This window comes from Pristis pectinata, chromosome 9 (assembly GCF_009764475.1).
Source record: "Pristis pectinata isolate sPriPec2 chromosome 9, sPriPec2.1.pri, whole genome shotgun sequence".
NCBI lineage: Eukaryota > Metazoa > Chordata > Chondrichthyes > Rhinopristiformes > Pristidae > Pristis > Pristis pectinata.
Genome location: NC_067413.1, coordinates 73,193,389 through 73,337,567, shown reverse-complemented (window position 1 = coordinate 73,337,567; position 144,179 = coordinate 73,193,389). Strand labels below are relative to the sequence as shown.

At 40.5% G+C, this 144,179-nt stretch overlaps 1 long non-coding RNA gene across 1 annotated transcript; it reads right to left on the bottom strand.

Annotated features, from left to right (window-relative positions):
* Positions 1-39,542: 39,542 nt before the first annotated feature.
* On the bottom strand, positions 39,543-133,261 carry LOC127573993 (uncharacterized). Its single transcript, XR_007956856.1, has 3 exons — positions 133,175-133,261; positions 76,296-76,342; positions 39,543-39,583 (listed from the first exon to the last, which is right to left on the bottom strand). It is a non-coding gene; the product is annotated as an uncharacterized LOC127573993 (long non-coding RNA).
* Positions 133,262-144,179: the final 10,918 nt, after the last annotated feature.

The following is a 144,179-nucleotide window of genomic DNA, read 5'->3' as shown; positions in this document are numbered from 1 at the left end:
CACTCTTTATTCGTGGTGTTCTTTTCAGAGGTGGTGAGAGCAAATGGTTAGAATTCTTCTCTGGGTGCCAAAGGTAACGGGTGTGTGGTATCCTACAGTATTCTTTTCTGAAGCCACTTGTTTGTGTAGTAAAATGATTTGGATGTCACGCTAGAGGAAAGGGTCCAAAAACTTGCAAGTAATATTCAAATAAGAAACATAGTAAATACTTCCATAGAAGGCTGCGAATATATTGACATGATGATGGAATGGGAAAAAATGGCTGCTGGAATTCAATGTCAGTAAATGTGGGGTGTTCTTTTTTGGTTATAAACAATAATTGAAGTGAAAAATTGTTTGATGTGGGTGTTCAGGGGAATTTAGGGATTCAAATTTACATGTTATTGAAAGTAGAAACAAATGGATTAAGGTCACTATAGTTATGGGATATTGGCTTTAATAGCAATAGATAGTCCCAATGGCAGGATTTTCTCTTTATACACACTCAATGATCTGTGGGTAAATTTGCCAGAAATTACTGTTTGTGATTTTTTTTCTTGCCTTAAGATTTTCAGACGTGCATTTATTGAACAAAAAATTTATCACGGATCAGAACAATCATGGATTGTTTTAGAGTGCAACTTTAAAAGTACTTTGCATTAAAAGTACTCTAAGATAAATTTATTGCCGAAAGACTGAGCTGAAAATGGGTTAATCACGAAAGGTAAAGGCTAGATTGAGTCTAGAACTGGCAACTTTGCTAGGGTAGGGTGAAATAATGTTGGAAAGTAAATATATTGACTGAAAATTTGCACACACTGTTTGAAGTAGAATCCCAAACAAACCAGCTTTCAGCCCAGACTTCATTCCTCCACCCTTCGGTTTCACCCTCTTGAATTATAAGATTTTCCTTCTCTCCTTTTTGTCCAAATATAGGTACTTCAACCCCAAAATGTTTACAGAAATTGTGGTCATGAATTTTCTTGATGCTGTTCTTGCTTCTTTGCCAGAACTTTTTTGAATTTATTGCAGAAATCCCATTTTTGCCAGTTTCAGATTTGTGTTTAATCAAGGTTTGTGGATTGTAAGCATTGATTTCAATCCAGATGTGCTTAAGAAATGGCACAGCATAGCACTTGCCCTCAGTTCTCAGCAATTCCGCAATGACAAAGCAAGTTAAAACAAAGTAAGTCTTCTTAGTTTATTCTGCTACCCGTCTTTAAAAAGAGAAAAAGCAAATAGTCAGGGCTATATTCAATGGAGGGAGCATCCTACTATCACAGGGCTGTAAAGGTACAAAATGAAGTTGTGAACTGGGGTCAAAATGTCACTAAAGGTCCACAGAAGCCTATCTTATCAGTGTTTGGTTAAGGAGCAAACATATACCTTTAGCATTAGCACAGCACACATGAAAGGAATATGAAGATAGAAGACCTTTGAAATGCTGGTGTTAAGGCAAAATATAGTTGAGCTCATGCTGTGATTGATAACAATGGTATGATTGGCAGACACAGTATATGTGGATCTGTTTCTCTCTCTCTCAGCTGGAATCTCCGCAGCACTTTTTTCTTACCTGTTTTCTATTGTACAGTGAAGCCAGTAGAGAGGGTAGGTAGATGAATATTGTTGATATATTTGTGTTTTCACTTCACATATCTCCCTAAGGCCTGGATGCCTGTAATCATGAAGACAATATGAACCCACATTTAATTAGGTTACCCCTTAAAACTAGTATATTCTATAGATCATAACAGGTACATTGTCAATGGGGAGCACCTGGTAGGCATTCAGTTTCCCACTTCCTATTCACTGGAGTTCTGCAATGAAAAAGTACCCAATATGTCAAGTTACATCAAATGTATGCCAAGAATATTAAAGAAACTACTTAGTGACTGATGGTGAGATTAAAGTTCCAAGACAAATAAAGCACAGAATGGGGTTGCTGACCTCTTATACATCTTGTACAGGTTTGCACATCACTTACAAACAGATAATGCTGTAAATACTCAACAGGTCAATCAGCATCAGTGGAGAGAGAAAAAATAACCAAGTTAACATTACAGGTTGACAATCTTAAAACCTGCTAATTCTGACCCAGCTCCTAAAGGGTGGTTACTTAAAATTGTTGAATTCAATGTTGAGCTCCAAAGGCTGCAGCGGGCCTGGCTGGAAAATGCGATGCTGCTCCTCAGCTTTAGTGTGGGCTTTGTTAGAATGGTCATCTTTGCAGAGTGAATGCACATATTCTGAAAAGCAGTCACCTCTTTGTATTTGATTTCTCTGGTATAGAGGAGACCACATCGTAACATTGAATGCAGTACGCTAAACTTGAAGAAGTGCAAGTGAATTGCTGCTTCATTTGGAAGGAGTGTTTTGGTCCCTGGATCATGGTAAGGGATGAAGTGGAAGGGAAAGCCTTGAATCTCCTGCTTTTGCACAGGAAATATCGTGAGAAGGGGAGTCAGTAATGGTGGAGATGGAACAATGAACCAGAGAGTCACAGAGAGAAATGTCCCTTCAGAATGCTGAAAGGCAAGGGAGGGTGATGTGGCATCTTGTTGAAGGTGGTATAAATTATGGAGGGTGATCTGTCGAATGTGGTGGCTGAGGAGATAGAGGTGATGTTGAGCAAAGCCCTACCCTTGCTCTGGGTGGGAGGACAGTGGGTGACGCCAGAAGTATAGGAAACACAATTAGTAACAGGATAATTCTTCTTTCAGTGTTCCTTCCTAGTCTCCAAAACTCTACAACAGAAATTAGGGAACTTGGGGATTTAAAAATAAATCTTGTGTTCCTCTGCATTCCTTGCTTCAACACGTGGCCCCATCTAGTGAGTGCTTCACCAAAGTGATGAGAATCTACAGTTCGAAAGGCAGCAGAACTACTTGCAATCAAATGTTATGAGATGCTTTTTAAGTAAGATATTAAAACTTAGGCTGAAAGCTTTTTAAACAGAAGAAGTTAAAGTAGATGCATGCTATCTAAAGAGCATATTGTATTTTCTAATGAACAATTAGTTTAAATAGAACATAATATTTATATTTTAAGAATAGCTTTCCCAAGTTGCTTATGTTAATGATACAGAGTAATTATTGTGTTCTGCATTAGTTGTCCAGCTGGTCAAACAAAAGGTGTTGGAGACAGCCTTACAGGAAGACAGAGTAGAACACTGCACTAGAAGAGATTGTGTAACGCTCTGGCACACCCATTAAATCAGCATACATAATCTACTTCTTCTTCAGAAGTCCATTGTGTAAATTAGCTTCCACAACAGTTCCCTCAGTTCTGAGGTGGCTGATGAGGCCAATGTGAGACTCACAGAGTCTGCACAAGTGGTGGTGGGGGTGGGGGTAGGGGGGAGGTGCTCAGCATGGAGGATAGATGGGTGTCTAAGGTAGTGTGCTCTGCTGTTCACGTTGCGTTGCTGTGTGCTCGCAGCCAGGGACTGAAGGCTCTCAGTGTCATTCCAAATGTTCTTTCTCCATTTTGAGAGGTCACAAGCCAGGAATTCTAGGGATGTTACACTTTTCAAGGAAGCTTTGAGAAGATCCTTGAATCTTTTCCTCTGTCTGGCTGGTAATCAAAGTCAAAGTCAAGTTTATTGTTATATGCACAAGTACATGTTGGCACAGATGCAATAAAAAAACTTACTTTCAGCATTATCACTGCTATCTGTCTGTGACAGAGTTTAGAATAGAGTATCTCTTTCAGGAGTCTGACACTAGGCATGTGAACCATGTGGCCTGCCCATCCAAGCCAAATGAATGTAATTAGTGGCTCATTACTGGGTGTGGTTTGGAAGAGTTTGTGGACATTAGTTTGCTTATCCTGCTCATGGATCTGGACGATTTTGAGGAGATAGCATTTATGCTATGTGTCCTGACTCTTTGAAGTGCCTGCTTAAGGTAGTCCATAACTCAGAGGCATATGGGAGGACAGGGATTCCAGCTGCCCAATAGACCATGAACTTTGTGCCAGGCTTGAGGTTGGATTTTCAAGCACCCTTTTCCTCAAATGGCCAAAGGCTATGCTGTTGCACTGAAGGTAATGGTGTTCATCTTTATTGTCTCCTTTCAATGAGAGGTGACCTCCAAGGAATTGATTGTGGACTTCAGGAAAGGAAGGTCGGGAAAACACACTCCAGTCTTCATTGAGTGGTCAGTGATGGAAAAGGTGAGCAGCTTCAAGTTCCTGGGTGTTAACATCTCAGAGGATCTATCCTGAGCCCAACACATTGATGCAATCACGAAGAAGGCACACCAGTGGCTCTACTTCATTAGGATTTTGAGGAAATTTGGCATGTCACCAAAGACACTTGCAAGTTTCTGCAGATGTATGGAGAGCATTCTCACTGGTTGCATCACTGCCTGGTATGGAGGCTCCAATGCGCAGGATCGAAAGAGGCTACAGAGAGTTGCAGACTCAGCCAGCTTCATCGCGGGCACAACCCTCCCCACCATCAAGGACATCTTCAAGAGGCGGTGACTTAAGAAGGCAGCATCCATCATTAAGGACCCTCACCACCTGGGACATGCTCTCTTCACATTACTACCATTGGGGAGGAGGTACAGGAGCCTGAAGACCCACACTCAACATTTTAGGAATAGCTTCTTCCCCTCTGCTATCATATTTCTGAATGGTCCTTGAACCCATGAGCACTACCTTGTTATCCCTCTTTTGCACTATTCATTTATTTTTGTAACTTATAGTAATTTGCCACAAAACAACAAATTTCACGACATATACCAGTGATAATAAACCTGATTCTGATTCTGATGTGGGAAATGGTTCAGATTTTACAGTCTTGCTGTGGCCCTTTGCTTTCAGGCAGCGGTGTTGTACAGCAGGGTAAGTTGGTGAAGGGGCTTTATTTCACTGATAGTCATTGTAAGGCCCATTTTCTTGTAAGTTTCAATGATATCTTGGAGCACAATCTCTGTTATTTTGTGTCCTGCAGGTCTGACTGAAGCTGGAGTGACCTTGATTCTAGAGTGGGAACATATAGCTGAACAGCTTCCCATTTGTCCTGTAGATTAGCTCCTCTCCAGCAGGAGACTTCTTGAAGTTGAGGTGCAGTATTATGCTGAGATTGATGGAAATAAGAATTAGGGTGATCATTAGCAAGGGCCATGACAAATGTTTGGAGCATGGTCTTGTCAAAACCAATGGAGATACAAATACACAACATCATGGCAACACCTTTTATCCAGCCAGCTGTAGCTGTTGGATTATCTCATTATCCAAGAGAGACTGTGAGGTTGTCCACATCACCAGTGCCAGGCAGGTACCAATGTTGCTTGGACAGATCACTCCATTTTTCCTTATTTCATTTTATTTTCTATTTCCTCTATCAGCCTGACTCCAAAACAATGGCAACAACGGAAAAATTGCTGCAAGAAAATCAATGTTGAAGAGCTCAAGGATCTGCAGCTCTTCTCAGACAGTGCCTCACAGATAACACTAAAACAATGGGAGCCATAGAGTGTCCACAAGGTCTGGTCTGTCCTTGAATCCACCATAATTAGCACCTGTGAGGTTCTTGGCTTCTCAACCAACAACAGAACTAGGTTGATGAGAATGACCGGGAGATCCAAGAGTTAATTAACTGCAAATGCATTCACGAAAGTTGCTGGATGTTGACTAATATTAATAAGGAGCTGCAGCATGATTAGATTTTTCTCAAAAATAAATGTGATCAACAGATATTGCCAGGACTAGAGGGCCTTAATTATAGGGAGAGGTTGGGGTCAGGCTAGGTCTTTGTTCCTTGGAACATGGGAGGATGAGGGGTGGCCTTATAGAAATATTTAAAATTTTAAGAGACATAGATAAGGTGGACAGTAATGTTGTTTTCCCCAGGGTAGAGGAGTCCAAAACTAGGGGGCATAGATTTAGAGTGAGAGGAGAAAGATTTAAAAGGGACCTGAGGGGCAACTTTTCATGCAGAGGGTGGCGAGTATATGGAATGGGCTGCCAGAGCAGATGGTTGAGGCAGGTACAACAGTATAATTCAAGAAGCATTTGGATAGGTACATGGAGGGGAGGGGCTTAGAGGGATATGGGCTGAACACTGGAAATTGGGACTAGCTGAGTGGGCCCCATGGTTGGCATGGACTCACTGGGCCGAAGGGCCTGTATCCGTGCTGTATTGCTCTATGACTCTATGACTTAGACATTGAGCATTCCTTTCATTCATGAATGCAACAAAGTGGAGCTCCTTGCTTGCGTTGCTGTCAAAACTGAAGCAGTGCAAACCTGCTCATTGCCAAATAATGGTGTTATCTAGATTAGAAGGGATGTGGCTTTTAACATTCTAATTGTATTGCACCACATACGGAGCTCCATGCAATCCCTATTAATAATAATGGATATCAATGTAATGTTATTTGCAATCAGTAAACAAAGACAATGGACCTTGACCACAGAGCAAAATTTATTTTCCCAATCTGACAGTGGACACCGAGGAATGTATTAGCCCAAGACATATCTGATCCTGTTTCTCCATTGCCCTCCTTTCCAGTTCGACGAGATCTCACCCACTCTTTATGAAGTAGAACTTTGGCACTCTAACCAGTTCAAAAATTGGTAAATTTTAAGTTGGTAAATTGGTTTATTATCATCACACATGTACCGAGTTACAGTGAAAAACTTGTCTTGTATACTATCCATACAGATCATTTCATTACAGCAGTGCATTGTCGGTAGTACAAGGTGAAACAATAACAGAATGCAGAATAAAGTGTGACAGTTACAGAGAAAGTGCAGTGCAGGCAGACAATAAGGTGCAAGGCCATCATGAGGTAGACTGAGGTCAAGAGACCATGTTATCATACTAGGGGACTGTTCGGGAGCCTTATATCAGTGGGATAGAAGCTGTCCTTGAGCCAGTTGATATGTGCTTTCAGGCTTTTGTATCTTCTGCCTGATGGGAGAGGGGAGAAGAGAGAATGTCTGGGGTGAGTCGGGTCTTTGATTATGTTGGCTGATATACCAAAGCAGCGAGAAGTATAGACAGAGTCCATGGAGGGGAGGCTGGTTTCCATGATGTGCTGAGCTGTGTCCACAACTCTCTGCAGTTTCTCGTGGTCTCAGGCAGAACAGTTGCCGTACCAAGTTGTGATGCATCCAGATAGGATGCTTTCTGTGGTGCATTGATAAAAATTGGTGAGTGTCAAAGGGGACATGCCAAATTTCTTTAGCCTCCTGAGGAAGTAGAGGCACTGGTGAGCTTTCTTGGCTGTGGCGTCTACGTAATTGGGCCAGGACAGGCTTTTGGTGACTTTCATTCCAAGGAACTTGAAGCTCTCAACCCTCTCAACCTCAGTACCATTGACGTAAACAGGATTACCACCCCCCACCCCACCCTTCCTGAAGTCAATGACCAGCTTTTTTGTTTTGCTGACATTGAGGGAAAGTTTGTGTCATGACACCATCTCACCAGGCTCTCTATCTCCTGCACTCCGACTCTTTGTTATTTGAGATACGGCCCACTATGGCGGTATCATCTGCAAACATGTAGATGGAGTTAGAGCAGAATCTGACCCCAGCATTGTGAGTGTATAGGAGTAGAGTAGGGACTGAGGACGCAGCCTTGCGGGGCACCAGTGTTAAGAATAATCGTGACGGAGGTGTTGCTGCCTATCCTCACTAATTGTGGCCTTTGATCAGCAAGTCAAGGATCCAGTTGCAAAGGGAGGGTGTTGAGTCCCAGGTCTCAGAGTTTGGAGATGAGTTTGCTTGGAATTATAGTATTGAAGGCGGAGCTATAGTCAATAACCAATAATCTAACGTAAGTGTCTTTACTGTCCAGATGGTCCAAAGATGAACGTAGGGCCAGGGAGATGACATCCGCCATAGACCTGTTTCGGTTGTTGGCAAATTGCTGTGGGTCGAGTGAAAGCAAGATTTCAGCTTAATAACCCTGAATACTTCCAGAATTATCTGATTTTATTTCAGAATTTCAGCATCTGTGTTATTTTGATTGTCAACATTTCAGCTCTCCGCCCATCTCCAATTATTTAAAATTCTATTTGCAGCTCTCCCTTCCTCTAACATTCCTTTTGTTTGTTGGCCTCTTCCAAGCACCTTCACTCTCTCCCTTTCCTTTTCTCTCTTCCTCTTCTTTCCACTCCCTTTTCTTCTACTGTATCCTCTCTTCCATCTCTTCCTACCTTTCCATTCCTCCTCCCTTCCTTTGACTCCTTCTTCTCCTTTCTAAGCCTGCCTCCTCTTTTCAACCTGGCCACATTTTTCCTCTGAACATTTATTTCCCTCCTCCACTCTGCTCCTGATTACCCCAAGGTTCAAATATTCCCATGCCTTCGAGCTGTCTGAATAGTTGTCTGCAATGGTTTGTTAAATCAATTGGTTTCCTATAGAAATCTGAACAAAAAAAAGGGAAAATGCTGGGAGAACTCAGCCGGTCAAGCAGCATCTGTGGAAAGAAAAATCAAGTCAATGTTTTAGGTCTGGGACCCTTCTTCAGAACTGGGGAAATACAGAGGGGTTACAGTTTTCAGAACAAAGCTGGGGGGAGGAGTGAAGTTTAAAACAAAAGACTATATGGAGATGAATTAAAACAGATCAGTTGATAAGGAGCGTGGGTTCTGACTTGGCGGGAGGCATTTTATAGAAATGAGGTAAGAAAGGGACATAAGCATGATAATGGTAAATGATAATGAGAGTAGTTTACCTGAGTTGGAAAATTCAATGTTCATTCCAGAAGGTTGCAAAGTGCCCAGATAGAAGAAAGGATGTTGTTCCTACATTGGGCCTCACCATTACAGTGGAAGAGACCACTGACAGACAGGTTGGAATAGAAGTGGGACTGAGAATTAAAGTTGCTGAAATCTAGCTGTGGTGGAGGTCATTATTTTATTTATTAATTTTCCTTCAATTTCAATTTTTCCTGCAATTTCAAATCTCAACCAGATAAGATACTTATTAGTCACATGTACATCGAAACACACAGTGAAATGCGTTTTTTTTGCATTACTGAGAACGTGCTGGGGGCAGCCCACAAATGTTGCCACTCTTCTGGCACCAACATAGCATGCCCACAGCTCCCAACCTGTACATCTTTGGAATGTGGGAGGAAACCGGAGCACCCAGAGGAAACCCACGCAGACACACAGGGAGAATGTACAAACTCCTTACAGACAGCGGCGGGAATTGAACCCGGGTCGCTGGTGCTGTAATAGCGTTATGCTAACCACTATACTACTGTGCCGCCCTAAGATCTGATATTAAGCAAAATACATGTGGGAATTTGTCCCAGCCCATGATAGCACAGCTGAGATTTACTGGAAGTTATATTCCAGTCCCTAATAATTGGATTGGAGCTCAGATGCTCAGTGACCCTCAGAACAGCCCCTTCAAGAAGTCATGCCTCCACTGATAATTATGTCACTATTTCACACACTTTTCTTCCTGTTGATTACTTTGGTGAAGCGTGATTATATCTGAGTGCATTGAATTCATACTTCAAGAAATATAATAATTAACCTGGGCTGACTCATTGATCATGTTATTGATGGAATGGAATCAATGCACAGATTAAGTTCGCCCTTTTATACTATGATGCTCACCACTTTTTTTAAGCTAGCTCTCAACTTTCTATCATCAATTCAAACATTTTAAAAAAGACAACAGTAATAGGAAAAAGTATATATTACAAGTAAAGTATGACTTGCAAAAGGTGAATAAAAAAGTCGTCAATCCTCTATAAAGTAATCACAACGACACAGTTATTTTAAATCTATCATCTCAGAGGGTCATCATTTACACATCAAACAATTTTTTTTGGAAGCAAAGGCAAGGTTGACATTTTGGGTTGCAACCCTGCCTCATTGAGTCCTGACTTGGAGTCTTGACCTGAAACACTGACAATCCCTTTGCCTCCACAGATGCTGCTTGACCCTTTGAATTCTTCTAGCAGTTTATTTTTTGCTCAAGATTCCAATATCTGCAGCCTCTTGTCTCCAAATTATTTTTTTATATATATAGCAAGTGCATGGTGTCAACTGAGGAGTTATTTCAGTGAGCTGGATTTTCTTAGTGAATGCCAGGAAGTCTGGGCCTTCCTTGAATTTGTAGTCAAGCATGAAAGTTTTATAATAGTCAAGGCTCTGCAACACAAGTCCTTCCTTTTGAATGAATACAGAAAGCCTACCATGCATCTGCACTGGCTACTACAGAAGTGCACTATGGTTGCTGTATATTATGGCCAGAATCAGGAAAACGAGCAGAAAGCTAGAGAATTTTACAAGCCCCCCCCCTCCCAGTACTGTGTCAGTTGGAAGGAAAGAGGATTGGAGTGCAAGTCAGGGCACTTGAATAAACCCTGCCCCAATTGTTTTAATCCTAGTTTGGGGATCTTCACCATTCTGTCCAGGGGCACTCTTAATTAACTGAGCTGGGGGGCTGTATGTATATCATATGTAATTTCCTCAGCTTTATGTCAGTGACTGCCGGTACCTCTAGAGTAGCTTCATTCATTGAATGAGGTCTCCAACCTTAAGAGGCAAATTCAGTAGTTTTGTTCATTTTGTTTGATATTCACAAATTAACGGTGGCTTATAGTGTGGTCCGTATTTTTTTCATTGTATTAATCAGTTTCATTGTTTTTAGTTTCTTCGAGGATAGAGAAACAGTGAAACAGGACTTGAAAGCACAAGCTGTTTTAATTCACCAGGCAGTGCTAGGAGTGGAACACAGGATGCATCGTGTAGTGGCGTGGTTGCCAGTCCTGTCCTGCGACGCTTGTGGGACAGCTGCCAAACTGAGGCATTACCATCATAGGGAGCCACATGGCCTCAGGAAATTAATGAAGCCATGGGACTAGCACAGGGTGGATGGGTGTGAGGGGCAAGGTAGGGTGATGGAGGTTGGTCGGGGCAGGCAGCAAGTTGATTCAGGTCAATATCTTAAAACCAGAATGGAAAATTGATCAATCACAATGAAATTTATGTTGAATTGCACAAGTAACTTGTCCATCAGCAAGTGTGACATTGTAACATGAACTTTCAAAGCACCTGCAACCATCAGAAGCTGCCACTCAGCATTTGGGAAAAGGAAGAAACCATAAAATGCATTCTGGAATAAACATATTATTGACACAAACTGGAAAAGAATGATTTTCCAGGATTATGAGATGAAAATTGGGGTGTGGGGACTATAATGGACAATTCATTTTTTTGGAAAAAACATTATAAGCATAGTTTGTGGTGAGGTGGAGTAAAAGGAGGAATGGGAACTCTCCATCGTAATCCTATGATCCCACGACCAAAAAGAGAGAGATCAGTACATACAATTTGTTGGCAGCACAATGTTCTTGGCAGTCCTGTACAAGCTGCACCAATGTATTCAGTTCACTGTGCTCCAGATGAAATGGTAAGTTCCTTCTGAAGAATGGTTTTGTTAATGTTTGTCCTCATGTATCAGCTGGAATAGGAGATGGAGTGTGGCCAAGGCTAACAGATATCAGCAGAACATCATAAACAAACAATGGAGATAACCGATTGTGTTTCATGAGGTAATCATGAGCCAGTCACAATGCAGCACCTGATAAATTTAGCAGAGTGTTCGGGTAATGTTGCTCCTACTTATGATGTCAGTCATTGGTGCTTTCATCCCCACAGTTGATTAGTTGAAATGATTAGTAAGGCACTTACAATAACCAGATCCTGACTCTGAATTAACCAGCTTATTTTTATTTTGCCAGTTGATCAAAATGATTTTAAATGATTTTAAATGATCATCAATTATACAGAACATAAAATTTGCCATGTAGTACTGTGGCAAATTTTATGATTTGTAGCAAAATCACTGTTAGCATTTGTTATACTACTGCCTGAAAACAAGTGTCATCTGACTTGAGCATTGTCACAATCAGCTGATTGGGAAATTGCAGGCCCAGATTGTTTTTTTTTGATAAATTGATCCAGCTTGATGTGAAACTTCGGACCACTTCCCAACCAGTGCCAGCAGCAACATGGTAAGATAGTATCCTAGAAAATAAATAGAAAGCATAGGACATTGTTGTTAAAGAATACTAATATATTAAATAATGGGATGAAGGCAGTGGAAAGGTAGAATCTTAAAACAGAAAATCACACAGAAGAATTGGTTTGGATGGATCTAAGAAACAACAAGGGCAGAAAACATTCATGAAAGCAGTATGCAGCCCCCCTCACAGAAGTTACAATGCAGGGCACAGTATAAATCAGGACGGCATGGTAGCATAGTGGTTAGCACAATACTTTACAGCACCAGCGACCCGGGTTCAAATCTGGCCACTGTCTGTAAGGAGTTTGTACGTTCTCCCTGTGTCTGTATGGGTTTCCTCCAGGTGCTCCAGTTTCCTCCCACATTCCAAAGACATATGGGTTAGGAAGTTATGGGCACGGTATGTTGGCACCGGAAGCGTGGCGACACTTGGGGGCTGCCCCCCAAAATCACTACGCAAAAGATGTATTTCACTATGTGTTTCAATGTACATGTGACTAATAAAGATCTTATCTTATCTTATTTTAGGAAATCAGAGGCTCGTGTAAAAGGGCAATATAATAATCCTGGGAAATTTACATACAGATTGGGCAAACTAAATGATAAGAAATAACTTAAAGGACGAATTCACGGAATATACAAAAGGTCATTTTCTAGATTAGAACGTTGAGGATGAGGGAACAGACTATTTTCAACCTAGTAAGAGTTAATTGATATTTGGGTAGTCAAAATGGCCTTTAGGAAAGAGTGATCATAACATGATAGAATTTTATATAAAAACTGAAAATGGTTCAAGTCAATCTAAAACCAAGGTCTTATATCTGAATATAACCTATCTCAAAGGCTGTAGCATATTAAGAGACAACATTAAAAGATACCTTAGTGAACAAACAATGGCTAACAATGAAGTATCAATGCCTAGTTTACAAGAAACAATCTTCAAGGCAAAAATAAAATCTCAAAGGGAAAAATGGTAAAGCTGAGAAGTTGAAGATAGATCAAAGGAAAAGCTGTATAATGTTGCCACAGTGGCACAGCCAGTAGAGCTGCTGCCTCATAGCTCCAGCAACCCGGGTTCAATCCTGACCTCTGGTGTTGTCTTCCTCACAACCCACACTCTACCCTGCTTTGCATCATCAGCAAATTTGGATTTATTACACTTGATCCACTCATATCTCATCATTAATGTAGTTTGTGAATAGCTGCTGAAAAAGGAGAAGGAAGGCGCTTTGGGAACACATAAAAGCCCTGCATAGATGGTAGAAGGTTCACACCACCTTACAAACTACCTACTCTCCTGCCCCATCAGGCAACTCTTGTCCCATCTGTGGAAGAGACTTCCCACATTGCCAATTTTTATCGATGCCCCATAAAAAGCATCCTATCTGGATGCATCATGGCTTGGTATGGCAACTGCTTTGTCTAGGACTGCAAGAAACTGCAGAGAGTTGTGGACACAGCCCAGTGCGTCATGGAAACCAGCCTCCCCTCCTTGGACTTTGTCTTTACCTCTCGCTGCCTTGGTGAAGCAGCCAGCATAATCAAAGACCCCATCCACCCAGGTCATTCTCTCTTCTCTCCTCTTCCATCAGGTAGATACAGGAGCCTGAGGGCACATACCACCAGGCTCAAGGACAGCTTCTATCCCACTGTGATAAGACTATTGAACGGTTCCCTTATATGATGAGATGGACCCTTGACTTCACAATCTACCTTGTTATGACCTTGCACCTTATTGTCTACCTGCAATACACTTGCCTGTAGCTGTGACACTTTACTCTGTACTGTTATTGCTTTTACCTGTACTACCTGAATGCACTCTGTACTAACTCAATGTAACTACACTGTGTAATGAATTGACCTGTACAATCAGTGTGCAAGACAAGTTTTTCACTGCACCTTGGTACAAATGACAATAATAAACCAATACCAATACCAATACCCCAGAGCTCAAGGAACTGACATGGAAGCAAATAATCCTTGTTCCTGATGAAATGCCTAAGCAGAAGACTATTTGAGAAAGGTGAGATATAGAAAACAGAGAACTGTATGCCAGTTAGTCTGACTCATCGAGTCATAGAGTCATGCAATAATACAGCACAGAAACAGTCCCTTTGGCCCAACTTGTCCATGCTGACCAAGATGCCCATCTAAGCTAGTCTCATTTGCCTGCATTTGGCCCATATCTCCCTAAACCTTTCCTATCCATGTGCCTGTCCAAATGGCTTTTAAACGTTGTTATTGTACTTGCGTCAACTACTTCCAGAACGAGCAGCTCGTTCTATATGTGCACAGCCCTCTATGTTACTAGAATCTATTAAGAAGGAAGTGGTAACAGGGTACTTATAAATTAATAATAGGCTTAGGCAGAACCAACAGAGATTTATGGAAAGGACATAATTGGCAGCTCCAGCAGATGGGATAAAGCCAACCAATTGATATTGTGCATTTGGATTTTCAGAAAGCCTTTGATAAGGAGATTAAACAAAATTAGAGCACTCATTATTGGGGGCACTGCATTGGTGTGGACTGAGGATGGGTTAAGGGACAGAAAACAGAGAGCAGGAATAAATGGGTCATTTTTGGGCTGGGAAGATTTGACCAATGGGGTGTCCTGGGCATTGGCGTTGCATAAATTGGTGAAGAGGCAGCTGTTCACAATCTGCATCAATGAGTTGATTTGAAGGGATCAAGTGTAATATATGCAGGTTTTGTGATGATACAAAGTTGGGTGGGAGTGTGGGTTATGAGGAGGATACAGAATGGCTTCATGGAGATAGAGACAAGTTAGGTGACTAAGCACAGGACATGACAAATAGAATATAACATCGAGAAACGTGAGGTCATCCACTTTGATTAAAAGATAGAAACATGGAATGTGTTTGAAATGGTGAGAGAATAAAATGCTGTGGTGTTTTAAGGACCTAGGTGTCCTTTGAATCACTGAATGCAGATACAGCATGCAATTGGGAAGACAAGTGATGTATTAATCTTTATCGCAAGAGGATTTGAGTATGGTTGTAGGGCTGTCTTGTTCCAACTATATAAGCACTGGTGAGACCACATTTGGAATATTCTGCACAGATCTGATCTACCTACCCAAGGAAGGATGGACTTCCGAGGGAGTGAAGCAAAGGTTTGCCAGTTTGATTCCTGGTGATGACCAGTTTGTCTTCTGGCGAAAGATTATGCAGACAGAGCCTATACTCTCTTATATTTAGATGGCTGAGAGGTGATCTCTTGAAATGTACAAAATTCTTATGGGGTTTAACAATGTAGATACAGGGATGATGTTTCCTCTGGTTGGAGTCAGAGGTCACAGGGGTCACAGTCTCAAAGCAAGGGGTTGGCCATTCAAGACAGAGATGAGGAAAATTTCTTTACCTCGGTGGTGGTGAATCTCCAGAATTTTTTACCCAAGAGTGCTGTGGAGGCTCAGTCACTGAGTATATTGAAAACATTTATCAATAGATTTTTAGGTATTCAGGGAATCAAATGGTATGGGGTTAGAGGTGCTGAATTAAAAGATCAGCCATGAACTTATAGAATGCAGAACAGACACAATGGGCTAACCAGTCTAGTTCTGCTTCTATTTCTTCTGTCCTTATGACAGAACACATGCAGTTAGAGCATAAAAACAGTCAATGCTTTGAATGTGGCACAATATTAGAACTGGCATAGCGATACCTGAGAAGCCCCTGATAAAAACTATAGGGACATGTCAGAACATGTCGAAGCAACAATGGAAAACAAGTAAAGGCTATAAAGAAATTTGATAATAAACCAAAATAAAAAAAATCGGAAAGATGAGTAACTGCAAAGCAAGCACTGTATATGAGGAGGAAGGTGTAACAAAATTAAAAGAAATCACATTAATGTGGTTCTGGATGGAAAGATAGAATAGGAAAGCAACCAAGGAAGGAGCTTCCAAGTTTCAAGGTTTGGAATTCCAGCCCTGGTTCTCATTATCTGTGACTTTAGTGACTAGCGGAAAGAATAATAATTAACCCATTAAACAAAAGAGACAATGAAATAAAACAGAAAATGCTGGAAACCCTGGACATTTTGATGTGAAACATTAACTCTGTTTTTCCTTCTGTTGTACTGCCTGACCTGCTGAGTGTTCCAACATTTTCTGTTTTTATTTCAGATCTCCAGTGTTTGCAGTTTTTATTAATTTTCACCCTGATCATGAATTTGGACAGATTTCCACACATTGATATTCACTCTGCAAACTACATACTTTTCTGAACACTTATCAGTTACAGTAATTTATACCAGTTAAAATTCTGAAGTCATTTGTCCCAAGAACAATCAGGGTGAGGGCTACAATATTGTATTGGAAATCTGATGGTGCTACAGTCTGACTGCATTACTTTAACTGAATTGCCTCATCACAATATTACATCCAGCTTTGGCACTGAATATGAGGCAAATTAGCTCTTTTTTTTGATATTTACAGATTAGAAACTTTTTAAAAGTCACTTTACTTTCTTTTCAGATACTATATAAAACTGAAATTACAGGAAAAATTTTAGGTTTTAATCCTTATCAGAAGGGCTTGATAGCAATAATTTATGATCTGATTATGAAAATACATCTAGAGACACGATAAAATTAAGGATGAATGGGAAAGAGAACTCCAGATACTCTTACCTACAGAGACATGGAAGAACATTCTCCAATTAGTTAATACATCTTCAATGTGTGCTAGACACTCTTTGATACAGTTTAAGGTGGTCCACAGGACCCATATGTTGAAGGACAAGTTAGCCCGTTTTTATCACCATATAAACCCTATATGCGACAGATGTAATTCGGGGGTGGCTTCCCTGACACATATGTTTTTGTCCTGTCCTCTTTTGGAAAAATATTGGAAAGACATTTTTAATATTATTTCAACTGTATTGAATATTGATCTACAACCCCACCCTATTACTGCAATTTTTGGGTCACCAGTGATGGATTCTGGCCATTTATCCGCTTCTGCTTGTCGTATGATTGCTTTTGTTACATTAATGGCCAAGAGATCCATTCTATTTAAGTGGAAGGACCCTATACCCCTACTACATTTCAATGGTTTTCTCAAACTATAACATGTTTAAACTTAGAAAAAATTAGGAGTGGTATTGTTGACCCTTCGCTTAAATTTGAGGAAGTTTGAGATCCATTTATTCAATATTTCCCTATGATATGAGCAGACCTTTTTCGAATCCCCTTCAATAACCTTTGAATATAGAGGAGCAGAGCTGATGACATAAGAATGTGGTTTTTTTAATCGAAGAAATATCAGTCCACTTTTTTTTCTTTGAAGTTTTTGGTTTGCTTTTGTTTAATATTATACTTTTTTTTGATTTGGGGGTTTTTTCTTCATAAAATTAAATTTCCTTTCATTTTTTTCCCATCATGTACACTTAGCAACAGTGCGGGAGGTCTAGATTACATATTTTATTCCTTGTGAGTATAAATATTAACTGTTATTATTGTTATCCCGATCTCTTAGTATCATATGTATAATTATTAATATTATGAACATCAATTTGAATTAATTTGAAATTCAATAAAAAGGTTGAAAAAGAAAGAATATGAGGCAAAGAGCGTGGTATGTATCTGCGTGGCACGACCTTAGCTAAAGTGTTTAAGGGTCTAATCGAGATATTGAATTGTGAAAAGTTTAAGCAAAGAGAAGCATCATATGATGGATTCAGAATGATTGAGAGCTGTGCTTTGATTCATGATGCATTGTTTGATGTGTTCGATGTACAGCTGGGGGCCATGTAGAGTTAAAGATGAAGTTAAAGCAGCAATGTGAAGAAGAAGACTACTGCTGCAATGGAGCCATGGTTGGAGGTGGTCCAGGAGGTCAGCAGTGGGGAGCTCATTGCATGCCACTGGCTGTAGCTTAGGAAGTATTTTAATAACTTAATAATGCCAGGAAAGGTAAGAATGTCAGTACATTCACTTCCATATTGATTGGCAGATCTCTACTCTCTGTTCACTCTGTCTCATCAAGTCCATTCCATCACATCACGTACCTTGCAAATGCACCATCATTCACCTTATATGCACTTAGTCGCACTCTTCACTGTCCATTGGGTGTGGCACTAACATTGATCCTTCTGCGATTTGATGCCTCACTCCTGGGTGGCACGATGGTGCAGCAGGTCACAGGTCCGGCGACCTGAGTTTGAAAAATGACCTCTGGTGCTGTCTAGGTTGAGTTTGTGTGTTGTCCCTGTTACCATGTGGGTTTCCTCCAGGTATTCCAGTTTCCTTCTACATGCCAAAGACATGCAGCTTTGTGAGTTATTTGGCTACTCTAAGTTACCCCTGGAACTACTGGAAAGGAAATGATTGGGGAAAACAAAACAAATTAGGATGGTGAGTAACTGTGTCGTGGTGCTCTCCAAGGATGTTCAAATCAATAATTAGTGTTCTGCTTATTGATTTGAAGCCAACACTGACATTTAGAACATCTATCCCAACTGATGCTCACTGTTGAACTCACACAACTGAATGCCAATGCATCAAGAATCATTTAAAGGGGTTGCCAATTTTTGCAGGTTACTTGCTGGTTTGTTTTTACTCACTCCATTGCCTTGTTTTAGGTGCTATGCATGTTTTAGGTTTCAGCAGACTGAAGGGAGATGCGAGGCAGGTACTGTACTTTTTGCTGATTAGAAACCAATTGCTCCAAGACTTGGGCGAACTAGTTGGACTAGAAAATAACTGGGAGAATAAGATGACTTCACGCAGAGCAGGGTAAGCTTCTAGAAGAAGGAAGACAGGAGGGGGAGAAAGACACTCAGCTTGAGGTTATATTCACCCAAGGTTTTGGGAGGTAATCCCTCCAAATTAAACCTCAGCAACATCAATAGTTGTCTTGCCCAAATTCTGTAAACAGGCAAGGTAGTGTAGCAGCTAGCGTAACACTTTACATAGCAAGCGACCCGGGTTCAATTCCGGCCATCATCTGTAAGGAGTTTATACGTTCTCCCTGTGTCTGCGTGGGTTCCCTCCAGGTGCTCTAGTTTCTTCCCACATTCGAAAGATGTACGGATTAGGAAGTTGTGGGCATGCTATGTTGGCGCCGGAAGAGTGGCAACACTTGCGGGCTGCCCCCACAACACTCCATCCAAAAGATGCATTTCACTGTGTGTTTCAATGTACATGTGACTAATAAAGATATCTTAAAATCTTTTGTGATTTGAGGATAATCAGGATCTGCTGGATAGCTGAAGAGGAGTAAACTGGTGTTTGCTTTCCTATACAAGGACATAAAGAGGAGCTCTTGTCCCTCAGGTCCCACAAAGAAAGTGTAGACACCCACAGTGTTGGACAACTGACCTTCCTCAAATCCTTTATCCCATGAGACCATTACGGCACTCTCTGCCCCACTTTTACCAGAGAGCCTTGGGATAGTTTATAGTGTTAAAGGCACAATATAAATGTAAGTCCCTGTTATTGCTGGGGCGAAGTTGCCCAGGGCTTGAGCTGTTCTGGAGGCAATCTGTAAAACCCCACCACAGATGTGTTAACGTGGTACAAAAGTTAAAATGGTCCAAGTCTGATTCCGACCACAGTAGGTTTCTGAGCCATAAACCTGTACAAACATGGTCCAGAGCCCATTGCTACACCATGCGGGATCACGGGTTGAAATGCAAGACAGGAACACTGGTAAATTCTTTATGATCTGAGTCCCAAGCTGGTACCAGAGTTGAGCTATCTTCACTAACACAACCATCAAGCAAGCTCCTGAGCAATGCTAATAGATTGGATGTTTCAGATGTGGAAATAAAGTTTGGTTATCTGCAAGGAGCATGTTAAAGTTAATGAACTGTAGTCAATTGGGGTGTGTCCATTTATAATGAATCAAAATGTCTGTGAGAGGAAAATTAATTTCTTATTTTTGTTACAGTCATAATTACATTATTAGCAGTACCACTTTTGATAGGAAAACAAAAGGAAAGTTTGAAAACAAAAGCAAATATGCAGGAAATACTCGGCAGATCAGGCAGGAATGATAAACAGGAATGAAAGACAATAGTCTTTCTCTGTTAACTGCTTCAATGTTAACTGCTTCAATTTCCATTGTTGTTGCCTCAACCGCTGAGGATTTCCAACACTAGCTTTTTGTTTCAATTTTCTCACATTGGTAATATTTTGCTTTTGCATGACATTAGCAAATGTTTCAAAACTTGTTTTCTATTGTTCCTGTGCAAGTAGGATGTCTTGTAGTATATCATAATACACTTGATGGTTTTGCTTATTCAAATGAATAATCTACAAGATGCTCATCGATAACTTTGCATACTTGCCAGCATCAAATTTGTTACACTGCTTTTACTGATCTCAGTTCATGGAATTAATTATCAATCTTTTCAATTCATTTCCAGTTGCTATTAATCATTTACTGGAATTTTTTCAGGATGATAACAAATTAAAATAATTGGCTCAGTATCTTACTACTTGTACGTCATTTGCACTTTCCAACCTAGTGTACTGCATTCAGTGTTCACAATGTGGCCTCCTGTACATTGGAGAAATCAAACACAGACTGGGTAATTTGTGAAAACACTTGCATTCAGTCTGTAGGAGTGACCCTGAGCTTCTGGTTACCTGCCACTTTAATTCCCACTCCTATCTGCCCTGTCTGTCTGTGACCTCCTGCAGTGTCAGAATGTAGACCAAAGCAAACTCAAGGACCAAAACCTCATCTATCTGGGCACACTGGAGCCTGGAGTCTTGAACCAGAGCCTGTTTTGCAGGTCAGCCTGAACTGATTATAAAAACTCCTTGATTAAATCCCTGCTCCTATTACTAAAATAGCTTGTAACATGTCTCTGTTTTTCCTAATCAATAGCACCTCATTTAAAGAAAAACCTTGACACAAAAAATACTTCCCTGTGAAGTTCTCTTCTCTACAGGTGTAAACAGTGGGTTCAGGTCACCCTGACAGAACTTGTGAGGATGTGAAATTTCTTTCTGCATTTCTCCAGTATGTGAGGACTCTCACTCCTGGGGCAGGCTCCTGTAACCACCGTCTGCTAGGTTCTTCGTATGCTGTGTCTGGCATCTCTCCTGGCCCTTCCAGCACACAGAACCTCCATGCTGCTTGCTATTATGATGACCAGGATTTGCATGTCCCTTTCAAGGGAGGATGTCTCTCCCTCTCCCTGGCAGTCCCTCTGTCCTTCGTTGCAGCCATAATGTGTGTTGCTGCTGTATAACAGCCATGGGCTATTAACCTTTACAGGCTATCAACCTCTCTGATTGCTTCAGCAACATTAGGAGCTGAGCTGAGCTGAGTGATGTCCTGTCAGGAATCACATAAATCTCTGTTTAGTTCTTATTTTTTGGTGTAAATTATTTGAACCACACTGGATTTAGACAAATTTGATTATATTTAATGCAATCCCAATTTGGTATCAAAGATAAAATTTAATTTCCAGGCATTCATGGTTTCTTATTGAACAATCATAATCATTTCTGTTGCAACACAGTGTTCTTCTACCTTTATTCCATCAATTCTCTGCAAGATCTTAAAAGCCTGAATGATTGATATCCTGTTGGTCATGTTTGTACCAGAGGAACAGACTGTTTCCTTAAAGTTTTCTTGGTGTTCTTTCAAAATCCTATTTGCACACTTCCTATGATGAAAATATGGAGCTTGAATCTAGAGAAAATTCAATCAGTGCTATGACTCTAACTACAGGTATCTAACCCTGACATATTAGAGTAGGAATTACTTGAACCTGTGTGGAGAAAAGAATGCCCATTACCAAGGAGCCATTCCTTAAAAAGTAAGCATTTGCAACAAAAGACCTTCCCAAAAATAATTTGGGGTTGACTGCCATTTGGGGTAAGGTATTTCTATATCACCCTTCCTTAGAACAAGTTTTGTTTTGTTTTTAAACTGTTGTGGATCTTGGTGATTTTACTTCAGCCGGGAACTAAATTAGGATGAGTAAGGATATTCAAATGGGATCTTGATGAAATTTTACTTAAAATGAGGAAGAATTTAATACTGGAGCTGCAAACTCTGCATATCTTGTGCAGTTATGCAACTTTCATAGTGACAACCTTCACGAAAGGAGTTCATTAACATTAGTCAGTTCTAGTGATAGAATGGTTTTGGGGTTGAGAAATCAAATATTACATCTATGCTTTCACTCACTTTTAAAAGAGCTTTACATTCTCAGCTTGGCTTCTGAATGGGGCACTATTTTTTGCCAAGGGTGGAAAGAAAGCCTAACTTTGCCATTCCAACATTCCACTTCCAGGACAAAGGAAGTCACATGGAAACAGTGAAGTATATAAAATTGAAGAATAGTTTGGAAATATGGTACCAGTAAGTTATGAGAAAACTTTAACATGTGACAAACAAAAACCCACTCTGAGTGAATTATGATGGCGTCTGCACGAGTGAATGAACTTAAGTGGTGGTTTGATGTTCTACTTATTTATTTATTGTTTTAGCTTTTAAACACTTTCAAGAACATTATGTGTGGAATGCACCACTAAATAATTCACTGTGATGAATTGACATTTTAATTTTTCTTCAGCATACACCTGACATTAAAATTAACACCATTGAAATAAATCTAAATGAAAATAAAGGCTGAAAAAGCCCTGAAATGTCTCCATTCTCATACAAGTGATGCTATTCCTTCCAAGGACAATCAGCTTGGTGAAACTAGCTGACTAATCAGATTGTTGATATAAAACATAAATTGCATTTCACAATCTAACACAGCAGTGTCTACCAGGAAACACAAATCACCAAGCAATGTGGATAAAATCAAAGTGTTTCAGTGAATTATGTTACCAGATTATATCAATGTTGTGTAAGAACAGATTTCTGCAACGCTAATACCTCATTTGTCTCAGATCATGAATGGTCTAGTCAGCTTCCATGGATACTTTTATTTTGTAAGAGTTAATTTCATGGAATCACCATGTCATACAGCAGAGAAACAGGACCTTCAGCTCACCACATCCATGCCAACCATCAAGAACCCATCTATACTAACCCTATTTAGCACCATATGGTTGTAGCCCATCCAGATACTTCTGAAATATTGTGAGATTGCCTTTCTCCACCATCTAAGATACCGTCTTCTAGATTGCACACACCTTCTGGGTAAAAAAAATTCTTCTTCAGATCCCCTCCCACCCTCTTACTCCTCACCTTACACCTATGCTTCTGGTTTTAGATGTCTCCATTAAGAGGAATAGATTTTCACTGCTCACCCTATATATGCCCCTCATGATTTTGTATACTTCTGTCAGGTACTCCTTCAATCTCCTCTGCTCCAAGGAAAACAAACCTAGTCTATCTAGTCTCTCTTCATACCTGAAACATTTCATCCAAGGCAACATCCTAGTGAATTTCCTCTGCTTCATCTCTATTGCAATCTCTTCCTTCCTATAGTGTGGCAACCAGAACTGCATACTGCAGTTGTGGCCTAACCAAAGTTTTATAAAGATCTAACGTGACCTCTATGTTCTTATATTCTCTGTCCCAGATCAAGCATCCTCTACCTTCTTCATTATCCTTCCTCCTTATCCACCTAGGTTGTCACCACTAGGAATCTATGGACTTGTATACCAAGATCTCTCTGTTCCTCAGTACTTTTGAGGACCTTACTGTTCATGTTGTATGTCCTACCCTTATTAGACCTCCTAAATTGCATCGTCTTGCACTTATCACCTTGGCTGTTTTTCTCCTCTTCTTCCCTAAAGGTAGTAACTCCATGAGGAATATGCTTTCACAGATACATGTATCCTTATAAGGCAATTCTTTATCCATAGTACAGGCAACCCATGCAATACAGAGGGGTTGTGTTCCTAGAAATGTGTCTGTATTGCTATTTTTCATAATACAAAACCCATCTCTTCTTGAATCCTATGTTATAAGTGGAGATGCATTCCTACAGGATTTTTTTTTCTCAACAATAAAAACGAGTACCACAGGTGTAGGATCACAGCAGTGGGGCACTTAAGAGATTTGCTCTGGAAACTGACAAGGCAATCTAAGTGGCCAGCAGCTGCATTTGGAGACACAAGCAACTGCCATTGCTGATCAGCTTCCAGCCTTCAGTTTTAATTGAGACATACACTTTGAAATGCATATCAAATATAGGTAAGATAGTTTAGTGATATAATTCACAACAAATAACAGTGGTCATTTAGGTTTACAACCTGCACTTAAACCTGCTGGCCCTGTTTCAGACAGCTTGAGGGTAAAAAATATAGAAAAATCTTTAAAAGAAACCTGCTGTACAGCAAAGTGAACCTACCACACTAAAACAAACACATTATCTGTGCATGTGTTCAGAAATGTGAGTTGAAAGAAATAAAAATGGACAAAATTTGTTGTTTCTTTAGCGTTTTGTGTTTATTTATTTTTTTCCACATAAATTCTGTTAGAGTGAATTTTATTCTGTATTTTAGATTTTTGGGGAGTAATTTGTGAATTCCACGAAGGCAAATTTCCATAACTCGAACAGCTACAACGTGGAGATCACCTGTACTCTTTCTACATAGCATCTGCTTGGATTGAATGCTGGAAGCAACGTCATTTATGCTGATCAAATCTAATCAGATCCTTGACAACAGGAAGAACTTACATTTCTATAGTGTTTCACAGAATTCCAAAATACTGCCAACTCCTTTGCAGCCAATAAATACCTCTGGGGTGCTGTCATTGTTCTAATAGACCCAGACAACACCAGAAATCGCCATCCAGACCCCATCTATGCTGGCTGATGGGGGCCGCTCCTGTTGACCCTTTGCACCCAGGGGTCAGGCAGCAAAAGTCCAAACAGTGAAAAGGCCCCAGGCAGTGTGAATTCTGAGAACCTGCCCCCAGAACTTTTCCTCCTGTCAATGCTGTGACGTGGCTGAACAAATTTTAAATATTTTTGACATTTACTGATATTTAAAAGCTATTTAAATTGATGTAAAATATTAAAAAACTGAAAATATTTAATTTGAAATTGATTAAAAACACAATTATATACTCACTAATCATTGAAAAATAAGGAATTACAAATAATAACTTACCTTTTCTATTTTAAGGCCAAGAATATCTATTCGCATCAATGGTGCCTTCAATCCTACATGACATCTGACCACATGTGGAGTCCAACAATATGGCACAGAACCTGCTGCAGAAACTGTCACTCAGCAAGTCCCAGACTTACTTCTGTGGTAATGAACATTGGTGTTTCCCTTTGTGTGTATCACTGAAGGTCAGAAATATTTAAAATCTGTTGAGCCACTTTATAACATTGTCAGGACGAAAAGCTTCACCTCAGCTTTGCCTTCTCTTGAAGCTGTATGACCATAAGATAATAAGATATAGGAGCAGAATTAGGCCATTCAGCCCATCAATTCTTGTCCACCATTCAATCATGGCTGGGTTTTTTCCTCAACCCCATTCTACTGCCTTCTCCCCATAACTATTAACCCCCTTACCAATCAAGAACCTATCAATCTCTGCCTTAAAAACACCCAGTGACTTGGCTTCCTCAGCCCTGTTTGGCAATGAATTCCACAGATTCACCACCCTCTCGCTGAAGAAACTCCTCCTCATCTCAGTTCCTTTATTCTGAGGCTGTGTCCTCAAATCCTAGACCCTCCTACTAATGGAAACATCCTCTCCAAGTCCACTCTGTCCAGGTCTTTCAGTATTCAGTAGGTTTCAATGAGATCCCCCCCCCTCATTCTTCTGAACTCCATCATGTACAGGCCCAGAGACATCAAACGCTCCTCATAGGTTAAGCCTTTCATTTCCAGGATCATTCTTGTAAACCTTCTCTGGCCCCTTTCAGCTGCCTGTCAGCTGCAGTCAGGATATTTGACTCAGTGTAAATTATGACCATATAATGGGGTTGGAAAATCCAAGCCACTGACTGGCAGTTACTGCTATAACTGCTGCTATTTACCTTGGTTTCCAGTTGGAATACTACCACATTGGTGGGGTCACTCGCTGATCATCGATCATCATCGCTGGTGAAGTCAGCACCTCATTGTGCCTCTGGGAGTTGGAATCTTCTGGCCTTTGTGTTGGTTGGTGGGCAGCCTCTGCTATCACACCTCCAGGCTTCACCCAGCTTCTACGGCACATCTTGACCCCTGAGTAGCAAGAGATCTCTGGCTGACTGACACGCTGGAAAAGAATGAGTTCACTGGCTCATTCTGGGGTCAGGAGTAGAAAATTCAGTCGGTTTCACAATGTTCTGCTGAATACTCAGAGCTACTCAGGAATCATTGGTGGATTGCGGCTCAATAACAAGAGAGGAAACTCAGCACAGTGGACAAATGCTGCAGAAAACTGCTAAGTCATCCCTTGACCAGCTCTTTCATACTTTACAATAACTTATAGCATCTATATCACTTACAACTCATCATCACTTGCTGCTGGTTTTAAAAATTAACACTCTTCTGTCAGTTTCCCTGCACCAATTGGAATTTCTGCTGGATTGTCAGTTTCACATCAATTGTATCTTCACTCAAAAGTACCCTGCTGCTTCACTATAGTACAGCACCAGTGTGCTCTTCAGAAAGGCACCAAGCAATCAAATATTCCCAATGCATCTGGTTATCGCTTCTGTATTTTTATTTTTAAAAAGATTGTGTACCATGTTTCTGATTTTAAATTGTTTAAGATGATGTGAATTTAGTTGTTGGTAAATGGGATAGTGCATGAAATTCTTCAGGGATCCCAATGATTTGTGTGACTGCATTGTGATTAACATGAGATGACACAAGCAGTTTTTAAAAGATGACATGGACAATCTACAGGTTAATAAAACAATTGGACCTTTCAGTTACGCTAACTTGCAAAATAGGTTTTTGGGGTGGTGGTAGTGGAGACTTGCCTTTAATGCTGACATTATTAGTGTGTGCATAGACCACCTGCACCTGTCAATGAGACCAGCACAGCACTGGTTTTCCTGGTAGGAGGGTGTTCCCATCTGCAGGAGGTTGGCAAAGTCAGGGCATGTTTGTCCAGTGGTGTATTCTGTAACTGTAACTGAGGCAAGTAGCTAATGAATGGCAACTTTGGTGTTCTAGCCCCAATCTATTTTATTGATGTTGATTTAGGGTTAAGCTTTGACTTGTACGACAGGGCATATCCCAGTCAGGCACAGTAGTGCAGTGGTTAGCATAATGCTATTACAGTGCCAGCGACCCAGGTTCAATTCCGGCCACTGTCTGTAAGGAGATTGTATGTTCTCCCCGTGTCTGCGTGGGTTTACTCTGGGTGCTCTAGTTTCCTCCCACATTCCAAAGACGTACAGCTTAGAAGCTGTGGGCATGCTATGTTGGCACCAGAAGTGTGACGACATTTGCAGGCTGCCCCTAGAACACGCTACGCAAAAAAGCTGCACTTCACTGTGTGTTTCGATGTACATGTGACTAATACAGAAATCTTAGCCTTTATGTTTAAAATATTACATTGTGGGATCTTTCATGTTTACCTCTGAGAGCAAAAGGGACCTCAGTGTAACATCCTACTTAAAAGACAGGATCTCTTCTTGTGCAGAACTACTTCCTTACAACACTCAAGTGTTAAACATAAATTATGAATCCAGATCCCTGGAGTTGGATTTAAACCCATATTCATCAGACCCAGAAGGAAGAGTACTTCAATGATTCAAGACTGACAGTGAGAACTACACCTATTGGTTTTCAAACTTGACAGCAATCATGATGGTGATTCTTCCCTGCCCAACCCAGAGGTACAAATAAAACAAATAAAACTGCAGATGCTAGAATTTCAAACAAGAACAGAAATCCTTCAATAACTCAGTCAGTCAAGCAGCAGCATCTGTGGAAATAGAAACCAGCTAATGTTTCAGGTTCCTCTTACTGTGTAGCTGTGACACTTTACTCTGTATTCTGTCATTGTTTTTACTCTGTACTACCTCAATGCACTGTGTAATGATTTGATCTGCATGAATGGTATGCAAGACAAGATTTTCATTGTACCTCGGTACAAGTGACAATAATAAACCAATACCAATACCAATACAAGGTTGAGGAAGCAAGTTCAGATTCAGATTCAGATTCAGATTATTTTATCATCATATACACCAGGGTGCAATGAAATTTCTAGCTGCACTCATAGAGTAAACAGTATATTATTACAGTATACACAGTAGTATTAATACAATACAGCAACAAGTGCAAAACAACAGAATGGTGCAAAGCATAGGAGTGCAAACTACAGTAGTGCAAAAAGAAATGCTAAAGTGACAATAATGGAAGAAGTAGAATTAAGGGTTTGAGAATGTGGCAGCACCACCAGGAAGGGGATGTGAAAGAGGTGATTGGTTCAGAAGTCTGATAGCAGTGGGGAGGAAGCTGTTCTTGAGTCTGGTTGTCTGGGCTTTCAAGCTCCTGTAGCTTCTCCTAGAAGGTAGAAGAGAGAAAAGGGAATGGCTAGTGTGGCAGGCATCCTTGACAATACTGTTAGCCTTCCTGATGTAACACACCATGAAGATGGACCAAATGAGCTTGTGATAGATTGGGCAGTGTTTGCAGCTCTCTGCAGGTTCCAACATTTTAGTCAGAACCTTGGTCACAATGTTATCAAAGACAAGAAGCAAAGGAGAAACCACCGAGGGTGAACAGTGTGAAAGGTACTGATGGAAATGCCATCAGAGAGAGGAAGAGAGCTTTTTCAATGTAAGCATACCTAAAGAGAAGTTGCATTTAAAATGTTGTCTGGTTTCTCTTTGCCCAGATGCTGCTTGACTGGCTAAGTCCATATAGCATTTTCTGTTTTTGAGTTGTATCTTTAAGTCCAGAACTTGAGGACGGTTGGGTATTTATTTCATTGAAATGTCTTAAATAGAAGAATTAGAAGAATGGTTAAAAAAACAATACAATACAAAGCTGTTCATTCCCTGCAGCTGAAGTAGCTGAGTCTGTTTGACAGCAGTTAATGTAAATACTCAAAGAGTGGAAGTGGGGGTTTATTTTCTGTGGCTACTATCCAATAAAATGTGTAAATGTTTATCTGGTTAAAATTAAAAGGCAGATCTTTTTGTTGGAAATTTCTTTATTCATCTAACGTACATAGTAAACACATTTCCATGATTCTTTTTTTGTGTGGGATACCAACACTTAATAAACAAATCCAATTGTTCTCAAGAAAGTGGTGACAAAAGTTCCTGAACTGTTGGAATCTATGTGATGAAATGCTCCATCGTTTGTTAGGTAATTAGTTCCATGATTTTGACTCAACAACTTCAATGAAATAGTTATATATTTCGTGTATACAGCCATTACAATTTCAGACAACCACCATTTTTGTCCCTCCACAGATGTGGCTTTACCTTTCTGTTTCCATTTATTTCTTTTTATTCTCTGCTTTCTCTAACTGCCAGTTTTTTCAAGTAATTGCCACCTTGACAAACTTGGTCTTCACCCTATTACAGACACTCCCTCTTTTCTATCCACTAATTCTCCCCCCACCCACTCCCCAATATAAAGCACAGTTTCTCTCTCACAGTTTTGATGATGGGTCCTTGACTTCAAACACTTACTCTGTTTCTCTCCCCACAGATGCTGTTCACTGAGACATTGAATACGCTTGAAGCATGGCTGTATTCATAAATTCCACCTTCATTCTGTGGCTACTGCTCAGCCCTCAGTCTCACAGACTACAGCTTCATGTTTCCTGGGTATTCTTATGCTGTCTGCCCTGATAATAAACGGCAAGGGAAACTTCTGTGCTCTAAGAAAAGACAAAATTCTGTGACAACATTAAGGAAGCAGAGGAAGTGTTTCCCAGTGGGTCAAGGATCCCCTTGGCAGTAGGAAGCCTTTTGCTCTGACACGGCTTGCCTACTATGTCCTTGGTGGCTGAATAGGATGTTTATCCATGAAGAATGTCTATTTGGATAACTTATTGGAGAGCTGAGTCTCACCACCTGTTACAGCATTCAAGAACAGAGAAAAGTCAAAAAAGTACTGCAACATGAAAAAACAAACTGCAATGTGATGATGACCATGCAAGATAAAAATGTAATTGATGTGAAACAAGGTAAGACTTGGCAAAAGTGAAGTGAGACAACAACAGACAGACTGTACTATAACTTAGGTTGAGTAAGCAGATTCATATCCAGTATTCTGCATGTGGACAATATATGTGTTTATTTTGGAGCATCTCAGTCTAGTCTTGTAAAACATACATTGTAGATTCTGAGCTTTGAATAGCTTTGGCAGCTGGTTCATTTCGAACAGTACGGCACAGTACGGACCCTTCAGCCCATGATTTGTGCTAAAGAGAAAATTTACATATTTAATACACTGCTGAAGCTTATCAACAAGAGTGGAAACACTGATTGTCAGACAGCATGGCTAAAGACGCTGGTCCACTTTTAATGACATAAAAGAGTGTTTGTGTAGTGAACCATGCCAGAGACATTCTGACAAGGATGGACATGTAGCTTGGGCAATACAATTTGGCAGGATTTGCATCAATGAGTTATGTGTCTGCAACCAATTAGAAAGCTGGTTTGCCAAATAAAATCTGATGAAAATGGTGCCCTTTAATATCAAGCACCCAGCTATATTGCATAAATTGCTGCAACTACGTAAAATAAATTTAATTTTTAATGTTTTTCTTTGAAGATAGTTGGATATATTCTGAAACTCTTCAAAGCCAATGGCTGCCATGCAAAATTGGTCAATGATCTGTTTCAAAGAATAGCTATTGAGAAAGGAAAGTAAGATGGAGTAATTAGGACTTTGGGTGATAGGGGAAAGTAGTAATAGTCCTATTACATTACTGCTAGTTTGTGGTTCCATGAAATAAATGGAAATACATGAGCGCTATAACATGAATTTTACAGTTCATTACTAATTTTACACTAACTCGTAGGTTTAAAATGATGCTCAATATTCCTTTCAATGGAAATTACACATGTAATACACTATTAATAAAAATGTCCCTCTTGAAGACTTCTAGCAATCTGAGAAGGGGAGGGGTGTGGTGGCAGGGATGAGGATGTAATCTTATATTGCAGTTCACCTGCTCATCTGCTGTAACTTTGGTGGAAGAACGATAGAAAACCTGGAGAAATGGCATTAAAAACTTTAAAGATTTTTTGTTCAGCTATTCTGTGGCTCATCCACTGAAGTTACTGCAGATGAGCCAGGAACCTCTGAAGATATTTATAAATGTGTTTTCAAGTGCAAGGATATTGCTTGGACTGAAAGACTTGCATTTTAAAGAGAGATTGGATAGGGTCGGACTTTTTCCCAGGAGTGAAGGAGGGTGAGGGATGACTTTATGGAGGTTTATACAATTGTGAGGGGCATAGACAGGGTAAATAGTCACAATCTTTTTCCCAAAGTAGGGGAGTCTAAAACTAGAGAGTATAGATTTAAGGTGAGAGGGGAAGGATTTAAAGGGGATCTGAAAGGCAAGTTTTTCACACAGAGGATGGTGCATAAATGGAACAAGCTGCCAGAGGAGGTAGTAACGGTGGGTACAATTACAAAGCTTAAAAAACATTTGGACAAGTACTTGGATAGGAAAGGTTCAGTGGGATATGGGCCAAACATAGGCAAATGGGATTACATTAGACAGGCATCTTGGTTGGCATGGATGAGTTGGGCCAAAGAGTTTGTTTCTATGCTGCATAACTCTATGAATCTACATATTTATATATGTGAACATTAGCTCATTTTCATAACTCCACTGTGCCTGTACCAAAATCTATAAATAAATGTTCTCTCCAAGTAATGCATGTGAGTAGGATCATGTTACCCTGACACTCAATGCCAAGTCCCCTTCCATCAATATTTCCCAAAAGCTCAGCTGGGCCAGCTACATAAGTACTGTGACCAGGTGTCCTGAGATGAGTGACTCACCTCCTGATAGCCCAAAGCCTTTCCACTGCCCAAAGGGCACAAGTCCAGGGCATGGAATACTCATTATGTCTGGATGAGTGCAATGCCAATGACTCTCATGAAGCTTGATACCATCCAGGACAAAGCAACCCATTTGATTGTTACCCTATCCACCACCCTAAACATTTGTTTCTTCCACTACTGGTGCACAGAGGCTGCAATGAGTACAACCTGCAAAATGCACTGCAGTAACCCACATAGGCTACTCAGTTAGCAACTTCCAAAGCCATGTCCTTTCTAGCAAGGACTTTCAGGCAGATTAGAACTCTAACAAATGTATGTTCTCCTTCAAGTCGCTCACCACCTTAACTTTGAAATATATTGCCCTTCCTTAAGTGGGTCTAAATCCTGGAACCCCCTTCATAAGAGCACAGTGGAAGCACATTCATCAGAAAGATTGCAGCTATCAAGAAAGCAGCTCATCACCTCCTTGTCAAGGGGAAATAGCAATGGGTAGTAATTGCTAGCTTTTGGCAGCAATGCCTAGATCCTGAAAAAAATTAATTAAAAAAGATTACCTCTAACGTTGCCTCAGAGACACCTAGCCAAGGAAAAATGTGGAGCAGACATGCCACTGATGTTAGGATCTAAAGGTGAAGACATCATCCTACAATTCAGACTTAAGAAAATGAGTGGACATTGTTTGTTGAAAGTAATCAGTCTGTTTTGCAACTGATCGCTTTTTCCTGGAGTTTCTGAGAGATCCAATAGAATTGTGCCATTTCTCAGCTGACATGTTTTCTATCAGATTTTACCAGAGCAAAACTCCCGAGGATGTTCTAGAATTCCTCCAGTTAGCTGCCTTGACATCAGAGCAACAGCCCTTCTGCCCACCACTTATATTTCTTGATCAGGTGACATGGTGTAGAACACAAAAGAACTGAGCCCACATAGCAATCCTGTTATCAGCAGGGAATGCACTGATTTTTTGTCCCATTTAGCCCAGGAATTTCAGAGCAATTGTATATAGCTTCTATTTAATCTGACCTATTCCTATAAGGCAACTACTGACTGAAATATTGCAGAAAACTGATCTAAACAGTTATATTGTGAGGTTAAGTAGAGGTTAATTCCTGTTTTTCTATATTGGCAACTTCACATAAATCTTTGTAGCTCACCTTAGGAGACTAACAGTGCCAGAATAAATATGGAAGTAATTGGCTTTCTTTGTCTTTTTTCTATAACCTTTGTAATGTGCCTTTTAGTGGTGAATTGCTGCTGTCTTATGAATTTGAACAAATGCTGTGTGGGTGCCACAAATGCTTTGCAGGATGTGGTATAACGGGGCACTTTCATGTAGACAGATTTTAAATGTAACTCTTCTAAGATTTTATGAACTTGTTTACCTACAATTTCTTTGTTAACTGAGGAGGCACATTAAATGGCAACAGTGCTGTGCGCCAATAACTAATTTGGGTATGGATCTGGTGCTTGGGAATTCAAATGCACCCAACAGCTTGAGGCAATTGAATTGAGCTTGCACAAGTTAAGGCCTTTCTTTTGTTTGCTAACCAAGAAATCAAGTAGGCCCAGTGCTGCAGCTGGGTCTGAAAGGATCCAAGGAAAAGGAGACCTGTTGCTGTGTGGGGCAGCTGTGGACTGGAAGGACAAGGGTCAGACTTTGGAGATCGGTGGTGTGGATGGGTCAAGGGCAGGGGCTTGGGTAATTGGTAAATCGGAGAGTGTCAAGTGATCAGTGTGTGATGTAGATTGGACGATGGTGAATGGGTTCTGGTTGGGCAATCAGTGTGTAAGGGTCTTCTTAGGAAGTCCCTGGGGATTAAGGGTTGCTTGTTTCCACTCCAGGTCTGAAGAGGGAAGATGCCTGTGTGTGAATCCTTTTAATGTGCACATTCTTTTGCATACGAGCTAAATTTGGTCTTGGCAGAGTGAGATCTTGATCCCAACAGCAAGGAAATCCAAGGCCATTGGAGACTAGGCTCTGCTACTCAGACTTAGTGCATGTGTACACACATAAACCCACATATGTTTTTATCCACATCCGTGACCCTTACTTTCATTCCCCCCAACCCTAATCTCTCCTCCTTCGATCCCCCCTCCGTTAGCTGTATCCCTCCTAGCAACAACTCCTTCAAGTACCTTCACCCCTCACTCACCAACTCGAACAATCCACCAAACAAACCCACCGCCACAAGATCAGTTTACCAACTGAGTCAGTTAATAATAAGGTTGTAAATCAGGCAGAGGAGAGGAAAATTTACCTACTTTTTCCTGGCTTGATCTGGCTAAGGGTAATTTTAATTTTCAAATCAGCAAATGCATGGTTCCTACAAGCCCTTCAGTGCCCCGAGTCTCCACACCATTCAGCCACATGAGGTCCTCCTTAGACGTGCAGCTCTATTTCTGGTTGGGATTGTTCATGGATGGGAGTGAAGGGTGAGGTTCAGTACTGATCAGAACATTGGTAGGGGCTGGAGTGTTGCCTTCTCCCTATATCTGGTTGTCTGGTTAAGTTGTTGGTAGTTATGTTTGCCTAAAAATTAGGCAAGTGACGAGCGATCGAGTCAAGTGAGGGGCACAAGCTGTTAGTATCATGGAGTAGAATGGTTGGGGTGGGAGGGTGTTAAGCTGGTAAATAAATAACTAAAAGGTAACCTCCCTGGGGGTTCCCTGCACCAGGGGACTGCTCAGCAACCTCTTCAAGTTGCACAGCTTCTATGGAAGCTTGGCTTTGCAGGAGTGAGCTGGAGACAGTGCAAGCCACTTGAATGCCAATGGAAATCCCAGAAATGGTTGCCAGGTGTGAGATACACTTTACTGGAGACCACTGCACATGTCAATGGTTCTCAATGCATTCTGCAGCTGACACAACGAGGAACCCAGAACAAACCATGCTGTAGGTCACCAATTTTCATTCACGATTTATTTGCCATAGGATTTGTATTGCGTAATGCACAAATTCTTGGCACAACATAATCTAATTTCTAGACAATTAGATTTAAAAGGTAGAATCTTCGCAAAACCACAAATGTTTTTCTATGATAAAGCATATAACATTTTGTTCTTGTTAAGAGATCCTTGGATATTGACACAGTCGAAAAAATCAGGTTCAATGTAAAATCAAAGTTTACTGACAATTTTTTATGTCAGCTTTCAACTTATGGAACCATTCAGTAAAGATGCAACATATGAGGGGATCAAAGGATCAAAATGTTCCTTCTTTCACTTCAGAATAAAGGAATAATGATAAGGCAATGTACTACATGCTGAATGAAGGCACTCCCTGTTTTAGTTTATGTTAAGTGCTCTTTGTGGACTTTGGAAGGTATTTGAGCTGTCTGCAGTCATTTGTAGAGCTGCCCAGGAAGGTCTCCCAATGTCAGCGAAGTGGATACACAAGAGACTTCAGACACTGGAATCTGGAGCAGCACACAATCTTCTGGAGGAACTCAGCGAGTCGAGCAGCATCTGTGGGAAGAAAAAAATTATTGACGTGTCAGGTCGGAACGCTGCATCAGAACTCCTTTTAAATGGTGTGAGATGCAACAAAATGCAGTGTAGTAGTTAGTGTAACGCTTTACAGCACCAGCGACCCGGGTTCAGATCTGACCACTGTCTGTAAGGAGTTTGTACATTCTCCCTGTGTCTGCGTGGGTTTCCTCCGGGTGATCCAGTTTCCTCCCACATTCCAAAGACGTACAGGTTAGGAAGTTGTGGGCATGCTATGTTGGTGCCAGAAACGTGGCGACACTTGCGGGCTGCCCCCAGAACACTACGCAAAAAGATGTATTTCACTGTGTGTTTCGATGTACATGTGACCAATAAAGATCTTATCTAAAGTTAGACGGAGATGAGATTGTAATATGTGGAGTATTGGGTTCCAAGTTACGTCAGTGTGAGCAGAAACAGGGATTGTGGAAATAATGAAGTCATTAGGTATACTACTGATGTTGAGAGGAGGTCAGGCGGCTAACATAGATCATGACTGGAAATCTCTGCTGCAATTTCACAATTAGTATAATTGCACTCGGAAGATGATCACTAACATGATCTGCTCCAGGTATAATCTAAACTGAATTGTGTAACTGTGAACAAAAGAGCTACAGCATTCTAGTCAGTAATGGTTGTGATTTTCCTGGAAAGCTATACATAAACCACCTGGTGGGGGATGGTATGGTGGACAGCAGGCAATTGAGGAAGCCATTGCTACAAATACACCCAGGAATGTTTTGACCCCAGTAGACATAAAAAAACTTGGGCATAGAATTTAGGCTGAGCAGTAGTTGGAGTTGCAGTTTTCCATTTAAACATTATTTCAAGATTCTATCTGTCGTCGCAGGTGAAATATAAAATATCCCTTGCTGTTATATTGAAGAGTGCCTCAGCCAATATGTATTCCTGTTCCAACACCTGAGAGCAGATAATGTGGTTATTATCATGTTATTGTTTGTAGGACTTTGCTGTACATACATTGCCCATCACATCCCTCCTTACAGCATAAGATTGACTACATTTCTGGAGTGTTTACATTAGAGTTTGGGATAATCTATTGTGAAAAGCATTACAGAAATTGAAGGTTATCTTGTCACTCCGACAAGAGATTGACACATACTAAGCAGATGTGGCCAGGGAGATCTGTGACATCCTGAGAGAAGACATGAAACCCACATTTGCTTGGTTAGTTGGATGCAAAAATTACATGGCACTATTTGAAGAAAATTGACAAATTCTCTGTGTCCTGACTGATACCAGTGTGGACTACTCTACGTTGGTGAGACCAAACGCAGACTAGGTGACCATTTTGCAGAACACTGCACTCTGTCTGTAACCACGACCTGCATCTCCCTGTTGCCAGTCACTTCAACTCCCCCCTCCCACACTATCACTGATATGTCAGTCCTCGGCCTCCTCCGCTGCCAGGAGAATGCCAAGCGCAAACTGGAGGAACAGCGCCTCATTTTCAGTCTTGGAACTTTGCAGCCTAATGGCATGAACATTGAATTCTCCCACTTTAAGTAATCCCCACCCCCTTCCTCACAAACCCCCCCCCCCCACCATGCTTCTTCTCTTCTTCCCTTTCCTAGCCTATCTCTTTTTTCTACCCATCCCCAGTGGATCTGTTCTCCCCTCCTCCCCTGCACCTGCCTATCACTATCTCTTACCTGCATCTACCTATCACCACCTTGTGCCCACCCCGCCTCCCCTCTTTTGTCCACCTATCACTGCTCTGCTTTCCCCTCCTATATATTGGGCTTCCCCTTCTCCTATCTTCAGCCTGAAGAAGGGTCCTGACCCGAAACGTTGACCACCTGCTTTTCTCCATGGATGCTGCCTGGCCTGCTAAGTTCCTCCAGCATCATCGTGTTTTTCATCTAGATTCCAGCATCTGCAGTCCTCTATTTCTCTGTGATTCAACTTGCTTTTTTTCCCTATAAACTTATGCTTAAATTGTTGCAAGAGCCATCAGGTTCAGATTTAAAATTCAAAATTAGCCTAGCATAAAATGCCATTTGCAGAGGAAAGTCCCAAATTTGTAACATCAGTTATGTGCTTCTAAATTTCACTCCTGAAAATCTGCACCATAGTTTCTGAGTATGAACCCTAGTCTTCAAATCCCTTTCTAGGTCCAAAGTGAATAACACTATATTTGTCGATATTGGAATCTATTTTCTGAAGCTTTGTCCATTCATTTATTTTTTTTTGTAATTTAGTACTTCAGTTCACGCAGTCCACAGCACTGACCATCAGCAACTTGGAAATGTTGACTATTTTCTCATCATTGAATGTAAGGAACTTTGAGATACATTATAAAATGTTGATAGCTTCTTCAGATGTCACTTATGTTGTTCATGATCGTGCAGCTGCCCAGAGCCTTGCCCCATGTCATCAGGACTACCTGGGCTAGCAAGATCAGCCTTCTGGATGCAGGGAAGGTCAGTTCAGGACAATGGGGAAGGTGAGCACAGAGTGCAAACAGTACCCCTTACGGCCAACCCCTGCCCCCCAAACCACTCCCCAACCTCCATACCTTTAAAATGATATTTGGAGAATACTAATTATAGGGAAACATTCATTTGTTGTTGGTTGAGTACGTAGTTAGATGGGTTTAAAGTGAATATTACAGCTCTGTACTGGGCCTGAATGCATGATGTGTTGACAGGATGCAGGAAGCAAGCATAATCTATTTCACAGCATTGTTAGTTTCAAGCTTCAAACCATGATGACAGAAATGTACATTAATAAATTATAAATATTAATTAATAACATTAAATATTAATTTATAAAGTCAACATACTGAAAAATTGAATATTAATTCAGTTGCTTAAAACACGTTGAATTAATTAATATTCCATTTTTTCAGTATTTGGTTAGTAAACAATACTTTTTAATAAGTATTGTACTTATACAAAAACTATATATTTTTGAATTCCAGCTGGTTTGTACGTTTATTAAAATTGCCTGATGCATTATCAGGTAATTGTAATTTGAATCCACAAAAGTTCTGATGCTGAGTAATCCTCACTGACTCTGTGCTGGGTCCCAGTGTTCTGGCTTATGGTTGCAGTCGCTTTGATAGTAGCATGCTATTGCCATGAGAATCCCTCTGAACAAATTAAAAGCTTCAAATATCAGCAATCAGCCTTGGCATTATGTAAAGGAAGCACTGAGGTTCCGATATTCGTGTGAGGTACCGGAATGACTGAAACCTGTGGTAACTTCAACTGATAAGTCAGACTGCTCAATGTTTAACTGAGTTGATTAATGATGACCTCTGAGAGCAATGTATTCAAAGTTTGTTTCACAATTTGAGAAAATTGAATTGTACTTTGAGCAACTGTCTAATAAATCTCATGAATTATCTCAGGAAAAGGTTGGCGGAGTTTAGTTTCGTGTCTTTTGTCCATCAGTATCTAAGGCCATGATAAGGTTGATAGCAAGGTCGTGACTGCCACAGTTTATTTCAGATGTCTATTCTAATGGGTGGAGATCCAAACATAAGGAATTGGGTAAAAGTAAAAAAAAATTGATTTCATTTGGTGTCAGTCTGAACATGCCACTCCAGGCCATTCAGCACAGAGCATGATCCAATAGGAGATGATTTAAAGTAAACAACTATACTTGGAGTTAAGTGGTGGCATCCTTATTGAAAACTCACTTCCACTTTTCTTGTGATGTCAACCTATTGGAGCTCATTGCTTTGAAAGCAAAAGGAGTTAAAACAGACAGGTACTTGAATCTCAATTCACAGATAACAAGCACATATAGAAAATAATAAAATGTGTGTTTTCAGCAATTTGTAAATAGTTTGTTTCAATTTGTTAACAACAATGAAATTAAATTAAATCCGTTCCTTTCCACGTTTTTTTCTAGTTCAATGTAACCCTCAGTGCAAGGTCCTTAATTAACCTGGAAATAAAAGGGTAAGCAGATAAATTAATTCAAATGATGTAACCATAAATTTGCATCTGTATACTGCCATCAGAAATAATCATATTGGGCAGGATCGTTGATGGCTAGCTGGTGGTTCCATAAGGAAGCCTTGGCTATCTTCAGTGTGCATATCTCTATCTTCATATATCTATCATATATGCATATCTTCAGAGTACTGTAGACTTCCTCACCTGTTACTGCAGAGCATAAGTAGGGAACATGCTGGAGGTCTCATACATGTGCACCTGACTTGCTCGCTCCCTGGACTCTGTATAAAAACGTAAGTGAAAGTAAGTGTCCTCATTCTTTTTTACCATATTCTAATTAATATTAATGTTTTCATTTAATTTTTGCAAGTTGAATGTATCTTAACATTCATTATTTTTTCAGGTTTTCAATAATTTTTTTCTGTTTCTAAATGTTACTGCTTACTAGAGACTTTAAGAGTCATTGAGGAAGGCCATTGACAGCACTAGCTGACAGAAGACCATGAGGGCAGTCTGTGGCATGTTGGTAGGGGATGGAACCTCAGTTTCCAATGCCTGAGGCCTATTCACCACATAAGACTGCTCTGCCTCATGGAACAGCCACAGGAATGAATACGTTGGGGACTATGCAGTCTGCAAAATCAAGCATGACCTCAGGAACCCCATGGAGATGAACACATACTATAGCCTGGTCAACGATGAGCTGACACATTGTCTTCAGTATAGATAAAACTGAAGGGATTTTTCTTTGTTACTTATGTCTAGGTAATACAATTACAAGATTAATTTCCACTTCCTAAGAATGCAGTATTCGTTTCTGAGAATGAATGTAAGAAACCAATCCCATTGTGGCAATAATAATGATCATTTATTGGTTATACATTGTCTTTTAGCTGCCATAAACATTAGAAAGCAGGTGTATAGATCGATTCAGCATAAATTAGAAACCACAAATGTCAGTATTGTTTGCAATTTTTCACGTTGAAATTCATTTGTCCAGGAAGACTTTCAGATATTGCAGACCGGCATTCCAGCTGGGTCATACTGCAGCCTGAAGTTGTGCATCACAGAAATTGTGCAGTCTTTGATATCTACCTAAATCATTTCACAGAGACATACTTCATTCATTCTTGGGATTTATTGATATCTGACAAACACAGCATTTATTGCTTATACTCTTCTGCTTTGAAAAATTGTTATTGAGCTACTGCAGGTACATGGACACACTGCTGAGTTCCTATCAAATCACACCCATTCCCGACTCAGACATATATCATTACTCCCTGAGTTAAAATCCTGAACCTCCTAGCTGAAAACACCTTCAGGAGATTTTGTCAGTACAGTAGTTTTGTCCTTCTAGGTTTGGAGGGCACAGGTTTGGGAGATACTGTTAAAAGATTTGACCTTGCGATGGTTCCCATACCAGCCACATTGCTCTAATGTTGGAGGGAGTGAATGTTTTAAATGGTGAATCAGTTGCTTATCATGAGGTATTTGAACCTGGTCGGGATCAAGCTTTATGAATATTGTTACAGGGAAGTAGAAAGGCTACAACTGCAGGCATGTCTTCTGCTTTGCAAGTACCTAGGAATCAAATGGTGAGGCACCCACCACAGCATAATCAATCTGTGATCTCTTTTAGAAGATACACTTTTCATTTGATTGGTCCAGGTGAAATGCTGGTCAATAGTGACCTCCTGCCTCATTATCGCCTCTGTCCTCTTCCCCAGATGCGGGAAATTGAATGACATGTAAGCTCCTTTCATGTCAGTGGGAGGTGGTGAGATTACATTGGGAGACAATTCCACTAACAGTTCATTCAAACATAAAATTCTGAAGGATCTTGATGGGAGAGATGCTAAGAAGATGTTTCCTGGGAGGGAGGGGAAAGCGCCATGGTTTCAATAACATACTGCCCATTTAAGAAAGAGATGAACAGCAATTTATTCTCTCGGGGGCAATGAATATTTGAAGTGCTCTACCTCAGATAGCTGTGGAGGCTGAATCATTAAATGTATGCAAGGCTTAGTTAGACACATTTGTGGTCTCCGGGGAGTCAAAGGCTATGGAGAACAGGAAGGTGGTGGAGCTGAGGCCAAGATCAGATTAGCCATGATCTTATTGAATGGTGGATCAGGGTAGAGGGTCTCTATAGTTCATGCCTCCTCCTCTTATGTTCTTATGACAGGAGATAGCTACCAGTTTCTTAATCAAATGGACATTCATTCAGACACAAACCAAGACATTGTCAGCAGATCCAGACACACTTGTTGTTTGCTTCAGAACCGGGTCAGTCACTATTCTCATCTGTCTATGTTCTTCTGTTGTACTCATTATATGGTATCTCAGTAAACAGCTTTTCCAGGAGGCAGGAAAGAAAAGGGTAGCTTATTTTAAAAAAACATGTTTTTCTCTCATCTCACTGGAATAACAAGGATATTCATGAAAAAAATAGCAGGTATTCATTGAACTAAGTTGGATGTGGTATGGGATGTTTCATTTTGATGGTAAGCAAACAGGTGAAGCAATGCATGGAACAAAGTAATTAGCATTGAACTCAATGGAGCTAGAGTTGTTCTAGGGGTGTAATGGGGGATAAAGGAATGATGGTCAGTGGTGAGATCCTGGTGACTCCCCTAAGCAATACAGCAGAAACTTTAGGGGAATACAAAAATAATCACCTTCAACCAATGATTGTTCAGTTCATGAAGGTTCTGCCAGAGTTATGGAAGGACATCAGTTGAATCCTATGGGAGTTCAGGGTCAAAGTATGCACACTTAACTCAGAACCAACACTGATGTCAGAATGGAAATTAGGATCAGGTTTATTATCACTGACATCTGTCATGAAATTTCTTGCTTTGCAAGACATAAAAATTACTGTAAGTTTCAAAAAGTAAATAAATAAATAGTACAAAAGAGGAATAGTGAAGTAGTGTTCATGGACCGTTCAGAAATCTGATAGCAGAGGAAAAGAAGCTGTTCTCGAAATGTTGACTGTGGGTCTTCAGGTTCCTGTACCTCCTCCCTAATGGTAGAAGTGAGAAGAGGACATGTCCCAGATGGCGAGGGTCCTTAATGATGGATGTCGCCTTCTTGATCAAAATTTAAAATATTTTTTTAAAATGGCACTGGGAAGGGGCGACTTTTTGTGTGCAACTCCCAGGGAAATTATCAAATACTCCCATTTACAACTACTACAGCTGGAGATCTCAGTCATTCACAGCATAGCTGATATTATAAGGAACCTTGGTGATAGGTTCTAGGTTTTGGAATCAGCTATACCTTTTTAACATATGTGCTTGCATATTAAAGATTGAATTATGATTACACAATAGTAAATGTAATAGCTAGAGGGAAAAAACTGCAAATGCTGGAAATCTAAAGAAAGGTCTTAGAATATTGAATATTGAAAGCAGATCAGGCAGCATCAGTGGATACAGAAACAGAATCAATGTTTTGGGTCAAAAATTCTTCATCAGAGTTGGAAGATTGCGTGTTTAAGTTGAGGAGACGAGGCCTGAGATAGATCAGGCACAATCATATTGAACAACAGAGCAGGCCTGACAGGCTGATTGATCTACTCCTGCTCCTATTTTCTTATGTTCTTTTGTCCTTACAAGGGGAGGTGGAGAGAGCAGAAGCATTGTTGTCAAGGTCACAGTTCCTTTCAAAATCAACAGGCGGAACAAAATGATATAGAGACAAATTGAACATAACAAAATGAAACAAAGGTACAGCCACAATTGTGAAAAAAGTTTAACCTGAAATTGATAAAGTCAATATTAACTTCTGAGAGTTGTAACATGCCCAGTCAGAAGACGAGGTGCTGTTCCTCAAGCTTAAACTGGGCATCATTGCAGCAATACAGGTTGCCGAAGAGATCAGAATTGGACCAGCATGGAAAATTTTTAACCCATTTTTTGTTCACAGATGTGGCTGCTTATTTGTTTCAATTTATTAGGTTTTAAACTGTTCTTGTTCATTTTGTTCTAACTGAAGGCTTTTAAAGTAATTGTTATCTTGATGAATTTAGTCTGCACCCTCTATTCTCTCCATCCCTTCCCCTCTCTGCAACTTAAAACATGACCGTCTTTTCACTTTTCCAGTTCTGATGAAGTGTCCTTGACTCAAAACACCTATTCTCTTTCTTTCCCATTGATGCTGGGTGTCCTGCCGAGCACTCCCAACATTATCAGTTTGTGTTTTGTAGTAAAGTGTAATCTCTGTACTGGGGCTAACAATTACCCTTGTCATTATGCATAATAATCAGAGCAGTTCTTTCGGTTTTTATCATCAAAAAATCAAATAAGGATTTTCATTTTTATTTTTGGCAAGATTGTTTTCACTGCACATTCTTTAGCAAAGAGACATTCTAAAATAAAATTTCAAATTGAAATCAATTGTAAGATATCTTCCAGGAAGGTGAACATTTCCCTTTAAGTAATTGTCAAGCTTTGTTTACTTTTATGTAACTCCTTCTGTGTAAGTGTTCCCAGAGATACTCTAGGGACTTTGGGCCATTAAGAGTTGTAAATATGTTTCCCTCTGCACCCGTTTCCAGTGCTCCTGAGTTTCAGGTCGCAATCAGCACCCGATCCCTTTTGTATCCTTCCCAGAAAGTCAGCAGGCAGGCATTCAACAACAGTACTGCACTGTAGCAGGAAACTGTTTGTACACTGATCAGCTCTTTAAAGCCACATTGCTGCCTATTTCTCAAGTTGCATGAAAGCTTGAAGTGTAAAATATTGTTAAAGATTAAACTTTGGTTAGTAATTACAATATCATAAATGGTATTGAAATATCAATATTTTTGCTCATTTTCTTTGCATTTTTTGAGGTAGTTTCCCTTCCCCATGCCATGTATTGATTCCCCAGAAGACGAGACAGTTAATTGGCTGGTTTCAGTATAAGTGGCTCTATAACTGATCCTGAAGAAGAATGAATGGAAGTGAAGTTCATGTTGATTTTGACCTCTCCTTTTTGTAGGAAAGCATCAACCCTCTGCTTGGCACATTCTTCTAATAATGCAATTAGCCTTCTAATTAAAGAGTGAAGAACCACAAATGAGCTCATTCAGAATTTCCTACATTATGATAGCGAGTATATTTCAAAAATACTTCATTGGTTGTAAAATGCTTTATGATGTCCTGAAAGAGATGTGAAAGGCACTATATAAATGCACTTCATTTTATTCCAAAAATTAAATATTGCCTATCCACAGGATGGAAATCATAGATAATAAAGAGTTCATTACAGTTCCTTTAATAATATTATATTAACTATTCTAGTTGCAAAACTTCTACTGCTAATAACAAAGCACCAACGTTAACACAGTATTCACTCTGTGGGCTTTATTCAATCCTTCAGCTTCCACAGTGATCTCTCAGGTAAATTTACTGATCCTGCAATCCCTGCAAGGGCCAGGCTCAGATGGAGGATTACTAATGAACCAGTGCTATACCTCAGACTCTAACTCACACCTCATTTCAAATGCAACTTTATTTTTAATTAGATGCACAGGATTACTGTACCTTTGTTATTATAAGACTATAAAGCACAAATTAATAAACTCACATGAATAGGTTGAAAATCACAATTGAATGCAAATTATAATTTCAATTTTAGCTTGTTGGCTTGCATTGATAGGATGGTAATGGTTTCAGAATGGCGACGGGTAGCCTTACCATTCCAGTTGGCACAGAAAATCCTGCCAGTAGTACCAGGGACCTGAAGTACCTGCGGCAGCACCATTTCATGTGCTAAGATCCCAATTTTATTTGGAGTCAAAATGATTGGAGTGCACATTCTAATAATTTGTGCTGTGTATAATTATTTAAGAAGGGGACCACTGATAATTTGGAATTATCTCATTGATTCCACTCCTGGTCCCACAAAAATATTCAGAACACTTTGACTCTGATGATTGTATCTGCAGGAAGAGAAAAAGAGCCAACACTTTAGCCTGACCTACTGAGTATTTCCACCATTTTCTGTTTTTATTTTAGATTTCCAGCACTTACAATTTTTTTAAAATTTCATTTACTCTGACGATTGTTCTCATCATCAGTTTTAGCTTCTTTCAGGGCTTCTTCCCATTTTTCCCCTGTTACATCCAACATCATTAAATAATAGGAGGAGAAATACGTCCTCAGTGGTATGTGTCAAATGCACAATATATAACTTCAATGGCTCAGAATTTCCAAAGTGGGCTACCATGCGCAAATGCCACTATGTTGTACATTTAGCAGAAGTGACCAAGGATGAACTTCAGTCCTGCAGAATCTTACATCATATGGGCCATTGATCCCATTAGGCATACATTCATTCTTTGAAAAAAATGATCCAATTAAGCCAATCCTCTGCTCTTTCCCAATTGCCCTGTAATTTTTTTTCTAGATCAAATACATATTCAATTCTCTTTTGAATGCAGGCATTTGCTTATGTGTTCTGCTAATCCAATACCAATAGTGGCTTTTTCCTCATCTTTCCATTCCACCAAGATAGCTGTATTTTCCACCCTTATGGTCCTCGTTCTCTAAATGTTCTGTTCGTGCTTTCATTGTGAGGTCCCAGATTGGCAGCATGATTACAACACAGAAGGCAGCTAGCTGGCCATCATCCATTAGCAATTCTCATGTTATGTGCCTGTGTTGCTGCTGCGAGTAAGTTTTCGATTGCAACCTGTGCGTACATGTACTTGTGCATACGACAATAAACTCGACTTTAACAATCAGAACAATTCAACTAATCCCACTCTCCTGCTCTCTCCCCATAGCCCTGCCAATTCTTTCAATCTCCCTTTTGAATGATGCCATTGAATCCGCCTCTCCTACCAGGTCTAGTAGTAAGTTCCAGACTCTAAACACATGCTTTATAGATATATATAAAAAACCCTCCTATCACTTCTGGTTACTTAGCCAAACAGCTTCATTCTACTGGATCCCCTCCCCATCTGGTTCCATCTCTCCTTTCTTCGTTCCCATTATCACCTTCCTCACCTATTAGATTCCAGCACTGGTAACCTTTGTGTTCCCGCTTATCACCCGCCAGCAGATGTCTCCACCTTCACCTCCCCTCTCCCCACCCGTCTTCATCTGCCCTTTTTTTTCCCTTGTCTGCTTCCACCTATCATCCATCTGCCTCTGATTCCCAACTCCACCGCTCCCTCTCCCCTACCTGGCTTCATCTGCCCTTCATCCTTCAACCCCCCTCTATCACCTACTGTCCCCTGTCTCACTCCTCTCCCTCTCCTCTTTATACTGGCTATCGTCTTTCTCCACACTCTGTCCTGGTGCAGGGTCTTGATCCAAGATATTGACCATTCTTTTCCCCACACAGATGCAGTTCACCCTGCTGAGTTCCTCCAGTAGTTTGCTTTTTGCTCTGGATTCCAGCATCTGCAGTCTCTTGTGTCTTCAGTTTCATACTATGTCCTCTGATTCTTGACCCTTCCACCAGTGGGAATGGTTACTTTTTATCTATGCTCTTCATGATTTTTAACATCACTCTCAGATTTCCTCTCATTCCTCTCTGTTCCAAGGAACAAAGCCCCATCTTCTCCAGTCTATCCATATAAACTAAAATCCTACATCTATGCAATCATTTTAGTAAGTCTTTTCTACACCACTCTAAAACCTTTATATCAGTCCTAAACTTTCACATGCAGAACTGGACACAGCACGCCAATTATGATTGAAGAAATGCTTCATCGTGACTTCCTTGCTCTTGTACACTTTGCCTCCCAAGACCAGTATCTTCGATGCTTCATTAATCACTTTCTCACCCTGCTCTGCCACGTTCAACAAGTTTTGCACATATCCCAGATTTCTGTTCTCTTGGATTTCTTTTAGAATTATGTCCTCTGCCTTTTCCCATTTTTCTTACTAAAATGCATCACTTTGAATTTCTCAGGATTAAGTTTCATCATCATCCAACTACCCTTTCCACCAATCTCTTTATATCTCCTTAAAGTCTTTAAAAGTCCTTGGAGTTCACTACACTTCCATCTGTTGTGTCATTTGAAAATCAGGAAATTGTGTCCTACACATCTAAGTTCAAGTCATTGATATATATGTTAAAAAATAGATGTTACTATCGACTCCTGGGATACTCCATGTTTCCCTCCAGTCTGAAAAACAACCTTTCACTATATTCTGTTTTCAGTTATGTAGTCAAATTTCTATTCCATGCTGCTACAACCTCTCTTATTCCATGGGCTTTAATCTTGATAACAAGACTATTGTGTGGCATTTATTTCACATCAGTTTCATTTCCCTCATTGACTGTTTCTGTTACTTCATTTTAAAAAATGCTATCAAGTTAATTGGACACAATCTGCCTTTAACAAATCCATGCTGGCTTTCTCTAATCCATTCATACCTGTCCTATTCTGTCAATGGCTAATTTTTCTAAAACTTTCCCCACCACCATGATTAACCTAACTTTTTATGATTGCTGGCGTTATCCCAACACCGATTTTTGAACAAGGGTGAAACATTTACAGTTTTCCCATCCTCAGACACCACCATAATGTTTAGAAGATTATAGGCAGAGCCTCTGCAAGTTCCTTTCTTACTTCCCTCAGCAACCCATGATACATCCCAATTGGCCCAAGCAATTTATCCACATCCAGCACAGCTATTCTTTCTCGTACTTCTCTAACATCCAGAAACTCAGCTCCATCTTCCTTTTCTAAGAATACAGCAACATCTTCCAAAATAAACATAGATATAAATTACTTTTGTACCTAACCCATGCCTTCTTCATCTATGCATAGCTTTCCTCTGGTCTCTGAGCGACGCTCACCTTACAGCTCTTTTCCTGTACAATAGAGTATTCATTTATGTTTCTTGGCAGTCTTTTCTCTTGGTTCTCACTTCTATTTCACTTCCTTTCCAAACTTTAATCAACTTGGTCCTCAAACAAGCATCTGTTATGTGTTCCCTTCTTCAGTTCTATTTGATCATTTTTCTTTTTGATGATCATGAAGCTTGAGCTTTAACTTCCCTACCCTTCCCTTCATGTAAGTGTGGTCAAGCCAAGGTGTTGATAGAGCAGTCCCATCAGGAGGGAGAGGAGGTCCCCTCCTGAGGAAGAGCATACAACTAGGAAACCTAAAGCAGGTTCCCAGTGTTGTACTCCTTGGTGAAACACTGTGAAGGTTTTTTTTCTGGATGATTGGCTCATGTTGTCTGGCAATTCTGCAAAACTGGACAAGCAACTCAGAAGTAGCATGTAGTTGTGCACATATGCCACTTCACACTTCCATGCACGTCTGGGCTCCTCCATGTGTTAACATGTCAGACACATGGGGAACCTGGAATGAACATTGTGAGTTAGGAGCCACGCAATTGTAGCTCCCTGACTTACTTTTGTACATTATTTTTAAACACTGTAGTACATAAACCAATTTCTCGGAGAACTTTGCATTCCATTTGCACGGTCTCTCAATAGGAATATATTCCATTTACCAAACTTCAAAATGCATGAGGGCTCTTAACAAGTTACAAGGTTGAGAGAACTTCCCTTCTCCTTGCTCCAATCCACACCCCTTCCCCTAACAACCACCCAACACACCCACTTCTCATGTGTTCATAGATGGGTTTAATGTTTCAACTTATTGGCACAGAATTTTATTACCTTGCACTTGTATGGCTTGATTCACAATACCTGTTAGGATATGAAACTAAGAGGGAAGAGTCTCATTTCCCATAATAGACTGATTGGAACCATTGATGAACCAGGCTGTTTCATCAAAAATGTAAATCCTCCTGTCAGAGTTAACAGATTAATAAGGATGTCGCAAGGGATTGAATTTATTTCAATGTTTCATTATAATCTTGAAATCAAATCAGTCCTAAATAGATCTAATTTATCCCTCTTCCACTAGGGAATGTTCCCTTACTGATACCAGATGACCAACTCAAAAGAATTTGCTCTCATAAACTCTTGCTCAACGTGAGTTCATATTATAAAAGTAATCAGATATTCTTATCACCTATTTTAGCTAATTCAATATATTAAAAATTGAGCATAAAGGCAGTTTGCTGGAAAAATTGAAAAATAGGTAATGGTGTATTTATTGGGCTATCCAATGAAAGCAACATTTACATGTATAGAATATGGTCACGACATTACCAAATCAAGCAGTACTTAATTTCTTTAACTGTAAGAAGTGCAAGGTTGAGCTTCAGAATAATGATTTATTTTTAGGAACCATACTGAACTCATTCACACTTAGAACATGAAGATTTTTTATATTAAAAGTAATCCAACATATAACTTGGTAAAGGGTTATAAAAAATATCTTGATCTAGGCCTGATTCAGACCATTCTTTATTAGGACTAATATCACACCTATGCAACATTAAATAACAGGAAGCAATACTTCCTTCTTTTGATCATAGATCTCAGTAGATATTATGCTTTTGTTCCTTCATTCTGCTTTTAACAATAATCAGTTCATGCTATGATTAGTTATATCAAAAAATTTCCTTTGTCCTGACAGCTGTAAGGGGAAATTTTGCAAAGAATGCTTCAGAATTTTTGCTCTTGACTGCACCGTACTTCCACAACACAATATAATAATTTTACTACTGCCCAAACATGCCATGTAGTCTTAATTGGATTTACTAGTAATGACTTACAAAATATTTGTGTTTTTTGTCATTTTCTTTTGATCATTCTCTGTGAAGTTGGTGAAATGCATTTGATGGTATGTCCACCTGGGCTCATCTAATTTTGTGACAACAAAGTAATAAATGCAGGCAGAAAGATCCAAGATTCTACCTCTGTTTCCAGTGACCCACTTCTCGTCATACTTCCCTAGACCAGTAGAAATTATCAGCCAATTTTGGACAGATTCACAAAAATGAATATTGAGTTGGTGATGCTCTAAATCATTCACTGTCCAAAAGACAATAAGATTAAACGGAAACATTTTTGCATGAGGATAATCCATTCAAAATGGCTGCTCTCCTTTCAATTTGCCTTTTATTAATGCGACTCATTTTACCGTTGACCTCTTTAGTACTTGCTGATGCATTGAAATTCTTCGTCCTCCCTCTATCAAATTGTTGGAGTACCTTCATCTGAAAGGCTGCAGTGGTTCCAGAAGGCAGCTCACTACAATCTATTCAAGAAAATAGGCAAGAGTTGTTAGTTATGCCCGTGATGGCTGGATCCCAAAAATGAATAAGTGAAGAAAAGTTGCAATATTTTGGCTGTTGTGAATACCTTTTAAAACGTTGGCCCTTGGAAAAAAGTACCACAAAAGAAATAGTGCTGCTGTTCTTCAAGTGTATTCCTATCTTTCAGACATAACACTAAACTGAGGTGCAGTCTGTATTCTCTAATGGATATAAAAGATCCCATGGTTAAAGGGAAGAGCAAAGGAGTTATCCCTGGTGTCCTGATGGCCACTGTAGATACTCTGCTTTTATTCCTTTATTTTGTCCTGTCCCACAACTAATATTATAAAGACAGTCATCTCACCATTTTCACGATGTTCTTTGGGTGTGAGAGTCTGAAATGCAAAGATTAGCTGCCACACTTTCTACACCTCAAGTATTTCATTGGCTGTGGAGCACTTTGGATGCCCTGACGCTATGAAAGGAATCATTCAAATGCAAAGCATTCCCACATTTCATATGACAGAAATATCTGCAGTGACTTTGCATTACAAAGCAAAGTCAATTGGTTGCAAAAGATCTGCTTCCATTCCAATGCTGTGGCTTCTGAGATGACCAATGAAGCCAGTCTAGGAACCACAGATTCTTCTACAGATGGGAGGGGATGTCCTTGATGGGGCAGGCAAGTGAGATAATGTGTCCCTTCTGTTGTTTGTGCTGGACTTCTGTGCATCCTCAGTATGTGAACTTGTTTTGCAATACCATCTTGAATGCTTCTCCACTTTGAGCAGTCATGGGCCAGGAATTCAGAGAAGATGCTGTATTTGTTTTAGGAGGCTTTGATCACATCCTTGAATCATTTCCTCAATTCACTTCATTTTTTTCCCATGGAAGAACAGAGCATTTTGGGAGACGGGTATCTGGTTATTGTATGAAATGTTCATCTGGAGAATCTGGTGTCAGAGTTTTGATCTGTTACAATTAGACTTGCAGCCCACCTCCATTACACTCACCATCCTGCCATTAATGCAATGTTCACAACTGCCCTTAACCTTTGTGCTATGGGCCATGTCTAGTGGCACACGTAACATAACTTAAACTCTGTACAATGATTCAACAAGTGAGTGATGCATGCATTGTTCTCTGGGGCTGTCAATTCCATCAAATACACTAGCTTGACAATAAACCATGTTTTAAGATCAAAGGAATTATAGATTGCTATCACATAACCTCATGCCTCCTTCACCTACGCCCAGACCTGTATGAGTAGGAAAGGTGTCATTGGCTCAATATGCACCTTATTTATGGCCAAATTCTTTCATTCGTGAAAGCTTGTTAACTTCAGAGTTGTCACAGTGGTTTAATTTAAGGAGCCTTTTATCCTTCTTTAAGTTCCTGTGTGGATTGCTGGAGACCAAGACTATCCATGATAGATGATTAAAAAATTATAGGCTGTGGTCTGATTACAGTTATCATTAATCTATAATTGCACTGTTGTTCTGGTCAACTGTAATCCTTGAGGGTTGGGGGGGGTGTGGTGAGAGGGATCTTGAGGCATATTGCAATAGTGGTGCTTTGGAAGGGTGGTAGAAATAATTATTCCCTACCACTTACCTACCACAAAACTTATTACCCAATTGTCAGCACAGCCACAGTGTTGTCTATGTTCTGAGGTATCCTGAGTAAGGATTGAACCCCTCACAGCTCCAGTGACTTGGTTTACTCCTGACCTCTTGTGCTGTCTGTGTAGAGTGTACGTATCCTCCCTGTGACTACATTGATTTCCCCTGGGTGCTCCAGTTTCCTTCCACATCTCAAAGATGTGCTGATTGGTAGGCTGATTTGTGATTGTAAACTACCCCTCCAGTACCCTGAATGGCAGGAGGATCAGTGTGCAATTGATGTGCATGTGAGAGGCGACAGTTTACAGGGAAGTAAGAGAGAGAATGAAATTGATGAGACTGTTCTGAGAGTGTGCACAGACTTGATCGTCCAAATGGCCTTCTTCATAAGGAAATATGGTACGGAAGATAATTTCCAGCTCAAACCCTTTGGGGCAAATTAGAGAGAAATTCTGATCATAGGCCAGTGGTTTGTGCATCCAATGTAATTTTTAAATATTATTTGCAATATTAAATGAATCCTATGAAATTATATAGAACTTTGTGACAATTATTTATTATACTTCTTGATTAATTGATTATATTTGTATATAACTTTTGAAGATTCACTTGTTTTAAGAAGTTTAGATTTCGGATATCTTTGGAATGGATATTCAGACCAGAGATCTTCCATTGTATTTCTGCTTTCTCAGGTCCAAGCACTGACACCTCAAGGTGAGTCCAGCAGTCACAATTTTAAGTTAACTATTCATTAATCCTGCCCTGACTAGCACAAATGCCAAAGTAGAAACTGCCATTGCAACTGGTCCAGAAATTGTGGTTTGAGTGTTCCAGAAGGTCAAGGGTGTTTGGCCCCTAAATCTGAAAGACCTACATTGCTAATTATTTTCTGTTCACTAACTTCAATGGTTGGAAAATCACAGACAATATGCCAGTCATTTCTTGATATATGTATGCATTATTAAACTATAAACCATAAAATATCGTGTTGTGATCACACCTATGTAATCCACTAAAAGGTTAGTCTTACATTGGCCTAAATTGCTCTTGTGCATTTTGTGAGGTTGAATTGCTGCCGGGATTTTATTTATTTTCATCTGCAGTTTTGGTGGGGAACCATGTAGAAATGATATAAATCTTATCCATTTGCTTCACTTATATCAAGGGGGCCTTTCAGGAAGTAGGGTTGGTGTAATTCTAGTCCTTCAAAGACCTAAGACCACTCATGCCAGTCAAAAACAGACCTAAGTTCCCTTAAGTGGTTCTAAAGGACCCAATTTTTCATTTTCTTGCCCATATATGGAAAAATTATCCTTTTCTTGTTAGAATGGTTCTGATTGAAGTTGAAGATTCTTCGGTTCATTTGGACTGATGAAGACTCTTCTCCAGTTAACAAAGATGCATTAACTCAGACTAGAAAGGAAAGAAAAGGAAAACAAATATCTTTTTATTTATATAACACCTTCTGCAATATAGCAAAGTGCTTTACAGCTAAAGAAGTACATTTGAAGTGTAGCCACTGCTGTATGTAAGAAACAGGATTGCCATTTTACACTCAATAACCTCCACCACCACATGATAATAACAAGATAATCTGTTTTTGTGATTCCATTTGAGCAATAAATATTGGTCTAAGTAGTAGACATAATGCCCCTCCACTTCTTCAAAATAGTGCCAGGGGTCTTTCATGTGCACAAGAGAAATCAGACAGAGACTTGGTTTACTCTCTTTTGAAACACCGACTGCTGAAATCAATTGGCTTGAATCCATGCCTTATTGCTCAGTGTTGGTGAACCACATAGCACAGAAGACATTGTAAACCAATGGTTTGTGAAAAAAACTCCATTAATTTGACATGCTCAGGATTTTGATTCGTGCTGAACAGGGAAATTTTTCAGACTATTGGATGCAATTCCAATTAATACTCCAAAGTACTATCAATTCACCTGCTTTCAGATGTTACACACTAGCATAATAAATTTGCAGCAAACCCAATAAGTTTAAAAGGAGTGCAGGAAACAGAACCTGACGAGTTTCAGCAAAATGCAAAATAAGGGACCCAGGGGGTTTCAAGGCAGCACTGGTACCTTGATGTTAATGTGGGAACACCAGGCCCCGGTATGTTGAGGTTAATGTGGGAAGCTTAGGCTCTGGTATGTTTCAAGAAGGAAAATCTAACCCTCCCCTTCCTTTTTAACCAATTTCTAGTCTTTGGAGCAATTGACCATACCACCCCCATCCAACTTGCTGGTTCCATTCTTGTCTGTCCACCCTTAGTTGGGGAACCACAAGTGATTAGTTTGCTTTCCAAGCCTCTACTATTACCTCTGATTCCAAGGATTTATCCTTTGTCCCTACCTGTTTCTTATTTATATGCTGCTCCTCAACAACATCACCCAAAAACATTGTCAGTTTCTACAGGTACTTTAATGAAACCCAGCTTTAGCTCACCACTACCGGTCTTGACACTCTCTAAGTTGTCTGACATCCATGATTCTATGAGCTTAAACTTTCTCCAATTAAAATATTAGGCCAGAACTTTCTGGGAAATGCTAACAGTTACATCCAAAGTTGGCAGCAGTAATCACCCATCTACCAGCCTGTTCCATTAGTGCCGGGGAATTCAGGAATCCTATGTAAACTTGAAAGTCTCAGACTCGCTGGCCAAGCTCAGCAATGACTTGATGGCACTGTCCTACATTGAGAGTCCACATGGACTTTGGCACTGGAGCAATTGTACAGCAGTTACACTGAACGCACAAGAACACAAGAAAATAGGAGGAGAGGTCGACCACCGGGCCCCTCAAGCCTTCCCCACCATTCAATATGATCAAGATTGACCTATGTTGACCTCCTCTTTTGTGCCATTTCCCCATAACCCTCAATCAATTCCTTGATCTTTCAAATATTTGTCAGTCTCCACCTTAAATATATCTAATGATCTGGCCTCCACCACCCTCAGTTCAGAGAATTTCAGAAATTAATTCCCCACTGAGAGAAGAAATTTCTCTGCACCCCAGCTTTAAATGACTGGACCCTTATTTTGTAGCTATGTAGTGGTTAGCATAATCCTATTACAGCGCCAGCGACCCAGGTTCAATTCTGTCGTTGTCTGTAAGGAGTTTGTACATTCTCCCTGTGTCTGTGTGGGTTTCCTCCAGGTGCTCTGGTTTCCTCCCACATTCCAAAGATGTACGGGTTAAGAAGTTGTGGGCATGCTATGTTGGCGCCGGAAGTGTGGCAACACTTGTGGGCTGCCCCCAGAACATTCTACGCAAAGATGCATTTCACTGTGTTTAGATGTACATGCGACTAATAAAGATCTTATCTTGTTTGTAACTCTCCCACTCGAGATAACATCCCAACATCTAGCCTGTCAGACTCCCTTAGAATCTTATATGTTTGAATAAGGTCACCACTCATTCTTCTGAACTCCAAGGAATACAAACCCAAAATGTCTAACCTCTCTAGGTAGGACAACCCCTCTCATCCCAGGAATTAGTCTGGTGAATCTCCTTTGGACATGGTATACAAGGTGTAGGGTGGATTTCATGGGAAAGGAGTAAATAGAAGCAACATTTTTAAAAAATTAATTCTGCCAGTTTTAACACTTCCAAACAATAGTTTACAAATGTTAAGTGATTCATGCTTTTATATCTTTATAAATGTTTAATAACATTAAGCTTTGAAAAATATTTCATTTTGTAATAGTTTCTGAACGTTTTGAAGCATCCGACCACTTTGATAGCTTTGATAGTCAACAAAGCCAAGAGTGCAGCTTTGCCAGGTATCAACATCTTTTAACCTTTTTGTGGGTGGAGCTTTTACTGGCCTCCCCGCCCTCATGCAAAGTTATGTCACCACGCAGAGCCTGCCAGATAGAATCACCGTCCTTATAGGCATGTCAACATCAGAGCTCTGCAAAAGGCAAATCAGCAGTTGATAGCAAGTTCTGGCCCATTGTGAAAGAAATTTCAATCCTATCCTATTCCAATCATGCTGACGTTTGCCACCTTCTACCTTGGTCCTGAAATTTAATCTTTACATCTTCTCCCATTTCATCCCACACCCAATTCTCAGAAAAATATCGAAATACAACATGATTAGAATAAAGTAAGATCAAAGCAAAATAGTTTGGGAAAAGAAAGTACAAATTTTAATAATATGGAGTCATAAATTCCTACAGCAGGGAGGCAGGCCTTTCAGCCCACCATGTCCATGATGGCCATTAAGCATCTATCTATACTAATTCCATTTGCCAGCACTCAGCTCATAGCCTTCTATAATTCTGCCTATCTTGATTAGGTCCTGTGCCAGCTTTCTGCACGCTAAATAAACAAAGACAGCCTATCCAGTCCCTCCTCATAATTGAAGCAGTCTCTCTTCATGGATGAAGCAATCTCTCATCATAGCTGAAACTATTAAACTACAAAGGAATCAAAGCTACTGATTGAGGAAATAATGGAAGTCAAGGAGACATCAGGAGTAAAAAGAAAAATAATAAAAGTAAAATACAAAGGTGAAAAATATGAAAGTGAGATATTACAAAATAAACAAAAATCACAAAAGAGTGAACCACGAAATAAAACAAGAATACAATATCTAAGATTTGATATTCTATGAAAACAAATATCAGTTTTTCTTCCTGACTAGCAGAGGTCAGAAGTTACAAACATGTCATGTTTCCCTTGGCATTATTTATTGAAGCATATACACTATCAGTCATTATTGAGTAAACTTCAAAGGTTTGTTCCTATTTCTATTCGATCACTATGTGTTCTTACATTTGAAATACTGGACAGCAGCCCTTTGTCCTGGTTATTCACGACTAACTCACCTTTTAGAAGTGCAATAGGACAACACATTTGCAGGTAAAATCTGACTTACTGATTCTGTGGGAACAAATGCTAACAGCATACTTGGGCAATTAGATTCTCATAACATCATTCAGTAGAGTACAGTACATGCTAGTTAATGATGGGATGGTTCATGGGAACATCCTTTTATGTAGAACATGTGCTCTGGCATTGATCACTTTCACACAAATTCTACAAGTTTATACCGACACTTTGGACAGAGTTGCTTCTCTGATATTAACCTAACCAGCACTGCAAGTCATTTATTGTGTCCTTTGAATAAACCAATATTATGAATACAATGTTGTTGCATGCATCTTTTTATTAGGAAGATACTTTTAATTTGGCTCTCAACATTGTGAACATATTCTTGGAAAAGCAAGAACATAGTTAACATCCTCTTTTTATTAATTAATACTTTGTTGGAGATTAATTAATAATGTTAAAGCTTGTACAATACACTTGCTACTGTCTGTGTAATAGAATAAAGTAAATGAAAGAATGGCTATTTATACCACAGTCATGTTGTCACTCTCATCTATTGGTAAATGTCCCTCTATTATCTGATGGTTTTCTATTGTTTAGTGACGAACACAGAGGTTGCCACCCTCTTGCCTTTATTTGCCTTTGTTCTTATAATCCAGATTTAGAATCCAGTTCAATGAATATCAATTAAGTCAATTTCTTGGAAGGCCACAAACAATTTCAAACATTATGAGGCGGGAGAGTCAAAATGCCAGTGGACAAATATTAACTCTAAAGTGGTTTGAGATGTCCCAAAATTGCAACAGGCATTTTGGAAGATTGCAGCTTGGAACTTTTAACAATGTACATTGAAAGTTTCTCCTTCAAGACAAAAGTACAATCTTTTGGTGCTTTTAAGCTTTGCCAAAAGTTTCATCTGTTTTTTAATTGTCACTTTTGTGTTTGAGCAAAATTGTTCCCTGCAGAACTGTCAACTATTTCCTTGTAAACCATTGAAAGTACCACCCATTGAATTGCACTTGACTACTTTTGTAGGTTTAAACCTGGAACAATCTAGGCCAGAGGTTGAGTCCATATTTTGTAATTATTGTAGCCTTTAAGGCTTGTTACTAAGCTTATCTATTCACTTATATACAACAATAGATGTAACACTTTACAAATAGCATGTTAAAGGAAATGTATACTCCAATGAATTCTCTTACAATTGTGGAAGTTCCTTTGTGATTTCCTCTTCATGTACCAGTACCTTTCTGTCACCTTTGTTACTGATTTCTTTTCTTTTACATGTGTTAATTGTAGCAAGAGCTTTAACCTGAAAATGACCCATTAGCCCATTTAATCTCATTCTTTCAGAATACACATCCTATCTGATAGCCTGTGTTGGTATTTTTCATCATAAATCATGGACAGGCAGCAGTTACTATTGGAGAAAGTGGATGGGCTTTCACCTATAACCCTGAATCTGTTGTGACATGATGATTTTTGTAGATTGGGACTATTAGATTTAGAATGATCAAAAAAACATTCCAATAACAAAAAAAGATTTTATGCAAGATTATGACTGGTTCTTTTGCTTTATATTCCTTGGGTGGGATCTCTGATCATGCAACAGCAATTTTTCCCACCATCACACACTCATTTCCATCGATTTCAGTAGGACGGAGAATGCAAAGGTGGGTAGCACATGAAAAACTGCACCTTTTCAATTAATTGGATTAGCACTTTGGAGGGACCAACTGGTGACATGTAACCGGAAGGGGGGAAGGGGGGAAGGGAGGGGAGGGGAGGGGGGTGCGGGGTTAGAAGAATTGAAACCTAGGATGGGAGAAGAGAGTAATCACAATCTGGACATTGGGGAAAGGAAATGGGGTTTGTACGCTTGGGATGAGAGAAAGAAATTCAAGAAAGAGACAAGGTAGAGTTTGAGGGAGACTAGAAAGAGAGATTGGGGGAAATGGGGAGACAAGAAAATAAGATAGGGATGTGTGTGGAGTCCAGCATTTCTGCAGAGGAATTGGAATTAGGTTTATTATTGTCAGTTGTACCGAGGTACTTTGAAAAAACTTGTTTTGCATATCGTTCATACAAATCAATTCATTGCACAGTGCATTGAGGTAGGACAAGGTAAAACAATACAGAATGCAGAATAAAGGGCTACAGTTACAGGGAAAGTGCAATGCAGGTAGATAATAAGGTGCAAGTTCATAATGAAGTAGATTGTGAGGTCAAGAGTCCATCTTATCATACTAGGGAACCGTCCAATACACTTATAACAGCGGGATAGAAGCTGTCCTGGTGGTACGTGCTTTCAGGCCTTTGTATGTTCTGCTTGATGGGAGAGTGGAGAAGAGACAATGTCCAGGGTGGGTGGGGTCTTTGATTATGTTGGCTGCTTTACTTGAGGCACTGAAAAGTATAGACAGAGTCCATGGAGGGGAGGCTGGTTTCCGTGATGTGCTGAGCTACGTCCACAACTCTCTGCAGTTCTTGTGGTCATGGGAAGAGCAGTTTGCCATACCAAGCCATGATACATCCAGATAGAATACTTTCTATGGTGCATCAATAAAAATTAGTGAGTGTCAAAGGGGACATGCCAAATTTCTTTAGCCTCCGAAGGAAGTAGAGGCGCTGGTGAGCTTTCTTGGCCGTGATGTCTACATGGTTGGACCAGGACAAGCTATTGGTGATGTTCACTCCTAGGAACTTGAAGTTCTCAACCCTCTCAATCTCAGCACCGTTGACGTAGACAGGAGCATGTGCATCATCCCCCTTCCTGAAGTCAATGACCAGCTCTTTTGTTTGCTGACATTGAGGGAAAATGTTGTTGTCATGACACCATGTTACTAAGCTCTCTACCTCCTTCCTGTACTCCGACTCATTGTTATTTGAGATACAGCCCACTACAGAGGTGTCATCTGAAAATTTGTAGATGGAGTTAGAGCAGAATCTGGCCACAGATTCATGAGTGTATGGGAAGTAGAGTAGGGAGCTGAGGACGCCGTGTGGGGCACCAGTGTTGAGAAACAGTCATACTGAGGTGTTGCTGCCTATCCTTACTGATTGCGGTCTGTTGGTCAGGAAGTGAAGGATCCAGTTGCAAAGGGATGGTGTTGAGTCCCAGGTCTTGGAATTTGGTGATGAGTTTGCTTGGAATTATAGTATTGAAGCAGAGCTGTAGTCAAATAACCAATAATCTAACATAGGTGTCTTACTGTCCAGATGCTCCAGAGATGAGTGTAGGGCCAGGGAGATGGTGTCTGCTGTGGACCTGTTTCAGCAGTAGGCGATTTGCAGTGGGTTGAGGTTGTCTGGGAGGCTGGAGTTAATGCGTGCCATGACCAGCTGGGTGGGAGCACGATCAATAACATAATGAAAAAGAACAGTGCTGAGGTAAGAACAGTAAGTAAAGAATGAAGAAAATATCGAGACTTCATTCTGACCAAATGTTGTCATTGCTTTGATTTGTGGGTGAAAGAGGAACGAAGTGAGGAGATTAATGATTCTCACTGAAAAAAACAACTGAGATGGAGGCAATTTGCCCTGTAAACAATTTATTGTGCTTTATCATGTGGCTATCAAGGCAGAGATGTGAATATAGCTCTTAGCTAAGTGTTACAAACATTTGTAAAGGAGGAATATAAAAGGACTGGGTGTAGTCAGTGAAGGGGGAATGGAATTACAGAAGATAGTGCCAACATTGGCTCAGGCACAGGCAGAGGCACAGGGGCTGAATGACCTCCTCCTGTCTACAGTTCTGTAAAATTTCTCCTCTATTGAGTCCTAGTCCAGGAAATGGATTTGAAATATTGGTGATGAGCTGAGTTTAAGAGGAGGTGCCTTTTGTGAAGACCCTGAACAAAAAGCTAGCTAACTTTTATGAGATCTCCTGATTTGATCTAGGTTGTCCTTTCTGGCTAACTTTGACTAAATGTCTAGGCACAGACTGTCGCTGAGGCTTTCATTTCAGGGTTGTCACCTTCAATCACATTTGGCCTGTGATTGATTAGGGAGGCTAATTGATGACATTGGTAGAGATTGATTAGTGGCAATTAATTAAGGAAACTGATCTCACTTGTACATTGCTGCTGTTGTCTCAGGGTGAATATTAGTAGGTTATAAAATTACTGCTAATAATTTGAAGATAAGTGAAATTAATGAATAAAGAAGTATCCAAGCAGTCCTTAAGGAGAACTGTTACAGAATGTGCTTTGGCTTTATCAGTTAAACCTAGGGCAGAGACAGATTCCCTCCCTTTTATTCATGGGAATAATTGGACTTCAAACTTGATTTGTTTATGTCATATAAGTCAGTGATAATAAATCTGATTCTGACTCTGATTTTGTTTATATGTGAGGAGGAAATGCTAGTAGCTCGGACCATAGCACTGAGGTCAAGAGCCTACCTTTTATCATCAGTCCCCTAGAATCATCTGTAAACAATAAATTTCCAATTGTAACAGGGCACCCTGCTATCTAAACTCCGAATGCTTTCTACAAAACCATATCCTGGATGAAAATTTTCCTCTATTGTTTGCACTACATGTGTGATGTAGTAATACAGCTGCATTAATCTCTGCTTCTGTGATTCTGTTTAGTAGAATCCTTCAGTCCTTTTGTGTTGCTGTTCATTAAGACAAGTTCAAGGATAGATCTACCAACAAAGCATCCTTGAAGTTAATCAGCACTTAACTAACAGCAGTGGCTGGTACAACAATGTTTCAGAGCATATGCTGCATGATATTTGCAGCTCTTAAATACATACTCACATTTATAAATACTGCATGCTTCCTTTAAAAGAAGTAACAAACCAATGCAATCACAAACATAAATGTGGGAACCAGAGCCCTGCCCAAGTGAGTTTAAAGGGAGCAAGGGAATCAGCAATGGATGAGTTAGGTTCCAAATCACTGGAACTTCTGAACAATCAGATCATGGATTATTAGAACTTTACTGTAACTATTTACATAAAGGCAATTGTACACTAAGTTAAAGTTTTACATATCATTACACAGTATCAACAATACATTTAGTTATGCATGGCTTTCTTCAACTGCAAAGCTGACTCAGACACTTTCTTGCCACCTCAAAGTTAACTAGTAACATATGAAAGGTGTCTACTCCAGAGGTCCCCACCTGATGCAGTGGATTGAGTGTAACCTATTTCATTTGGGTCTCTGGTAGTTCCTGAACCATGTCTTGCCCAACAGTGGTCATTTCATAGAACCAATCCTATAACTAAACCTCGGGCTTATCCTGCACATCATGTTTTCTATCTTCTTGTGTGTTGCTTGTTTGTAGCAGTTGATTAATATGAACCTTTGACATCTATCACCCATCTTTGCCATGTGGTTCCTGACTTGCTGGAGTTCCTTCTTGACACTCCTCCAATGCCTGTTGGTCAAAGTACTCTCACAGTGTCACCTACATAGAACCATCTCCCAAACATTGTGAACTGTGCCACAGCTTCTTGTTTTCCTTTTCCTCTACCTGTTCTTCCAAGTTGGGCTGCACTATTCCCAACCATCTCAGATAGGGAACATTCTATCCTGGAGTGTGTGGTGGCCCTGTACATAAACAGGAACAATATGGCCAATGCCTTATGGACCACTTGGACTCTGAGTCCAAAAACTGTCTCTTCATTACTTTCTTCAGTGAATGGTCAGCTTTCCCATTAGATAGTAGATGATTTTGGGAGATTAAGATACCTTGGATTCCATTAGAGTGAAGCAATGCAGCAAAGCGCTGATCTGAACTGTGGATTATTATTGGAGACAAGTTCTTCAAGGAGAACAAGTGTCACAAAAACAGATTTCAGAGTTTCCATAGTTCATTCTGTAGAGATGAAGACCCAAATAGCAATATTTCCAACTACATTGAATTGTCCATTCCCAATTGGAGAGGTCAATATGCAACCATTAGAAAAGGTGACTCGGCCAAATTCACGTTTGCAGAAGTGGGCAGCTGTGATCTGTTATCTTGACAGACCAAGTAGGACCTTCAATATCTTAATCAATATCTAGGTCAATACATATAACCATTGGCTATCATTTACGTCTTAAAAATTCTCTTAGGCTGAAGATGGATATTCTTCAATATGATTGCTTTAGCACCTTTGGGGCCAACACCTGTTGCCCCTCTTCAGGTTACCTTCACTAACTGACAGTTCATGCCACCTTCTCTAGAAGGGTCTGATTACACTCATTCCCATCTCTGAGTCACTCTACCCCAACAAGGTGTTTGCTTACTTCAAAGCAACATCTGTACAGGTGGCCTGAGGAATTATTTTTAGCTCTGACCAAATCATTAAAAAGATCATTTTGTTTCAAATCAGTTCTCACCTCTTTGTAAGGCTGCCATGACAGCAGATTTGCCCTTGTGTTCTGCTTCAATAAGCATTATTCAATGGACAATACAGATGTGACAACAAAATAGCAACTGCTACAGTCTTGCATTCACCAATTTTGGCTCAAAAAATACTTTCAGCAGTTTATGATCTGTGATGAGATTGAAGTATCTGCCAAGTACTCACCAACAAAAAACTCCTGAAAGTGAGTAACCCCCAAAATGGTAGCCAAAGCCTCTTTCAATTTCCGGATTACTTTTCTCATTGGAGGTGAGGATGAGGAGAGACATATGCAGCTGGTAGTTCATGACTTCATTGTACAAAATAGAAGATGACTGCATACATATCTTAATGAAAATATCATGAGACATCTGTAATGGTTTCCATTAGTCATTTTGGACCAGAAAGATTCAATACCAAACTTTGCTCTACATAATATATATGCATTCTGTTGCTCTTCATTGCAGAGCCTTTGTGTAAACATTCAAGTAATACTGCAACTCCAAGGATAGAAGAAAGCTCAGTAACATTCTCTAACATCCAGTACCAGGTGCCACCTTTTCCCATACAGATATCTGCCCACCCTTTCAATTCAGAATCTGAAATGGATAACTTCCAGCTTCAGTCATGAACAAGGAGACACACATATAAAGGGCCAGTCATTTAAACTGAACTGTGTTGGCATTTCTTCTCTCAGGATATAGTGAATCTCTGAATTCTCTGCCCCAGAGGGTGGTGGGACCAGATCATTAGATGTATTTAAGGTGGAAGATGGATAAATATTTGCAAGATTGAAGAATTGCGGATTATGAGGAACTGGTACAGAAAAGGACTTGAGGCCATCATAGAATCAGCCAGGATCATATTGAATGGCAGGGCAGGTTCGAGGCCCTGGTGACCCTACTCCTGGTGTATTAGTGCATCTTTATTCCATTTCATCTGTAAACTGTGGAGGTGTAACCTGCTGAGCACAATCTCCAGCACCTTTCATACTTCTGATTGGTCTCCATGGCAATGAGGATATCATATTTATTACATGGACATCCTGGGATTCACTGCACCTTTTTTCCATTACAAATTGAAGAATCTGAGAGACTGATTTAACCCCAAAAACAGCATGTACAACTGTTATGTTCAGAGGTGGTCACATTGCTCCATTTCTTTAAATCTACATTCAAGTGTGTGGATGCTAAATCTCGTGAATGAATCTTAAATGTGGGTAGGGAATGCTGCTCCAGCATTGACAGGTCTGCTCTGGGCCCCCATATAATTGCACTATTTTTCTGCCTCCAGGCCCCCACTAATAAGGTTGCCCCACAATTAATGCCCCATTTTTTCTCTAATGTGTCAATCTGCCCCCACTTGCAGATTAAGGGTGTAGGAACAGTCTCAGCCAACAATAAATGAGGCTGGGTCCTATAGTGAATGTGCCACTGTGTAAGTTATTAAAAGTACTGTGCTGTGCTGTTCTGTGTTTGTACTGTGCTAAAAGATTCTGCAGACCCCAGGGATGTCATTCCAACACTACAAGATTTCCATCTAGTCTATAGTGCCTATAGCTTAAACTCCCTGTATTGGCCAGCTCATATAACTAAGATAAGATATCTTTGTTAGTCACATGTACATCGAAACACACAGTGAAATGCATCTTTGCGTATGATGTTCTAGGGGCATCCCGCAATTGTCGCCATGCTTCCAGTGCCAACATAGTATGCCACAAATTCCTAACGTGTACGTCTTTGAAAAGAGGGAGGAAACCAGAGCATCTGGAGGAAACCCATGCTGTCACGGGGAGAACGTACAAACTCCTTACAGACAGCAGCCGGAATTGAACCCGGGTCGCTGGTGCTTAATAGTGTTACGCTAACCGCTACACTACCGTGCCTGCCCAGTTATGCCTGCCACAGTTATGGTTACCATAATTCAGTTCCCCCACAATATCCTTGTACTATGAATAATATCTCCATTAAAATTCCCCCACAATCTCCTTGGAGTACACTCACCAAATTGTACTGCAGTTTACTAGTTACATGACACTGAACAAATTCTCATGGATGTTGCAACCCGGCAACAAGTGATCCACGCCTGTGTCAGTCACCATCCTCATGAAACCCATTTATCTGTGACCTTATAATCACCATCATACTGCAGGTCTGTATCAATGGCTGCCCAGTATTTTTGCAGCCACCGTGGTCAGTGAGGGCCCATCTGCATGCACTTACCACCAGAACAAACCATTCTTTCCCATCTTTCAGGTCATTGTGACACAAGGATTCTCCCCTGTCACTCTCTAATACTGCGGCCAAAGAAGGAGATACATTCTTTTTGTCATGACACTCCAGAAGTTATCCCATGTGAAGCTACCTCATGTTCTTGGATGTTATCTCTCTTGTGAAGTCCATTCTGCCTGCCCACCATATCAAACAGATATCAACCAGTCCACACACCAAATGATCCCTCAATACCTGATCTAAAAAAGTCTTGAAGTTGTACCTTTATGCCAGTACCTTTTTCCTGGCTACATATTTTTCATGGTCCACGTTTGCACGTGCCAAACTTGCAATCCTTGAAAATCTCAGAAGGGGCTGAGTCAAGCTGTTGCTTTTCATATAATGTCATCATAAGAAACATTGTTGTGTGCACTAATAAAGATGCCAACATCTCTTGCGTCTTTGACTTAATGACCAGCAACAATATCACCTTCCGCTTTTTACACATGGTTGCTTCCTCTCCTGGAACCTCAATGACATTGTTTGGTCTCAGGAACATCTCCAATCATTTTATGTACAGGGCAAACGTCTGAGGCCTCCTGTACTAGTCAAGCTTGCCAACATATCTGTCACATCCACTGCCTGCCATCACGATGATTTTAACTAGAGAACACTGTTGTCTAATAACTTGCATTTGATTACTATTCTGCTACACCCACACGTAGCAATATCCTAAATTTGTGAATTATGTTGTGTCCATTGGCTCTTTTGTGTCATTCTTCATGAAGATTTTTCACTGAAGGTAGTCAATGCTCAACCAATGGCAGTAGCAGCTACAGCAATGTAGCAAACATCATGGGGTATATTACACCTAGTTCTTAAAGGTACACTCACATTCTTATAAACTACAGATTCCATTAACTTCAAATTCAGATGAATTCAATAGATTTGTTACTATGTTGCATGTTCAGTGCACATAGCTAGGGTCATACTTCCGTCCATCAGTTTTAATTAATCTGAACAGATTTAGAGAAACATAGCATAAGAATTATTTCATTAAAATGTAGTTGACCTAGTATTATTTTATTCATGACTTCTAAACTAACTGGCCCACTACATCTTTAAAAGTCAGTTTGAATTGTTTATTCTTTTATTCGTGTTTTAAGAAATAAAGTACAACAAAGTTGCTAGAGCTGAGTACTTAAGCATGGAATTCCCAAGAAAGCAGAATTGTTTTCCTTTCCCAACCATCAGACATTCAGTGGAGACCAAGTGGTTGCCAGTGTGACAGAATGAGGCTGAAAGCTGGACAGTTTGTATTGCAGCCATGAGGACAGGAAGTATTCTCAGTTTCTGTTGCAGTACTTGGCCTCAGATAATACCATTGTATAACCAGGCTGAGTGACCTCTCCCACCATCTAGAGTATAGAGCCTGGCGTCTGACTCTTTGGCTGCTTTCCAGCTTTTGGCTCTCTTGTACAAGGTGTGTCTGTTTCATACAGTCCCATACACTCAGTGTAGGCCACACCTCACCTTGTAGAGGAAATCTGGCCACAATTCCAGACTTCATGACTTTTTGTTTAAACACGGGCAGCAAAGTTGTATTCACACTGAACTCAGGAGGAACTATCTTGAAGCCTTCAGCAATAAAACAGTTGATGACAGGATTATTATGGGAGTTCTATCCTCAGAATGCCTCAGTGCTCATAAAATTTTATTTTCTCTGCCAGTGAGAGATGACGACTGTTTTTCACTTTTGGACTAACTATTCATTCAAACAGCATTTGTAAATTAAGTTGTTTTATAATTTTGCTTCAAAACAAACTATTTCTTAATTTCAGTAAGCTAAATTTCGCTGCTGGCTGATTTCCTCCCTACTTCCTCTTTCATCCTCCTTTTTGAAAGCCAAGCTGAAGACAGCAAGCAGCTTACTGCCAGCTTCTACCAATCCCATTCTCTGGGACAAGTGCAGAGATGTCCTTCCTTCTGATTCTCGCTGCCTTGAGCTGTTTGGAGAATCTACCAGAATTTTTGAGACACAATCATTACTACTCCATGACATTACATATTAATGTCATCAACATCCTTAACACCCTGCAGAAGTTATTTCAAACTAGCTTTGTGTGTGTTCACAGAAGCACATTGTAATGATGCTGGTGAATTAATCACCTTTCATTTCATTCACCTCAAACCCCTCGCAAGCACTTCCAGATTACATATAGAGTGCAGAATAAAGTTCCCACCAGTATTTCCCTCCAATCTCAAAAGAGCTGGATACCATTGTAAAAAAAAATTCATTCCTCATACCTTTGACCTCATAAATGAGATTACATTTAATTGCAAAATAAGCAAAATTTAGATTGTGGATCAAATGCAGTGAAGACCACAGTCCCAAATTTATTTTCTCATTTTTAAAAAATTTCATAAGCTGGGCTGCCTTTGAGCCCGAGAGTTCAGAAATGAAAGACCAATTAACTGCAAAATCTTGCCTCATTCTGTAAGAGTAGTTTGAAATAGTTAAATTTTAAATCATCATGCCAAAAAATTGAACGCTAGAGCACTGGCTTTCAAAGTGGGATCATGACGCTCAACTGGGTCATGGGATGTTAAAAAATGGGTCTCTGTCTCTGTTCCTTTAAATAAAAGGCAGTTAGCAGACTGGAGAATTGGCATTATTTGGTCATCTGGGTGAACCATTTGGTGAAATTGGATCACCTGAAAACGAAATGTAAACCACTACCCTAGAGGATATTATGGTGACTCTATAGGAAGATCTGTGATCTTCTACATAGATAAATACGTCGGGATCACTTAACAACTTGTTTTTGTGTGCATCATGGTCCAATTTCTCTGAAGAATAAAACATTAATGAAAATTGGGATCTTCATGTGAACTGAAATGCATCTCTGAACACCAGTCCTGAGGTATTAAGTGGAGGTTGAGTGTCCAACATCATGTACAATACCTCCTGCCTATTTAAAGGGGGCATTCCCTGAGCAGACACAAGGCCAATATGGGAACCTGAAACAGGTGGTCCCATTTTAAATAAATGTGATCCCCACTCACCCTTCATGATTTATTGATCTCCCAATCCCACTTGATTCAACTTCCCCAAAACCCAGCTCCCATCTAAACCAAAGACCTCTCCGCAGTTAACCAAGAACCTAACCAAATTGCCTAACTTCACTCCTGATTGATGACCGCAAACCCCAATTTGCTGAAACCACACAAACAACAAACCCCATCCACTACCCAACCTCAATCTTGCCCAGCATTCAACTGTCACCTCCTACCTGAGGCCCAACCAGCATGCATTGTCTAAGACTGCACCCTAGCCCCAACCAAGTGCAATTCCCAGCAGCTGACCTTCACCCTGGTGATCGGGGAAGCAGACGGCTAATGTTGCGCTAACAGTTGGCTATGATTAGGTCCAGGGAAGGTAACAGGACCTGTAGGTGATTCCAGGTGGAAGAAGATGGCTGGAGGCCGGAGAATGGGTCATTAGGAGGTGATCCATGGCCTTGCTACCCAACCCTTGGGCCTCTCTGCCTCGTGACGTCCCAAAATCTGACCCTAACCTGTGACTTACCCGATTTCTTTCAGGCACTTGTGTGCTTCAACACACAAAGCGCTGGAGGAACTCAACGGGTCAGGCAGCACCCATGGAGGGAAATGGACAGTCGACATTTTGAGTTCCACTCAGCTCCTCCAGCGTGTTGTGTATTGCTCCAGATTCCAGCATCTGCAATCTCTTATGTCTCCACTTCTGTGCTTCAATTCTCCTTGCAGTGGAACCACAAGGCCTAGCAAGTTGTGACTGTTTAATCACCTTTGCACGCACCAATAAAACTCAAGGCAACAGTGTATCTGTAGAGTGCCTTGTTGAAAGATAAGAAGTTGTTACTTGAGCACATGAAAAGTCAGGGAAATGGGTGAAGATATTAAATGACCAGAACTTCAGGTGAAATCCTTGGTCAAGGTAAAAGAAGAAAGCACTCAAAGGAGCTTGTCATTATTGGAGGAGTGATGGATAAACTAGTTCCCATCCATCACCACTTTCCTCTGCCAGGTACAAATTACTATTACATTGAACAGCTTCTCCCTCAACTCCTCTCACTTCCTCCAAAAAAAACCTGCCACCTCCTCCCTTCCCACACGCTGAACAATCCCTCCAGGTGCAAATACAAATTACTTGTAAATCTTTTATTTAGCACACCGCTCCCTGACCACGCTGATCTTATAGACCAGGGAGGTGATATGGTGAGTGAGCGAACATTCTGCATAATAATACAAGAAATAGAAACAGGAGAAGGCCATTCAAGTCTTTTGCACCTGGTGTACCATTCAATAATTCAGTACCGATCTTTTACCTCACCTTCATTTTCCTGCATTAACCCCATAAACCGGATTCCCTTAATACCTTAAAATCTATCAGTCTCTGAGTTGAATATATTGAGTGATTGAGCATCCATAGGCGCCTTGGAAAGAGAATTCAAAAGACTTATTGCCTTATCCTCTCAGTACTGAATAGTCCTCATATTCTAAATAATCCTATTCTTGGCTATCAAACGCATGTCCCAGTTGACCTCCATGAACCTTCTGGCTTTAGTTGCCCACCTTTGCCATGCTATACGCAACACCCAATATTTCTACAATCTTGCCATGGTTACTTCTTAACAATCCTTTATGATGTGGCAGATGAATCCTATGTCTTCCATATAAAAGCATCCCTCCTGACCATGTAACTTGTCCTGTCTCTTTCTGGCTTCTTTTCCTTCCTTCCATGATCGGCCACCCTAAGTTCAGCCATGGTTGGCAATTGGCATCTCAGCCTCTACATGAGCAGAAACGATGTCAGCCCATGACCTATGGACCACTTGAACAGTTTGTCAATAATTGTCACTTCATTGTTTCCTTCACAATGCAGACAGATCATTCAGCTTCCACGTGCAAAGATGTTAAGCCGTGTTGGATCCCACTGAAGTGGAGAAATATAACAAACTGCAGATCATTGTCAGAAACAAGCTCCACAGGGAACCAGTGGGCTACAGAGACTGACCTCTGAGCCTCTGTGTTCCACTCTCTGGAGGTATATGACAGAAATGGCAACACCTCCAGCTACGTTGAATGACTATCAACCTGCAAGTGCAAGTACTCTGTTTCCAAGTGAAGGATGGCTGGTGTTATCCAGGGTTCCATTGGAGCAGTCATCCTGTGCACCAAACATGATTTCACATCCTTGTTGTTCTGTTTGATCCTGGACCAGTGCCTTGGACAATTCCCATTTTTTGTGCATGGACAATGTTCTGTAAGTGCACATATAGTAACTTTAGCATCACCATTCTGTTGCCCCACCTTGACTCAGTGATAGTTCAGGTTGCCTTCCACAGACAAGCGATCTCCTCGTTCACTCTCATCTCTGCTTCGTTCCATCCCCACAAGGTATCTTTATGTTCTAATGCTTTGTTCTTATGTATGTTCATAAATCTACTTCAAAGGTGATCTTGACAAAGTGCTTGTCTGTCACCAGAAAATCATCATCAATAACGCGTAAGTAAATATTGCTGTGCTCCAAATTACTTATTGCTTCTCATAAGGCAGATGTGACAATTAATTTCAATTCCCTTGAAGCAATTTTTTATAAACCTCATTTATGATTTTGCTCAGCTCCTTCGGTTTAAGAGAATTTTGGGGAATCTATGCCAATACAACATTTACATAATCCATGAAAAGGAACAATAGTGCTTTAGTAATCAATATTTCAGGATTGGACTTTTAACAGATTAATCCTATCAACATTATTAAATCATGTTTTCATGAGATTGCTTTTAATATCTCCAGAAAAAATTGTTGTTCGTGACAATACTTAGAGTAAAGAGGACAAAAGCTCAAAACAAATTGTCACAATCATTTTTCTGACTTGTTGGGAAATCTTTGGAGTGTAATCATTAGACCTTCACTAACAAGATCCACCTAATTTTCATCCCATTGATTTTAATGTAGTTTTATTAGAGACAGGCAAATGATCCATTTCACTAGATTATTGTTCAAATGGTAAAAGTGAAAAGTTTCCATCATGGTTGCTGTTTGCAAATTAAAGTCTTCCAAATACTTATAAGCAACAAGTTCTCTAGTCAAACCTTGGACATTGCAGAGTGATTTTTTTGTTTGTGCTACCTTCATAGGTTTAAATATAAGGGAGCTGTGATTAAAGGAGCTTTCTTTCCCTGATAGACATGATAATAAATCAAGGCATTGCACGAGACAAATCAGAGTTCAGCTTGATCTATTGTACAACAGATTATGATTGGTCTTTATCAGACACAAATTGTAGATGCCTACCGTTACATCCATGGTGAATAAAGAAGAGAGCAGACATTTCTTAATAAAACTGTATCATATTCAATTTTCCGTGAAATCTAAACATTTGGGTTATTTTACACCTTTTTCTAAGACAACCCCTGTGTCATGGCGATACACAATACATCATCAATAACAAGAATTTGTATTTACATGGTGCCTACAATGTAGCAAAATGACTCATTGCATTTCACAAAGTGTTATAAAACTAGACAGAAAACCATGCAGATATATTAGAACAGATGCAAAATCTTGGTAAAAGGAAGGAGTTTAAGAAACTGTTTGTGGCTCAGTTTCCTCTTTTTTATGAGAACCATCTTGAAACATATATTGAGAGGACTACACTAATAAAGGCAGATAAAAGAGCCAGTGTAGAAAACTGAGAAACTACACATGTTCCTGGAAAGACATGACTTACCACATGCAAATTAATACAGTGGAAGTCCTTCGATAGTTGTAGTGATGCAACAATTTTACAGTTGTACACATAGTGAAATGAGCATTGTTGATTAAATATAACACATCAAGGAAGTAAATAATAGCAGTTAACCCTCTCATTCTTTATTCTGAGAAATTATTCAGTGCCTAAATAATGACACCAGTGCATAGATGGTGTTGATTAAACATCAGTGGATTCTGCAATGGGCAAGAGATTGTTTGATGTGTTAATTGCACAGACAAGGAAGACTAGAGTGTACAGAAAGCAGAAGTAAAATTTTAAAAACAAAGATTTCTGATTGAAATATCCACTAAAGTGTATAGAAGTATTTTATATGTTCACTTTCCAACATAGCCATCATAACCCACATTCTGAGCATAAATTATAAAGAATTCTGCTGTCTGTCACACTTGTTATGACAAATGATTAGAACATGGTTGATATGCGTCTTAACTCAGTCTACCTGGTTTATTTCAACATCCTTAGTATATTTACCAAACAAAAATGCATCAGGGTGAGTTTTGAAATTCTCAGTTGACCTAACAATAGCTTTTTACATGAAAAAGTCTCAGATTTCCACTAAACTTTGAGTGAAAAAGTGTTTCCTGATGTCACATCATCAATATCATATCATCCTATCATAGGAAAGAATTCTGTAATGCAAAAGCAAATTTAAATTCCACAGCTTCCAAAGTGGTATTTGAGCTCACATCTCTGTGTTGTTATCCTAGACTAGCTTCATTTGCTGATGTTGAGTTTCAATGCATTTGCATCAAAAAATATAGGTTCAACGACACTGCAGTTCTTGAGCCTGTATTTTAGGTTACTACTTCAATCATAACAAGAAAGTGTTATTCTTCAGATGAATTATTAAACCTGCTTAATACAGTGGATTAGATGGATATTAAAAATCTGATAACTCTATTCAAAAAAGTACAAGAGAGATCTTCCATTATTCTGGTAAGCATTGATCCCTAAACATTATAACTAAAAATAACTAGCCATCTATTCTTATTGTTATTTGATGTATTTTGTTATGCAAAAGAGTGCTGCTTCATTTTCCCACAAAATAATCATTGTCATATTTCAAAAATAATTCAAAATTGCTCTAAATATTGTGGTCAGTGGCAAGCAAACAGGTATTCACCATTAATTATCTTACAACTGCCCACAGACTTTTATTGGGCTTTTGCACAGTGATAATTAGAGAACCATTTCAGCACTGTGCCTTCTACATTGGATTTGGGATGTACATGAACAGAAAAAGCCATATCATGCCCTTTTATCCCATCAGATTCAAGATTCCATCTTGAACCATGTAGGAGACCAGACCCCTTAAAATGGGCACTAAGATTATTACGTGTAATTAAGCTTCACCCATTGCTTCTGATGCAGATAGTGTAATAAATTCACGCTGCCTGCTCCTATACGTGATTGCAACATTAAGCACTGTTCAGTAGCTTATTGTCCCAGCAATGGCACAATTTCAGGAGCATGAATGCACTACATATAGACAGTATGCAGCTCTTAAGGGAAGGTACATTTTGGTTGGAGCAGGATTGGCAGATAACTTACAACTGATAAGATGCTGGAGGAACTAAGTGGGTCAGGCAGCATCTGTGGAGGGAAATGGACAGTTGACGTTTCGGGTTGAGATCCGTCCAGATGGAGGGTCTCAACTGAAATGTTGACTGTCCATTTCTCTCCACGGATGCTGCCTGACCACTAAGTTCCTCTAGCATCTTGTTTGTTGCTCCAGATTCCAGCATCTACAGTCTCTTGTGCCTCCGTCCTACAACTGATGCTCACCTCAGTTTTTCAGGAATGACACGACACAGAACAGAGTGAGATCCATCATTTGCTGACACAAGATGCCTTGATGTAGGAGGTGCAGGTGTGGAAAGATGTCCTCCATTTACCAGCCACTAGGAGCACCCCCACCCACCCTCAACATACACCCACCCACAATATTCAGAAGGAAATGGGAAGAGATTGCTATGGTAATTAATACCGTGAGTCAAATTGCAAGGAACTAGATCATGTGATGGAAGTTCAGTCATCCCATGTGCATGGTCAATTTGTTTGCATCTTGAAATAACAGCATTATTAGCTTCAAATATTGAAATGGGGATATTGCAAGGATCATTTGGAGTTGGGATTGGAGTTTAAAGCGAATTTCTGGCAGGGTCTATATGAACTGAGGTAAGTTGACTTCAGTCAGACAGGATCTCCATTCAACAAAGCTGTGCTGACCATTCCTGTCAATCTCTGCCTTTCCAAGTGCAGATTAATCCTAACCCTTGGAATGTTTCCTAATAATTTCCCTACCAGTAATGGTACACCTCAACAGCCAAGCTCCAGCTCCTTTCAACACATTTAGTGGGTAGATGGTAGGAAAATGATTCAACGTCATGCCCATTGTGGAGTTTTACTGATTGGGCAACCTTATGGCAAACCTTGAAAGAAGCAGAGCAAATGAGTGACTTCCTGACTCCCTCATTTAACAACTCACATACCGCCACTGCAAGTTGCCCTGTGATTTAATCTGCTGTGACAGTGAGTGCTGACAGCTTCACTGTTATTTCTCTTTCAAGATCAAGACTAGTGCATGTGAAATGCTTTGAAATGTGATAAGGAGTTCTCCAAAATAACCATGTTTTCTTTGCGTTTTTGTTCTATCTTCTGAATCCTTCTTATATTGTTCCATATGATTGTATGCTTTACATTTAGGGCATCCTCTAAAGGAAATATTATTTAAATATGTGTCCAGCAAAATAATACATAACATTATTGTATCATCCTAAACATAGAACATATGTAACATGTCAGCAAGTATTCAACTTCATCGCTGTCAAACCCAGAGATTTCAGTGTAATTCTGCACTTAAGCATTATTTTTTTACTCGTTATAGTATTTGATTTAACGTTCCTTTCATTTGAACTTGGGAGCTAACTTCCTGACTAAATTCAGTAAGTGGATTGACTAGGTTGGGTGAATGGGGTTTGCCAACTCAAAATGTTCAGCTGCAGTTTATTTAGCAGGGAGGCAGACACTGCTAAAACAACGTTAAGGTCTCGAGCTTCCATTCCATTGTTTCTCTTCAGTGACTTGTAAATGACTCAGAGATTCTTCACACTGTGTCCGCAAAGTGACCTTGCTGCACAGCACTGATACCTCGTTTACATCGGCACCAGGAAACCTGTCCTGGACTTAGACCTGCCTTCCGTGGCTCACTTGGTTTTGGGAGGAGTACTGGTTTACTCACAGTGGTTTACTTCCCCTCACTGCCCTGTTCCGTTTACATTACATGACATCAGTCCCAAGCTGTGAAGTATGAATTCAAACTGAATCATTTTATGCCATATCACTTCAAAGTTTATTCACTGAATTTAAACAATGTTTTCTATATTTTTCTAATGTAATTTTAAAATGATGTGCATCAAGGCTGGAGCATTTTCCTGCATAGAATCATCTTTCTAAATTTAGAAACTAAGGGTTGTTGTCTGAGCAGAACAGAACTCAGATAAAATGCTCTTAAAACAATTGGAGACACAAGAGACTGCAGTTACTGCAATCTGGAGCAAAAAACAAGCTGCTGGAGGAACTCAGCGAGTCAAGCAGCATCTGTGGAGGCAAAGGGGTAGTCAGCATTTCGGGACAAGACCTTACAACGTAAGTCCATTACAGGACTATCCATTTACCTCCACAGATGCTGTCCGACCCACTAAATTCTTCCAGCAGCTTGCTTTTTGCTCTTAAAACAATTCCTTGGAAGAAAACTCCAATCCAATTCTTGGCAGAAGGCATGTCATTGCTTGGGTAAATATACGAGAACACATCCTTATCACATCTAAAATCAGATTAAGGTCAGATTCAATCCAACAACCATGTCAATAACTGCAAACATATACTCAGTAACTCATTCACCTGCCCAAAATCAAAAACTGCAAATGCTGACAATGTGAAATAACAGAAGCTGCTGGAAATGCACAGTGAGTCAGGAAGCATCTGTGGGGAGAGAAAGAGTTAATGTTTCAGGTTGCTTACTTTGTTCAGAATTTGGCCGCCTCTGCTGGGCTCCCATCCTTCTGAACCTGCAAGAAAAATGAAAAATTGTAGGGTTTAAAAAAGATTGAAATGTTATTAGTAAAGCTTCAAGAACGTTTAGAATTGCTGTCTGCACAGTTACAGATGATAACACCTCAGCAAACAGTGATTTATAACACATTAAACCAAGGAATATTGAAGAACATCCTGTACAGAATCCAGTGGTTCAATTTTGATCACCTTGCCCACCTTCCTTCTTTGGTCTGTGTTCTTTTTATCCTCATTCCTCTGTGAATTGCCTTGGACCATTTATTCCATGTTACAGTGCCATATTAATGTAAATTGCTGTTATTTCCAATTTTGCTTTGCTTTTGATAAATACTATCATTTGTATACAATTTTCTTCCCACAACACTTCCATCCATTAAACAATGCTGTGGATTCCCTGGGAGCTGACAACTTTTGGTCTCCCATTTGTCTATTTGTCATGCACTTTTCGTAGGCTTCTCAATACTGGCGGGAATCTGAAAGATTCCATGATGAACTTGTAGCAGTAATCACAGGTTTAAAGGTGCAATGTTTTAAAAGGCAAACTGTTAACAATAATTGTTTAAAGTTTAAGAATTAACTCAAAATTAATGTGAGAAAATATGCTATTTGTATCTGGTGGATTGCATTACATTCCAAGAAACATTCTTCCAAATTTAAAAAGGTTAAGACCACATGAAAATGTCTCCAAAAGTTGGCCTGTAACTTTTTTTAACAAGCGAGAATAGAATTCAGCCAGGCAACACCAGAGATGGGTTCATTATAAAAGGGAATGCTCAGAATGATGCAATCAACACTTGCTGCCTACTTTGCATCTTTTAATACTCAAAGTTTAAAGATCCTTTCATAAGATATGGAAAGGAAGATTATTCTTTTCCAGCCAGAAGGTTGAACTCCAATATTAATACACAGTGCCTGTTGCATGGACAGAGTTTAAAAATTGAATCATTGTGGTCACCTAGATCTCATGCACCTGGCACCTATGAAAACTAGTGTGTGGAGCAGAATGGCGATCCATGCGTGTTCCTTGTGCTTGTGCAGATTTGTTTCAGGACCCATAAATGGCAGCATTTACTAAAGTTAGGAATCTGGTACCCTCTGGATGATACCATTACAAGCGTTACTCAATACAGTTGCCTTATTGCGCATCTTCCATCACTGACAAGGCTGCATGTTACATTTTACTTGGAGATACAGTTAGTGGCATCTTAGCAAAGACTCTGCTATTAGGAAGCTCTAGGTAGCTCAATAATTTTAATCTCTCAAAACTGGAAGAATGACAGGGGCTCCACAGAGCACGAGCCTGCTGTCCTTTTACAGAAAGAAAGATTCATCTCCTCCCACCGATGAAGCAGAATCGGATTTATTGTCACTGACTTATATGACGTGAAATTGCCAATGCCTTGGCGTTGCCTGTCAGTCACCTAGCTCAGATCACTGCCGCTCATGTCAAGGTGACGGAATCAGTATTAGGGAATTCTAGACCCAGAATTCTAGTTTGCCCTCCAAGGCCATTTGCAATCTCCTTTATAAAGTCAGCAACCTTCCCCCAGCCTCTGGGAAAACATTGCATAGGCAAACAGGTCATATACTGTAAGGGCCCACTGAAGGAGCGGGCAGGTAATTAGACTTTTGTGTGATATTTAGCTTGGATTCTATATAAATTGGGATAGGGATGCTTATTTTGTGGTAGTTTTTATTTTTTTTATTGTCAAAAGCCAATGCAGAGTGAAGATAGGGTATGAGATTCCTGGTGATAGAGAAGTTAGGTGTGATTACTGCTGCTGCAGTTGGATAAGCTTCTCATGCACAGTCCCAACAGAAAGGTGTTGTCTGGGTTGTCTTCTCCTACCCTGAAATCACCAAAGGGATGATCATTGCTGCCTTATCCTGACTAGATTCCAGAAGATTGCAATCCTTTGGACTCCTTCTGCTTGGGTGCAAGTTGGTGATGACAATAATGCGCAGTTTGCAACAGACCATGAACCATGCAGCAGTGTTACTGAGCTGCTCTTGAGCAGTTCAAGCGGCAGAAGTGCTATTGCAGCAAGGCCAAAGCTTTGCTCTATAAAATTTTGAGAGGCAGCTTGTCTTTACTTATAAGCATATTGGAAAAAATATAGATGGGGCATACACTGGAGTCATCGCCCATGTTGTCAGTGGTTAGCCCTAGTCACCTGATAGCCACTTCTTGGCTTGCTGTGGCACTCAAACAAAGCCACATCCAAGCCAAATAATTTCCTTTCAATAACCTAGAGATGACAGCTGAATTGGGAAAGCTGTCCCATAGACTAGATAAATATCAGCATGACATAGTCATTCTCACAGTATCACCCAATATTCCACCTAAATCATTATATCCTGTCCCTCAGTCAAAGTTGATCCACTAGATGTGAAGGCAAAGGGGTAAACAGCTAAGAAAGAGTGGGCTTGGGAGAGTACACCATTGACCCAAACCCCAAAGAATCATATGATATTCGATCAAGTAAAGGCTGACTCCCACCTAAAAATCTCCTTCAGCCGATGCAGCAGTACTTGGATGAAGCACTGAGGGTAGTAGGAACACAAAATGTAGTCTGTGTGGGGAATTTCTTTGTCCAATGGCAAAAATGGCTCAGTAGCAGCACCAATGACCAAGCTGACCAAAGGACACAGAAGATAACTAGCACAAGGAGAAAACTGACTTGGCCTCACCCTCAGTAAGTTACCTGGCACAAATGCATTTGTCCATGATAAAGTAAACACTAAATCTGATCTGCACACTGAAGACAGCTTCCATTGTGTCTTGAAGTTCTGCACTATGCTAAATCAGACAGATTCAGGACAGAGTTAGCAGTTCACAACTGATGATCCATGAATTGCTGTGGGCCATCACATATCTATAAACTCATTAAAATGCCAAATTCTAATTTAAGGCTCTCACAGCATTTCCCTTCCATTAACACAAATGGGCCAAACCACTTTCACCCCCTTGAGACCAGCATAGATTTCTGGTGATTTTCTAACATTGAGTGTCAGCCAATGAATCTATGTTCCCCTGCCACATGGGAAATCCACAGTCAAAAAGTTATGAAGCTGTTGTCAATGTTGTGGGGAAAATAAGTGGCAAACACTGATTATTTTTCTGTCACAACTCTGCAAGACCCAGACCAAAATGTAGATATCAAGGACAGTGTAAGACAAAGCCAAACAATATGGAGCAATATGCTGCCTGAGTAAAGTGCAATTTGTTTTACTTGGCACAGGATTCTACTGCTTTGATTACTGGCAACTATTATGCCTCTTCATCTCTTGCTTTTTATGGTTAGGTCGGTACAGGGCCCACTATTCATCCCTAAATAGCCTGTCAGAAAAATAAGGGTGCACTGTGGAATCAGAAAAGTATGCTTAAGCACTTGTTTTTTTTGAACTGCTGCTAATGAGGTCCTGTGCAATCAGTTGGACCTATAAATGCCGCAGCTTAAATTCTTTCTGATTTTAAATATTTGCCGTTCAAGATTCATACTGACATAATTATAATGTATAATTAACTGCAGCAAATCTACAACATTGCACTGCCAGCTCTAAACTATTTTATTCCATACTGTTTTTCAGGAATCATTCCTCTAATCAGATTTCAGGTAACAAAGTCCAAGGGGATAGATCATCCACTGCCATTTCTCTATTAGCATTTAGACTTTATAACCTTCTAATGGATTTTCATGTGATCAGTGATGTCTCACTGAACTTTACAATGCTGCGTCTAACTGCAGTAGTCCAAATGAAATTTGAAACCTGATAAAAAGCTTTTGGTTTTCAGGCAAGTTCTTCCTCTGAGACCCAACACCAAATTGGAGCAAATCCAGGTGGGTTGTATAAACATACAGTACAAACATATGCAGGTCAGTCACAGGTCCAGGAAAGTTCTAAGGCTTGAATACATCAAATGGAGTAATCCACTCACCCAGTCCTGGGACTGGTAAATATTTACTATTAGAGTCGGAGTTGGTCTCATAGAACAGCTTAGAAACCAGATTTGTTGAAAGAAAAGTCTGCTGGTGAATCACATTGGTACTCTGTGAAAGCAACTCACCACCAGTGGCCGTGACCTTTTGTGGCTCCAAAGACCTAGTCATCGCAATATTTCTGAATTCTCCACTGCTTAGCATTTAACCTTTCACCTCAGGCAATGTCTGTGTCTTAATATACAATAGTGGCTTCATGCACACTATGTTAATTGTACACTGAGCTGGCGACAGGGAATTCTGATCAATACATTTCTGAGATCAACCTATCTTTGAATTCTTCAGGTGGAGCCAGAGTTAGGTGCAGAAATCAATAGCTGGGTCTGGTATTGAACACAATAAATCAGTGATGTGTTTAGGAAACTGCTCTTTGCCAATCTTTGTGATTACATTACTAAGATCAGATTTATAAGTACAGAAAATTTATAACCACATATATTATATTAGCCTTCATTCTAATCTGCGTAAAATTGTCTTAATTTAATTGTTTTGCACTTGCAAAATTTTCAATTAGCAGTGGAAATTCATATCTAACTTTCATACACCTTATTTTGATAGCCTGATAGTGTGGTGGAAACAGAATCAATATACCAATAAAAGGGAATTAGGTAAATATGTACAGAGTGAAGAAGAGTACAGGGCTCTAGGGAAAGAACAGGAGGGGTGAAATTGATTAAATAACTCTAAAGAGTTTACACAACCATGACCAGCTTCCTTCCTTGCTGTATTATTCTCTGATTTTATGATTCCAGTCATTGCTGATGGAGATCTCATGGCAAACCTCAATAGGTATATGGAAGCAAGTATCAACTTCAGAACTCAATATTCATTCCCTATCAATTGAAAAAGAATATTATATTACAACACAGGGAACTTAAAAGAAATAGGAGCAGCGGCAGCTCATGCCCTGCAATGACCTGCAATGTCTATATTCAAGACTGTGTGTTCTCAGTCTTGAATATATTCAATGACAGCCTCCACAGGTTTCCATGGTAGAGAACTACAAAGATTTGCAACTCTTTGAGACAAGAAAGTCCCTTGCTTGATGACCTTTTATTCTAGAAATATGCCCCCAGTTCTAGATTCCCTCACGGACAAACATCTTCTAGGTATCCACTTCATTGAATCCCCCTCAGAATCCTGTATGCTTCAATAAGATCACCTTTCGTTCTTCAAACTCCAATGGGCATAGAGCCAACCTGCTCAATCTGCTTGTATCTCCAGCATTCGCCGAACTTTTCAGACACATCTACTGTCTATTTTCAGTACTTTGCTTAGAGAAACACATTCTTCATTTTCTTCTACCTAAACCATTGCCTTGCACCTTTCTCAGGAAGCAATATCTCAAACTCAATGTGAATAGAGTACCTGTGAACTCTTATTTACTGTCTGAAAGGGCAAATAACAGAGGTAAAGCTACCGAAAGAACATCCTTTACTGAAGGCAGAAACTCTCAACTAGCAGCTGTGTCTGGCACAACAATGTATCAACAGTCACAACACATGGAGCACTCGGTTCTTAAAGATAACCCTACTCTTATAACTGCCACAGTTCAGTTTAGGACATTACATCCACTGAAGTGGTTTGTAATCACTGCCCTCAGAAGCTCCTACCAACAGGAATGAAATAGTAAGTAGATTATCTGTACTGGAAATGTAGGGCAAGGAATAAATATTGATGAAGACACCAGGGATAGCTACACATCTCTTTAAAATTGTGCCAAGAGATCTTTTGCAACTATTTGAGAGAGGCTTTGGCTAAATATCTCAGCCCGGTTCTTAATCTAGTTCTTGTAACTCTGTTATCCCAGTGATCAGAAAACATGTTAGTGAGGGAAGGATGGAGATGCCAAAAGCAAATAATGAGCTATAACATATGCATATACACTATGTATGTGTAAACTATATGAACAATATGGCCGTCAGTGTCCATAGTTTTGTTACTAAAACCCTCAGTTCCTGGTCATTTTAATTTCTTTATGGACAAACCTGAAGGAATCAATTCTAAGTTAGTACTTCGATATTGCATTTCATTATAAGTGCATTTACAGCATTAATGGGCTATTATAAATGAGATATACAATTACATCTTTGCTGGAAATCTGTTGCAGCGGAAGTCAAGGGGGTAAATCCAGAAGCAATAATGACAAATATTTTAATTTGTCATACAGCAGAGTCCAATAGGTTTGGAAGGTTGCCTGGTTCTCCTTTAACTTTCACTGGGTGTCTGCCACTTCTGCCATATGATCTTCAAATCATTGTTGGAGCAGCTGAGTATCCACTTCTGTGTCCAGTTTGCCACTTGTTCAACCAGCCTGTTCAATGATTTATGGCAAATGCAATTGAACATCTATAAGGGGTCCAGCCTTATTGCTCAGGTTTAATCATAATCTTGGGTGCAACCCCAAAATTGCCAGCAATTAATAGTGCATACCTCACAAAATGACCCACTTATTCATATATAGCAGTGTGTGAAGTGTGCTGATGAAAGAAATGCACAACAAACTGTCAGACATTCCCAGTGCAGTATTATTTTAATATATAATTGCTTTCTAGCAAGAACAGATTTCTAGGGTATTTCCAATCCTTCTTAACAGTCAGTTGAGTTGCATTGTTGTGGTGATACTGGTTTTGTTAATTTTAACACAGAAACTTATGCATATTACAGAATATCTTCCATCTTTAAGTTACACATGAAATATAATTTGAAATACAATAACTCTTTCCACTTGCAAGTACACAGATTTAATTTTTGTAATGACATCATTGGCTATTAGAAGTAAATGTCTCTCCCCACCTCCAGACTGAACCTCTGTGTCACAATGTGAGGAAATTAAGTACAGCTGAAAGAGACAAAAGCCAAACACAGCATCCAATCAGAGCTCTTCCTGTATTTCGTTGACTGATTGTCAACGTTACACCATAGCAACAGCAGCTAATAGTGACATGAAGAGGCAGGCTCCTGGAAAATCCCCTTTGTTGAGGAAATCACTGCCACACAGTCAAGTTGCTAACCTAACTGAATCTGACTGAATGTTAACTCTATATGAGCCCAAATTACACTCATTCTTTCTGGATCACTTTAGGTACACCAGCAATCTACTTCACATCAATTTTGATCACACCACTGCTGTGATTTCAAAACACATCATACCATTGAATGCAGTTCAACATACCGTGGACCATTGGGTAGAAGGTACAGGAGCCTGAGGGCACGTACCACCAGACTTAAGGACAGCTTCTACCCCACAGTGATAAGACTATTGAACAGCTCCCTTATACAGTGAGATGGACTATGACCTATGACCTCATGACCTCACGATCTACCATGTTGTTACCTTGCACCTTATTGCACTGCACTTTCTCTGTAGCTGTGACACTTTACTCAGTGCTGTTATTGGTTTTTTTACCTGTACTACATCAATGCACTCTGTACTAACTTGATGTAACTGCACTGTGTAATGAATTGACCTGTAAGATCGGTTTGTAAGACAAGTTTTTCACTGTACCTCGCTACAAGTGACAATAATAGACCAATACCAATACCAATACCAATGATCAATCTCAATTTACCATGGACATCAGATCAGCAGAGAAGTGATTGCTTCATGCTGACTTGAAGATTCTTAAATCAATCTAGAGTCCAACACCATTTAATTGTTACCATTGATCAATAGGTATCCACACTGATTGGGTCCTCAATGTCAGTTCAAGTTAGTCAATATGCATTTGAAGCAATTCCAGTGGGGCCCTGCAACCGGAATAAGAACTGGATTTGCGTATTCAGGTAGGATCCTGGCAGAGAAAATGAGGTTATGCTACTCATCCTCTTATAGGCATATCAATGGGTGGGACTTGTGATGTCCTGTATATACACCAGTTTTCAATTATTGTCTGCCATTGTTCATGCTGGATCAGACCCCTGATGACAGCAAGTATGTGCAAATCCTGCAAAAAATTCTGTGGGCATCTGTCAGAACAGTGGCTGTTCACAACTGATCAAAAAATCCAAGCCTTTTTATTTTAAAAAAAAGAGGTAGGGAGTTGGTAACAAGTTTTGGATTTTGATACAGTATTTAGCACCTTATTCAACTGTATTTTTAAAAATAATTCACTGACTTTGGGACATTCCAAGGATTTATATGCAAAAGTCTTTACTTCCTTCTCAATAGGCAGTGGGTAATTGTTGACGGGTATTTTTTTCTGACTGGAAGTCTGTAACCAGTGGTGTGCCGCAGGGATTGGTGCTGGGAACATTCTTGTTTCTCAAGTATATATAAGTAACTTGGAGGAGAATGTAGGTGGACTGATTAGTAAGTTTGCTGATGACACAAAAAGCAGTGGAGTAGTAGACAGTGAAGAAGTTCATGAAAGGATACTGAAAGGCATAGATCAGTTGTAAAGTTAGGCAGAACAGTGGCAGATGGAACTTAATCCAGACAAGTGTGAGTTGAAGTACTTTTGGATATCAAATACTAACAGGACATACACAGTAAATGACAGAGACTTCAGGAGAATTGATGTACAGAGGGATGTTGGGGTGCAGGTTCATAGCTCCCTGAAAATACCAACACCAGTGGAAAGGGTAATGAAGAAGGCATTCAGTATTCTTACCTTCATAGGTTGAAGCATTGAGTTGGGATGTCATTTGCAACTATACAAAGTATTGGTGAGATCACACTTGGAGTATTCTGCACAGTTCTGTTTGCCTCGCTACATAAAGCGTGTGGTAGCAATAGAGAGAGTGCAGAAGAAAGTTGCCAAGATGTTGCGTGAAATGGAGGGTTTAGTTATAAGGAAAGATTGGAAAGGCTGGGTTTACTCTCATTGGAATGTAGAAGGCTGAGGGAAGACCTTATAGAGGTTTACAAAATTATGAGGGGTATAAGTGGAATAGATAGTCAGAGTCTTTTTTCTGGGATGGGGAGTCTAAAACTAGATGGCATAGGTTTAAGGTGAGAGGGGAGAAATTTAAAGGAGATCTGAGGGGCAAGTTTTTCACACAAGAGGGTGGTGGTTATGTGGAATGAGCTGTCAGAGGAGATGGTAGAGGCTGATACAATTATGTTTAAACGGCACTTGGACAGGTACTTAGATAGGAAAGATGTAGAGGGACTAATGCAGACAGATAGGTTAGCATGGATAGGCATTACAGTCAGCATGGATGAATTGGACTGAAGGGCCTGTTTTGTGCTGTACAACTCTATGACTCTGTGACAATAAGACCAAGCACGGAGTTCTATTGTCCCTTTGTCCACTCTTTTAACTGATATTATTTTCAACTGTTGAGCACAAGAATACTATGAAGGAGACTTTAATAATGGTCTATTAATATTGTCAGTCTTAATTTCTAGGCTTTTGTGGGGAAATCACTGTGACATATCAAACATAACTTTTTGTAAGAGTAACTACTATTCCCTAGTGAATTTTATCACAAGGTGGTTGCCTGCATCACTTTGACCTTCTGAAAATTGCTGATAATGTTTATCCATATGTGGATCTGCCTCCAAAAATGAAGGACATGCATTCTAATACACCTGCAAATACACCCAATCAAGCAGCAAGCGTAATCTTTACCTCCTAAAGTAATACATGGTATCCTATATTTACCCACCACAATACTTTGTACAGAGTTATTCCACAGCAGTTTCTGAAATTTCCTTTGTTTTGTGGCAGATAGAATTTATTTCCTGAAATTGAAAAGCCAGAAATTGCAGATGGCGGAAATCTGAACTAAAAACAGAAAATGTTAGAAATACTCATCAGATGAGGGGGCATCTGTCCAGAGAGAAACAGTTACTGTTTCAGATAACTGTTATATGGGGCCAGAAAAATGATTAAGCTTCCTCCTTGCCCCTTTCCCCATGCATCAGAAATTCCAACTGAATTAGGACACTTCTTTTGCATCTGTAGCACATGACCAGTTGTTTTCAAGTAACTAGCTAAATAGAAAAGTCACAACATTTTCATTATTTTTAAATACATTGCCCCAGGACAGCAGGTAAATTTATAGTGGTGCAAGGTAGATACTCATCAATAATTTGTCATAGTTTTGCAGATGAGGGGCATATTGAGCTCACCTGTGCAGTCATTCATCACCAACTGGTCTGTGAGCCTTCGTTTAAGCTCATGAAAATAGAATAGTCGCTTTGATGCTGAGAAGGATCAGTGAGAGATTTTACGATAACCACCTGTCTTTACCTTTCTCTGCAGGTGCTTATAAAAATTGGTCCAACCTGAGATGATCAAGAGATTCAGCAGGTTCTCCAGTTCACTTTAAACTTGTGAAAGCAAGGACAGAATAATATAGGAAAGTGAAATGGTCAGTGAGAAAGATAAGGTTAAATAAAGAAGTAACTTAGAAAAAAAATGTACATGAAAATATTCCAAGAAGATCACAGAAGTATAATACAAGAAAATTAGAAAAATAAAATTTATGTTATTAAATGGGAAAAGAACTTGCACTAAGTAAAGCAATTTCTTTTGTTTCTTTTGCAGAATGTTGTGCTTTATGATCTTGGCTCAAATAATGTTTAGGAGAGCCAACTCAATCCTTTGGATCAACCCAAGCTCAGCTTGACCTTGCAGTTTGACTCACTCATTCCTAATGTTTGTTCAACTATAGTCACATGGGCAGATTTCAGGTTTCGTACTGGGTTAATATTTTCAGGTGTGGGATAACTTAGTTGCAAAACCCAGCCTGTATTACAAATTATTCCATATATTTGTTCATAGATCTCAGTGAAGTCATTTCAGATTTATTTTACTTGTAGAAGGAATTATTTTGCCTTGACACTATATACTGTTTGGACTCAATTTGGATGGTACAATAAAGCAAAAATTAGTGATATATAATCATTTCCACTTGATGTAACACAGCTTGTTTACACATAGCTAACGTTGACCTATCAACCTTTCCTTTCCTCTATTGTTTAAAATTTGTATTTTTTTATGTTCAGTAATGCAAGGAATGTCAGTGCTGCAAAATAGAATATTTTTTACTTTGGAGAAAGTGTCAGTAATGAACACTCCCAAGTATGGCACAAGGTAAGGTCATCTCTTCCTTTTCTCAAGATGCATCTCACTTCAGATATCGAAATTACTTCCTGTAGTAAACATCACCATTGTTTCCCAAATGTCTTTGTCAGAAGTCTAAGGACAGAATTGTCTTGACACATAAGCTGCATAGATAATATTATTCTCAGCATTTTGAAACATCGAGTTGACGAGTTTTCTTTTACTACACTAAGTACTGTTCTACCTCTTCCTACAATTTCGTATCATCAATGAGCTGGAAAAAGGGATGTGGGAGCGTTATGTCAGGAACAGAATGAAGAATGTTCTGGTTATCCCAAGGGATGGTAGGCAAAGTTAGAAACCACATTGGTTCCAATAGCAAAACTTTTACTTGGAGGAACTGAGTGGAATCAAAAGAGAAGCTGTGAAAATGAGTTCCATCAGGTAGAGGTAGATGGGGACTACCGGGTTTCCATCCAAGGAAGCAGCAAAAAGCCAAAAGCCACCCTGGTGGGGTTAGGGCTACAGAAGGAAATGAAATCCAAGGTGAAAAGAAGAAGGGTAAGGACGGAACACTGCCCTAATGTGGCAGGGAACATGAGAATAGTCATGGATGTGGAAATTAGACAAGGAGAGAGAGAGTTGAGATAGGAGGAAGCAAGTTTCATGTGATGTATTTTCTTTCACGACTACTACACTGATCCCGTTGGTAGACTGCCAGAAATGGGTAGAAGCAAGCAATGTGGAATTGAGAAGCAATGAGCCTGGAGGGAGGATCATCTGAGGGGATGAGATCGCTCCGGGCCTGAGGAAACATGGCTGGATCTTGAGAGTTACACCAAGGATGGAGTCAGCTAATGCCACCACACCTTCAGCTTACAGTGAAAGATCTGGAGAGGGTAAGGGGCCAGACAAAGGAGTCCCAGTGGGAAGGGAATTCTGAATATTGGAGAGTCTGCTACATCGGGTAAGATACCTGATCAAAGATGTGGGTGCAGATGCAAGGAAAGTTTTCTGAAGAAGGACTCACCATCATACCAATCTCAAAATTAATTGAAAATGGACTGGAAGGCAAAACTATTTATTTCCATGAAATTATCATTCATGGAGCATGTAAAATAGCCGATAGGAAATGACTTTTGAGGTAGTTTTGCTTGGAGTGCGATTCTGGACTGCAGACATGGGACTAGCAAAGGACGACAGCAATGGCAGGATCCCCTCCTTTGTCCAAAGCTTCATGCCATGTGGTCACAAAAAGTGACTTCAGTGTGAAATCCTAGGATTACCAGAGCCAAAAGTTGAGAAAGATTAATATAGCCAGGGTGAAAAGTTACCATGTAGAGGCACTCCTTAGACCAGATGTCATAAGCATACCAGCCAGACCCAAGAATTAATGAGCTGATTACAAGGTCAGTGTTATAATAAATGGTCATCCTATGAAGATGCTGCTTGACATGGGTGCAGAATGCTCTATTGGTTAGGCTCATTACCAAGGGTGTACTCCTGGGAGTCTTGCAGATTCTTGGGAGAATATCATGCACAGTCCAGTACATGGAACTGAAGAGTAAACTGCCAGTTATTGTGGCCAATTAGCTGATATGGCTATGATCACAGTACAACTGGGCTGTGATATATTGCGTCGGTAAAGCACCATTGGTCTGCAGAAGCTTGTGCATGGTGTGAGCATCCTTTCACCAACTCATACAGAGGCATTTTTGGATACAAGGTCCACATTCACATTCATCCAGGAGCCAAGGCCATTTACTGTTGTCTGAGAATGGTTTCCCACAACCCTAAGCTGCAGGTGGAGGAAGAGCTGCAAATGCTGGAACAGAACTCAGTGCTGGTGAAGACCCAACGCACTGAGTGGGCAACTCCTTAGGTGAGATTGTGTGAATATGTAGGGGTGGCAAAGTTACCCAAACTGCTGATGATGAGCAGTATCTGCTGCCTCATCATGTAAGATTTGTTTGCAATATTCAGCAAGCTGGGGCTGGACCTGCCCCATGTTTGTACACAGATGAATTTGGCTCTGGGAGTCTGAGCTACGTGCCAATTGAAACGTGAAAGGGATCGCTTACCAACACCAATCTGCCCCATGGCATTAATTCAGACCTCAAAATTTCCCAAGTTGTGATGACTAAAATTCTGACAATGACTGCAGGTCTTATCTATATTAGGTCTTGTTGAGTCAAGATTATATTTTATGGCATATGTGTTAGATTTTATTAAAAGAGTATTAATATAATTTGTTTAGGTAAAAGGTTTAAAATCCTTAATCCATTCATTGTATTTAACATCTTGAGATAAATATGCAATAACAATAATATTCTCAGTTTTTTTAACCAAAATAAACTTTATTCATATTAAAAGACAAACTATATACAATAATAAAACAGTGCAAGCCTTTACATTCTTGTATGGATCAATCATTAGTGTTACTTTTTTATATAAAAAACACAGCACCAATGCCACTCGTGTGGCTCCCTAGGGGCTACCCAGTCCCGTATTTACAATATTTAAGGGGCTTTCTCACCTGACCCCGCCCCTCCATCTCCAGTGGCAGAAGAACCCTAAACTGTAGTCCTTCCCCATCGAGCCCTTGCGTTGGCTGTACCCAACTTCAGTGCGTCCCTCAGCACGTACTCCTGCAGCCTGGAATGTGCCAGTCGGCAGCATTCCCCTATGGACTTCTCACTGCCACAAAGAATGCACTTGAAGATGCTGAGGGAGCACTCGATAGATTACAGAACCACAATGTACTGCTGGGACAGAACAAGTGCACATTTAAAGAGCATGAAGTTTTCTATCTAGGATTCAGAATCAACAAGAATGGGCAGAGACCCGTCCTGGAAAAAGTGGCAGAGGTGTTGTTTGTGAGGGAGCTGACTAAAATAACTGAACTTTCCCCATTCTTTGGGATGCTTCAGTATTATGCAAAATAAATTTGGTTAGCATAATTAATTTCATGTTGAATTCTCAATTATTACACAAGGGGAGCCCTGGCTTTGGGTGAAGAGCAACAAAAGGTTTAAAAGCCACAAAGGACAACTCTTTCCTGGTCGATTGTCATATATAGAAGTCATTATAACGATCACGTATGTTTCCAGTTATGTAGTGGTTGGGGTCAATACGTATTGGAATCAGGCCATAAGCTTAAAATTGCATTAGTTTTTCACACTCTTATCTCCAATGAGATAAGTCATACACAGATTGAAAAAGAGGCTTTGGCTACTTGGGCTTACTCGATTTCAAACATTTTTGGATGGCAGGCATTTCACTGGTCATGGATCCTAAACCCCTGAGCAATTTTTGCACCAAATCAGATTTTCTAACAATGGCACAATTGATGAGCCGAAAATGATGGGTACCCATATGATGTGTAAAAATTGATGAATTTTTGGGTTTATTTCCTTCTTCAAGTGAAAGTAGTGTACTGTACATAAGTGTAGGACTACCTTAAAGAACTGCATGTACCCAGGGTATGATTGAATCATTGTTGTACCAGCCACTGCTGTTTAGTTGGAAGTTACTGCCTTCAGTAAAAGATGTTCTCTACATCATTTATTTACCTTTGTAAGCAGAAACACTAAAGAGTGGAGAAATAATACACATTTCAGCATTTCTGAGTAAGAAGAGGGACAAAATTACTAATTATAAATTGTTAGACATCACCTTAAGTCACTCCTGCTGAAAATTCCCAACCTGGATTGTGATAACTGCAATAATAATGGATTGAGTAGCTCAGCCAGTGACCAGGCTTAAGTATAAAGGATATCCTTTCAGCAGAATGGTGGAAGGCAACCAGTACTTGAAAATGAGACACAAGAAATTCTGCAGATGCTGGAATCTGGAGCAATACACAGAAAGTGCTGGAGGAACTCAGCAGGTCAGGCAGCATCCATGGAGGGAAATAAACAGTTGACGTTTTGGGTCGAGACCCTTCATCAGGACCTTTGTATGCATTCATTCAGAGGCCAAGCTCCAAGTCATTGTTGACTCTTTCACTCTAGCAAATAAGAGAATAGACCTCACATTTAACAACTGTAAAACAAAGGTCCACTATCAACTTGTCGCTCTCTACAGCACTACTTGAACAATAAAGGTCCACAAAGAGACTCTGGGAAATGTGAACTGTTCCAATATCACAGGAGCCACCTCTCAATGGTATTGGTGTTGGTTTATTATTGTCACTTGTACCGATGTACAGTGAAAAACTTATCTTGCATACTGATTGTACAGGTCAATTCATTACACAGTGCAGTTACATTGAGTTAGTACAGAGTGCATTGAGGTAGTACAGGTAAAAAACAATAACAATACAGAGTAAAGTGTCACAGCTACAGAGAAAGTGCAGTGCAGGTAGACAATAAGGTGTAAGGTCACAAGGTAGACCGTGAGGTCAGAGTCCATCTCATCGTATAAGGGAACCGTTCAATAGTCTTATCACAGTGGGAAAGAAGTTGTCCTTGAGCCTGGTGGTATGTGCCCTCCAGGTACCCACCACTCTCTGTGTTAAAAACTTGCCCTGCACATCTCTTCTGAACTTACCCCCTTCACCTTAAATGCATGCCCTCTAGTATTAGACAGTTTGACCGTGTGAAAAAGACACTGGCCATCTACTCTATCTATGCTTCTCATAATTTTATAAACTTCTATCAGGTCTTCCCTCAGCCTCCACTACTCCAGAGAAGTCAACCCAAGTTTGTCCAACCCCTCCTTATAGCACATGCCCTCCAATCCAGGTAGCATCCTAGTAAACCTCTTCTGCACCCTCTCCAAAGCCTCCACATCCTTCTTATAATGGGGCGACCAGAAATGAATGCAGTACTCTAGATGGGGCCTAACTAGAGTTTTATAAAGCTGCAACATAACTTCCTGACCCTTAAACTCAATGCCTCAACTAATAAAGGCAAGCATGACATACACCTTCTTCACTACTATATCTACCTGTGCAGCCACTTTCAGGGAGCTATGGACTTGGACCCCAAGATCCCTCTGTACATCAACACTGTTAGGGGTCCTGCCATTAACTGTGTACTGTCCCTTTACATTTGATCTCCCAAAGTGCAACACCTCACACTTGGCCAGAATGCAGAAAAATGTGAGGTCATTCACTTGACTGAACAAAACAGAAGAGCAGAATACTCTTTAAATGGTAATAGACTGGGTGTTGTTGATGATCAAAGGAACATAAATGTGTTTATACACATCACAAAGCTAACATGCTGGTTCATCAAGTAATTAAGAAAGCAAATATTATATTGGCTTTTATTACAAGAAGATTTGGATACAGAAGGAAGCCTTAATGTAATATATAGGGCCTTAGTGAGATCACACCTAGAGTACTGTGTACAGTTTCAGTTTCCTTGCCTAAGAAAGGATATACTTGCTGCAAAGGGCATACAGTAAAGGTTCATTAGACTGGTTCCAGGAATGACAGGATTGCTGTTTGAAGAGATTCTCTAGTTTAAAAGAATGAAACTTACAAATTCTTATGGGACCCAACAGGGTGGGTGCAAAGAGGATGTTTCCCCCAACTGAGGAGTCTAGAACCAGGGGCCACAATCAGAGAATAAAGAGTAGTTTACAAATGAAATGTGGAGAATTTTTTTCACCCAGATGGTGGTGAACCTTTGGAATTCTCTACCCTAGAGTGCTGTGGCAGATCAGATGTTGAGTTCATTCAGAAAGAGATTGATATATTTCTGAATGCTGAGGGGACCAAGGGATATTGGAGATAGTGCAAGAAAATGGTACTGATATAGCAGATCTGCTATGAACTTGGTCAAAGGCAGGACAGGTTTGAAGGACCAGCTGACATACTCCTGTTCTTTTTCCCTTTTGTTTTCATGTTCTCATGCCAACAGTGGAAACAATTCAAGGATATTTTCAGCCTTCTTGAAAATGTGTAACATTTCCACTACTCCTAGGAAACCCTGGCCCATGGCCACTCAAAATGGAGATGGAGCTTTCAGGGTGGCACTGAGAACCTCATGTACCTTCATTGGCATTACAAAGAAACCCAGAGTTAATGGCAGAAGGAGCACATAGCCTCCTATACCACCCACCCAGTCAATCATCTCCTGCCCCACATACAGTGGAGACTTTGGGTCACACATTGGCCTTTTCAGTCACCACAGGACTGGAGTGGAAGCAAGGCATTCCTGACTCCAAGGGACTGCCTGTGAGAAAAATCCCCTCTAAATCAGCTGACCGCTTTAAGGACTGATAAGTCCATTTTTGAGGGGAAGCAGATTATGTAACTCGTTAATGTTTGAGGGACCTTCGTGCATAAATTGGCCTTTGTGTTTCCCTGCATTACAACAATAACTACACTTCAAAGGTAATTCTTTGGCTGTGAAGGTGCTTTGGAAAGGCTTTGGGATGTGAAAGTGCTGCGAGACTTTTTTTCTACATTTCACTTTCACCATTCACCATCCGGGTATGATCAATCTGACCTCTTTGCACTAAAATGGATTTTGTTTTTTTTTTCTAATTATGTTTTCTTTTAAAAATTGTGTATAATTTATGTTTTTTTGTGAATGTTGCTTATATGATGCTATGTGCTTGTGATACCCTGCTGTAAGCAAGTTTTTCATTGCACCTGTGTATACATGTACTTGTGCATATGACAATAAACTTGACTTTGATTTGAAAAAACAATGTAAAATATTACTTGAATACCTCCACTAAACCTTCAGCTTTAAAAACAGAATACTTTGTGTGAGTGGTCTACCTTTTGAAGAACGCTTTTACTTTTTAAATATTTAGAAACCCTTTTAGTATTTCCTTCTAGATCTGTTAGTCTTTTATGATATTTCATCAGAACTCACCCTTTTACCATCCTGTATTCTTTTCAGATTTAAATTTTGTTTTAATCTTTTCACTTATCCATGGAGCTAGGGGAAGAATATGTATTTGAGTACCAGGGCTTAATTGTTGGGTTGAGATTTGGCTGCTAGTCATATGCACTTCTGTACATTTAGTTCAGTAATGAAACTAAATACGTGGAACTGGGCACAAAATGATATGCTGATACCTACACACCTGTGCACTGCTGGCAACCAGTAATAAATCTTTCTCTTTCGTTGAGACTCTTATTGTTTTAAAATAAAATTCTACTTTATTGTTCGTAATTGCTCATAAAATGTCAGCACAACATTGTGGGCCAAAGGTACTGTACTGCACTGTAGTGTTCTATGTTCTGTGTTTAATTTTTGTTCGGTGGTGCTATGCTTACTTCTGAGTCAGTATACTGTGGGTTCAAGTCCCAATCCAGAGGTTTGGGAATTTAACATAGTTTAATACGGTAGTGCAGTTCTGAGGGAGTTTTGAGTGAGAAAGGTGTTGTGGCTTGAATGGGGTGTTCATCTCCAGCTAGCTGTATGAAGTATCGCATTGTACTGTTTGAACAGGGACAGAAGGGATGTGCCATCCTTTAGCCAGTAACTTCTAGGGACATTCTTCTATTCAAATGCTAAATGTCAGATTTAAATTGGGTGTATGGGTCTTCCGTGAAATTATGATGGGAGCTTAGAAGAACTGTGGCGAAGACCCGGCTTTGAATCCTGACCCTAGGTGCTGCCGATGTGAAGTTTACACATTCTCTCTGTTTCCAATACCTACAGTATTGGTGGGTGCAGTTCTCATTATATATTGGTGGAATATAGTACTAGTGAGTACAGGAATGTCATTGTATAATACTAGGGTAGAGCACTGGTAGGTACAGGTCTGTCACTGTGTAAGGCGGGCATACAGTACTGGTGGGCACAAACATGACATGACTAAAAAGAATAAATATATAATAAAGTAAATGAGCAAGTAGCAATCATATGACACCAGTTTTGGAGGTAAAATGCCATTAGTAAACCAGATGTGTTTAAGTATAATCTGGTAATACTGTCATCCCCAGTATGGGTAAACAAAGTTTTTAAAAATGTAGATATGCCGCTCCAGTGGTGCAATTCTCCAAGAAATCAACATGCATAAATAATATTGGCTATCCAGGTTCCATAGTTAAGCAAGAAAGATTCCATACTTTATTTGAACATTTTTCCCCCAAATACTTCACCTTGCCAACTTCAAAATGTCAGCTGCTTTATTATTAGAATGGATGCTTATTAGAGTTGTATCAGAGCACTTTTTGTGTTTCTTAAATGTCATTAAGATTTCTTAACTTTGTAATAACACTAAAATATTTTAAAATTATCAGAATTTTCATTAAATCTTTACAGTTAGCCAATGTATTGTTATGAAAATGTTTAGAAACCTAACTCATTTATCTTCAATAAATGTTTTACTCCAAAAGCATTTGTTATGTCTGTTTTTCAAAAGATATGTGACGTGTTCATATGTGAACATGCTGACATTGACATTGTAAACTGAATTAATGTGTACCAGTACTTCAATAAATGCACAATTTTTAAATAAATGTCACATGTGTAATTAAATTAAAAACATCATGGTGTGTATTAATCAAAGCAGGTGCTGAAATGTTTTGCTTCATATAACAAGATCAAAGTGTGCTTTTTTAAATCAGCCTCTACTTCCAATGGAAGCAGATTAGACAATCTTGGTCATTTTTTAAATTTACATTTACATGTATTTAAAGCTTTAAATCAACTGAAGTAATCCTTACCTTTCCTTTAGCTCTAATCAAATCATTCCCAATATGAGCTCACAGTATTGAGAAAAACATTAGTATTTTAACTACTTCCTAGTTATATTCAATTGAATAAAGATTGAAATATTTTTGACTGTGCTTTTCCAAAAGGAATCAATTTGATTTTAAACCATAACACTTTTAGGCCTCTCGGTGCTGTGCATCACTGATCAGTTGAATCAATAGAGCATGACCAACTTCTTGTCCTCATTGCTAATACTGGTAATGCAGATTAGGGTGACGTCATTTTTGAATTTCCCCACCTTCTCACCCCTTACGTAGAAGAAAATGCTTTACTCTCGGAGGATGTTGCATTGAGATCAAAGATTGCCATGAAAGCAAGTATTATTTCAAATAGTTTTGTTCTATGCCTTAATATCACAGAGCATCCGAACTCCCTCATCCAACAATTGAAGTAAAGACGCTTTAACGATGCCTAACCTAGTTCGTGAACATTCTGTCTAATCAGTTTATATGTATCAATTAAAATCCTAATTAATGTTTAAACATCTCAGATTATCTTGGTTTAGTGTCTAATTGTAAAATGTCTCAACACTATCAGGTTAATCATGACTAATTCTATTGCAAACAAGTGCACCCAATGTTATCACCTATTCAAACCTCAAATAAATTTTGAGGTTGTTTCCATGAATACAACCAAACAAAAACACTGGTGTATTCCTTTTACTGTGCCAATTGGTAGTTTTACTGCAATATCAAGCCACAACAGTTTAGGATTTCTTGTGGTGAATAACGTTCTGACTTTGGCAACATACAAGCAAGAGGACTAAAGGAATCAATTTTCTCTAATCCTCAAGCTAGGAACATTTGCAAATATATAAAATTGGTTGAACAGCTCAATGTTTTCATGAGGAGAAGAACAAATGATAGATAACAACTTAGATCAGAATAAAAATACAGTTAAATTCTAATAAACCACTCCCCAACTATTTGGAAATTCCAATCATTTGGCATCTGGCATGCCAGATGATGCTTGTTGTGGTCTCTTCCAACTCACTGGGCCCTGGTTCCCACACCTGCTTTCCGACTTCCTGTGCTGGTTTCCACACTTCTGTCCAACTGACTAGTCTGTTTTTCCCCATGCTCCATTTCACACACAGGGGCCCCAGTTCCAGTGCTCCCTTCTTAATCACTGAGGCCCTGGTTTCCACACTCCCTTCTCACACACTGGGGCCCGGATTCTTTTTAAACTCACCTGCTTCTGTTTCCCACGATCGCTTGAAAGTTACTGGGGCCATGTTTCCAACACTCCTTTTAAACTTACTGGGTTCACTGAAATATTTATCATTCTACTGCATAATATCTTTAAAAAATACAAGTGTGTTGGAGAATTAATATGAAAATCATCCAATAGTTAAGAAAAATCTGCTCTTCCAACAACACCAAATTTGAGAGTTTAACTGTATATGTTTTTCTTCCAAAAAAATTGTGCACAGAAACAAAGTCTATGAACTTGGCATTGAGGTCAGGTGTGCATTAAGAATCAGTGTAAACAGGTGGGAAGAGAAATCTCTGTTAAAATTTCACATCAGATTAGGTCTTTCAAGATTACATATTTAATTTGTCTTTGAAATTACTACCAAGGAAAATAAATAAACTAATATTACCTAAGAGGACCATATTGCCATGTGATGCCTGAACTAAACATGATACCTAAACTTTCTATAAAGTGAGGAGCTAAAATATATGTATGAACAATGTTTTCATTCTGGTCACTCATTATAACTTACAGCTTAAACCCCACACTTCTTTACTTCAATCCTACAAAAACCTTAGTTGGGATCATGAATGTTTAAATTAAACAAAGGACAATGGAAATCTATACAAATGAGCTTGGTTACTGGTATGTTGTATTATGATGTTATTTCCTAGGTTTTCACTTATAATGAGGTAATAATTATCAAAAACGTATAACTAATCTATTTCTTTATTTTGTACAATGCAAAGTGCAAAATGCAAAAGGACAGCTTCACTACCAATTTCCACCCTGCCCTCAAATTCACTTAACCATTTTAACCATAGAACCATACAGCACAAAACAGGCCCTTCGGCCCACCGTGTCGTGCCATCCATCAGACCACCCTCACACTACCTAACCCCTTCTTCCCGCATATCCCTCTATCTCACGTTCCTCCATATGCCTATCCAACAAGCTCTTGAACCTGTTCAATGTATCTGCCTCCACCACCACCCCAGGCAGTGCATTCCATGCACCAACCACTCTTTGGGTGAAAAACCTCCCTCTGACATCTCCCCTGAACCTCCCACCCATAACCTTAAAGCCATGACCTCTCGTCTTGAGCATTGGTGCCCTGGGAAGGAGGCGCTGACTGTCTACTCTATCTATTCCTCTCAATATTTTATATACCTCTATCATGTCTCCTCTCATCCTCCTCCTTTCCAGTGAATAAAGCCCTAGCACCTTAAGCCTCTTCTCATATTCAATACCCTCCAATCCAGGCAGCATCCTGGTAAATCTCCTCTGCACCCTCTCCAATGCCTCCACATCCTTCCTATAATGAGGCGACCAGAACTGAACACAGTACTCTAAATGTGGCCTAACTAGAGTTTTGTAAAGCTGCATCATAACCTCGCAGCTCTTAAACTCAATCCCACGATTTATGAAAGCCAACATCCCATTGGCCTTCTTAACTGCTCTTTCCACCTGTGAGGCAACTTTCAACAAACTGTGAATATGAACCCCCCAGATCCCTCTGCTCCTCCACACTGCCAAGTACCTTGCCATTTACCCTGTACTCTGCCCTGGAGTTTGTCCTTCCAAAGTGTACCACCTCACACTTCTCCGGATTGAACTCCATCTGCCACTTGTCAGCCCAGCTCTGCATCCTATCAATATCCCTCTGTAAGCTCCGACAGCCCTCCACACTATCCACAACACCGCCTATCTTAGTGTCGTCCGCAAACTTACTAACCCAGCCCTCCACCCCCTCATCTAAGTCATCTATAAATATCACAAAAAGTAGAGGTCCCAGAACCGATCCCTGCGGGACACCACTAGTCACTGCCTTCCAATCTGAGGCCACTCCTTCCACCACAACCCTCTGCTTTCTACATGCAAGCCAATTCCTAATCCACACAGCCAAGCTTCCTTGGATCCCTCAGCCTCTGAAGAAGCCTACCATGAGGAACCTTATCAAATGCCTTACTAAAATCCATGTAAACCACATCCACCACACTGCCCTCATCAATCTTCCTGGTCACCTCCTCAAAGAACTCTCAGGCTTGTGAGGCAAGATCTTCCCTTCACAAAGCCATGCTGGCTGTCCCTAATCCGTCCATGATTCTCTAGGTGTTCATAAATCCTATCCCTTAGAATCCTTTCTAACAGCTTACCCACCACAGACATGAGACTCACCAGTCTATAATTCCCTGGCCTATCCCTATTACCTTTTTTGAACAAGGGGACCACATTTGCAATCCTCCAATCCTCCGGCACCACCCCCGTAGACAACGAGGACTCAAAGATCCTTACCAGCGGTTCAGCAAACTCCTCCCTAGCCTCTCGAAGCAGCCTGGGGAAAATCCCATCAGGCCCCAGAGATTTATCTGTCTTAATATTATTTAACAACTTCAACACATCCTCTCTTGATATCAACAACCTCGAGAACATTACCCCTACCAGCACTTCCTTCCGCATCATCAAGACCCCTCTCCCTGGTGAATACCAAAGAGAAGTACTCATTGAGAACTTCTCCCACTTCCGCCGCCTCCAGGCAAATTCTCCCACTTTTGTCCTTAATCGGACCTACCTTCACCCTAGCCATCCTCCTACCCTTCACGTACTTGAAAAAGGCCTTGGGATTTTCCTTAACCCTACTAGCCAAAGCCTTTTCATGTCCTCTTCTAGCTCTCCTCAGCCCTTTCTTAAGTTCCTTCCTCGCTACCCTATATTCCTCACGGGCCTGTCTGAACCTTGCTGCTTATACCTCACGTATGTTACCTTCTTCTCCCTAACAAGTCGTTCCACCTCTCTCGTCACCCACGGTTCCTTCACCCTGCCATTCCTTCTCTGCCTCACCGGGACATATTTATCCCTAACATCCTGCATAAGATCCTTGAATATCAACCACATCCCCATGGTACATTTTCCTTCAAAAAGGACATCCTAATTTACACTCCCAAGTTCTCTCCTTATAGCCTCGTAGTTAGCCCTTCCCCAATTGAAAAACCTCTTGTCCTCTCTGCACCTGTCCCTGTCCATGACAATTTTAAAGGTTATGGAGCAATGGTCACTGTCCCCCAAATACTCACCCACCAATAGATCCTTCACCTGTCCCAGTTCATTTCCTAAAACTAGATCTAACATGGCATTCCCTCTAGTCGGCCTGTCAACATACTGCGTCAGGAATCCCTCCTGGACACATTTAACAAATTCTGTCCCATCTAAACCTTTGGCACTAAGCAGGTTCCAGTCTATATTTGGGAAGTTGAAGTCTCCTATTATAACAACCCTGTTATTTCTGCTTCTCTCCAAACACTGCCTGCCAATCTGCTCCTCTATATCTCTACTGCTACCGGGGGGCCTATAGAATACTCCCAGTAGAGTAACTGCTCCTTTCTTGTTCCTTAACTCCACCCATACGGACTCTAGAGATGATCCTTCTACAACATCCATCTTTTCCACAGCCGTAACAGTGTCCCTGACCAGTATCGCCACCCCTCCACCTCTTCAACACATTTTCAACACCTCTCTCCCCTTTCTTGATCTGTCTCCATCTCAGGAAACAAACGTTTACTGCAAACCCACTGACTCCCACAGCTACCTAGACTACACCTCCTCCCACCCTGTCATTGCTTTGTCTCCGCTGCATCTGTTCTTAAAGTGAGGCTTTCCACTCCAGGACATCTGAGATGTCCTCTTTTTTCAAAAAAGGGGCTTTGCCCCACTGTGATTGATCAAGCCCTCATCCACATCTCCTCTATCTACTACACTTCTGCTCTTACAAAACCTTCCCCCCGCCACAGAACAGGGACAGAGTTTCCCTGGCCCTTAAATTTCACCCCACAATCTCACGTGTCCAGCACATCAGTCTTTGACATTTCTGCCAGCTACAACATAATCCCACCATCAGCCACATCTACCCCTCCCCACTCACTCTCTCTATGACTCCCTGGTTTGCTCATCCCTCCCCACCCATCCCTCCTCCTCCCAGGCACTTACCCCTGTAACCATAGGAGGTGTAACTCTTGTCCCTATACCTCTTCCCTTACCACTATCCAGTGCCCTAAACAGCCCTTCCAGGTGAGGCAGAGATTCACAAGCACCTCCTCCAACCATGTTTATTGCATTCAGTGCCCTCAATGTGGCCTCCTCTATACTTAGTGCAGTCTTGGCAATTGTTTTGCCAGGCACCTGCCCTCTGTCCTCCATGGCCATCTGGAGCTCCTGATTGCTAGCCATTTTAATTCCCCTGCCCTACTTGTCTGTCCTCAGCCTCCTCCACTGCCAGGGTGAGGCTAAACACAAACTCGAGGAACAGCACCTCATATTCTGCCTGGGTAGTCTACAGTCCGACAGTATGAACATTGAATTTTCCAGCTTCCGGTAAACTGCTCCACCTCTGTCCCTTTTCTCTCTCCTCCTGATCTACCTCATTGCTCCTAATCTCACCCCACACCACCCCTAGCCCTCATCACCCACTTTGTTTCCCCTCCTCCACCCACCCCATCGGCCCGTCACACATCCCCCGACTGTTTCCATCTACCCACCCACCTCCCTTACTTGGATCCATGCTCCACTTTCCTCTGCTAACAGAGTCCATCATCTGCAGCCCTTTGTTGCCTTCACCTAATCTCCCAACCTCTGTCGCTACTTCCACCCTTTCCTCCTCCATTTGCCTTTCTCCCCTCCTCACCTGGATCCACCTATCGCTTGCCAGCTCTTGCTCCACCCCTCCCCTCTTTATACTGGCTATCTCCCCTCTAAGTTTCAGTCCAGATGAAGGGTCTCGACCCTAAAAGTCGACTGTACATCTCCCTCCACAGATGTTGCCTGACCCACTGAGTTCCTCCAGCAGTTTGTTTTTTTTGTTCCAATGTCACTCTGAAGATCTTCAGGGTGGAACACACTTGTTAAATGAATGAATGAAAGTTGTTTCATTGAAGGAGATGGAAGGATAATTGCAGTCATGAAGGCTGGAAAGTCATACTCAACGCCAAATGACTGCCCAAGAGGAAGAAAGATTGGAGACGAAGTGCCTGTGGAAAAGAGGTTCTTGTTGTCAATAGCAACTCCTATATAAAACTGACCTTTTAGCCATTTAGATTTTTAATCCTTTGGGATGTACTGCTACAGTAGCCTGGGCAAGTTATAAATCTCACACACTGAAGCCACAGTGTACTGTCAGTAGGTTAAATATTCAGGGTGGTAGATTGGTTGTCAGTCAATCATTTGTTCTGTCCTGGAAAGTTAAGGGTAAATGCAGTGATACATTTTTGAGGCAGAATTTATTATATGACGCAGCACAATATAAAACAGTTAATTGCAACCAATGAAAGATCCATTAACTACATGCCTATGAATATCTACAGAACAATCTTGGTAATTGTCTCATTTTTAAGGTGAGTACCCTCTAACCACAGAATACTTTGGCAAATTTTATATTTGAGAAGACAAAGTACTGGATGTAATTTTTAACACCATGCCATGATGTGTTTCAGTATGAAATATCACATCTTGGTAACAGACAAAACAAATTATCAAGCAGCTTTTCTTGAGTGTTTCTTTTTAAACTAAGTTCCTCTGGAATCCCTAATGGCTCATTGGTTTCATTACTAAGAGGAACTGGCCACAAAGGTCTTAATTTAAATTCTAGTCTTGAAGTCAACTGGAGAGCCAATATAGGCAGAAGGATTTACTCCAACTAGGCTCTCGTCATCCACATCAATTCCAGCATCCAAAATTTCCCCAGATGTCTCCAGTCCAATGTCCCTTACATCCATTAACCTAATTTGACCAATATTGATTCCCTGTTTCCCCAATGCTTTAAATTTAAAAACTTGATCCTTAATGCTATTTTCTTCAATTGTTTTGCCCAACTATTTTTGCAATATCCTCCAGGCCTATATTGGAAATATTCCATTCTTCTGACTCCATTTTCTTATCTATACCTCTCCTTTGGCTGATTGAATGTACTCCATTCTTTGTAATGCCTTCCAAACTCTCCCTTGATAATTTTACATCTTTGAAAGCTTTCTCACACTAACGTCTTCAACCAAATATTTAGTCATCCAGTCCCAACCACTTATTTTGCCACCTGGATCTTTGCTTCCATTTTGCTACCTTAAAGATTTCCCTATTGTTGGTTGAATTCATGCTCTACTTTGATACCCTTCAATTAAAAATTTGACCAAAATCATTCTCTAGGCCAAAGTACAACCACGTAAGCAAAGTCATGCAGAATTTCCAATACTCAGGCTAAACTGGTGTTAGTACACCCCTAAAAGACTGTTGATTTGTTCCATAATGGATAAGTGGATAACTTAGGCTGAGATTTCACTTCAATGCACTGAGTGCTGCTTCCCTCTGATCCAACAATAAAACTGGAGTTACCTCTGCTTCTTCAGATGGCAATCTAATTGGAAAATGTATAACCAAAGGTTTCAGCACAGGTTCAGGCAGCTGACATTCTACCTTTCTGAGCTGACATTAAAAACTGAGCCAAGTTCAGATTCAAACAATGTACCAGATGTGAGCTTGAATTTTCTGAATTGTTTTAGATCCAGTTGGATTGGTCACATACAAATAGGTACTTTATTTTGGCTCTTTACCAGCATCATCTCTTATCTACACTAAAAAGTCTGCACCAGAAGTGTTTTTTTGTGAATGGATCTTAACTCTTCATACAATAATGGACCTCCATTGCTTAGTATTACAGCTTTGAGCCACATGAAATTATAAACATTCATAATTCAGCACCCATTGCCAACAATGTGGAAAATCCCTGTTTACTTACTGCACTCCCTTTTACAGTAAAAACACCACAGGGAATGAACACTCCTGTTTTTCAAGTACCTAGAATAGATGTCTTGACTTGCCAATGTGTGGAAAATCTGATACTTGTACCAATAAAATCTCAAAGTTGCTTTGTTTTTATCATGTCAGATTGAGCCTACTGGAGCATTGAACCTTGAAGATTATAGATTGGCACCTATTTTGATCTTGAAACTTCCAGTTCAGCAGCAAAGCAATTAGGGGATCACCTCAAAAGCCTGCCAAGTACGTGGTGATCAAAGTATCATTTGATCACCTACCCATATATGCAAATAAGTTTTACTTTGCAAAGCATACTGGGAATGTAAGACAATAATGAAATTATAAAGAGAAGATCTGTAGTTATTTCTCTACTTTTTTTGATTAAGCAACTATCCAGTTTTAAAACAAAACTATAGAATTTTATCACTCTTTGCTGAGCAGGAAAGGAGCTGGTAAGGAGATACTGACAAATCCCAACTGAAAACACAGCATCAAATAAAGCATAAACCAGACTTTGGGGAGATCCTCACAAGAACATAAGAAATAGGAGGAGGAGTAGGCCACCTGGCCCATCGAGCCTGCTCCGCCATTCAATAAGGTCATAGCTGATCTGTCCATGGACTCAGCTCCACCTACCTACCTTTTCCCCATAACCCTTAATTTCCCTACTATGCAAAAATCTATCTGTGTCTTAAATATATTTAATGAGGTAGCCTCTACTACTTCCCTGGACAGAGAATTCCATGGATTCACTACTCTCTGGGAAAAGCAGTTCCTCCATCCTAAATCTACTCCCCCAAATCTTGAGGCCATATCCCCTAGTTCTAGTCTCACCTACCAGTGGTAACAACCTTCCAGCCTTTATCTTATCTATCCCTTTCATAATTTTATGTTTCCAGAAGATCTCCTCTCATTCTTCTGAATTCCAGTGAGTATAGTCCCAGGAGACTCAATCTCTCCTCATAGGCTAACCCCCTCATCTCTGGAGTCAACCTCCTCTGCACTGACTCCAAAGCCAGTATATCCTTCCTCAAATAAGAAGACCAGAACTGTACACAGTACTCCAGGTGTGGCCTCAACCGTATCCTATACAGTTGCAGCATAACCTTTCTTTAGGACCCAAAACATCAGGTCCTGACCCAAAACATTGACAACCTGCTTTTCTCCATGGATACTGCCTGGCCTGCTGAGTTCCTCCAGCATCATTATGTTTTTCATCTAGATTCCAGCATCTGCAGTCCTTTGTTTCTCTGCAGCATAACCTCCCTGTTCTTAAATTCAATCCCTCTAGCAATGAAGGCCAATATTCCATTTGACTTCTTGATAACCTGTTGCACCTGCAAACCAACCTTTTGGGATTCATGCACCAGCACTCCCAAGTCCTTCTGCACAACAGCATGCTACAATCTTTCACCATTTAAATAATGACCTGATCTTCCATTTTTACTTCCAAAGTGGATGACCTTACATTTACCAACATTGTACTCCATCTGCTAGACCCTAGCCCACTCATTTAACCTACCTAAATCTCTCTGCAGACTCTCTGCATCTTCAGCACAATTTGCCTTTCCACTCAATTTAGTGTCATCTGCAAACTTAGATTCACTGTATTCCGTCCCCCGTCCCCCGTCCCCCGTCCCCCGTCCCCAGTCCCCAGTCCCCAGTCCCCAGTCCCCAGTCCCCAGTCCCCAGTCCCCAGTCCCCACTGATTGCCAACCCGAGAAACACCCATTTATCCCAACTCTCTGCCTTCTATTGGTTAACCAATCCTCTATCCATGCTAATACCTTATCCCTAACTCCATGCATCCTTATCTCATGCATAAGTGTTAATCACCAATAGGGTTGTTATTTAATTAAGCAGGGTTTGAAGTGGAGAAACTGTCATGATTTACTCATCATTTCCAAAGCAGGCCAATAGCTGGTTGAAAACATAATAAGGCCATCCAGATATCTGAAACAATCTCCTTTATAGGGTCAGGAGGACAGACCCCTTTCAGTTCACTAATTGTTATGATGTACTCCTTCTGCCACTTCTAAGCAAGCAGGCCAACAAGCCTTCACTGCTTGTTTCCCCTTCCAGGCATGGAGTGAGCCAACAATGTAGTAAGAGAAGTTCAAGAGTAAAAATACACAGTCCAGAAACTTAAGCCAAAGAAGGTATTGTACTCTTACCTCACCTATAATATCACACCTCGTATCTTATTCCAATAAGTTACTTTTTTTTATTAGGTTTTGGAGACCTTGATAGTTGAACTAAATCATTTTAAGATTTGGGTGCAGCTGACTTGAATAACACTGGAAAACAGCCACAGGGATCATGATGTGTGATTGACTTGCTTTCATTTGATCCAATCTAGGCAGTAGAGCAAATTCATCCTCCCAGCTCATTCACAATTTAAGCATCCAGTTAGTCCTACCCCCACCCCCCAGCACCATTTCTTAATGACAACCTATAACTCTTAGAGGGACAGGGCACTGGTCTGCAGCAGGTGTGGGAAGTGATCTTAAACATAGTTGCAAGATGGCAGAAGACACAACACAATATGAGAGAATGAGTTGTATATTTTCTGGATGCTACATTGAAGTCTTAGTGGAGAAGATGAAGATGAAGAGTGATGCCCTCTATCACTGGGAACCAGGAGAATTCCAAACACACTGTGAAATCGCAATGGAAGGGAATATCTCCGGAGATGAATGTCAGGAATCAAATCCCAAACATGCAGATGCAGAAATTCAATGACTTCATACTTGCCTTGAAGGTCAGTGAAATGCCAAATGCAATCAACTACAGACCAATCATATCACCACACCCTATCATTCCCTACCAGCAATCTCTGTTAATCAGGGCTTAGACTTAATAGTCAAATGCTTCACCTTACCCTCACAACCTCCATCCACTGTAAGTTGTTCAATCATTATAGGCATCACACCCCAACCATTGCATAACATTAACTAACATACTTCTGAATAGCCTATTACCGCAGCTACTTCTTATATTAAGTTGGTCAGATAATGGTAGAAAGGCAGGAAGAGTCTAATTTGCACTTCGTGTGATACTTCCAGTCACCATTACAGATATTGACATTTTGAGTGCTCCAGAGGTTGGCTTAGAGGGTGGATAGGTACCTAGTAAGATATTAGCCATATGGCTTGCAGCCACAGAGAGGAACATGTAGTCCCGTGGAGTGAGGTCACACAAGGGTTTGGCCCCGGAGGACTCAGCTCTAGCTTCTGAAAGGTAGCGTAGGAGAATGTTGAAGCATAAGCACAATGAAGTGGTTGTTGCATTGGTAGAGATTGCCTGAAAGCCTGTCTACCCCATCAGGGAGCATGGAGGAACTCAGCACTAACCACACAAGGGGAGTATGGAGCTTTTGGCAATTGAAGTGATGGGCAATTTCCTTAGCACATCCACTCCCTCAAGGTTAGTGTGCAACAATACCCAATGGTTTAGGCTAACCTGAGTTCTCCCACTGGCTACTGCTCCCTGACAAGGGAGAATGATACACATTTAAGCTCTCTTTAAATGGGGGCCTTCTGTGACCTTTCATACACAATAGTGCACAGCAGTCTGTGGTACAATGTGGACAACTGCAGCTCCTCCTGAAATGAGCCCAATGTGTAGAAATTCTTGACCACTAAGGCCTTAACAATAACTGGTAAAGTGGTTCATATCTTGCATTTGGAATACTGGATGGAACATGTTTTGTATCTCCATGTCAATGTCAATGCCGAATCACAGACATTTCCTGTATTACTCCTCATTGAGAAATGCTTTGTGAAGTCTTTTGTTCAATATGGCCTCTTGCTGAGCCCACTTCTTCTCCTCCTCCTCCACTATCTAGCAGCTTCTCCTCCTCTGTCAGCACTCTGCTCACTCTCCCAGTCAAGCTGTACTCCAAGGGGAATGTCCCCTGAAGCAACTTCATTCAGCAACTGGTTATTACAGTAACCTTGAAATCAAGGAAAACGCATCTGTTCCTGGCCCAATGCTTCCGATTGACCACAGCATGTCCTAAGTGTCAATAATCACAAAAAAGTAGTTGGTTTAAAACAAAGCATAGTGAAAGGATGTTTCCTCTCAAGGGGGAGTCTCCCACTAGAAGGCATGATTTCAGAATAAGGAGGTGCCCATTTAGGATTGAGATAAGGAAGAATTTCTTCACTGAAGGTTGTGTGTTTTTGGAACTCCTTGCCACAGAGAGCTGCGAAAACAGAGTCCTCAGATATATTTAAGGCTGAGGTAGATACACTTCAGCCCTGATGCAGGGTCTCAACCTGAAATGTTGCCCATCACTTTGCCTCCACAGATGCTGCCTGACCCATGGAGCTCTTCCAGAAGTTTGTTTTTTTTGTTCTAGATTCCAGCATCTGCAGCCTCAGTCAGGAAATTGAAGGTTATGGAGAGAGAGCAGAAATGTGAACTTGAGAGATATGTCATATCAGCCGTGAATGGTGGAGCAGGCCTTCAGGGATGAATGTCCCTCTGCTGCTCCTACATTTTATTGTCTTATAGTCTACACCCTCCAGTTCCACATGATGCTACGTTAATCCCTTTGCACTAAAATGGACTTTTGTTTTGTTCTAATTGTGTTCTTTCTTGTAAAAATTGTGTATAATTTATGTTTTTTATGTTTTTCTTGTGAATGCCGTTTATATGATGCTATGTGCCTGTGAGGCTGCTGCAAGTAAGTTTTTCATTACACCTGTGCATACAGGTACCTATGCATATGACAATAAACTTGACTTTGACCTTGACGACATGAATCTGTTCACATTCTACTATTATTCGGTATCAAGACATTTGGACCAGATCAGAGGTTCAGACTGAAGTGAATTAACTGGCTTCCTCTGGGAAAGATTAATCTGATGGCATAAAGGAATGTTCTTTATGGCCCAACACTCCAGGACATCCTGAAGAAGGCAGCCTGCAGGCCAGAAATAAGATGCAGGAGCAAGTGCTTTTCCTCAGCACCATTTCACAAACACCTCTGTACCTGTCTGACTTAAAGTCATCTCTAAGTGAAACATTCCCTCCAATGAACAGCAGGAATGAACTATTGTTTTTAATACCCATGGAAGATTCCAGTTCCTTGTTACTGTCTCAATTCCCCCTCCTTAGCAATCCAGTCAAACTGAACCAAACAATTCATCTTCTCCCTTCAGAACCGTTCACTTTGATCTGTAACAGCTCCTTGTTCCCCAGTGTACTGAAATTAAACTTATTGTCCTTGTCTTCAACTGGTCACTTTCCACTCCATCTCTGCAACTCACATTTCCTCCCACATCCTTTGGTCTTCTGATTCCAGCCTTCTGTGTAGCATCTCCTACTCTTAGTCAAACAATCGATAATGAAGCCTACAGACAACCATTCTCTTGAACTTCCTCCTTAAAACATTGATTTCTCCACTTCAAAAATCTTTTCCAAAACCCATCTTTTTGATTAAGCTTTTGTTTATCTCTAAATTCTTTCAGTTTGTGATTATTTATTTATTCATTCTCTCTATCTTGTTCTTATTTTATGGTTATTCCATGGTGCCTCAGGTAGTCACTCCTTTAAAAGTGGTTCATGTCGTCAGTTGTAAATGAGAGAATTCACCAAGTTAAATGATAAACCAAAAAAAATTATACAAATTAATAGTAACATTCTCTCCCATTCTGGAATGACAATGACCAGAGTTTTGAAAGGCTGGAGCTTTCAGTAGATATACGATGTTTATTGTCTTTGAAAATTAATAATCCTATTTAGTGCCAGATACACACAAGCATGTTTCCTTGGAAAATATCGACGCCATAGATCTCCATTTGTCACATTACACAAGCATCTCTAGTACAAAATCAGCATCTGTGGGCCAATTTTACAAAGTTTTGTGTGTGATCTGTTACTCTTCTGATATAACCAGTACATAATTGACCTGTTTAATTGCAGCTCAGCCTTACAACAGCTTTATTGATTAAACCATTCCAACTCCTGGAAAATTTTGATACTGTAAGATTATTATTTTCAGCTGATGCTCATGTTTTTCTTCTTTGCTCTCCTACATCAATTGTACCCATTGACCCAGTTAAACAAAGGATTTAAATGTACTTCAATCGTTTGGACTGCTTTTTTTCCGATATTTATACTAACTAATAATTTGACATCAGTCACATTGCAAACAACAGAGATTTCTAACAGCAATATAAAGTTTGGCACCTCTAACCACTGAGATATGCTGGAATTTCCACAGCTAGCAAATCAATGTGGGTGACGGGGAGACAAATAATATCTGCAGCCATGAGCACTCCCTGAAAAGGAGACTCCTAGACCATGTCTGAATAAACTCTACATCAATTCTCAAATCTCCAGAGTCTCAAGTTTTTACACACCTTTCATCACAGTATTATTTATATGCTCATAAATGCCAAAGTGGACAGAACACAAAGGCATCACATGGAGTTAGTACTCCCTGTGGACTAAGACCACAAATTCCATTACAACGACAAATCAAGGTCATTGGAGACAATGTAAATGGTTTTTGATGATAACTCACAAATGGGTACTCAACCTTTTACAGTATAACATACAAACTTTTTAAGACAACATGCAAAATATGATCCATCAAGCAACAAAATTAGAACTAAACTACCAAGAATCCTCATTTGTTGTTAAGACATTGTCAATAATAATTGCACAGAGAAACTTATTTTTAAAAGGGAAATACACAATCAAATTTTGACACATTTTGTTTTGTGTTATTTTAATGTATTCTGCAACGTAGTTGTGTAAAGTTCTGATGTGCATCTTTTTAACAAGTTAACATTTCAATTAAATGACTTGCATAATTTTACACCATTACATAAACATTGATCTTTATATTGTGTGTGGTTTAACAACAAAACAATGGTTTACATATTTTTTAATGCTCCAAGTTCCTGGTTTATTTTAACTTTCACTTATTTTGTGTAATAAGGATAGCTTTTGTGTCCCAAGAACCACCATTGTTAGATGCAGCAGCTGAAAACAGCAGGCATAGTAGACAGTCCTGGGATGAAATAAGCAGAGGTGTTTCCCCGGCACACAGAATATGTTGATGCTGGTCTTACACCATCCATATGTTCAGGGATTTTATTCTTGGGCAATAGAGAACTCAAGAGTTCACATGTAAACCCTTGTGTGCAATTAGTCACTCCTTGAACCTTGCAGGAAGCTCCCAATCTGGACAAGTATTCCCTGATGTCCTTGTTGAAGGAGAAGGATATGGATTCCCTCTATCTGTAAACCGCCATCACAATACAAATGCAATTGTGTACTGCAAATTGCAACACATCCAAGATAACAGCCACCACAGTCTGGTTCTCCAGTGCATAACATGTTCACCTTTGAAGTGGTCCAATCATGGGTACACGGCTGGAGCACTAGTTGCAGAAGGAGACAGATATCTTTCACTAATGTTTTTGAAAATCCTAGCCTGCAAATGTACTTCAGGGTGCTTCCAGTACTAATTTTATATTCTTTCCCAAGATGTGGGTGTCACCTGCATTCATTTCTCATCACCAAATGCACATCATTTTATAATGGTTTGGATACTTGAGAGGGCAGTTTAGTTTCAACCAGATTTCTGTGCAACTGGAGTCACACATAGTCCAGACCAGAGAAGGAAGGGTGTGTTTCCTTTATAAAAGAAAGACCATCAAAGAGCCAGTTGGGTCTTTACAACAATCTGGCAGTTTCATGGTCATCTTTTTTATTCCAGATTTGTTTCATTTCCAGACATTTTAAAACAGAATTAAAATTCTTGAACTAACATGATGAACTTTGCAATGATATTCCTGGGTAATTAATCCCATTTTCTGTTTAACTAGTCAAGTTCAGTACAATATTCCCATAAATTTACAAAAGTGCAGAATTCATTAATATGGGCATTCAGTATCCCATTTTTACCTTTAAACTATGAAGTTCTTTTGTTGATTGTGTGGCGATTTTTTGTTTCAGAAGATTAGTGGCTCTGCACCAGTCCCATTTTAAGCATTTCTTATTGTACGATTGCTACAAACTGTTATCAGATTGACCCGTGCCCTAACACAAACATAGCCACTATCAGGAACAGACAGACTATACTCTGGCAACAATGTTACAAGACAAAAATAAACACAATGTGCTTGGAATATTAACAAACACAAAACATTGTGACACATTCCAATATTTACTTCTGCCGAGAGATTTCATACTGAATTGGAGAAAACACTTTTACTAAGTTCTGTCACCACAACCCCAAAAATGGTGACAATTATTTTAAAGTTACTCCTTCACCTTACACAGTCAAAATTACCATTTAAGGAGTTGAAACTAACCTCTGCCATACAACAAGCACATTACATTTTTTTGCAGTGATAAGGCCCCTGTCAGGAAGTTATGAGAAGGCAGGAAGGAAGTACTATCGGGCCTGACAAGGAGCAGCATGGTTTGGGAACCCAAAATTCTCCTCTGCTCTTAGACTAATCATCAGGCCTTGAAATCTGAGATTTCAGTTAGTAAAACTTAAGGAGAGCAGGCAGGAAGGGCTTTGTTACAAGTAAACAATTCAGTTATTACGTTGGATAAGATGTTTACCAAAAGGAGAAAATAAACTCCGTAATAGCTCAAGACACTTGCTGTGGGATGTAGGCAGACAGTAATTCGGAATGACCCTGGACTTTCTGGAGGAAACGGCTGTAATACCAAATGTGAAACATGCTGTTGCAGCTGAGGAGGCCTATGCTCATTCTTGATGGCAAGCTTCCAAATGTCACCTGCTTCCCAGCCCTGAGCATGACGGAAGGAACTAAAGTGCCAGTTGGTGCTAAAGTAAAACAATCCCGGTAGTTTCAAAATGGTCTCGACCTTGACCCATGGATCATTATGGAAATAATACCAAACTATTGGAGAAACAGAGAGTTAAAATAGGGGGCAGCAATTTTAACTGTATTCCTTACACTCACTGACTCACGGGTTTATTATTGGATACAATATCTCTCCGACTTTGGCACTAATACAAACCGAAGGGGAAGTTCATAATGTCAATTTAAAGACTTCTATGTGCATATAAACCTGGCCTGAAGGAGAAGTAAAACAAAATTAGGTTCAATAAAATAATAATTCTGAATTGCCAGCACTTCCACACCTCCAATTGCCACACTCTTGTGAGAAAGGATTGGCCTATCAAAGGGTGGTATTGATTTAATTTGCAGAGAAATAAAGGACTGCAGATGCTGGAATCTAGAGAAAAACACGATGATACTGGAGGAATTCAGCAGGCCAGGCAGCATCCATGGAGAAAAGCAGGCGGTCAATGTTTCAGGTTTGATACGAAACGTTGACCACCTGCTTTTCTCCACGGATGCTGCCTGGCCTGTTGAATTCCTCCAGTATCATTGTGTTTTTGATTTAATTGTATTTGCTTGTTCTGAAATACTTTTTTTCACCCTTCTTGACTTTCTATCTTTTGTCAAAGTTATTTTCCCATCCATTCATCAGAAATCCAATACTTTGGATCTGGTAGATTAAGGTATTAACCAGCAAAGTGCAGGGAATAGAGAATTGCAGCTCTTCTCCTCTTTGTGCTTCATAGAGTTTTGAGGGAGAAGGGAATTAATTAGGAGACAACTTAAGTTTTCTTTTCCCCTGGAGGTTGTAGAACATGTTTCTTTTGATACTCTATCCAGGTAATCATTCCTCATTTGTGAGGCAGTGAGTGTCCAAAGGAGATTTAACCATGGGTGTTATTGCAGTCAGGCTCCAATCTTTATCAAACAGTTGCACGTAAGTTCACTTTCCAGGAACAGTCATTGAATAGCTTTCCTATCTACAAATGCTGAGGTAAATTGAAACATCTCAACAGCTAAAATCCACAAACACAGCAGAGACTCTTCCTGATGTTTCTCATAGACTGACAAATATAGAGGGTGGTGCTGAGCAGAGTAAAATACAAAATTATATTTTTATGAATAGAAATAACAGACTTCTGTGCAATTAAGCTCATAAATTATAGCCTTCACATCAGTGCAAGAAAAAATGCATCCTTGTGACTAGTGTATTGTGCCAGCGTGGCACCAATTACAGTACAGAATAGAAAGATCTTATTAAAACACTTCAGTCCATCTGTAGTTTAATTTCCGGAATGTGGGTGTCACTGCCAAAATTACTATTTATTCCCATTCTAGTTTTCCTCAGAAGCTTTAGAGGGTCTTCTTGAATTAATGCAGCTTTTATGGTATCTCCGTAGCAATTGGCAGTCCACTTTAGAGGAAATTAAGTGGAACTGCAGTTACACTTAGATAAGACTAGGTGAGGATGACATATTGTCGTCTAAAAGGGTATCAATGAACCAATCCTCTATTATTCACTTAAAGAACATGGGTATCATTGACAAGGATAGTATTTACTGACTACACCTGGTTACCCTTAAGAAGCTGCAGAGAGCCACGTTCTTGAACCATAGTAGTCCTTCTGGATCAGTACTATTAGGTAAGGAGACTCAGAATTTAGACCAAGGATCAATGAAGGAATGGTGATATATTTTCAGATTTGGATAGATTGTGGTGTAAACTGGAACATGCAGGTAATGGTCTTCCTGTGTGCTACCACCCTTGCCCTTTATGGTTAAGGTTGATTTTGGAGTAGTCTGAGAAAGTAGCTGCAGTGATTTTCCAGATGGTACCCATTAAATCCTCAGTTCTGACCTTACGATGGAAGGAAGGTCAATGATGATGCACAGAATATGGTTGGACCTTGAGGAAATCCTGCAGTGTTGTCCTAGAGTTGGGCTGATTCAGCTCTGACACCCACAACCATCTTCCAATGTGCGAGGTATGACTCCAATCATTGGATACACATTGATTTCAATTTTACCAAGGCTCCTCAATGCCACACTTGATCAGGTGCTGCCTTGTGGGAAAGGCAGTAACTCTCAACTTACTTCTGGAAGTCAACTCTCTACTGCCAAAGATGGAACAAAACTGTGATGAGACCTGGAGCTGCAAGTTCTTGTTGCGACCAAATCCAAACACTAATGAGCGTGTTATTGGTCAGTAAATTCCAGTGATGATTTAGAGTGGACCAACTGTGACATATTAGCCAATTGGGAGTGTCTTGCAGTTTGTGGATTCACAACATTCCATTAATGTCAGTTCACTTTTATTGATCTTTCAATCTAAATTCAAATGGTTAAACTGTGGGAATGGGGCTTGGACTCAGATTTTCTGGATCATTAGTCCAGGCTTCTTCATCAGTTCAGTAACATAATCTCTACACATTGCATCCATTATTGTCCAAATGAGTTATTTATATTATTCCTGAGAATTCTATCTTGTCCCTTTCTAATATTCTAAGCAACCATACAGAACGAGTTAAAGTGTTAACAGTTTCAGTATGCTCTGACATGGAGTGATTACAGAAAGACACTTTTCTCCATGGCCATTGACATGAAAATGAACTTCTAAAAATCCAAAAAAGCTGCAGATGTTGGAAATTTTTAAAAAAACAAGTAAGGTGAGACAGCTTCTGTGAAAAGAGAAACTGAGTTAATATTTGAGTCTGACAATGGGTCTCTGAACAGAAACATTCAGTTTTTCTCTTTCCACAGATGTTGCCTGATTTGCTAAATGTTTTCAGCACTTTCTGTTTTTAATTAGCTTTTAAATGTTCATTTGAATATCCAATAGTCTTTACACCATTTCCTTCACTGACCTGTGGTAAAGAATTAAAATAGGACCTGGAAATCCCAATGTACATGGTTTAATAAGCTTTGCTTTTATAAAGTACTTGATGAAACCATATTCTGAAGTTCCTTTGCAAACTTCCTGTTCTGATTCAACAATGGGATCTAGCCTTCATTACATTCCTGTTTAACATGAGCAATGTAAGCTCAGATCTGTTCACACATAATACTGAAAAATGTATTGCCAAGTATAAAAATCCACCCACTGCCACCCTCCCACTCCACCCCCGCACCTTCCTTCTCCAACCATGGCTGGTTCCGTGGATAAAGAAAATTGGGTTTCCTTGGTTTGGCTTGGAGGCTTTAAGTTTCTTTTCCCAGGAGAAAGAAATTGGAACCAGTACAAAACGTTTCCATTTCAGTAAGGAAAATGATGGATCAGCGTTCTTGCTGGTCTTCAATGGGACAAACCTAAAGGATCCAAAGGGAACCATTGGGGTTCAAGCAAGCCCCTTACACATGCACACGTGGTGAGTTAAGGACTTACTGACAGCTTCGGAAGATCCCTCTGGCACAGGATCTGAAACAACACTAATTTCAATAGGAATTGAAGGTGTACAGATAAGGAGGCAAAAGGAAGATACTTTTTTTAAAAATTTGCTTTAGTTTATGTTTTTTTAATAATTTCTGTTTTTGTTTAACGATTTTAATTTTTATATTATATATTAAATTTTCACAGCTATTAATTGCCTGTGAAGGTAAGAGATATTTGGAAGCTGTTAAAGTCAAAAAGACTTTTAACAACTACAAAGCCAAGCTCTTGGAGCATACCATGGTAACCAGGCCCTGCAACCAAAAGTCTACTCACCATGCCTTGGGTACAAAGGTTCAGCAAGATCTGCCCTCTGTGACTGGGCCAGCTAAGTTTAGGTGAGCGGGGATTATGAGCTGCAGGTCGGGTCCAGCAGATCCAGTAACGTCTGTTGAGATTTGATAGCCTTAGACGAGCCTGAACTGGACTGAAATAAGTTCCGCAAATCTTTGTGTTCGTCCCTCAAATTTCAAATCTTTTCTTATGATTCTAATGCTAGTTTAGCGTAAGCAGACTTCCTCTGAGTCTTTCTCCAACAGAGAATGAGCAAGTGGACTGAGTAATTGTGCCACTGAAGATAGCAATACCAAACATTTGATCTCACAGAGTCATGCAGCACAGAAACAGGCCCTTCAGCTCACCATCTCCATGCCAGCCGTCAAGTACCCATCGATACTCATCCCATTTGCCAGCGCTTGGTCCGTAGCCTTCTGTGCCTCGGTGATTCAAGTGCTCAGTTGGATACTTTCTAAATATTGTGAGAGTACTTGTCCCCACCACCTTTTCAGGCAGTGCATTCCAGACTGCAACCATTCTCTGGGTGAAAATATGTTCCATAGATGCCCTTTTGCTCCTCACCTAAACCTATGCCCTCTGGTTTTAAATGTCTCTGTTATGGGGAAGAGTTTCTTAATTTCTATCCTATTTATGCCTCTCATAATTTTGTATACCACTGTCAAGTTACCCCTCAGCCTCCTCTAATAAACAAACCCAACCTATTCAGTCTCTTCTCGGATCTGAAATACTCCATCCCAGGCAACATCTTGGTAAATCATCTCCTTGCCCCTACACTCATCTCTGGAGCATCTGGACGGTAAAGACGTCTACATTAGACTATTGCTTATTGACTACAGCTCTGCTTTCAATCCTCTAATTCCAAGCAGACTCATCTCCAAACTCCTAAACCTGGGACTCAACATCTCTCTTTGCAATTTGATGCTTGACTTCCTGACCAACAGACCACAATCAGTAAGGACAGACAATAACACCTCAGCCATGATTATCCTCAACACTGGTGCCCCACAAGGCCGTGTCCTCAGCCCCTACTTTACTCCTTACTAACTCATGACTGCATGGCCAGATTCTGCTCTGGCTCCAACTACAAGTTTGCAGATGACACCACCGTAATGGGCCAAATCTCAAATAATGATGAATCAGAGTACAGGAAGGAGATAGAGAGCCTAGTGACATGGTATCATGACAACAACTTTTCCTTCAATGTCAGCAAAACAAAAGAGCTGGTCATTGACTTAAGGAAGGGGGTAATTGCACATGCTGCTGTCTACGTCAATGGTGCTGAGGCCGAGAGGGTTGAGAGTTTCAAGCTCCTAGGAATGAACATCACCAATAGCCTGCTCTGGTCCAACCCCATAGATGCCACGGCCAAGGAAATGCACCAGCACCTCTACTTCCTTCGGAGGCTAAAGAAGTTGGGCATGTCCCCTTTGACCCTCACTGATTTTTATCGATGTACCATAGTAAGCATCCTATTCGGATCATCACGGCTTGATATGGCAACTGCTCAACCCAAGACCACAAGGAACTGCAGAGAGCTGTGGACACTGCTCAGCGCATCACGCAAACCAGCCTCCCCACCATGGCCTCTGTCTATACTTCTCGCTGCCTCGGTAAATCAGCCAACATAATCAAAGACCCCACCTACCCTGGACATTCTCTCTTCTCCCCCCTCCCATCAGGCAGAAGATACAAAGGCCTGAAAGTACGTATCACCAGGCTCAAGCACAGCTTCTATCCCACTGTTATAAGACTATTGAACGGTCCCCTAGTACAATAAAATGGACTCTTAACCTCACAATCTACCTCGTTATGGCCTTGCATCTTATTGGCTGCCCGCACTGCACTTTCTCTGTAACTGTAACACTTTATTTTGCATTCTGTTATTGTCTCCCTTGCACTACCTCAATACACTGTTGTAATGATTTGTATGGATGGCATGCAAAACAGTTTTTTACTGTACCTCAGTACATGTGACAATAATAAACCAATTCCAATAAATCTCCTCTGCATTGCAGAGGAGGTGCATTGCTATTGGCATCGGCATCCATTGGTGATGGAGGAGAAAATCTGGCAGGAATTATCCTCCTGCTCACTGCTTCAAGACAGGGGCATGACTATCGACATGAGTAACCACAGGATGAGGGCTCAAGTGTAGTAATCCAGAGGCCTGGACTACAATGCAAATTCTACCACAGTAGCTGTGAAATGTAAATTTAGTTAATAATGTGAAATTTGGAATGAAAAGTATCAACTAATCTGAATAATGATGTCGACAAATACTACCAACTTATAAAAACCCATGTGGTTCACCAAAGTCACTTGGGGAGGAAATTTGCTACTCTTACCAAGTCTGAATCCAGACACACCCCATATCATTGACTATTAAATGCTTTCTGAAATGACCTAGCAAACCACCTCAGTTTAAGAGCAATTAAAGATGGACAATATTTGCTGTCCTTGCCAGTGATGCCCAGTTCCTGAAAAAGATTTTATAAATATAAGGTTTCCATTTATCAAATTATCCATTAAACAACTTGCACTGTAACACCACAGCATTATCAGCCTCACTCTTCAAAGTCAGAATTATGGAAAGTGCATCAGTGAAAGTCCCTTCATTGCTTGCAGATTTTTTGTACAAATCCAGTAGGAACTGTGTGTTGCAACCCCCACAGCCCACACTTTGCAGTTGCCTGGAGCCACACTCACAAAAGTCAATGTGAACATGGCATCGTCAGAGATAACATACACAGATGCAATCGTCATGTCCCCTCCTCCAAGTTTTCCCTCACCTCCATGGCAGCCTTTTATACAGCTGCTCTGTGACTACCATGATGAGGGTTCCTTTAAGCTCTGGTGCTCTTCCCTATGATCAGTGCCACAATGCCGTGGCAATGTCATTGGGTAAAGGGCAAACCTGCTTGGGCACATGATTGCATGCAAAATGTCATAGTGTAGCTCTTAATTTTTCTCAATTTCATGAATTTTTGTGGGGAGGTCCTATTAAGTGTAAGCACTATATCTGGCACATGTTTAGCACACCAACAGAGAATGAAGTCCAAAATCTAGTCATCTATTTTTTATTTTGGATTTCCAACTACTACAAGTACTTTGCATTTGTTTCAGGCAGGCAGAGAAACCTTTAGTCACCTGAAGCTGACTCAGAAATTCTAGCTACTTCTCCTGCAGAACCTTAGATGAATAGCCTCTTTTAACACATGCTGGATGAACTCAGAGGGTCAGGCACCATTGGGGAGGGAAATGGACATTCCAGTCCAGATGAAAAGTCTCAACCTGAACCGTCGACTGTCCATTTCCCTCCACAGATGCTGCCTGACCCGTTGAGTTCCTCCAGCATCTTTGTTTGTTGCTCCAGATTCCATCATCTGCAGTCTTTTCTGTCTCCTCTTTTAACACATGGCCATCAAGCGCAGCAGGGAACAAGACTTCTTGTAAGAAGCTACTCATGTCTGTCTTTTCTGGTGAATTGATATTGAGACTTTGTTGTTCAGACTTCTCGAGAAACCTCAGCCTCTACTTCCAGTGCTGCAGGCAAGGCCTACTGCTAGTGCACGGTAGCATAGTGGACGGCACAGTAGCATAGTGGACGGCACGGTAGCATAGAGGTTAGCACAATGCTTTACTGCACCAGTGACCCGGGTTCAAATCTGGCCACTGTTTGTAAGGAGTTTGTACGTTCTCCCTGTGTCTGAGTGGGTTTCCTCCGGGTGCTCCGGTTTCCTCCCACATTCCAAAGACGTAAGGGTTAGGAAGTTATGGGCATGCTATGTTGGCGCCGGAAGCGTGGCGACACTTGCGGGCTGCCCCCCAAAATTACTACGCAAAAGATGTATTTCACTGTGTATTTCAATGTACATGTGACTAATGAAGATCTTATCTTATCTTATCTCTTTGCTTTCTTCTTGATAACCAAATGCAGTTCTCTTAACAGCAGGCTGCAGCTGCTATAATTCTATTGTTCATGTCACTCAGCTTTCTGGGACCAATCTAAGATGCGCAATGTGCCATCCATCGTTTCAGAAAACCACCAAGTATTTACAAGATTAATTTCATGTGGGACTAAATTTGCAAAGGACTTAATGAGAGTTCCTGACATTGTCATAGATATGAAAGTGCTGTCAAATTACACAGTGCATACTGGCTAAGAACTCCTTGCTCCAGTCATACTAATTTCTACCAGAAAGGAGACGTTAAATGCACTCAGATCATGTTTCAATTTCCCTTACACCTGACAATAATGAATTGGGAAAAATTAAGGCTTGAAATTTTCTTTAGCATTAAAACAACATTGTAGGTGATCCTAATGCCATCTGTAGAAGTCGCATAATGTACCTAAATTTCATATGTGAGGTTCACAGAATTGTTGTTAGGTTTCCCTGGGCAATGTGACACTGAAACTGATGTTGATTTCAGGGTGACATTCCCTGTTGATGAATTCCAAGTTCACATAGGTATCACAATGTAGTCTAGTAGGTGCTATCTTTGCATGTACCTCTTAACTGGCTGCACAACAATACAAACAGCACTCTTCCTGCCTCAGTGGTAATGACAGAATGGCTTGCAGAGAACTCCCGAAGGATCAGAGGGACCTTAGCAGGCTGGTGAATGACAGTGCCAGCAGAGGCTATTCATCCTGGGTTCTGGGATCTGGCATTTCAGCTTCAGGTGACTGAAGGTTTATTTGCCTCCCTTAGACTGTCCAGGATTACAGCCTTGTATTTCTGGCAGGAAGTTTCCAGGGAAGTCTCTATGAGTGCAATCTACAAATGCCTGCACTTTGGGAAAGCAGACAATGCAGGATAAGGATTACGTCAACTCTGTCTGCTCCTGAGGCCTCAAGTACAGAAAAACTCCAATAATCCACTATCCAACTAATAAGAAATACTAGTTCTGTGCCACCCAAGTCCTGAGCATGCTGGATTATAAAAAATTTACTGTAAATTATGTTTTCTTGAATGTTATCCCTTTATAATTAGCATGGTTTCAGGGAAAACTGCTTAGTAAAAGGCAGTTGGTCTGTGAGTAAATAGGAACATTTATTTTTTGGGCCAAATGCTCATTCTCCATTATGATAAATCCTAGTCCAGGATTCCCATAAAGTGGTGAGAATATTACGTTTTTTCCAGAGATTTCAAATCCATCCTTGAAGTGTTTCCTTTGTCCTGCTGGAAATCTTTGCCCATGATGGAGCTTAGAGTAGAGGGTCTGGTGTTAGACATCTGAATGATGTGGACACTCATCAGAGCTGGCTGAGTCAAATTGGATACTCAATGCCAGAAATTTTGGCTATTTCCCCTCTGCACTGTTTTTATTATCCTATTCTTGGCTACATACGAGGTTCACACCAAAGGCGACCAGGGCTCCAGTGAAGGGGTCAAAGATTTAACCTAATAATCACATAATTACTCCACTGAATTTTAACTTCAAGTGACAGGCACCCCAACCACCCATTAATCCCACAGCAAGACCAAATGAGGTTGGTATCAGAGTGTGCCAAAAACACAATGAGAGAGAGCTATCAGCTGCAACTCTCTGGATCTCAAGATCTTTTACCCTCTATATTGCTCAGAGTGTTGTAAGTGTCCAGATCACTACCTCTGCACTATCATTGTGATAGGTGTTTCTAACTATGGGAGTCAGTTTGGTTCATTGTTCTGGATTCCAGACAGAGGAGGTTTGAAAGGAAGGGAACTGTAGCAACAGTCATTTTAGCATTTCTTTTTGCACAACTTCAGATTGCACTGCTATCTTTGTACCATTCTGTTGTATTGCACTTGTCGCTGTTTTTACTGATGTATTTACTTATTATTACCATGTATACTGCTTACTCTGTGAGCTTCACATGAGCAAGGAATTTCATTGCACCCTGATGTATATGACAATAATCTAATCTTAATCTAAATCTGAATCACGTAACACTGGTAGCAAATGGGATGCTCAGAATCATGAACTCAGGGATAGCTTTCTGCAAGAGGTCACACCTTGTGACTTCTACAGGCAAGGAATATCTTCTCTGGATCTAATCAAGGAGTTTTGCAGCAGAAGGCTACACTTCTCCAAAGAGGCTGTCAAAGGACCGCTGCACATGGCTGCAGTCTGCTGCTTTGGGAACTTGCCATCTCAGTGGCTGTCAAAGACCATATAACCCAGAATTTCATGACACTGGTTTCCTTCAGTTTGCAACAGGAGATATTACTGTGGTCTGTCACTTCAGAACTGCACAAATGCAGGTAACCAAACTCATTTTCCCAGCACTGTGCTATACTTCATCATTCTCAATTCCGTGAAAAGTCAACGGGAATAAGCTCATAGCCTGCCTGTTACTGGCTTTTCTCATGTGCACACAGCTTTGTGGCACCACAACATAAAAAAAACAGTATTTGGCAGTGAAGAAGGTTACTCTCAATCAATGTAAATGACTGGGCAATCACCAGAATATCTGTCACATCAGTAATGTGTTACACAAGTGGAATCTTTCCCTCTGAATGATTGTTCAATCATTCTGCCATGGGAAAGGCAATGAAACCTGATTCCTGCCAAAAAACATTATCCATCACTTTTCTCAGTACAATGCTGTACTGCTGATTGAGCTATCTGATTTATGTTGCCAGAAGCCACATGCAAACATGCAGTCACTTAAAAATTGAAAAGCAGTTTGCTGGTTGAACAGAACTATGTCCATGGTGGAAACAATGAGGTTCTCAAAATCTTTCAAATCTTATTTACTCTGTCTAGTGAAATTTATAGCCATCTTAAAAATATAAGTGGTAAGAGAACAGATAGAATTTTCTCCTTTTCAAGAAATGAGAAGAACAACGATCATTGAGTTCTATAAAGGGTGGATAATCCATCCTGACAGTAAGGCACCCAGACAGTGTAGAGCTAAAAATCTACTCATGGCCTCCTCTATGCTTTCCCATCTTTGAGACACTACATTGATTCCTTGGACTGACACATCTATATTGATGGTGCCTTCTGGAGAAGGTAGCCAGCAGAAATTCTGGGGAGTTCAAAGCCATAGCCAGCCCCTTCCTTTACATGTTCAGGGTGAACTCTAGGAAGTCAGCTTCATTCAGTGTCAAAATAATTGGAGCAAATAGCCTACATATGCAAGTACTTCTTTTCTACATTAACATCCTGTTTGAAAGCTTCAGAAGAATTTGAAATATTTTCACTATCTGGGAACTGATCTATATAGTGTTCTTTGCACGTATAGGTGTTGTTACATATCTCAACTTTGAAATTCTTTAGGATTCTATTGAAATGAAACATACATAAAAAAAGCAGATGGCAAAAAAAAAATGGGATTACATCTCAGGATTCAACAGTGTCCTACAACGTTAAACACATTCCCCAGTGTTACAATGTTTCAACATGTGCAAGTTATAGTTACATAAGGTAATTAACATAAAATATCCCAAGGCATTTGCAGCAAAATTTGCCATAAGCAGAAATATTAGACAAGGTAATCGAAAGCTTCACCATAAAATAGGTTTTAAGAACCTGTATAATGTTAAATGAGGTGTAGAGATGGACTGATTTAAGGATGGAATTTCAAAGTTTAGGGTCCGAGCAGCAGCAATGGAAATCAGGGATGCACAAAAAGCTAGATTTGGAGTAATGCCAGGATCTCAGAAGGTTGTAGGCCTGGAGAAGATGACAGGCTGGGGAAAGACAAAGGCATCGATGAATTTTTAAAAAAGAATGAGAATTTTAAAAGCAAGATTTTTTCAAAGTGGAAATGAGTGTAGGTCAGTGAGTACTGAGATGATAAATTTCAAATAAAGATATCTAGTGTATTCAATTCCATACAATTCAAGAAAGGAGACATATGAGACTGCAAATGCTGGAATATGGAGCAACAAACAATCTGCTGGAGGAGCTCAGTGGGTCAAGTAGCGTCTGTGGGGAGCATCACCTCTTTACGCTGGCTATCTTCCCTCTCTACTCTCAATCCTGATGCAGGGTTTCAAACCGAAACATCGACAGTTCCTTTGCCCCCTGAAAGAAGTTGCTCAACACACTGAGTTCCTCCAGCAGAGTGTTTGCTGCTCCATATATTTCAATTTTATTTTTAAAAATAACTTGTTTGCAATGTTATCAAATTTTATGTCAAGTTGTGCAGCATGTAAAGTGGATCCAATTTAACCAAGAAAATCAGGTTAATTTATGCCAACTTAGCATGCACTAATTTATCTTTAACTAATTCCTGCAGGATATTTCTGCCAAACATCCCAAGTCCAGGAGGTTTAAAAGAAATATAACATTAGGATCATCTATGGCACACCACTCATCACCTTCACGGTTTTGATCTAAAATATGTCAGAATTGAATTAGCAAGGGACTGTGTGTGATCTATCACTGATCGTAATGGACAAGGAAAAGAAATGACATTGCAGTCCAATTATGATTCGTTACAATATTTAACTCCCCAACATTCAAGTGCCAAAATTAACTACAAATCCAGCTCAATCCCTGTGCAGTTAGTTGGAAGATACATTTCAGAGGCCTACATGGCCCATTATCATCCGTAAAGGTAGGACTGCGAAAGAGATACTCATGCTACTTCAGTGGCACTCCCCAGTCACAGCTGAGCTACACTGCACAGAACTAACAGCACAGAAATTCCATCTACCCACTTCGTCTTACTCTATTGGCAAACACAATTTCTTTCTTCCTTATATTATTAGCTAGCTTCCTCTTAATCTATCTGTGGTCCTCACACTAACTGCTTAAGTTCCACATTCTAACACCCTAGATTGTGGAACCACAGTTGATTACTGATAGATTCACTGATAACGTTTGGGAAGTGACTGAATATTAAGCTCATTCAGATAAACTTAAGTGAATTCAGAGGTATTCTTTATACAGTGTGAACTAGTTTGAATAACACAAATTCCAAACTTAGCTCTGACATTTTGAGTAGTTTTTAACACATTTTGAAACCTGAGAGACGGTGTAATGTTCCAAAAATTGAAGCAGTCCACGAAAATCATCATTCTGTTCTGTTAGTCAGGAATTTAATCTATGACAACAGTTTATGCTGATTTGATTTGCATTTTGACTGCTGTGGTTTTCTGTTTCTGCAAACTGGTTCTGAACAAGGAGTAAAATTTGGATTATATGTAAATTGAAATGAAGGTGACACCATTTCACTTACATAGACCCAAACAAGGTGAAATTTTACATCTCAAGGATGTTTCTATTTTAATATATAAAATGGTTAAAATCTTGGGATTTTTTCAGTTTTTGGAGAATTTTAACATAAAGCAGTGCATAGATTTGAGCGCAGGTGATGTATTAAATCCAGCAAAAAATCTAAGCCTATTTACATATAATCACTCAATTTTACTGATACTTCAATGCTTAAAGTTGCATACACAAGCTCCTTCGGCATTCAATACAAGGCAAGATCACAGTGGCAATTGAGAAGCTGATTAGAAAAACTGAAAATCAGCAAATACTGCTCTCATAGGAGCAGCAAAATCTCCAGCTGCAGCAGATGTCTGTTACTGAGAGATCTGCATCTGAATAACAGAAAGGGAAGCATAAGAAGGTACTTGAAACAGGACCTACTGATCAAGGCTGCTGTTTCTTGACATATCAGAATTATGGTGCTTCAAGAAAGTCAGGGAGTTGCATGGCCTTGGCCTTCTAGAAGAAATTGCTAAATTGGTAAATTAATTTATTATTGTCACATGTACTGAGGTAAAGTGAAAAACTTTGTTTTGCATACCATCCATACAGATCATCTCATTGCAATAGTGCATTGAGGTAGTACAAGGGAAAACAATAACAGAATGCAGAATAAAGTGTTACAGTTACAGAGAAAGTGCAGTGCAGGCAGACCAGAAGGTGCAAGGCCTTGACGAGGTAGATTGTGAGGTCCAGAGTCCATCTTACCATAGTAGGGAACCATTCAAGTCTTATAATAGCAAGATAGGAGCTATCCTTGAACCTGGCAGTTCATGCTTTCAGGCTTTTGTACGTTTATTTTGAATAAAAAAAAGAATTCTCCTGCGGTATACTGATAATAAATGCACTTTATCGAAAAAAAAGTTCTGCCTGATGGGACGGGAGGAGAAGAGAAAACGTCCGGGGTGGGTGGGGTCTTTGATTATGTTGGCTACTTTACTGAAGCAGCAAGAAGGGTTACACGGGATGGAAATAGACCATCCCCTCTCATTTATGCCAACCAAGATGCTTACCTGGGTGATTCCTATTTGTCTACTTTTGGCCCATATCCCTCTAAACCTCTTCTATCCATGTACCTGTCTAAGGGTCTTATAAATGTTGCAGTTGTACTTGCCTCTGCCACCTCCACTAGCAGCTTGTTCCTTATACCCACCATCCTCAGTGTGAAAATCTTGACCCTCAGATCCCGTGTAAATCTTTCCCCTCTCACTTTAAATCTATGCCCTCTAGTTTTAGACCCCTCTACCCTGGGAAGAAGACTGTGACCACCCACCTTATCTATGCAACTCATGACTTTATAAATGTCTATAAGGTCAGCTCTCAGTGTCCTACATGCCAAGGAAAGCAGTCCCAGCCTATCCGGTCTCTCCTTAAAACTCAAGCTGCCCAGTCCTGGTAACATCATTGTGAATCTTTGCTGCACCCTTTCCAGCTTAATGAATCCTTCCTGTGCCCAGGCGACCAGGAATGCACACAATGCTCCAAGTGTGGTCTCACCAATGACTTGTACAGCTGTAACATGATGTCCCAACTCTTGTACTGGGTGCCCTGATAGATGAAGGCAAGAGTGCCAAATGCCTTCTTCACCACTCTGTCTACTCCTTGCTGGATCCAGAATGAGTGTGACATTCTACAGTCAGTAGAGCACTGCACAACTACAAGGTTGGAGCCACAAGAGCACAGATTGTCTGCCAACAAATCGGGAAATGAGAACAAAAAAGACAAGGAGACAACCTCCATCCAAATTATGTTAAATAAAATAGAATAGCTACTCAGATCTGAGGATCCAGGTGCTGTGGACCATTGACAACGGCATAAATGAGCATCAGCAGAATTTGTAATCTCATGGCCCACATAATCCCTCACATTATCATTACTATTTAGCTGAGAAACCATGTTGGTTCAATGAGGAGTGCAGAAGAGCATACCAGGTGCCAAACTGGTAAAGCTACATCTTGGATCTGCATGCATGCAAATCAGCAGAAACAGCATCCCATAGACAGAGCTAATCAATGGATTAGGTTGAAGCTCTGTAGTCCTACCACATCCAGTAATGAATGGCAGTGGAAAATTAAACAGGAAGAGGAGGCTCCAAGAACATCTCATGCTCAACTGCGGGAGTGTTCAACATGCGGTTGCTAATGAAAATGCTGAAGCATTTATAACCATGTTCAGCCAGTAGTGCCAAGTGTGACTCAACTCGGTTTCCCACTGAGATCCTCCTCTTAAGAAAAATCAGAATCAATTGAGAACGTGGGTTCAGCAAAGGTTATGAAACCAGACAACATCCCAGATCTGTACTGAAGACTCGTGCTCCAAAACTACCTGCACTTTTAGTCAAGCTGTTCCAATATGGTTACAACACTGGCATCTTCTTGAGAATATGGAAAACTGCAGAGGTACGTCCTTTTCTCAAGTAGTGGGGCAAATCTAATCCAGGTAAGTACCGCACAGTCAGACTACTCTCAATCATCAGTAAAATGATAGAAAATGTTGCCAACAATGCTATCAAGTAGCACTTACCAATAACCTGCTCATCAATGGCCATTCGTGGTTTGCCAGCGCCATTTGGCTCCAGTCCTCATCATGGCCTTCATCCAAATATGGACCAAAAAGCTGAATTTCAGAGGTGGGGTGAGAGAGATTATCCTTGGCACCAAGGCAGTGCTCAACTAAGTGTGACATAAAGAAGTCCTGGCCAAGCTAAAGTTAATATCATCAAGGGGAAACACTCCAGTGGTTGGAGTCACTTCTTGCGCAAAAGAACATAGTTGTGGTTGTTGGAGGTCATTTATCCTAGCCCCAGGACAACATTGTAAGAGCTCCTCAGAGCAGGGTCCGAGGCCAACCATTTTTAGCTGCTTCATCAGTGAGCTTCTCTCTATCATGGGAAAGCACAATGGTGCAATGGCACAGCAATTGGCAATACCGCCTCAGGGAGACCTGGGTTCAAATCTGGCCTTGAATGCTGTCTGTCTGGACTTTGAATGTTCTCTTCATGACCACATAGGTTGTCACTGGTTGTCCCCTACATTCCAAAGATGTGCTGGTAAGTGCAAAAATGACTCCAGAGTACAAGTAAGTGGACAAAAAAATCAGATAGAGTTAATGGGCATGTAAGAGGGAATAAGCTGCAGGGGAAACAAACAGAGGCAGAATGGGACTGATGGGATTGCTGCACCAGGTGCCAGCATGGGCCCACTGGGCTGATTGGTCTCCTTGTTTGCTGCGATGAGTAAGTCAATTCAGAAGTAAGGATGCTCACCAATAATTACACAACGTTCAATTGCATTTTCAACTGCTCAAAAAATGCAGCAGTTCATGCTACAGGCAGCAAAAACCAGACAATATTCATGCACGTGCTGATAAGTGACAGGTAACATTTGCACTACAAAAGTGCCAGGCAATAATCAACCCCAACAAGGGATAGTCTAACCACCTCTCCTTGACATTACCATTGCTGAGTCCCCCATTATCAACATCCTGAAAGTCCCCATTGACCAGAAACTCAGCTGGACCGGCCATATAAACACTGTGACCAAAAGAGCAGGTCAGAGGTTGAGTATCCTGCTGTGAATGACTCATCTACAAGACATAAATCAGGAGCACTCTTGCCTGGATGAGAGCTCTAACAGCTTTCAAGGTGCTCAGCACAGAACAAAACAGTCAACTTGATTGGCACATCATCCATCACTCTAAACATACATTTCTTCCATCAACAATGTGCCTGTATTCCACAAAAACCATTAAATCGGTTCAATCAGATTGCCCAGCTCCAGCAAGATTCATTCCTGAATGGCTATTCCTTGGAGTTTACTGACCACAAACTTCCAACTTGTAGCAACAGCAATACAGCACCCAATCTGAAGAAGACACATAGGCAGCATAATGTACTACATTAAACAAAGGACATTTAAAAAAGGTGTTATGAGCATCTTCCAGGTAAATTGTAATGTGTTCAAAAAATACTTAAAAGCAGCAAAGCATTGAAGGCTGGGGTGGGGATTGGAGTTGAAAGGATCCCAGACAGTGATATTCTATCACTCATAAGGTCTGAACAGAAATCTAATGGAGAATAGGTCTTGCACAAAGAAACAAAGGCAAGTCTCCCAGCATTATGCACATGGAAGATCAAAAAGGAAGTAAATTGGTCAATGATTGGGGAAGGAGAACAGATAAGAACAGAAGATTGGTGGGACAGAAGATTGCAAGGGTAGGTAGACTTGATGGAGGTAAGAGGATCAACAAAAGGAGTTCAGGGGCCAGAGTAACACAGGCTCTGAGGATAGAACCCCACTGTGGAGATGATCAAGGGCAATACAGAGTTACCTGAAGGAACAAATGGGTGGTGGTCAGTACAGAAGACCATTGGGTGGGCTAGCGATGATGTTGGAAGATTGATTGGGGAAATAAAGTGTCAGTTGGAGAGACTTTTGGTAGAGGAATCAGGATTAGCATGAAAACATTAGAGGCAAGGGAAGGGAAAGCAATTGCGAAGAAAGAAAACTTAAAAAAGGCACTCAGCAGGGCAACAATTTTGCCCTCAGATACACATTGTCAAAGTCAGATACATGCTACCAACTGTTAAAGTAAGTAATCCTGAAGCAGGCTTCAACCCTCTGGTTAAGAGTTGTTTTATTGTGTTAAGTCCATGCTGTTCACTGGCTTCATCTGTACAGCACAATTACGTTCTGTGATGTCTATGCAACTGCTGCATGGTGACATTCCACACAGTGTCATTCTGCATGGGGGCATTCTGCATGTCCTACAGCCTCCATGCGGCATGTATACAAAGTATCTGTATCCAGCCTCAGCAATTGCACTAACAATGCAAATAATTAAGTTTGTAAAATAATTCCTTTCTGCAAGAAGTACATGCTTCATAAGAAGATAAGAAAATAGGAGCAGGACTATGCTACTTAGACCCTCAAGCATACCACATCATGGCTGATCTGCTCCCAGCCTCATTTCCTCTTCTGTGCCAGTTTCATAATCCTCAATTCCCCAACTATTCAAAAATATATTAAGCTCCTCTTGAAATACTACTAATGATCTGGCATCCACAACACTATGGGGTAGAGAATTCTAGAGATTCACTACCCTCTGTGAGAAGAAGTTCCTTTTAATTTAATTCCATTTTAAATGATGGCCCACTAATCTTGTAACTATGTCCCCTTGTTCAAGTTTCATTCACTGGTGGAAACATCTCGACGTCTACCCTGTCATGACCCTCAGGATCTTGTATGTTTTAATAAGGTCACCTCTCATTCTTCTAAACTCCAAAGAATTTAAATCTAATGTCTTTAGCCACTCGGAATAGCACAACCCTTTCATCCCAGGAATTAGCCTGGTGAATCTCTTTTAGACTGCCTCCAATGCCAATGTCTCCTTTCTTAAATAAGGGGACCAAAACTGAGTGTAGTTCTCCAGGTGTGGCCTCACCAATACCCTGTACAAATGTAACAATGCCTGAAAACCAGAAAAGCTGCAGGTGCTGGAAATCTGAAACAAAAACAGTAAGTGCCAGAATAACTGGCAAAGGGTTGCAGACGTGACAAGTTTACTGCTTCTCTTCCCACAAATGTTGTCTGACCTGCTGATTTTTTCCAGCATTTTCTGTAACTATATTTTCCTATTTCTAAATTCTAACCCTCGCGCAATAAAGGCTAATCTGCTATTTGCCTTCCTAACCACTTGCTGCAAATATCTGCTAACTTCTTGTGATTCATGCACAAGAACAACTAGATTCTTCTGTTCTTTGATCATCTGCATTCTTTCTCCATTTAGATAATGGTTTGCCTTCAGATTCCTCTTACCAAAGTACAAGTTTTCCATAGTTTTTTGGCATTTGTTGAATTTATCAAAAAAAGCTATGTTTATGCTATTTATTTCAACAGTTTCAGATGTTGCATTGCAAGGTGGTAATTTGATGACTGATTATTGGTAATTTTCTTTTTTTTTGTGTAGTTGGAAGGGCTGGGCTAGATGCTTGAAAGAAGGAGACCTAGAGGCAAGAACTCATGTGAATAATTGATTTACAAGTTAGTCTCTAACAACTTGAACTGCAAGATGCAGTGGTCTTCAATTTATCTTCTTCTCCCAGCTCTTGCTTCAGAGTCCTCCTAGGAACCTCACTGTGCCACTGCTGAGATACACCTCCATGGAGAAAGCACTCTGACATCGCCATGTATGACAGCGCATACAGAGCATATTGATTCCTTCTGAATACCCAAAGCACCTGATGTGCTATTTACTCAGTACAAGCATATTCAGCAGAAGATTAAGGATAGTGCAGTGAAGTTATCAGATAGGTTGTCAATGGTCATAAAGCATTCATCCACGTACTGAGTAATCCTTTTGGAAAAGCCAAGAAATGCCTCCCCTGACAGGCACCCACTCCTCACTCCACCCCCCTGCCTCTCAGATATTTTGTACAATCTCATTCCATGGGTGACTCCTTCCAATGGCAGAAAATTGCCTACAGCTCACTGGTAGCTAATGAGGTAGCAAGCCAATTTCCTGATGTCTTGTTTTCAGCAGGCTCAGTCTGCACAGCACTGCGAATGTGCACCACATCAAGTTGTGGCTCAGCCTCTAATTCTTTATGTCCTCCTACACTCGGAAGGTATCGAAGGAGTTGCCGTTTAACATCTCATCCAAAAGATGGCACTTCCACCAGTGGAAGTGTGAGCCTAATTACATGCTGAAGCACCTTGAGGAGATCTGGAATTAACAAACTGCTGACTTGAAGGTGAGAGTGCTAGACTGAAACACTTTATGGCTCATGATGCTGAGAGGAAGATTTTGTTTGCAGAGAACAAAGTTGAATATTACAAATGAGGACCTAACAGAACTTTATTTTGGCATCAGGGAACATGGATGCAGAACCTTGTTCGGGAAATTAATCAAAGGATAGAATCCACGACTGTAAATGAACAATAGAAGAATCAAATTTATTGGCCTGAATGGCCATACTTCAATCTGTTCTTAACAACAATTTGTAACTATAATGAGGAATTCAGCATGAGCTTGTTGGTGAAAAGCATAAACCAACTCAGATATTTAATATACTATTCCCACTGGTAATAACATTTTGCTTCAAATTCAATAAGGAGAACAAGAGGATAATTTTACCAGAATCTGTTCACATAGTATACTGAAATATTTTTAACATATTTTGAATGGACAGGCATTAGCCATTCAGAACATAAATACTTTCATAAAATTATCAAGTAACTGTTACTGCTTGACTGAAATAATCAGAATTTACATCAAAGAAAATTGAAACCTTTTATGTCTAAAGGTAAACTGGATGGAGCCAAGAAGTGGCTTGACAAAGATCCCTACCTGAGAGATATGAGTATCTCTATGGCTTTATTCCAAAAATAGCAGGTAGCTGCATTACTTAAAATAAACGAAGAGCCGAGAGTTTTCCAGATGTGTTGGCTAATCTTCCTACCCAACTAATATCACAAAAACAGGTTATCTATTTATCTCCTTACTATGTGTGGGATATTTTAGTGAGCAAATACTTCCCATGTTTTTCAAAACAACAACAGTGTACTCAAAGGTCAAAGTTCTATGGACGTTTCTGAGAAACAAGGAAGTGAGAAAAGACATTTCTTAAAACCCACTCCTTTGGCCAAGTTTTTAGTCAACAGTCCTAATTTCTTTTTATGAATCAGTGTCAAACTTTATTTCATGAGTGTTCTGTGGACCTTGGTACATTTTTACTGTGAAAGGCCCTATTTTGTTATATAAATGCAAAAATTGCTCTGAAATGCACCTTTTCTTAAAGCCTTTGATAAATCAAAAAAAGCACAGCAGAGCAGATCAATGCTCAGTCATCTAAATCAGAGCATCAGTGTGAGCTCCAAAATGGTCATTAGTGCCCTCTAGCTAGAGAGGAATAAATTAGCCAGGGTTCCAGACCCTAATTACCATCCGACTGAGAACAGATTAACATTGTCTGCACTGTTTCCCACATTCAAATAGCCAATTGGCATTCACTTCTAAGGCTCAGCTACAAAGAATGACCACACAGAGAAGACATCAGCATCATGAGATCCATTTCACTTACAGACAGTATGCTGCCCTATCATTCAATAGAGCCTATTTATTTAATTGAGTGGAGAAATAAATAGTTTCTAACACTGTAAAGGCAACTAAATAACATTGCAGGACAGTAATAGAATCAAGGCACTGCATAATTCTGAGCCCTTAAGCAAGAGAGGAAAATAGAAGGAAAAGCAGAAAACATGGCAAAGACATTGTTCAATATACTAGCAACGTTCTCATAACACAAAATGGTAAAGTAACTCATAGATCTGGCGGTTATAACAGATTCAAAATTTCAGAAAATGACCTGGGTGCTACTTGTGGGTGGTTGAATTAAGAACTTCCAGGTTTTCTATGAAATTCACATATAAACAAGTCAAAAGATCACAAAATCATTACCAGTTTGTAAAACATATGGTATACTTCTGTCTGTAGAGTTTTTTACACTGTCAGTGGTGGCCGTCCACAAATTGTATAACGTGAAGAGGTTTTTATAGGTGTTTTATATCTAAGCAAATGAGTGGTTGACAGATTATCTTGTTACATTGCACAGTGCAACACGTTGCATCCATTGTAAAGCATAGAAGTAAAAATAAATGATAGGCAGGAAAAGAGCAAGTGTTTGCTTTGTTTCTATGGATGTTATCTCATCTTTGATTAATGGGAATTTAAAAAAATTGTTGCAATTGCTTCAGAGATAAGACAGTGCTAAAAGAACTATAAAGCATCTCCGTCTGGTGAGGATCTTTTAGTACTTGCTGATAACCTACATAAAACTCTCCTGTCATGTAGATATTGATATGGCTTTTCTTCTCTTCTTTTCCAATCCCTCAGAACTGAGGCTGATTTACTTCCACACCAGTGGTTGATGAGACCAATGTGGGACCTGCATATTCTTTCACAGATGAGGTAAATGGTGTCTGACAGGGTGAGAGGGTGGCTAGTTTGTGAAGTGGTCTCTCCCCTCTAAGATAGGCCTTAGTGAGTTCCAAATGCATGGCCTCTAGGTTCACAATACTACTTCAAATTCTCCTCCACATCGAGGATCATGGGCCAGGGATTCCCAGTAGTCTGTAGAAATGTTGCATTTCATCAGGAAGGTTTTCAGCTCATCCAAGAATCTTCTGCTCTGTCCACATAGTACTCCCTTATCATAACAGAGCTTAGAATAGAGTATTTCTGAGAGCTGGGCAACTGACACATTTATGGTTGAATGAAAACAGCTTGGTTTCACTCTGAAAAATGTCTTTGTGAATAAAAAGGTGGCTATCATATGTTTCTACATAATAGGAACAAAAATGAACATGAATTCATTTATTGCTGAGCAAAAATCTGTGGAAAACATACAGGCTACACAAAATTCATTAAAAAGGATGAAAGTTTGCAAGAGGTAAGAGATTTGCATACAGACAATACCACGGTATCTGATCCACTGTCTTCCAGCACATTATCAAATAGAGCCTATCCAATCTGTCAACAAATAGATCTTCAAAGCAGGTCACTTAAGCTAGTTCCCAGAGTGAATTTAGTAAAGATCCCTCAGGAAACTGCATGAGTATTTAATAAATAATTACTGGAGCTGTTTGGGCACTTTAGAATTCAAACACAGTGGAAAAGCTGTCAATAGTGACATGAGAAGTTATGCACTGGCTTGGCACCATCAGGATGACATCATACATAGGAATGTGACTGCTTGCACCTGTGTTTGCAGTGAATAGCAAAGCATATAAACATTCGTCAAGAAGACACAGAGGCACTGACATCAAGGTGCCTTTGTGGGAAAGAATCCTGTGTTATTGGTAGGATGCAGTTAATTTCTTAGTGCTGTTCTCAGGAGTTAGCTTAAGGCTAAGCACCTCAGGCAGACACCCTGTTACAAGAGTTACACTGGGCATGAACATATACAGCATAGTTTCCCTGCATGACTTATTTTAAGGTGGAAAGCCTTCGTGCACAAACCACCATGGGCTTGACAGAGCAACGACAAGAAGATAACTGGAGACAAGGCTCTGCCACATAACATTAGCTCACACACCTGGATCTCCAGCACATTGCACTCACATACAGATAGTCTCAGCCACAGACACCTTTGCGTATTGCCTTCCAGCTTCCAGTCACGGCAGAGGCCTAAGTCATTCCACTGGCATGAGGATGAGTGCGTCCCCATCAACTTGCTCACTCACCTCCAAGCAAGTGTGAAGTGATGCACTTTGGAAGGTTAAAGGTAAAGGGAAAGTATACAGTTAATGACAGGACCCTTATGAGCATTGATATACAGAGAGATCTTGGGGTCCTAGTCCATAGCTCACTGAAAGTGGCCACACAAGTAAATGGGTAGTAAAGAAGACATATGACAGGCTTGCTTCATTGGTTGGGACATTGAGTATTAGAGTAAGGAAGTCATTTTGCAGCTATATAAAACTTTGGTAAGGTTGCACTTGAAGTTTTGTGTGCCATTCTGGTCATCCCATTACAGAAAGGATCTGGAGGCTTTGGAAAGGGTACAGGAGAGGTTTTCCAGGATGCTGCCTGGATTAGAGGATATGAGCTATGAGGAGAGGTTGGACAGACTTAGGTTGTTTACTCTGGAGCATCGGAGGCTGAAGGGAGACCTGATAGAAATTTATAAAGTTATGAGAAGCATAGATAGGGTAGACAGAATCTTTTTCCCAGAGTAGAAATGTCAAGTACTAGAGGACATACATTTAAGGTGAGAGGCAGAAAGCTTAAAGAAGATGTGTGGGGCAAGTTTTTTACACAGGTGCCTGCAATGGGCTGCCGGGGTGGTGTTATGATAGTGACATTTAAGAGGTTGTTAGATAGACACGTGAATATACAGGGAATGAAGGGATATCAATCATGTACAGGCAGAGGAGATTTAGTTTCAGCATTGTGCTCAGCACAGACATCATAGGCCAAAGGGCCTATTCCTGTGCTGTACTGTTCTATGTTCTATGTTCTATCAAATGGTATAGGATGAATTGAGGTGCAACAGTCTTTCCAGCTTCCAAACAGGTCCAGGAGGGACCCCTACCTGACCACAGCCCACGAGCAGTGTGGCACCAGCTATCAAAAGAAGTCACATGCAGGCAACTTACACTCCTCAACTTATACTCCTCAAAGTTCAGGGCCTGGAATGTCAGTACTCTCACGGACAGCTCCAACAGTGACAAATCCTAACGTAGCCACACTTTCATGGCCCAGGAACTCAGGCATGTTGATATCAATGCTCTGAGCAAGACATGATGGGCAGGAGTTAGCCACTCAAGAAGACAAGGGCACGAGACCATAAGAAAATGAGCACAGGAGGAGGCCACCAGGCCCCCAAGCCTGCCCTGTCATTCATTAGGACCATGGCTGATCTATGCTGCCTTCATTTCCTCTTTCATGCCAATTCACCATCACCCCCAATCCTTGGTCTTTCAAATATTTATCTACCTCCACCTTAAAAAATATGACCTGGTCTCCACCACCCTCCTTCACCCTGAGGGCCAGTGAATTCCAGAGAAGAAATTTCTACGCACCTCAGTTTTAAATGACCGGACCCTTATTTTGTAGCTATTTCCCCTTGTTTGTGACTCTCCCACTAGTGGCAACATCTCAGCATCTACCCTCTCAAGTCTGTTTAGGGTCTTATATGTTTGAATAAGGTCACCTCTGATAGAGTCATAGAGTCATACAACATAGAAACAGGCCCTTCAGCCTAACTCGCCCATGCCGACCGTGTTGCCCAGCGAGCTAGTCCCATCTGTCCACATTTGGCCCTTCTAAGCCATGTACTTATCTAGATGGCCTTTAAATGTTTGCTAATATGCCCACCTCAACCACTGTTTCTGGCAGCTCATTCCAAAAATGCACCACCCTTTGCATGAAGAAGCTGCCCCTGATGTCTCTTTTAAATCTCTCGCCTCTGATCTTAAACCTGTGCCCTCTTGTTTTTAGCACTCCCTCCCTGGGAAAAAGACTATGTGCTTTCACCCTGTCTATGCCCTCATGATCTTATATACCTCTATCAGGTCACCCCTCAATCTCCTACGTTCCATGGAATAAAGACCTACCCTACATAACCTCTCCCTGCAACTCAGGCCCCCAAGTCCAGGCAACATCCTGGTAAATATTTTCTGCACTCTTTATAGTTTAATAACATCTTTCTTACAACAGGATGACCAAAACTGTACACAATACTCCAAGTGTAGCCTCACCAAAATCTTATATAACTGCAACATAACCTCCCAACTCCTATACTCAATGTCTTGACTAATGAAGGCCAGCGTGCCAAACACCTTCTTCACCACCCTATCTACCTGAGAAGCCACTTTCAGCAAAGTTTGCACTTACACTCCTTGGTCCGTCTGATCCATAACACTCCCTAGGGCCCTACCATTCACTGTATAAGTCCTACACTGGTTTGATCTCCCAAAATGCAATACCTCACACTTATCTGGATTGAAAGCCATTTGCCAATCCTCAGCCCACATACCCAGCTGATCAGGATTTCCCTGTAACTTTTCATAACCTACACTATCTTCAACACCACCTATTTTAGTATCATCCACAAACTTACTAACCATGCTTTGAACATTCACATCCAAATCATTTATATAAATTACAAACAACAAAGGTCCCAGCACCGACCCCTGTGGTCCGAGAAACAACCCTCAACCATCACCCTCTGGAGCCAATTGTGAATCCAATCCATTATCTCCCGCTGGATCCCATGCGATCTAACTTTCCAGACTAGCCTGCCATGAAGAACTTTGTCAAATGCCTTGCTAAAGTCCATATAGACAACATTCACTGCCCTAACCTCGTCTACCCTCTTGGTTACCTCCTCAAAGAACTCCAAGAGATTTGTCAGACATGACTTCTTACACACAAAGTCCCGAATCAGACCTTGTCTCTCCAAATTTTGGTATATCCTGTCCATTAGAATTTCCCCCAGCAATTTACCCACTACTGATATCAGACTCACCGGCCTGTAGATTCCTGCTCATTTTTGCTACACTTTTTAAACAATGGTACAACATTAGCCACTCTCCAGTCCTCCAGAACCTCACCTGTGGCCAGAAATGAAGGAAATATCTTTGCAAGCATCTCTGCAAATTCTTGTCTAGCTTCCTACAAGGTCTGAGAGTGCATTACGTCAGGCCCTAGGGATTTATCCACCTTAATACACTTTAAACACTCAAATACCTCCTCCTGGCTAGTTCCTATGTGGTCCGAGGCAACACCACTCATTTCCCCCATTTCCTTAGTTTCCATTGTTTTCTCCACAGTAAAAACTGAAGAGAAATATTCATTAAAAATCTCATCCATTTCCCTTAGTTCCACACACAGATGGCGATGCTGATCTCTAAGGGGACCTATTCTCTCCCTAGCCACCCTTTTATTTTCAATATACCTATAGAATCTCTTGGGATTTTTCCTCACCTTTCTTGCTCGGTCCTTCTCATATCCTCTTTTTGCCCTCCTAACTTCTCTCTTAAGTGCATTCCTGCACTTCGTGTAGGCATCAAGAGATTCACTAGTTCCCAATTGCTTATGTGCAGTGTATGCAGCAACTATGCAGTGCTAGTCGACAATAAGGTGCAAGGTTCTAATGAGGTAGACTATGAGGTCAAGAGTCCATCTTATCGTACTAGGGGACCATTCCATAGTCTTATAACAGCGGGTTAGAAGCTGTCCTTGACCCTGGTGGTAAGTGCTTTCAGGCTTTTGTATCTCCTGTCCAATGCGAGGGGGAATAAGAGAGAATGTCCGGGATAGGTGTGGTCTTTGATTATGCTGGCTGCTTTACCAAGGCAATGAGAAGTGTCAAGTCCATGGAGCGGAGGCTGGTTTCCGTGATATGCTGAGCTGTGTCCACAACTCCGTGCAGCTTCTTGCGGTCCCAGGCAGATCAGTTGCCGTACCAAACCGTGGTGCATCCGGATAGGATGCTTTCTATGGTGCATCAACAAAAGTTGGTGAGAGTCAAAGGGGATTAGCCAAATTTCTTTAGCCTCCTGAGGTAGTAGAGGTGCTGGTGAGCTTTCTTGGCCGTGGCGTCTACGTGGTTGGACCAGAACAGGCTATTGGTAATGTTCACTCCCCGGAACTTGAAGCTCTCAACTCTCTTGACCTCAGCACCAATTGATGTAAATGGGAGCATGTGCTCCATCCCCCTTCCTGAAGTCAATGACCAGCTGTTTTGGTTTGCTGACATTGAGGGAAAGATTGTTGTCATGACACCATGCCACTAAGCCCTCTATCTCCTTCCTGTACTCTGACTCATCATTATTTGCGATCCGGCCCACTACAGTGGTATCATCTGCAAACTTGTAGATGGAGTTAGAGCAGAATCTGTCCACGCATTCATGAGTGTATAGGGAGTAGAGTAGGGGGCTGAGGATGCAGCCTTGTGGGGCACCAGTGTTGAGAATAATCGAGCTGGAGATGTTGCTGCCTATCCTTACTATTTTAAAACTAATAGAATTATAGTCAGTGGACCCAAAGAGCTCACCTTCAGACACTTCCACTACCTGACCTACCTCATTTCCCAGGAGGAGGTCCAGTGTTGCATCCCCTCTAGTAGTTCCCTCTGCGTATTGATAACGGAAGCTTTCTTGGACAAATTTCACAAATTCCACTCCGTCCAAGCTTCTTGCATTATGGTTGGCCCAGTTAATATTAGCGAAGTTAAAATCTCCCACAATCACTACCCTATTATGTTTACAACTAGCTGCTATCTCTCTACATATCTGCTCCTCCAATTCCTGCTGACTATTGGGGGGGGGGTCTTTAATACAATCCCATCAGAGTGACCATCCTCATCTTATTTCTAAGTTCTACCCATATGGCCTCAGTAGATGATCCCCCAAGAATATTCTCTCTAATGACTGTTGTTATGTCTTCTTTCTTCAAGAAGGGAACTCTCGGCCCCCAACCCCCCCCCCCCCCGCCCCCAACTTACTCACACTTCTGTCACCCCTGTAGCATCTGTGTCCTGGAACATTGGGCTGCCAGTCCTGCCCTTCTCTCAGCCACGATATCCCAGTTCCTAGAGCAAATCCATGCCCTGATTTCATCCGCCTTACCTGTCAAGCCTCCAGCATTAAAATAAATGCAGTTTAAACCAATGGTCTTTCCTCTCTCTTTTACCATACACCTGTCTATCCTGATGACTAAGTTTGCTCTCATTGGCTACAATATCATCCTCTCTCATTCTTCTAAATCCTAAGGAATACAAACCCAAACTGACGAGCCACTCTTGATAGGACAACCCTCTTATCCCAGGAATTAACCTGGTGAATCTTCTTTGGACTGACTCCAATGTTACTACAGGTTGAAAATCTCTCTTCCGGCACCCTTGGTACTTGGCTGGTGCAGGACCACAGAAACTGCCCCCTGAACATCTTCCTCTGGGCAGGAGAGCTGTTCTTCTTAAGCATAGACACTCCCCAGATCACATAAGAGTTCCGAGAACTGTTCGTAACCCATAGTTTCCGTAAGTTGAAAATGCTGTCGGCAAAGATCGCAAAGGTTGCACAGCTGGGTTAATTAGCTGCAAATTAGTACAAATCTTACTTAATTTTAGATCTTAGTTAGATCTTCATTAGAATTAGTTAATTAATACAGATCTGTACTACAGATTCAAAATATGCTGGACCACGGGAGTTACCAGAGAGCAGAATTCCAGTGCAGAGAATTTCAACCTGTATATATATTTTTTAGGTAAGGGCACAAAATCTGTGCACAGTATTCCGGGTGTAACCTCACCAACACCCTACACAGCTCTATCAAAATCTTCCTATTGTTAAACTCCAACCCCTTCACAATAAAGGCCAACGTGCCATTAACCTTCTTGTTGGACCTGCCAGCTAACTTTTTGTGATTCATGTACCAGCACATTTAGATCCCTATGAATTTCACTCATTTGCAGTCTCTTTCCATCTAGATAATAACCCAATTTTTCATTTTCCTCACCGAGGTGCATACACTTCCCCACATTAAACAGCAGGTGTACCTTAATCTGTAAGGACAGGCTGAAACAGAAGCCACGACCTCAAGAACAGATCTTGCTTGGAAAGAGCCCAAGAGATCCAGCAACTTGCTGACAACCATGGTTTGCAGTTTCTTCAGCACTGTCATGACCATCTCTAGCCCATACACTTGAGGACCCACCCAAATGAGAGGCGAGAGTGGTGGAGAGAGGCAGTCAGCATGCACTGGAAGGAGCACTTTGAAGAACTCCTCAACCTCGTGACTGTCCTTGACTTGAGTGCCCTTGATTCCATCCCACAGGGTACCACTTATCCTGCTCTCACTCCTACCCCAAACCAACAAAAAGTTGAAAAGATCATCTGCAAGTGGAAAAACAACAAAGCTTCAGTAGAAAACAGTATCCCTGCTGAAGCTACATCTCTTGGCAGAGAGGAACTTCAATCACCACTTCTCAATCTCCCACGTCTGTGATGAGGAGGACATGTTGACGCCCTCGGTGACACCACAACTATGACATCTTCAAGCAGAAGACATATCTGACTGTGGTAACTGCAGAGGGGTTTGCCTGCTGTATGCATAAGAAAAGTCATTGCCATCGTCCCTTTCAATGACCTCTTCCCTGTGGTCAAAGAGCTGCTCCCCAAATCTCAGTGTTGAGGTTTCTATCCACATAAAGGCTTAATGGACATGACCTTTATCATATAACAACTTCAAGAGAAAAGCAGGCAGCAATATCAATCATCGAACATGGGTACTTTCAACATCACAAACCTCTTTGACTCCATCAATGTGGAAAGATTCTGAAGTATCCTTTTTAAATTTGGCTGCCCTTGAAATTTGTCTCTATCCTACTTCAACTACATGAAATCACATAATGGGTTCACAACAGAGCCAAACTCACTGAAGACTGGTGTCAAGCAATATTGCATCATCACCCTAAAACTTTCTCAGTGTTTTTCATAGCAATGTCTTACTTCATTTCCAGGCTTACTGTTAAACTGGAGCTAATCTACAGGATGAATGGGAAACTGTTCAACATAGGCTGCCTCTGATCCAGAATCTAGGTCACTCCAATTTCAGTCATTAAGCTGCAGTACCCAGACAGCGCATGGTTATGTGCATGTCCAGGGTTCAAGTTCCAAGTCATCATTGATACATTCACTGAAGCATTGAAGAGGATGGGCCTCACTCTTAACATCTGTTAAACAAAGGTTTCCCCCCAACCTGCCCCTACTGAACAACAAAGCTTCCTGAAAATAAAGATCCATAGCGAGACACTAAAAAACCATGAGCCTGCATGTATGCTGTTTATCTGATGCTATGTGCAAGTTTTTCATTGCACCTGTACTTGTGCATATGACAATAAACTCGACTTTGACATTGAACCACTTCCATACCTTTGAAGTTGCATTGCTGATGAAATTCACCACTTCCTTTTGGCCACATGAAATAAATATGGTATTGTTTTTGGTTTATTATTGTCACTTGTTCCGAGGTACAGTGAAAAACTTATCTTGCATACCGATTGTACAGGTCAATTCATTACACAGTGCAGTTACATTGAGTTAGTACAGAGTGCATTGATGTCGTACAGGTAAAAACAATAACAGTACAGAGTAAAGTGTCACAGCTACAGCAAAAGTGCAGTGCAATAAGGTGCAAGGTCACAACAGGGTAGATCGTGAGGTCAGAGTCCATCACATTGTATAAAAGAACCGTTCAATAGACTTATCACAGTGGGGTAGAAGCTGTCCTTAAGTCTAGTGGTACATGCCCTCAGGCTCCAGTACCTTCTACCTGATGGAAGACGAGCGAAGAGAGAATGTCCCGGGTGGGTAGGGTCTTTGATTATGCTGGCTGCTTCGCCAAGACAACGAGAGGTAAAGACAGAGTCCAAGGTGGGGAGGCTGATGTCCGTGATGCGCTGGGCTGTGTCCACAACTCTCTGCAGTTTCTTGCAGTCCTGGGCAGAGCAGTTGACGTACCAAGCTGTGATACATCCAGATAGGATGCTTTCTATGGTGCATCGGTAAAAGTTGGTGAGAGTCAAATGGGACAAACCAAATTTCTTTAGCCTCCTGAGGAAGTAGAGGCACTGATGAGCTTTCTTAGCCATAGCATCTACGTGATTTGACCAGGACAGGCTGCTGGTGATGTTCACTCCTAGGAACTTGAAGCTCTCAATCCTCTCGACCTCAACACCATTGATGTAGACAGGTGCATGTACACCGCCCCCTTTCCTGAAAGTCAATGACCAGCTCTTTTGTTGTGTTGACATTGAGGGAAAGGTTGTTGTCATGACACCATTCCA